This window comes from Hyaena hyaena, unplaced genomic scaffold (assembly GCF_003009895.1).
Source record: "Hyaena hyaena isolate Hyena2069 unplaced genomic scaffold, ASM300989v1 scaffold_874, whole genome shotgun sequence".
In the NCBI taxonomy this organism is placed as follows: Eukaryota; Metazoa; Chordata; class Mammalia; order Carnivora; family Hyaenidae; genus Hyaena; species Hyaena hyaena.
Window position 1 is genome coordinate 1,164 of NW_024081504.1, and position 144,179 is coordinate 145,342.

At 42.0% G+C, this 144,179-nt stretch overlaps 3 protein-coding genes across 3 annotated transcripts; all 3 read right to left on the reverse strand.

Annotated features, from left to right (window-relative positions):
- Positions 1-2,298: 2,298 nt before the first annotated feature.
- WDR35 (WD repeat domain 35) lies at positions 2,299-40,739 on the reverse strand. The gene is made up of 17 exons (XM_039220198.1): positions 40,702-40,739; positions 39,921-40,038; positions 38,352-38,423; positions 37,241-37,333; positions 35,608-35,736; positions 32,769-32,902; positions 31,490-31,655; positions 31,167-31,312; positions 27,135-27,260; positions 24,883-25,068; positions 20,180-20,212; positions 19,758-19,818; positions 12,801-12,945; positions 9,391-9,460; positions 8,088-8,141; positions 3,348-3,457; positions 2,299-2,617 (listed from the first exon to the last, which is right to left on the reverse strand). The coding sequence occupies exons 1-17, from the start codon at positions 40,723-40,725 to the stop codon at positions 2,299-2,301; spliced, it is 1,986 nt and encodes a 661-aa protein (XP_039076129.1). The 5' UTR covers positions 40,726-40,739.
- A 2,464-nt stretch (positions 40,740-43,203) lies between these two features.
- On the reverse strand, positions 43,204-64,174 carry MATN3 (matrilin 3). The gene is made up of 8 exons (XM_039220196.1): positions 63,911-64,174; positions 58,830-59,396; positions 55,619-55,744; positions 54,722-54,847; positions 52,997-53,122; positions 49,262-49,387; positions 45,671-45,781; positions 43,204-44,056 (listed from the first exon to the last, which is right to left on the reverse strand). The coding sequence occupies exons 1-8, from the start codon at positions 64,128-64,130 to the stop codon at positions 44,001-44,003; spliced, it is 1,458 nt and encodes a 485-aa protein (XP_039076127.1). The 5' UTR covers positions 64,131-64,174; the 3' UTR covers positions 43,204-44,000.
- An 11,327-nt stretch (positions 64,175-75,501) lies between these two features.
- Positions 75,502-93,363, reverse strand: LAPTM4A (lysosomal protein transmembrane 4 alpha). The gene is made up of 7 exons (XM_039220195.1): positions 93,085-93,363; positions 84,994-85,114; positions 81,060-81,136; positions 80,835-80,957; positions 77,665-77,760; positions 77,053-77,151; positions 75,502-76,125 (listed from the first exon to the last, which is right to left on the reverse strand). Exons 1-7 carry the CDS (start codon positions 93,193-93,195, stop codon positions 76,051-76,053), a joined length of 702 nt encoding a protein of 233 aa, XP_039076126.1. The 5' UTR covers positions 93,196-93,363; the 3' UTR covers positions 75,502-76,050.
- Between the last annotated feature and the right edge of the window lie 50,816 nt (positions 93,364-144,179).

Sequence of the window (144,179 nt, forward strand, 5' to 3'; positions counted from 1 at the left end):
GTACCTTTAGAAGGTCACTGGAGATGATAATGACCAAGCAGGGAAAATCAACATTAAATACTCATTTCCAACTTCTCAGAAAGTGTGCTTTATCAGTAAATTACAACTTCACATACAAATGGCACCGTTTTCCATATATGATCTGAAGAAAGTTTTACAACTTAAAGAAAGGTATGATTCTAGAATTCATAACACTCAAACAGATAAAAATGTATACAGTATTAACTGTCAAGTAATAGCTTATCTACTGAATAATAAAAGAATACTATGTCCTAAAGGGGCTCCAGTAAACTCTGTTTTGAAGAATATGTCCTTACATGAGCAGTCAATGAGCAGCCAAAGGAATGAACAGCAGTAACTAACCAGTAACTAACCAAGCAGGGACCACAGCCAGCCAGTGTCTTCATGAATGAACAAAACAGCACAGCATGATTTATAAAGAAATCCAGTCAGTGGTGAGTTTGAAAGAAATTCATCTAGCTCTAAATCCAATAGAAATTGAACTACTTGCCAAGTCTAAAAATGAACTCCAAAAAAGGAGGGGAGGGCTATTCTGTTAAAACTACTCAAGAAGCACTTTGCACCAGGCCGAGACTTCCCTGGGTGCTAGACTGAGCGTGTGTGCTACATACACATTACAGGCAGCCAGGAACAATACTCGCCCAGGCACAGAATTTCTCACTTAGTACATGCAGGGCCACAGATGGAAAAAGGACCCTAACATTCAAAAAGTATTCTCCCACCCTCAAGGTTAGCCTGTGGTTACCTGTCACATTTTTACACTTATTCTGTGGTAAGTGTCAAATTTCCCTTGGAGCCTGGAAAGAATCCCCTGCTTACAGGTTAAATGCAGCAGCACTGAATGCCTTTCCTTTAAACCACACTCAGCAACTAAAAATTACAAAGATCTTTAAGATTCCTAACAAAGCCTTTGAAAGCAATTTATAAAAAGTCATTTCCCAGCCCAAAGATCCTGAGTAGAGCTAAAATGGGGAAATGTGAAAATAATTTAAGATATTAAAGGGACAAATAGTTTACCACTAAATAATCGCTCTAGAAGCTCTTGGGCAGCTCAGGGGCCAAGCATACAATTTCTTTCCAAAAAGGAAGCTGTAAACCCATACATCACAATTAATGATATTTATCAACTTATTTATTATTGTTTACATTTGTTGGGTACAACAACCAAACAGAAAATTCCCAATTGAAAACCATTAATGATTCAAAAATTGTATAAAAATTTATCTCAATGATGCTTTTATTAGGCTACCACTCAAATTACTTTGAATTTCCTAAACACAAATGCTAACAGTTGATCAAGAGCAGACTGACAGGCAAGTTCCAAACTTAAAAAATAGCTGATGTAGGGCACCCCAGTGGCTCAGTCAGTTGAGTGTCCGACTGTTTTTTTTTTAATGTTTTATTTATTTCTGGGAGGGGGAGGGGAAGAGAGAGAGAGAGAGACAGCGTGAGCAGGGGAGGGTCAGAGAGAGGGGGAGATATAGAATCCAAAGCAGGCTCCAGGCTCTGAGCTGTCAGCACGGAGCCCGATGCAGGGCTTGAACCCACAAACAGTGAGATCATGACCTGAGCTGAAGTCGGACTCTCAACTGACTGAGGCCCCCAGGCGCCCCAAGTGTTTGACTCCTGACTTCAGCTCAGGTCATGATCTCACAGTCTGTGAGTTCAAGCCCTACATGAGGCTCTGTGCTGACAGTGTGGAGTCTGCTTGGGATTCTCTCTCTGCCCCTCCCCTGGTCTCCACCCCACCTCAAAATAAATAAACTTTAAAAAAACAATTAGCTGATGTGAGCCACAAGTAGAAAATCAAAATATAACTTAAAAATTAGTGAGCAAGGGGCTTCCTGATGCTCCAGGCAGGGTAGATCAATCAGTCTACACTTGCAATTTATAAAATTATCAGATTGAGAAAGACCATGATTAGTGGCTGATGGAGTTCATGTGAACATACATAAGGGAAGCACAGAGTAAGGTGGACAGGGAGGCAGAAGAGAATAAAAGCACAAGGCAGTTTCAAAACCACACTTTTTTTTGGCTAGGTTGTTTTAAGCAATTTTGGTAAATATTACTACTTATTTTCTTTCTTTCTTAACTTTGACAAGGAAAAAATAAAGACTATGTATTAGAGACCACGGTTCCAGCTTTTAAAAAGAACAGGTAAATGCTTAGGAAGTGCCTTTCAGAGACAGCAGACTATTTAAGGGATGAGTATTATTCCCACTTAAGACCAAATATTTTACAATTCCACAGAGATGTTTCTATTTATTTTTAGAAATTTCAGCAGCCAACACCAAAAAATTTCTTAAGGAAACAAAAGGGAAAGAGACAGGTTTTGATATGTGGCTCATTATTTACGTACTGCTGATGCCCATTTCTTGTGTTTACCTCAGGATCCAAGTTTCTGAAAACATACATTCTTGTCTTCTCCATCATCGCAAACAAATCTGGATTATCTTTGGCCCACTTCATATCCCAGACATCTTTCCGCTCCAATTTTAACAACTCGCCAATGACCTGCTGTCCTGTGCTGTCTGTTACCCGAGCGTCCAAGTCAAAGACAGTTAGAATTCCTGAGATATCTATGATAGCAAGACGACTACAAATAATGAAATTGGAGAAGGGAAACAAAATGGTAAAATGACGATCAGCAATCATGCATATAATTACCTATTACCCTTCTTCCGCAAAATCAGTTCATCTGAATCTGGGAAGAAGGCAGAAATAGCTTTAAGGGGTATCTGGGTGGCTCAGTCGGTTAAGCATCTGACTTCAGCTCAAGTCATGATATCACAGTTCATGACTTCAAGCCCCACATCAGGCTCTGAGCTGTCAGCACAGAGCCTGGAGTTTGCTTCAGTCTGTGTCTTCCTCTCTCTCTGCCCCTCCCCCGCACATGTTCTATCTGTCTCTTTCTCTCTCTCAAAAATAAGTAAACACTAAAAAAATTTTAATGAAAAAAAGAAAAAAGAAATGACTTTAAAGAAATAACTGATTTTAAACAAATTTTATAAATTTGATAGAAGACATGAACTACTCCCCATTTTGCTTCCTTGTGAGGACAAGTATCCCAAGGAATAAAGCAACAGGCAAGCAAACAATTTAAAATACTACATCTGAATTCCTATATTTTGCCCAATTAGAGAAAAAATTCTAAATACAGTATAATAAATACACATTAAAATATAAATATAGTACAGTAAAACCACACGGAACTATAAGACAAATTTAAAACAAAGACACATCTTTGTATTTATTACATAAACCCAAGAATCCCATTTGACAACTTCTAAACTCAGCATCTACATGAGGAGAATTTTCAGACTTACCTGGAGTTACAATTCAGAGATAACTGGTAGGCTCGACAATTAAGGGAATATTTTTGAATCAAACCAACATTAGGAAGACTGTATCTCTGAATGGTGCCAGACTCACGGCCCTATGGAAATTACTTTTGATTAATAAAGCATATTTGCATAGTAACATTAAATTACAAGTACAGGTCTCTCTCTATGTTCATACATTTGTTTCGAAACCAAAGTGACGGTGTCATAACTAATTCCCAATTCTGATACTAAATCATATTACTGAGTACATATTTATCTCCCAATTTAATTATAACCCTTTAAAAGTGGTTGAAGGTGATCTAATTTTTTTCATGTAGCATTCATGAAAGAAATCAGAAACTTAGATATTCAATAAAACATAACTCCTTATGTCACAAGGAAGAAATAATGAGGGTGATTTACAGTTGTAGTCTAGGTTTATATTTAAGGTACATTAAAAACTAAAATATAGGGGGGCGCCTGGGTGGCTTAGTCGGTTAAGCGTCCGGCTTTCGCTTGGGTCATGATCTCGTGGTTCGTGGGTTCGAGCCCCGCGTCGGGCTCTGTGCTGACTGCCGGCTCAGAGCCTGGAGCCTGTTTCAGTCTGTGACTCCCTCTCTCTCTGACCCTCCCCTGCTCACTATCTCTCTCTCTCTCTCTCTCTCTCCTAGAAATAAATAAAACATTAAAAATTTAAAAAAAAAAAAAAAAAAAAAAAACTAAAATATAGGTTTATTGAATTAAATTTCATACATAGGAAAAATCAATATAAGATCACCATATGAAACAGTGGTTACTGAAAGTCTATGTTTTTATCCCATAGCCAACCATCTGATACTAGTTAGTGGCAAAGGGAGATGATCAGAGGCACTGATACAATGAGTATTAGTTTAAATGTGTTAGAATGGCTATAATTAACTTGGGAAAAAACAAATGTTGGTGAGGATGGGGAGAAAGGGGAACCCTTTTGCACTGCTGGAGGGAGTGTAAACTGGTGCAGCCACTCTGGAAAACAGTATGGAGGCTCCTCAAAATTTTTTTTAAAAAATTAAAAATAGAGCTACCCTACAACCCAGCAATTATACTACTAGGTATTTATCCAAAGGATACAAAAAGGCTGATTCATCCAGATGACCAACCAACACATGAAAAAATGCTCAACATCACTCATCATCAGGGAAATACAAATCAAAACCACAATGACATACCACCTCACACCTGTCAGAATGGCTAACATTGGCAACTCGGGCAACAACAAGATGTTGGCGAGGATGCAGAGAAAGAGGAACCCTTTTGCACTGTTGGTGGGAGTGCAAACGGTGCAGCCACTCTGGAAAACAGTATAGAGGTTCCTCAAAAAATTAAAACTAGAACTACCCTATGACCTAGCAATTGCACAACTAGGTATTTATCCAAAGGATTCAGGTGTGCTGTTTCAAAGGGGCACATGCACCCCAATATTTATAGCAGCACTATCGACAATAGCCAAAGTATGGAAAGTGCCCAAATGTCCATCGATAGATGAATGGATAAAGAAGGTGTGGTATACACACACACACACACACACACACACACACACACACACACACACAGTGGAGTATTACTCAGCAATCAAAAAGAATGAAATCTTGCCATTTGCAACTATGTGGATGGAACTAGAGAGAACTAAGCAAAATTAGTCAGAGAAAGACAAATACATGACTTCACTCATATGAGGACTTTAATACACAAAACAGATGCACATAAGGGAAGGGAAGCAAAAATAATATAAGAGCGGGGAGGAGGACAAAACATAAGAGATTCTTAAATATAGAGAACAAACAGAGGACTGCCGGAGGGGTTGTGAAAGGGGGGTTGGGAAAATGGGAGAGGGGCATTAAGAAATCTACTGAAATCATTGTTGCACTATATGCTAACTAACTTGGATGTAAATTTTAAGAATAAACAATAAAATAAAATATTAATAAAATTTTTAAAAGGCTGATTTGAAGGGGCACATGCACCTCAATGTTTACAGCAGTGCTATCAACAATAGCCAATTACGGAAAGAGCCCAAATGTCCATCGACTGATGAATGGATAAAGAAGATGTGGTGTAAGACTGACACCTCCCACGGCCTGCCAGGTGAGGTAGGTCAATAAACTGTTCTGTGAATAGTGGGGAACAAAAAGATGTGGTGTGTGTGTGTGTGTGTGTATACACACACACACACACACGAATATTAGCAATTACAAAAAGTAAAATATTGTCATTTTCAACAATGTGGATATAACTAGAATGTATAATGCTAAGTAAAATAAGTCAGTGAGAGAAAGGTACTGTATGATTTCGTTCATATGTGGAATTCAAGAAACACAACAGATACACACAGGAGAAGGGAAGAAAAAATAAGATAAAAACAGAGTGGGAGGCAAACCATAAGAGACTCTTAAATACAGAGAACAAACAGATGATGGAGGGAGGTGGGTGGGGGGTAGGCTAGATGGGTGATGGTCATTAAAGAGGGCACTTTTGAGGATGAGCACTGGGTATTATATGTAAGTGATGAAGCACTGGGTTCTTCTCTTGAAACCACTATTACAATTAGGTTAGCTGACTTGGATTTAAATAATATTTAAAAAAATTTTTTAACATTTATTTATTTTTGAGAGAGGGAGAGAGACAGAGTGTGAGTGGGGGAGGGGCAGAGAGAGAGGGAGACAGAATCTGAATAAGGTTCCAGGCTGAGCTATCAGCACAGAGCCTGGCTCAAACCCACAAACTGTGAGATCATGACCTAAGCCGAAGTCAGATGCTCAACCAGCTGAGCCACCCAGATGCCTCTAAATAAAACAAAAATTTTTAAAGAATATAAATGAGGCTAGGCAACAGCTTGGAACTGACACGCCAAAAGTATAATCCTTAAAAGGGAAAACTGATATACTGGCATTCATCAAAATCAAAATTTTTTCTCTGTGAATAACCTTGTTAGAAGAAAAAGTCAAAGTACAAATTGGAAGAATATTTGCAAACCATGTGTCTAACAAAGTGGGCATCTCTCTAGAATATGTAAGGAAGTCTCAAGACATAAAATATTGCATTAAAAGCTGATTAGAGATTCCAAAAAATATGTGTTTAAAGATAAAACAGAATAGAAGCTTCAATGTAACTGCTCAAGCCTTAACACTGACAGATCAATAGACGGTATAACAGACAGGAGAGAACTGTGGTGTCTAAGCCCTTCTGCTCCTCTGGTCATGGCAATGGGACAATGTGGAAGGCTCCGCTCAGGGCATCTTTCTGTCCTCCGATTTTTAATCAGAGCAGTACCGCTTCTGCAGCGTGATTCTCAAGAAGGGCCTATCAGAAAGGGACGGAGGGGGAGGGGAAGCATATTTTTTAATGTATAAAAGGAAGGTATGGGTTCCATCTTTCTTTCCTACCCCAGTATGGTAAATCTTCGATATTTGCCATATTTACCATATTGGGGTAGGAAAAAAAGATTTTGTTTTTGAAAAAGGGGGTCCTGTGGCTTTAAAGGTTTGAAAAAGTAATCATTCTAAAACCTTCTACATTTCAACAGTGAAATTTTAAATGCAGAAGATATTTTCTCCATTAAAATTTCTGGCTGGTATGAAAACTATCCAAGTGTGTTTGTTATAGATAGACTCCATCATTTGGGAATTACATCAATTTTTGTGATTGATATGAGTTGCATGTTATTTTATTTATTTTTGCAAATGTCAGAGGCACCACTAGCACAACCAAAACACCCTGCCATTGAGCCATGAATCTAGAAAGAAAACGAGGCCCTATAAGACAAGCTGCCTTCAAAGTACCCCAAATTCATCTGCTGAGGAAAAATATATAATACATTCTTAAGATTTTTGTCCCCCATAAAATTATCTAATGGCTAACGAACATAACTAGAACTGTAAATACACACTATTAAGGCTCTGTTTACACAATTAAAATTTAATCACTCCACCAGCATTACTATATTAAAGTAAACATTTAGTTCTAAAATTAGTATTTTCAAATGCCAGAGCTCAAGAAAAGCTACCATAACATTCATTTCATTTCATTTGAAAAATTCAGCAAAAGTTTGCCCTAGACTTTTTTATTTTACTGGTTAGCAAACACACCACCTCTTCATTTTAAGTCATATGTAAGTAGCTGAGCCAAAGCACTTTCTCCAACACCAAATAGCGGGCCACGTACAGAAGGAAGCTTTCTAAGACCTACTACCACCATCCAATCCACTCGACACTCGCCAATCCTTGTGTGGCTCATGCAAGTCTGTGTCACACTCTCCCCAGCTGGCCATTATTCTACTGCTTTTATTAATAGCTATTTTTGGGGGGCACCTGAGTGGCTCAGTCGGTTGAGCAACCAATTTCGGCTCAGGTCATGATCTCATGGTTCATGGGTTCGAGCCCCGCACTGGGCTCTGTGCTGACAGCTAGCTCAGAGCCTAGAGACTGTTTCAGATTCTGTGTCTCCCTCTCTCTCTGACCCTCCCCTGCTCACGCTGTCCATCTCTCTCTCAGAAATAAATAAAACATTAAAAAATATATATTAATAGCTATTTTTGCAAATAATTAACAATTTGTGAGGCAATCTTTAAAACTTTCATATTTATTATGTTGGGCTTAGAAAACTATGTACCCACAAGATGATATTCAAATCCAAAACATATTACTTTACTCAATTTTTATAATTTAAACAATTATTATTCATAAAATCAGTTTTTTAAGAACTTACCACGATCAGTGTCTTATCAGATGCAGTTATGGCACAAATCGGATCCCGGGTGCCCTAAAATAAACCAATTGTTATTCTTTAACAAATACTTATTGAATGACTAATCTGGTATAAGGTAGTATGCATTTCACTAAGAAGAATACTTCAATATATTTATTAACTTAAACATTCACTTACTGAGCATCTACTATGCGCAAGATGCTGAACTAAGCACTGAAGACACTCAAAGTCTTTCCTCTCAGGGATTACTCAAAAGCCTACTGGGAAGACAGCAAGCTGAATACCTAATTACAGAATAGTAAGATAAAAGCAGCGATGTGTTCAGGAGCTAGGACAGCAACAGAGGAAGGACATCTCACTTACACAGAAGTACACAGGGAGACAGAAACCTGAGTTTAGTCATAAAAGACGAACAGATGACAGAAGGACCAGCCTGTGCCAGCAAAGTAACAAGCTGGACGGATCTCAAGAGCTGATGCTTAGTGAGGAAAAGCCAATCTTAAAGGTTACATACCACATGATTCCATTCATTTAAAGAATTCTCAGAGTGACAAAACCAGAAATGGAAACTGATGAATGGTTGCCAGTGGGCAGGGATGGGGTGGAGAACAAGTGTGAAAACAAAGAAATAGCACGAGGCAATTCTTTCAGGACAGTAAGATTACATAAAACCATGCGCACACATGGACATGTATAAACTAGTGAAAACTGACTAAGGAATCAGGTGGGGGTCCAGTTAACAGTGTCATTATCAATGTCAATTTCCTGTTTTTTATATTATATTACAGTTATAGAAGATGTCACCATTAGGAAGCAGGGTAAAAATGTTCTATGCGTTATCTGTGCAACTCTAGTGAGCCTGTAATTACTTCAAAAATGTTTTTAGGGGCCCCAGGTGGCTCTAGTAGGTTGTGTGTCTGACTCTTGATTTCAGCTCAGGTCATGATTTCATGGTTATGGGACTGAGCCCAGAATCATGGACTGGAACTCCACACTCAGCGTGGAGCTTGCTTAAGATTCTCTGTCTCTCTCTCTCTCTCTGCCCCTCTCCCCTTCTCATGCTCTCTCTCTCTAAAATAAAATTTAAAAAAAGAATAAGAAAAAACAAAACCAAAAATGTTTTTAAAAATCAAAAGAAGGAAAAAACACACCTAGGAAAAGGTTTTCAGAATAGAAATTTTTAAAGAATTACTAGAATATGATGCTATTCACTAAAAACAAATTCTTTTGCAGATCTCAAAGTAAAATTACAGTACTTCCAAATCTACAGATACTAATATTTGCTGGCAATAAGTTCACCTACTTGAATGGCTTTACTATAATCAAGCACCCCATCCACTGATCCGGAAGGAGTATCATCAACATGATAAATTCTGGAAAAAAAGGTCAAAATTGCAAAGATAGTGTAAGTACAGGTTATACCATTTCATAATCTCTAGAATAATTAAAGGATTGAATGCCACCAATGAATATTGTTATGTAACATTAATGTCTTGATTATTTTAAAGAATTCTTGACACAACTCAATCCTGTAAAGGTAGGTGTTTCCTAATTATGCAAGTGGTATGTTCCTGAAAGCTACGTGAAAAATATATTTGAACATTGAATCATATATTTCCAATGAATTTCATTAAGACCCATCAGCTATTTTACCTTATTCTCCAAATGAACATCAGGAATACCTTATGATACACTAAGTAAGTTTTTCTGTGTTTCTCCATAATTTCCTTTCTAACACATTTCTAATGTGTTCAATAAAGGTAAAGCCTAGGGGCACCTGGGTGGTTCAGTTGGTTAAGGGTCTGACTTTGCCTCAGGTCATGATCTCAAATTCTGTGGGTTCAAGGCCCGCATCAGGCTCTCAGCTGTTTGCACAGAGCCTGCAGCCTGCTTTGGATTCTGTCTCCCTCTCTGTCCCTCCCCTGCTTGTGCTCTGTCTCTGTTTCTCAAAAATAAATAAATGTTAAAAAAATTTTAGGGTTGCCTGGGTGGCTCAGTCAGTTGAGTGTCCAACTTCGGCTCAGGTCATGATCTCACACTCATGGGTTCAAGCCTCCGTCGGGCTCTGTGCTGACAGCTCAGAGCCCGGAGCCCACATTGGATTCTAGGTCTCCCTCTCTCTTTGCCCCTCCCCTGCTTGTGCTTTCTCTCTCTTTCCATCTCTCAAAAAATAAAATGAGACATTAAAAAAAATTAATTATAAAGATTTTTAAATAAATAAAAGTGAAGCCTAAATGTATTTGGGAAGGTCTAATTAATGAGATTTTTGTTCTGAACTAAAAGAATCATTCGTTTGTTCCCAGTGTTATGATGATGACTTTTGGACTTTGCCCATCTCTCTGGTAGTTTCATTATACTATTCACACCTTAGTATTCCCACTAGTTTACTTGTCCCTCCCACTAGTTGGTGAGTTTCCTAGGAGCAAAGACTGTATCCCTAGTGCCTAGCACAGTGCCATATACTGTCATGTACTCTATGTCTGCTGGAAAAATATTAAAATGAGTGGAGATGAATAGGGCAGATACATCATAGAGTAGCTATGAGCCCCTGGGCAAGTCACTTAACTTCTCTGATCCTCAACTTCTCCATGTGGAAATAAGGGCAACCTTTTGCAGGGGTTTTTTAAGAGGCATAAATAAAATGATGTTTGTAAAACACATTTGCACAGAGCCTGATCATCAGGAAATCATAAATGTAATATAATCCTAAGAAAATCAAGCCATTTTCTATCTTGAAGATATTATGAGATTTTATCGCTGTTAAATTGAAATCATAATTGTACTTTGATCAATAAGGAGATTAAATGTTGAATTTAATAGAAATGTACTAAACACAGAAAGAAAATGTATTTAAAAAAGAAATAATTAAATTTAGAGGTGTTATGTTTCTGTATTTTACTACATTTCTATTAAGTATATCCATCTACTATTCTACCGAGTTATCACAAAATAAAAGTCAACAGTTAGAATGGGAGGGCTCTCAAGAGATCACACGGCCCCCTTCCCTTTCTTAAAACAAGTAGGGGACCACAAGAAAAGCCAATCTGAGTGAAGTGCTTCAGAGCCACATCAACCTGGCTTTATGTCCCATCTCTACTTACCAGCTAGTGACCTTTGGCAAATAACTTAAGCTCTTGTGTCTTAGTTGCTTCTCTGTGAAACAGGATTAATAAGAGTACCGACTAGGCTTACTGGGATATCTGGCAGATAAGAAGTATTCAATGTTGGCTGTTATCACTATCACCAAAGATATTTTACAGATGAGGAAAGCGAGGTCCAGAGAGAACCTGCCCAGTCATATCCCACATAGAAATATAAGGAAATGCTGCCGTCTTAAAGCCAGAGTATCTTTAGCTGGCTCCCAGAAGACACTCACTCTATGGAGAGGCCAGACTTTTCTGTCCCAGCTTTGTCTAGTATCTACTTTGTCCTTGCAGATGACAGTTCTCTTGCTTATTACTGTTACCACTGCCACATGCTGTCCTGAAAAGGCCAAAGACTCTTCCTATTTAGACTTTCATAACCACTGAGAAGATACAGTATTTTTCAATTGGCTTTTTTGTTTGTTTTGCTTCCCTATGAATTCATATATCCAAACTATTTTTACTGGGGACATATCTCCTGTCTTATTACATGAGGGAGTCTTAAAGGGAAGGGAAGATTGCATTAGGTTCACAAGCATGTGTGAGGGCAGATGATCTGAAAAAGCAATCCAGGGTTTCTGACATGCCCCCCACTGCCCACTCCCAACAGAGGCCCATGCCCTGATTAAAAATCATTAGGTTAAATAAAACATTCAACAAAATGCTTTATTTAAAGGCTTAGGGTGGGGCGCCTGGGTAGCTCAGTCAGTTAAGCCTCTGACTTCATCTCAGGTCATGATCTCATGAGTCATGGGTTCGAGGCTCGCATGGGGCTATGTGCTGACAGTGTGGAGCCTGCTTGGGATTCTCTCTTTCTCCCTCTCTGCCCCTCCCTTGCTCACACACTCTCTCTCAAAATAAATAAACTTTAAAATACATACATACAGGCAGGCAGGCAGGCTTAGGGTAATAACAAATGGGCAAAATACAGAATATCAGCAACAGAGATGATATAACTTACAAAACACAGTAAATACATCTACACCTTGAAACTTACTACAGGAAATCCCCCATCCTGGTCCTAACTTCTCTATCTAGCAGAGCCTTCTCTATCACTTAACCTGACTCCCTGGTATCCAGGGCAAGAGAAAGAAGCCCAAGTGACCAGTTCACCCTACTCCAGTTCACCCTACCTGAAGACCTCCTCCATATCTGTGTCTAAGAACCTGCCTATCCTATGGTGACTGATACTGGGATCACCCCCACTCTCCTGGAAAGACCTGTACCACTAACCTATAAGAATAAGGCTCTGGTCAGACATTCAACTGAATAATCATATTTCAAGTACAGTATAAAAACCCTAATATGGTGAGAGCAGGTGAGAGAGAATAGCTATTTCCTTATAAAAACACAGACTTCCAGACTTTATCTCTAAGGGCTTTCTTTTATTACACCACACTTCTTCTTATTTATTTTGATAAATTTGAAAGATTTTGAAATTAATGGGAAAATATTATTTCTAGTAATCAAAACAATTTATAGTTCTCCTGCATGACAATTTAGAATTAACTATGTCTGATTTAAATGCGATATGGTTGAGCTACTAAAAACCATGCATCAAAAGATATACCTTTCTCTCCCTTCTTTCCGAGACCGTGTGATCTGATTAATTTCCAATGCTGTGAGCTTCTTTGCCACGCGATATTGCCAGGTATAAAATGCTTCTTTTGAAGCTGCTATCACATGAGTTTTGGTCATTGCAACAAATAATGGTACTATTTAAAAGAGCATTAAAACAATTAGGTTACAGTTACACAGAATCACAGAATGTTTCTGCTGCAAAGGAATTCAGTGACCACTGTATTCAACCCCTCATTTCAGACAATATACCCCACATGCAGTCTCTAAAATCAAAAAAATAATCAAAAACTTGTAGGACTATACAAAAATATTAACATCAAAATGGATCAAAGACCTAAAATGTAAGAGCCAGAATTACTGTAGAAATCTTAGGGGGGGAAAATCAGGAATAAATTTTTATGACCTTGGATTAGGCAAGAGTTTCTTAGATATGACACCAAAAGCCCAAGCAACAAAAGAAAAAGTGGATAAACTGGACTTCATCAAAATTTAAAACATTTGTGCCTTAAAGGACACCATCAAAAAAGTGAAGAGACAACCCACAGAATGGAACAAAATGTCAGTAAGTCATATATGTGATAAGGAATTATTTCTAGAATATGTAAAGATCTCTTACAACTCAATAATAAAAGGACAAATAGCCCAATTAAAAGATGGTCAAAGAATCTGAATGGACATTTTTCCAATGAAGATATACAAATAGCCACTAAGCAAAGGAAAAAGATGTTCGATATCATTAGCCATCAAGCAAATGCAAATCAAAACCACAATGAGATACCACTCCACACCCACTCTAATGGCTAGAATCAAAAGGTCAGCCAATAATGAGTATTGCCAAGGATGTAGAGAAACGTAAGGGAAATAGTGGTGCACCCACTTTGAAAAATAGCTTGGCAGTTTCTCCATTTGTTAAATATAGAGTTATCACAGGCCCCACCAACCCCACTCTTAGGTATATACCCAAGAGAAATGAAAACAAACTTCCACATCGAAACTCATATACAAATGTTCAGAACAGCATTGTTCATAATAGCCAAAAAGTAGAAATAGCTCAAATGTCCATTAACTGATAAATAGATCAATCAAATCCCAATATACCTCCTCCCATCCCCACTACTATTACTGCTTTGTTCGGGCCTTTATCCTTCCCTCTGATCTCACATTTTATAATTCCTCATTAAGTTAGAAAAGAAAATTCTTGATGGCTAACAGACACATGAAAAGATGCTCCACATCACTTATCATCAGGGAAATACAAATCAAATCCACAATGAGATAGCACCTCACACCTGTCAGAATGGCTAATATCAACAACTCAGGAAACAACAGATGTACTGCTGGCGGGAATGCAAACTGGCACAACCACCCTGGAAAACAGTATGCAGGCTCCTCAAAAAATTAAAAATAGAATTACACTACTAGGTATTTATCCAAAGGGTACAAAAGGACTGATTTGAGGGGCACATGTACCCCAATGTTTATAGCAGCACTATCAACAACAGGCATATATATATATATAAATGGAAGACTACCTAGCAATCAAAAAGAATGAAATCCTGCCATTTGCAACAACATGGGTGGAACTAGAATGTATTCTGCTAGATGAAATAAGTTAGTCAGAAAAAGACAAATATCCTATGATTTCATTCATATGTAGAATTTGAGAAGCAAAACAGATGAACATAGAGGAAGGGAAGGAAAAATAAGATAAAAACAGAGAGGGAGGCAAACCATAAAAGATTGTTAAGTACAGAGAACTGAAGGTTGCTGGAGGGGTGTTGGGTAAGGCAGATGGGCTAAGTAGGTGATGGGCATTAAGGAGGGCACTTGTTGGGATGAGCACTGAGTGTTACATGTAAGTGATGAATCATTGAGTTCTACTGAAACCAATACTACTCTGTCTGTTAACCAACTTGAATTTAAATAAATAAATTTAATTAAAAAAAGAACTATTAGAGATTTTTTAAAAAAGAAAATCATGAGGAAGAGAAGATAGATTTAGAGTACTGTACTGCAAAATCTGCGTATAAGCAGACCCACACAGTCCAAATCTGTGTTGTTCAAGAGTTAGCTGTATCATTAAAATTAATTTTTACCTGCTTAAAAAAAAAGAAAATTCTCCAAACCTCCTTCCCAATTTAGGAATATATTCTCCTAACCATATTCTCTTTTTCATCTGTTCCTTTTCTTAGAGAACATTTAATTAAGCTCCTACCCTTTGTAGGAGCTGTGTACCCTTTGATGACACAGTCTTATAAAATATATCTCAAAGATTAAAAAGAGGAAGAAGTAATATAACTTGTCCAAGGTCACAAAACACAAACTAAACACCATGAAACTAAGCAAACACATTCACACAAAATATGTGAAAACAAAACAAAAATCCATCATAAAAGATCATTTTAGTACCTATTTTCTAAATTCATGAATAATTAGACTAGCACAAAACTTATGCTTTATTAAACATTAAGCTAAGTAATCATTCATATGGACAGAATAAAGAAATGGTGTAAATAGCAGCTACTATTTATGGGGTTCTTGCCATGGTCCAAGTAGACATTTAAGTCAGCAAGAGACTGAGAAAATGAACAAAGAATCCGAAACCAGACTAATGGTAAATGTTAATTGAGTAGATTACCAACTTTGGGATTCAAATTCAAGAATTTTTATATACTAAGTAATTCAGTACAGTTGAATCATGCTAAAAATTTTTTTTAATTACAATTGTCAAGATTTTTCTATTCAAAACATGTACTATTATTGAACTCTAGAGGGAGCCAGAAGCCTTTCCTATAGGGAACAAGTGGTCTAAAGGCAGTCCCGGAGAAGCAGCAAAGCCCTGGGGAGTGCTGAGTGGGATGAATGAACATGCCAGGCCCAGGCTCTGCTCAGCTTCCTCTGACCCCATCCTCACTAAATCATAAGCCATTTTCTAAACATTTAGTACATTCTACCAAAGATACTCTAATGCTGATGACCATAATGCCTTTAGTGGGATTTGAAATAAGTTCCCAATTTTAAACTATTTTCTAATATGGGATGCTTGCATGGCTCAGTCGGTTTAGTGTCCGACCTTGGCTCAGGTCATGATCTCATGGTTCCGTGAGTTCAAGCCTAGCATCGGGCTCTCCGCTGTCAGCACGGAGCCTGCTTCGAAGCCTGTGTCTCCCTTTCTCTCTGCCCCTCTCTCTCAATCTCTCTCTCTCTCAAAAATAAATAAACATTATAAAAATAAATGACTTTCTAATAAAATACAGTTTTTCCTAAGCATTCCTTTAACCAACGTTTACATACCACTATAAATTATACTCATGTTACTTTCTGATAATATCCTAAATAATCACAATATCTTATCATCAGCCTAGTTAAATTAAAATGTTTTGTAGTTCATGGAAAGAGTCAGACTTTTGGATTCAAACTACAGGTACCTGCTTAACTCTGTGGCCTCAGGTAAATCACTTATTATCTCTGAACCTCAGTTTACTTACTGCAATCGAAAATGATAATATCTTATACAGCTGCTTTAAAGATAAAAAGAGATAATAAAATAAAGCATGGTACAGTCTCCAGAATAGAATAAATGCTTAATAATCATTTCAAAGCCAATATTTATTAACTTGAATATATATATGCATATATATGTACACACACACATACATACATACCAGGAACATGTACTATAAATATATTAATTATAAATATTTGGTTCTATACAAATGTAATTATTTTAATATATAGTGAACATATTACATAGTATAAATTCTCACTCACTCACAACTACTCTATGAGGGAAGCATTAGTATCCCCACTGAACAAAGAAACGGAAAGAGGGAAGGGTTAAATAACTGGTTGGAGTGCAGGGCTAGAAAGCGGGGGTGGGGGAGACACAAGCCCCGTCCATGCAGCCCCAGAGTCTGCCCTCCTGACCACTGCGGCATATTGCTTCTAATTCAGGGTTAATAATAGTATCACATGTGGTTACTATTATTGTTTTTACCTTTATTGCCGATATAGGTTTTTATAATAAAATCACATACAAACCCATCCGTCAATACAAAAAAACAAATACAAATATATCTAAAACATACATTCTTTTGATCTGTGTGGGAGTAAATTCAGCAAATTCATAATGGTAGATAATCTTATCCACAAAAATTATGCTAGATCTTCATTAAAAGATACATCCCATCCAGGTGGATTAGTTCTCAGGTTCCTAGAACTAAGCCTCCAGGAATAAGTTAATCCAAATTTTAACAGATAGAACATTTTAGAAAAAGAACACAACCAGGATAAAAGCATTCCATGTTCCTCTCAATTACTCATTACTTGGTAAGAAAAATTTCAAACATCTAGAATGATTATCAGAAACAAGAATTTTTAAGGAAATAATCATGCTTCCATTAACTGAACTTTGTAACATTAATAGGGAGAAGTCACTAACTAAGCAAGGATGTAAAATACCTTAAAACAACCTAGGAATTCACATATAAGTAAACCCTGCTTGTACTATTTTAGTGCTGAGGTCTGAAATAAATGTCTTCATCTGTAATGCTCCCCTACTTTCCTACTTATTAATTTCTCAATCTCTTAAAAAGATCTGGTAAACTGAAATTGCACTGACATGTTTTCATCAAATTGTCTTTCTCTAGAATCTACGCACAACTCTATGCATGTGGTAGAGACCATCATTAGAAAGCCACCTACCTGGTCCCACCAACATGGCTAAAGTCCAGGCACCTGGTACTTTCCAGGCACTTTCCATGCCTTCAATCCTCTGCAAATGCTGCTTTCTCTCCTTAAAATGTCAAAATTCAGCTCAAATGAAACCATCTCTCAGTAGGAAAGATATCCCTGATGTCCTTACTCACTAATATCCATTTATCCAACACCTTGCACAATACCAACCTAGCACATAGCTGGGGAACAGTAAGCCAGTGTTCAATGGATTAATCATATTTCATTATTTGTTTAGATATCCTACAGGAAGTTTCATAGTCAATTTCTTACAACTCTACAGATATCCAGTACAGTACCAGAAACTCACTGAACTTTTGTTAAATAAATGACTTATCATTTTCTATTTTCATGATAGAAATAAGTATTTTCCATACACTCAATAAGCATTTGTATGGGGCAGGCACTGAGTTAGATAGGGATACAGAAATTAATAAGCCGTAGATCTCTAAGAAGTTCAAAATCTTGTGGGGAAGGTAAATGAGAAAATCAATAATTATAGCACAGAGTAAAACGCAGCACTCTGACTAGAAGTACACCAAAGGAATTTAAGAGCTCAAAGGAAGAGCACCGAAAAAGGGCACATAACTCCTCCATGCAGAGTACAAGAGCCCCCAAACTAAACTTGTACAATGATGCATAAAGTTCTTCTAAAAAGTTTCTACAGAGATTGTCAGGAGGAAGAGTAGGTAGCAACACAAAAATTACACTTTCCAGAACAACATCAGTTCCATACTTATTTCGTTTTACCCTCCAGTCCTCACAAAAATCTGGCATACAAACTTAAAAAAGGAATTTTACAGGATATGTATGAAACAAAAATGTTGAGTCCTTGGCTGGGTTTACTGCAGACCAATGAAAGAACTGTTTGTTAAAATTTCAGCCAGCGAGACTGCAAAGAAAAAAGTTTCAAGACTCAAAAATACAAATAATCATGCCCTCAAGTATTTGCCATTTTATGAAGGTGAAGGATTTACATCTGGCTTTATGAGAAAAAAAGACTACTTATGATTAAAATTACTTTGAGGCTAACCCTACCATTATAATTCTATGTTAAAACTTCTAATATCAAAAGAAAAAGCATATAAAGACTGACATAATTCATCCCTTAAAGACTATTATGTTTCCAATAGAAGATATTCCTGTGATAAGATTTTGTAATAATTTTAAGCTAAGCCTTTTAACAAAAAACACTAATATATATATAACAAATATAAACATACCTATATAACAATGAACATAAGATATGGAGTTGAAAAGTGTCAATATATAAAACTGAGTTACCAAAACTCTAAACAGACAGCATAAAATCACAGCCAGTAAGTATTTCTCACATTTGCCTTTATCACCCAAAGAGTTTAGCAAAATATATTTAGAAGGCAAACACTAACATTTGACTAAGGTTAAATATGAAATCTGAAAAAAAAAAATGACTAGCTCTCAGATTCAGAAAATAATTCAATGAGTTTTCAGTTTTTGAAGTCTAATAATTTTTCTAATACCATATCCAATAAACTACCAAACTTAAAACACATTACTTTTGGAAGTTACAGTGAAAGGGCAGTAAAATATTTGGTAATGATTTTTAACAAAAACACAGTAAGCTGAGCAATTTTTTAGTGGTTACTTTCATAGCTGTTGGATAGAGGGAATGGTAAACCTAAAGTAACAAATGTCTTCTGAAAACAAAAAAAAGTCAGGAACTTTTGAAAGTTGTCTCTATTAATAGACTGATTTCATTAGAAAAATCTGGAAAGGGCAAATGTACTTTTACAAGCAGCTAAAGTGTTTTTATGGAAGAGAGGTATTTACAAGCAGCTTATTAATAATAAAAGTGGTTTAACAGCAAAATTCTTTCTATAATCCTGTTTATTACATGCTAATCATTACATTGCATACCAATTCCTACACAATTATATTTCCCATTGAAAGCAAATGATGGCAGTATAGCAGTCATGAGGTTACTGTGGCATTTAGAGTAAACTTATCATTTACTGTATTAAACAGGATACTTCTATGGTGAAGTGGGGCATTATTGATACTTTGACCATGATAATAGGCATAAACTGGTACTGGACTTGGCAAACCAGGAAGAATAGCCATTCTTGTTTTAGAGAACACTATTTTAGTTAATAATGACATAGTTAGGCTTTAACTTAGTTTTACAAATAAAACTTGATGAAAGAGGGAATAGACATTAACATTTCCTTACCAATATCAATATATTTGGGATCCAGAGGTGTGCCAATAGAATTACAAAGAACTAGTACAAACTGTGAACAAATAAAACAAAGAGTATCAGAACACCTGCTTCTGTACAATAAAAGAAATAATGCTTAACATATCATGTTTATTTCTGTAAAATATCACAACTGTGAAATAACTGATAAAACTGTAGAGTACAAAGAATAGCAGACAAATATAATCTATAGCATTGAACATAAAGATATATGAAATAAAATTAAACCAAGGCTGATTTCTCAATTTAATGTAACTGTCATTTTTAAGAATCCACCTAAGAAACACAAGTACACTGCTACATTTCATTATTTATACTTCTAGAATTCCTGATCAGCTCTAACCTCAAAATTTATTTTTATCCTACAATCAGCTATATAAGAACTAATTTGTTACCGTTGCACCAAATGTTTCCATCTCGTTCTCCTCCTTTGAAGCAATATAAAAATGACATGTACACAATTAATTATCAATAATTAATATTCAGTAAAATAAGCATAATGCAAACTTTATACCATATTATTCTAAAGTGATAATTTCATTTTTCTACAGTCACTTTTTCCATCTCTTGTCCTAAGAATGCTATTTTACTTAGATATTCTCCCGATTGGAATAACAATTTCAAATAAACCAATTCTCTATGTACTATTTACATACAGACTTTCTTTTTTCAGCTTCCCAAGAAAAATTTCTTTAATTGCATGAATGTAAACTAAATGAACCCTTGTGCACTGTTGGTGGGAATGCACTCTGATGCTGCCGCTGTGAAAAACAGTATGGAGATTTCTCAAAAAGTTAAAAATAGAACCACACTATGATCCAGGAATCACATTCCTGGATAGTCACCCAAAAAATACAAAAATACTAATTCAAAGGGATACATGCACTCTTATGTGTACTGCAGCATTATTTACAATAGCCAAACTATGGAAGCAGCCCAAGTATCCATCAACTTATACACACACACACACACACACACACACACACACACAGGAATATTATTCAGCAATTAAAAAATTACATCTTGCCATTTGCAACAACATGGATGGAGCTAGAGAGTATAATGCTAAGCAAAATAAGTCAGACAAAGACAAATACCAAGATTTCACTCCTATGTGGAACTTAAGAAACAAAATAAATGAGCAAAGTAAAAAAAAAAAAAAGGCCAGAGAGAGAGATAAAAACCAAGAAACAGACTCTTAACTATAGGGAACAATCTGATGGTTACCAGAGGGAAAAGGGATGGGGATGGGGGAAACAGGTGACCGGAATTAAAGAGTACATATCACAATGAGCACTGAGTAATGTATAGAAGTGTTGAATCACTATACTGTACACCTGAAACTATCATAACACTGTATGTTAATAATACTGGAATTTATATAAAAATTTAATGTAAAAACATTTTTAATTTTTTAGAAAAGAAACTAAATGACAAAAATTATACTAAAATATACTTTTCCACTACTTAAAATAAGCTGATTTACTGCCACAAAATACCACAAATAACTTGTATTTGTTAATCCACATATCATCTACATGCTCACAGCTTAAAGAATGGGAGAGTTCCTACGATTTCTTACTGAAAACAGAAGTCCTCCCCTAACTTCCCATTTTCTCTCTCTGGAATAATGACTTTCAGTTCCTTTAACTCATCTTTTTGATATTACCTCCACAAACCTAAGTAACACGTTGATAATGCTATTTCTTGTTTTGTTCTATTTTGATCTGGAGCAGTATCTGACTTCCCACTATCATAGACAGGGGTGAAGCTCTCTTTCAGTCCCCTTCCAGCCTCCCATCACACAGGGGCACACTTCCACCCTCCAGCTTTCCACTTACAATTTTGTTAGCTCGGAATTTTAGGCATTAATATGGTTATCATACTTTAAAGGTTTTTTAATTAAAACACCCATTTAATTACAAAATTAATTTAAGAAGCATCATTTTGATTATGTAAATGCTATTCACAGCTGAGCTGTATGTCATGATATATTCTCAAGTGCATTTTGCTTTCCCTGTAGTTGATAATTGTCTTTCTTTTTTCTCTTTGCTTGGTTTCTCTATATTCATTACTAACTTAGGTCCCCAATTACATCCCAGTTAGTACATCTCCTCTCAAGGGTTCAACCACATTAAACGTTCTATTAATTTCATCTTGAGTTTCCTATGGACCCCTGTGACCCACTGTCATCTGCTGACGCCCTAGGCAGGCCACACACTGTCACCTGGCACCACTCTGCACCACTGCTGTCAGGCTACGCAGTGTCTTCCTCTTGGTCTGCTCCTCATTTTGGTAGGCTATATCCTGGAGTAAGAACTAAGATAAGAAAGCTTGGGAGGTAAGTTTTTGGTGACCTTGTACATCTAAAATTGTCTTTGTCCTGCCTTCATTTTGTCCTTTTTTCCACACAACAGAGAAAGCTTTCTTCATCCGCACTGGTCCAGAGAAAGGCAGGTATGCTGTTTAGTGTGCTGTTGCCTCGGTCTTCTGCCGGTTCTCTCTCCATCCATTTCCACCCATCCTGCTTCTTTTTCTCCTCAGCTGCTTTCCTCCTTTCCTCTCTGCCCAAGGTTTCAGGTACCTCCAGCGCTTGGCTCTGTAGGCCACGCGGCGCAGGAGGGCTGAGGAGCGGAGAGACCTGCACCAGCAGCACCATCTTGCCCGGAACCTTCACGTCGGAAGCACTGAGCAATGGGTCTCCTACCTGCATTTTAATTAGCAGTCTGCTTCAGATACAGAATTCAACACGGGAAATCACTTTCCCTCAAAATTTTGAAAGCAATTCTCCAAAGTATTGCTGTTGATAAGTTGGATGCCGTCATGATGCCTGACCGAATGACCTCTTTCTGAAAGCTTTATAGGATCTTCTTTTCATCCTGTGTTCTGAAATTTCACATGATGTGCCTTGATTTGGAAATATTTTTATTCACCGAGTTAGGCGCTTTCAATCTAGAGCCTGAAGGGAAATGTTCTTGAATATTTTCTTCAGGATTACTCTCCTCCTCCTTGTGCCTATTCACTGAACTTCCAGGGCTGGGCCTCTGATTTTCTTATCTGTTCATTCCTGTTTTCCATTTCCTTGTCTTTTTGCTTCACTTTATAAGAGTTTTCCTTCATTTTATCTTCTAACTCTTCTGCCAAATTTTTCATTGCTATTATCGGATTTCCAAAAACTTTTTCTATAGAATCCCTCCCTTGTTTTATGGATGTAGTATCTCTTCACATTTGAAATGATTCTTCTGAATTGTTCTTCTCCCTGCCTAGTCTCTGCTTCCTCCTAGTTCTTTTCTTCTTGTGTTTATGTGTGTGTGTGTGTGTTAAATGAGATGCTTTCCTCAAATGTCTGACAATCCTTGTCTATCTGCTTCTATTTCAGAGTATGACACTGGAAAGCTGCTTGTCATCTATTGGTTTATGGGTGAGGCTCATGACTCTGGTTTCAGAGTAAGGTGACAAGGCAGGGATATCCAGGTGGCTCAGTCGGTTGAGCATCCAACTTCAGCTCAGGTCATGATCTCACAGTATGTGAGTTCGACCCCTGTGTCGAGCTCTGTGCTGGGAGCCTGGAGCCTGCTTCAGATTCTACGTCTCCTTCTCTCTCTGCCCCTCCCCTACTTGTGCTCTGTCTCTCAAAACTAAATGTAAAAAAAAAAAAAAATTACAGGTCTTTTCTCTTGAACTGCTCAGATTCTCCAGACAAGACCCTTTATATGCCTTTTTAATTTTCTCCTTCCTGGATAATCTCTGGTACTTCTAAATTGTTTTTCCATTTGTTTCTTTCTCCTAGCAGGTACCATTAAGTCTTGTATCTCTTCAGGATTCAGGGATGAAAACTGGTTACTTCTTTGCTTTCTCCATTGATGATTTAGGATTCAGCTTTCTTAGGTCTGCTAAGGACTAATCCACCTACTCTTTAACCTCCAAAACTACGTTACCATTTCCTCTCCCTTTCTGGTCCCTATGGGCTTAGGACTTTCTGAAAAATATCTTTACTGTTATTTTAATAAATTTCAAGAGAGAATAGAGCCAAATGTGGCTGTTTAAATGGCCACCTTAAACCAAAAACTTTATGCTTTTTAATGGGATAAAATAATTTATAACACAGCAAAACATAATGATAATCCTTTTTTGAAAAAGGTATATGCTTCTGCAAATATTTAAATTGTTTTATACTTTTTAAAAGGCATTATTCATATTATTTATTTTACACTATGAAACATTGATTTTTAAAGCAATGTAACTCCAAATGAAAGTATACTTCTCGGGGCACCCAGGTGGCTCAGTCAGTTAAGTGTCCAACTTGGCTCAAGTCATGATCTCACGGTCTGTGGGTTCGAGCCTCACGTCGGGCTCTGTGCTGACAGCTCAGAGCCTGAAGCCTGCTTTGGATTCTGTGTCTCCCTCTCTCTCTCTGGCCCTCCCCCACTCGCTCTCTGTCTCTGTCTCTGAAAATAAAAAACTAAAGACATAAAAATTTTTAAAGTATACTTCTCGGGGCGCCTGGGTGGCTTAGTCGGTTAAGCGTCCGACTTTCGCTTAGGTCATGATCTCGCGGTTCGTGGGTTCGAGCCCCGCGTCAAGCTCTGTGCTGACTGCCAGCTCAGAGCCTGGAGCCTGTTTCAGAGTCTGTATCTCCCTCTCTCTCTGACCCTCCCCTGATCACGCTGTCTCTCTCTCTCTCTCCTAGAAATAAATAAAAATATTTAAAAAAAATTTAAAGTATACTTCTCAATGTCAAAACTACCCAAAATGTTATAACGATCATAGTTACATGATTTCTTGAGCATTTATATTAGACACCTGGATATTCATTTTTCCTCATGGAATTTTAACTTGGAAAAAGACTGTAGTATTTTAAATATATTTCAGAGACAAAAAGCTTCCATACCAAACTGGTCAATATGAAATGCTAATGCATTAGCTGACTGGGGGAAAAAAATAGAGTCAAAATGGAGTCACATAATTCTCCAAAACAGAGGTCTAGACAGACATGGTCAATATACCCAATACTTTGTTGTACCTGCCAGTACAAAGGCTATGCCTGAGAAAGAAGAGGTTAACCCATCTTAGCTTTAACATATGAAGAAACACCTACCTGAGGATGATTTTCATCAGCTTTGGTAGCCAAAATGCAGAAATCTCCACAGGTAGTAATAGAAATGAGACTCTTTACGTATTTAACATATTTCTCATTGTTTTTCGTATCCCAAAAGATAACACAATACTCTGGACGATCAGGTCTGGTATAAGCATACACTACAGTATTGGAGCAATAACCCCACTAGGAAGAAAGGAAGAAGCAAAGAGCCGGGACAGGAGGGAAGAAGGCAGGGAGAGAGAGAAAGAGGAAAAGAACATTTAACACTGGAACAAAACATCTTATTAGATACTGCAGATCTGTGGTTTTTTGGTGCTGAGAAAATACGTTCTTTAGGAATAGAAGACAGAAAGACTGAACATTCAGCTTAATACCTTTTCTCACTAAACTAATAAATCTAAGAGAAACAGTTATCAAGCAAAGGATATGCTGCAAAAATAAGTTTAGTTTAACTTTCCTCATTTCCATTTGTAAGAGTTAGGCTTCAGAGGTGAAAATCTCAGAGTTTTCAGTGGTCAGTAACAGCCACAGAGGGACAACAGAAGTGATCCCTGTCAAAGGCTTAACTTCTGGGCCCCCAGCCAAAATTCAGAAACAGATGCTCTGCCCTTTTTCCCCATCTACATTTTCTACATTTGTTTTTACCAGAGTAACATGTGCACATAGTTTAGAGTCAGAGAATTCTACATAGCTTATTTAAAACAAAAATAAAATGCAGACCCCACAGACTAATTTCCTCCCAGGGGAAGCTATTTGTAACTCTGAGCTTTGACTCTTTTGTTATTGACCTCCATATCACATATGTATTAATTATGGCTTATGGAACTTCTTTCTCTTGGGCTAACTCTCCCAATATATTCATAATGTAATTCTTAATAAATCAATATTCAGAGTTGCTATTACGACTATATTTACTATTCAAAATTAAGGCATGTTTACTTTTTATATGATAGGTTTAAAAATAAGCTTTTTACTTTAAAATAATTTTAGATTTGCACAAAAGCCACAAGGATAATACAGAATTCCCTATACTCCTCTCCATTTCCCGCTGCTGTGAGTACCTTACATTGCTGCCTGTGGTACGTTCATCACAACTAAGAAACCAGCACTGATCCAGTACTATTAACTAAATTCCACACCTTATTTAGCTTTCATTAGTTTTTCTCCAATGTTCTTTTTCTACCTCAGAATCCTACTTGGGATACATTATGTTTAGTCATCATGTCTCCTTAGGCTCCCCTGGTCTGAGATGATTTCTCAGTCTTTCCTCGTTTTTAATGACCTAGACTTTTTGAGGAGTACTAGTCAGGTATTTTGCAGAATGGCTTTCAATTTGGGTTTGTTTTTCTCCTCCTTTTGTGTTTGAGCACTTCCTTACTTTCTGCCCCTATCAGAGGCTCTGGGTCATCTTGCATTGTTCCTACCCTAGTCCTCCAAACAGCTCTCAAGGCGCTCTGCCTTCTAAAAAATAAAGTAAGTTTTTCATAACAAATAGTCTTAGTATTCTGCAGATCAATCAATCTCATACTTCCACATTTGTTTTGGGTCAAACGTTAAATTTAAGATAAAATACTGATTAGTATTATGCTGCTTACTCTCATTTTCCCCTTCCATCCATCCTCTGCCCTTCTTTACCCTACTCTATGCCCTGGAAACTAACTTCTGTGAACTCCATCACGTGGGCTACCTTGCCTTCTGGTTTCTAGTTAAGGTCTGGCCAATAGAAGGCACCAGCAGGTGGAGAGATGGCTGAAGCATTCCCTCCTCGAAGCCGTCTCTGTCCAGCCATTCGGCAGAAGCTGCTCCTGCAGGACAGCCTCTCTTGTGTAGGCACAGCCCCGGTGGGCTCCAGAAACAATAATACTTCCTTCTCTTGGCCACCATTGCTAATACCTGCATGCTTGCCCTGCCATCTCTCACTGAACCTTTTAACCTTGCCCACACCTCTGTAATAAACCCTTCATCAATCTCTCTTCAATTATTCTTCTGAGTGTGCCATCTGTTTCCTGCTGAGACCTTGACCATTGGGAGTATTTTATTCATTATATATAGTATTCTAGAAAAGCTTTCTGGTTCTAAAGTCTTCACACTAAAAACACCTCCTTTCATCTGGTTTCTAAAATAAAGTGGCTGTGAATATAGGCAAGAAACATATATTATACTTCGAGCTTTAATAAATCTATTTAGTAAAAACAGCTTTTTATTTATTTTATTTATTTATTTATTTTATAACTACTCACAACACTCACCTTATAATCAGGTCGAATGTTTGCAAAATATATAAAAGAATCAACAGCTAGTGCAATTTTCAGTCCTCCTCCTTCCCAAGATAGTGCAGACATCTGCTTTCCAGGAACTTTCAAAGTACCCAAATGCTGAAAAAATAAGTAAAGTTAACCTAAAGTATCACAATTAAATAAAATATAAATTACCACCAGTCACTTCATAGAGATTAAAAGTGGAATAAAAATTATTTTGTGAAAGGTTACTACCCATTTCAAAATCATTTTCCTTGATTTTTTTATAATGGAAAACATATATTCGATAGGAGAAATTCATGAACAGTAGCCAAAGAATTCAGTATCAAATTTCATCAAATCTAAGATTTGAAATCCAGAGATTTAAATATGCATCTTTACTTTTATGTACAACTCAGGAAAGAAAAAGATACATTGCTAATTAAAATAGGAACTCTGACTGTCAGATACATCCCAATTTTGGAGTTGTAAAAAAACCCTGAGCTTCCTGAGGGCACCTGGCTGGCTCAGTCAGTGAAGCATGCGGCTCTTGATCTCAGGGTTGTGCTTCGAGCCCCACATTGGGTGTAGAGATACTTAAAAATATTTTTTAAAAAACTGTGCTGCTTGGAATGAATGAATTATTGTGGTAGTAAATGCATCCTTAAGGCTGGTCTCTCTTCCACCCCCACAGCAGATCGGTCAGCAGTCCTACGCTTTCACTCCCATCCACCCTCCCCTGCCATGGGCTCTCTTCCTGAGTGAATGACAGCAATGGTCTAACTCTGATTTTTTCTTCTCGTCTCTTTCCCATTCCCAGCCTCCACTTCCCCCCAAATTCAATCTTCATTCTACTGTCAAAATTACCTTTCTGGGACACAAATCCAATCATGTCCCACCCTGCTTTAAAAAAAAATGTTTAATAATTTTTAAAAAATCAATAGCTTCCCACCATCACATTCTTTAGCAGGGTATACAATGCCTCTTCCCATCTGGCCCAAAACTGCTCTCTTGGGCTCAGTACCCCACTATTTAGACATAATTCTTGTGTTCTCACTCATGAGAGGACTACTATGCCTCCAGACTTTTGGCCCAGATAAGATCTCTTCTGCCTTAAATCTTCCTTTCCTCTCCCTGCACCTCCCCGTCCTTACTCTCCCCTGCCCTACTGGAGCATTGCTCTCCATCCTCCCAGACACAACCTTAATGTTGCTTCCTGCCTTCTCCCTCCTTCTATGGGTCCAGAGAATTCAGAGAGTGAGCAACCTGAGAGCCCTGACTTCATCATATTCACATCTATGTTCACATCTATGTCCCTATCCTTTAGTGGACAGCTTGGTGAACAGGTACTCAATAAATATATATTAAGTAAATAAATGTCTTATGCATTTAAATTAAGGTCTTCAAATATGACAACATGCTAGGTACTTTTAATTACAACCATACCAAACCACCTTACAGTTTTCAATTTAACACAGCACATTTTATGGCTAAATTAACAAGCGAATAAATACAAAGATATTTTCATGCGGCAATAAAAAGAAAATATTTGAAATCTATGGTTTTTTGACAGACCCAAGAAATTTAATAAATTGCACTGGTATCCATTGTTCTTCAGCAGATATGTTCGAAAGCCAAACTTAACGTATTAAACTCCATTTTGCCAGGAAAACTGATAGGGTTAAAATGTTTTAATCTAGAAAGGTCCACTCTATCTGTCCTGCTGCCTGTAGGAAACCAAGGGAGCAAGCAGACTCTTCCGGTAGAACTCTCTGTACCGCCAGGCCGCACTGGAAGCATAAGGCCATCTCCCGACTACAAACCACCCAAGCGATGGCAGCAGCAAGGAGAGAAAACCCACCTGTAGTAAGCGTTCACTAAGCACTATGCTGGGCATTTTCTCATTGTTACCTCCTTTAATTTTTTTAAAAATTTTTAATGTTTTTATTTATTTTTGAGAGAAAGAGAGAGAGAAAGACAGCACAAGCAGAGAAGGGGCAGAGAGAGAGGGAGACACAAAATCCAAAGCAGGCTCGAGGCTCTGAGCTATCAGCACAGAACATGACGTGGGGCTAGAACCCATGAATCGTGAGATCATGACCTGAGCCGAAGTAAGACCCGACTGAGCCTCTCATTGTTACCTCCTTTAAGTTTTTGCAACACTGCCATGACATATTACCTTTATTTCAGAACATAAGTAAATTGAGTCTCAGAGGTTAAATAAGTTCTCTAGGTGAAACTACACTGTGGAAATGGAATTCAAAGCCAAAGCCAGGTCAACCTGACTATAAATCACATGCTCTATTAGCTCCTTCCATGGCTGAGACCACAGTATAAAGACCACAAGACTGGCCTTCAGAATCAAAAAAAATTCTTCCTTGAGGTTTCCTTAAGTTTAAATCTTTAGATAACCTCCTTCCAAGTGATCTTAATAACATAGATCCAAAATAAGTCCTCCCTAGATTCACTCATTCAAAAAAATACTAAGTGACTAAAATACCCTGAGGAACCATGCTAGATACTTTTAATTACAACCATACCAAACCAACTTAACTTTTCAATTTAACACATAGCACACTGTTTTTGCAAGATAAAACAAACAGGTCTTACGATCCATGTTTTTCTACTTAAAGGCTGAACTAACAAAAATACACAGATAAAACAATATAACAATAAGCCAATGTGACAAAAATAAGCAATAAAGAACATGAATTAAGAAAGAGGCTACAACCATTGAAAGAACTGGAATTCAGATTTTTAATAGTTAGGAACCTTGAGAACTATACTTCCTGTTTGCCTTAGCTTTTTTTCTTTTTTTTTTTTAATGTTTTATTTATTTCTGAAAGAGAGAGAGAGACAGCATGAGCAGGGGAGGGTTAGAGAAATGCAGAATCTGAAACTGGCCCCAGGTTCTGAGCTAGCTGTCAGCACAGAGCCCGACGCGGGGCTCAAACCCACTAACCATGAGATCATGACCTGAGCCGAAGTCGGATGCTCAACTGACTGAGCCACCCAGGCGCCCCTGCCTTAGCTTTCAACATTTACCAGAAATATTATCAGCTAGCAATGTACAGAGTACCTAACCTCTGTATCACACTCTACTGGGTATTTTGACATATTGATACAAAAGCATGAGCTGACATCATTTCTTACTCTGACAGAAATTATTAAATAATTATTAAAATATATTTAAAATATTAAATAAACTGGGGAAAATAAATAAATAAAATATTAAAACAACAGGGGAACGCTTTTGTAAAACAAAAACACTTATCACTGAAGTCTATGATGAATTTATAAAATCCAAAAGAGACTAAATGGAGTCCAGAGTTTAAAAATAAAACAGGTAAAAAGTTATTAAGCTTAGTTACTATTAAGTTTTCATTTCCTAAATTCTTTAAAATTCACAATATATTAATTCTCCTATTTGATATTTCTCACTACGACTTCAACAAAATTCTCCTTAAAAATTAAATTAATTAATAATACTACTGAGAAGGATAACACATACATTTATGAAAACAATGCTTGTATTTTAATGTAGCATCACCTAAGATTAGTTATTATGATAGATTTTCTTAAAATAGTTGATTATTGTACAACAAGTTAAAACTGTTAGAAGTTCAAGGTAAGGAGAAATGATATGGTTGTTTGATATCTATGTATGTTTAATACAACACATTAAAAATCCAAAATATTAATCTGAAACAACTAAATTACATTAAAAACTCAAGTAACAGCTGGGAAAAGATATACGCATTCAGATCACAGAAAAATACTCTAAATAGGTACTGCATAGTGATTTCTTATGTGAAACAGCTGGTTTTCTAAATGTACAGAGTATAAACTAAATTCCATGATAAAATACAACTATGAAGACTTATAAGTGAGAATATTATTTAAAGACAAGATGCCTGACAGTTCATCATTTTTACTCAAAATGTCTCTTTTCAAAAATGTGACAAGTTTATACCTCTTCCCCCATTCTTTTTTCCCCTATCTCACTCACTACACATTTAAATGGAAAGAAAAAAAGACATTTACCTCACCAAATGGAGTGTAAAACTGCACAGTGTTTACATCTTTGTCCTGAGTGACGACCTTCTGGGAGCCTGCAACAGCTAACACGCTGCCAGTGTGGTTCCACTGGATACTTACGACAAACATGCCAGTATCAATTAAAACGGGATCTACTCAAACAGAAAAAAATGAAGTCACTGTGGTGAAATACTTAGCCTTAAGAACTATATAAAGAACAATTTTAAATTACTTTTTAAATTCTCCACATGAAAGGCAGGAAGGCAGGAAGGCAAGAAAGAAGGGAAGGAAGGAAGGAAGGAAGGAAGGAAGATTGATTGATTACATACTCTGGTCATTCTCATGTCTCATGATTTGGCACCTCCCATTGTCAAAACAAATAGCAAGGCAGGGGCAGTCTGGCTCCACATAGCCTTCCGCGCCATGGTACCAATGAATGCCAGCAATACTGATTGCTCCAGTGACATTCACCAAACAATTCAGTTTCATTTTCATCTAAACAAAACCAGTTAAATTAATATTTCATATAGTAAAACAGATCCACATAGACTATTACAGAAAAAACACTGAAAATGAGATTTAAAAATCTGGTTTCAGATGCAAGCTCCATCACTTATGGGTTTACCAGCCCTATGGACAAACCATCTCAAGCAGAGTTTCAGTTTTCTCTATTTACAAAATAAGGATTAAAAAAACAACAACAGCAACTCACAGATAATTTATGAGACTCAAATGACAGGAAGTATACAAAAGAATGTCAAAAACAGTAGTGTCATGGAAAACTCGGCTATTATCACTTAACACTGGTAAGTGCATTTGTATAATGTCCTCAGCCTCACTACAAACAAAACTGCCAGATAAGTAACATCAGAGATCTAACATAGCTCAAGCTCACAAAGCCAGAGTTTTCCTTGAGATCATGCTTATCTGAGCCCATTCTATTTTGCCTTCTTTCCAGAACCTAATTTTTGTGTCTTACTGTTTAAGTCTTCCATTCTTTTTACAAACAACCTTGAGTAGCTTGCTACAAAAATATCATTGGAAAAAATATATTGTTGGTATCTCATGTAAACTTTGGCTCTGCTATTAAGACACACAGATTTGAGGTGCCTATCTGGTGCTCCGTTAGTTAAGCATCGGACTGTAGATTTTGGCTCAGGTCGTGATCTCACAGTTCATGGGATGGAGCCCTGCGTTGGGCTCCACACTGACAACGCAGAGCCTGCTTGGGATTCCCTCTCTCCCTCTCTCTCTGTCCCTCCCCTGCTTGTGTTCTCTTTCAAGATAAATAAATAAACTTAAAAAAAAAAAACACACAAAGATTAAATTTTATATTATCTGACTCATTATCCTTCAGCTTCAATACACTGAACTCTGTCCTTCCCAGTTACCAGGAATTCAGAACTAAAAGCATTAATTTACCTTGAAGTGACCCAGTTTTTTTTAACTAAAAAAAATCTAAACAATCGGGAAAAAAACATGAATGGAAAACTTTCTTGATTACACAAACCATCATAATAAATAAATGCAAATATACATACATGAATAATATATGAAATAACCATATAAAACTGCGTAACTAAAAGTAACAAATATATATATACTTACTATAAAATTCCCTTGATTATCATAAATGTGTATTTCTCCATTTGCCATTCCAAAAAGTAGGATTTTACTATCTGCAGACCATGCTACATGGCATAACTGTATACCCTTCAAGTCTTTTCCCCAAATGCGATTCCCTAAAATAAAACATAAAACATAATTATTTTATTAAAAGTTCAAGGACATGATTCTCCAACAATTGCTCTAAAACTCTGTGTTTCCCTAGAGCTCTCACATTCTTCACAAAACCATGTGTTTGTTCGATTTATTCAGTCAATAAATATTTGCTGAGCACCTACTATGTACCAAACACCCTACTAAGTATTTGAAATAGCAGCTGTTTCCAGCTTTCTCTCTTCTCTTGAAAACTCTGACCCAAAACCTCACTTCCAATTAGCAGATAAATTCATCTTCAACTTTGTTTAAAAAAAAAAGAAGAAGAAAATCAAAGCTTTCAAAAAAGAAATGCCTCATTCCCACTTTCAAACATTCAGAACATTAAGTAAATTTACACCGACTCTTTCTGCTGAGCCCCGCAGTACAAAGAAAGACTTTTGTCCCCAACCAAACACCCATCCGGGGCTAATCAATCCCTCCACCTATTTTCTGGTCTAAGTCCTTCCTAGCTTTGTAAAGATTATTATCTACTGATATATTATATATGGATTATAATCTACTGATTATTCACATTTTCTCTTCCTCTTTAAACTCTTCTCTCCAGGCCCTTTCTTAAAAGTATTTAAACATACTCAGATCTATTCTTCTTCAAAACAACCACCTCAAATAAAAACAAAACAAAGAACACCTCCCTCGACCCCAAGTTCCCCTCTAGCCACCACCCTATTTCCACCATTCCTCTACCAGCCATGCTTCTTAAAAGACTTTATGCCCACAGTTACCACTTCCTTCCCTCCCATTCAACCCTCAGCCCAGCCTGATCTGACTTCTGCCCCACACCTGCATTGAAATGGCCTTCATGAGGTCACTAATAACCCGTTGCTTTTCTTTGTCTTTTGGGGGTTTTTTAGCCACCCCTTCCTTCCTTCTTGGTTCCTGTGAATCTGTTTACTCTTTTATCTCCAATGCTTGTACTTCAGTATCCTTGACAAAATTCTCTTCTGCCAACCCATTAAATGTTGCAGGTTCTTATTCCACAGATGGCCCAGTCTTTCATCTATTCCAATGGTTTAAATTACCATCTACATGCTGCTGATTACCAAAATTTTGACTCCAGCCCAGATGTTTCTGAGCCACAAATGTATATATCTAACGATGGCCTAACAGATTTACTTGGCTGTCCCACTGCATGACAAAACCAACATGTGCAAAACTGAAATCTTCCCTCAAAACCAGTCTTTCTCACACATTCCTCATTTCAATGGCATCACCATCCACCCAGCTGTCAAAGTTAAAAACCTGGCTATTCCTCTAGACACTCCTATCCCCTCATCCCCAAACTGATCAATAATGAGGCCCTATCTCTTCTGCCTCCAAAGTATCTCCAGCATATATCCACTTACTTCCATCCTCTTTGTCATCACCCTGGTTCAGATATCGTCCACCATCACCTCTCACCTGAATTACCATAACAATTTCCTCATTGGTACACCTGCCCCTATCCTTCTTTCCTTTACCTGCAGTCACAGAGATGCTTCCAAAGAACAAATCTGATCACCTTGCTCCCATTCTTAAAATCTTTCATTGGCTTCCCAATGCCATTGGGAAACTTCTTATATAACTTATATAACTTACAATCTGCATTATCTGTCTTTGCTAATGTCTCTAATTTCATCACATACAACTCCTCTCCTTTTAGTATTATACTATACTGACTCTCAATTTTTTTTTTTCAAAATTTACCCTGTGGACCTCCTCAAGTGCTATTTCTTAGGCACAGGACATTCTACAAACCCACCTTCCTGGTGATTAATGCCTCAGAGACATCACTTCCCCAGGATGCCTTCCCTGATCCCTCCAAGTCTGGCTTAGATACTTCTGCTACATGTTGCTGTATTTCCCTGTCTCAGCACTTATCACATGACACTGTAACTGCTTGGTTATTAATCCACCTCTCCTGCTCTAGATCTGAAATACTTATCATACCTAGTACCTAGAACTTATAGCTGTGACTTAATGAGCTCTCAGAAACATCTGTGGAATAAATGAAGTTACAACAGGAAAAAAATGGAAAAATGAAAATCATTTTGAAAGAAATTATTTCTCTACAGAGAAAATTTCACATTAAAACAAAGGTACAGGCTCTCAGAAGCCCCAGTGTTATCTATGAATTAAAATTTGAGAGAGAGAGACATAGTTTTAAAGCTACGAAACACATGTAACAATAACAGACTCAGCTCTATTAAAAAATGACCAGATGATCATTTTGCAACATATAAAAATATCAGATGATTATGGTGTATACCTAAAACTAATGTTTTATGTCATTCATAGTCAATAGTTCAATTTTTAAAAAAATAACCATAGATTGTTATATCTCTATATAGTTGAAAGTAAATCTATGTATTTATAATACAATCTAATACATACAAAATAAGTTACATAACTAGGCAGACATTTTTAAAATAATCATGAAAAATTAATTTACTTTTTTTTCAGTGTCACTGTAGGAAATTTTTTAAAAATAGAATTTTTACTTGGGATACCTGGGTGGCTCAGTCAGCTAAGTATCTTGTTTCTTGAATGCAATCAAATTGTATATCATCTGTTTTCTCTTTTTGTGTTTTTTTGTCAAAAGACTAACATATGATAATTAATTAAACCTCTAAAGATAAAAATGCCAGCCAAAATCTTGATCTGAGTTCTGTGTGCAACAAAGCATTACCATCCACGGAACCAACTATCACAGCCCCGTCTTCATACACAATGCAGATCTTCTGTCCGTCAGCATTCCAGCTCATACTTCGAACCACTGATTTATTTCTATTGTTGATCATCTCCTCATACCAAGAGCCTATTTGCACATACACACACACACAAAAATGACAAGTCAAAACTTTCACATTAAAGTTGAAAACATCCCACAAAATACACTGTGGGATAAATGAGTGCAAAATTTTCTACAACACGAGGCGTTAAATAATAAAACCTTCAAATTCAACATAAAATAAAAAATTAGCTGAGACCTTGACCAACAATTGTTTCAAAGATTATCACAGAAAACACAATAAATGCCCATCTTTTCTCTCCTTCCTTCTTTCTGTCCATTAAAAAATAAAACTTTATTTGCTTTTGAAGGGCCAAAACAACTGACTTTTCTCAAAGCCTAACTTTTCCCACTTTAAAAACTTCAGATAATAACCAAAGAAAAAACAAAATAACCACAATAATTTTATATGTACGCATAAACTCTCCAGTGATTAATTACAAGTACATTATATATCAGCACATTAGGTAAAAACTCTAAGCCTGCTTGAGAAAAATTTTCAACAGTTCAAATCACTGTGGTGATTTCACATCACTAATGCTGAAAGACAAAACATTCTTGTATACAGGACTGGGGTGACAGGTCTCAAATGCGAGGCAGAACAGAAGGCTATTTTGTTTTGTTTTTGTGTTTTACCACCTTTTGGTATCAGGAACTCTGGCCTGCAGCCAAGCAAAAAACCACGTCATTTGGATGAACTAGTCGAGCAGGGCATTATCAGAGCCTGGACTGAGGACCTGAGAAGACCCAGCGTGGAAAAAGACAGCTTACCCTAAGCTCCTATACTCTCACCTTCCACTCCCTACACGCACATATACACATATAAACTTTGAGAAACAGAAACAAACTCAGGTACCACAGCATATTTTTTAATTAAGAATTTTTAAATGGTACACCCTGAATGTTTTCAAAACACCACACATGAACTAAGGTACCCTCTCATTTAAAGATGAGACCCCAAGAGATCATATATTGTGAGTTATTTTTCTGATAGTAGCGATGTGCCTAAATTAATCCTTCTCTCGCTCTGTCTTGTAGGCAAAATGCACAAATCATGAGCCAGTAGAACAGAGATAAAATCTGTATCCCTGAAAGAAAAGGATGCTAATGACTTAATAAGGGGAATGAATTATTTATTGTCTCTGACTTCTTAATGTTCTTATGTACTGGACCAACTCTAGCCACTGATCACACAGAAAATAACTCTTATTGGAAACCTGGAGAAAAAAAGAGCTATCTCAAGTACAAACTATCCAGCTAGGACCTAAATTCATTTTGGAGATAACCAACAGTCACCTAATTCACTTTCTTCATGCAAGGTCACAGTTCAAAAAAAAAAAAAAAAACAACCAAAAACATGTTAAAAGAAAAAGGAGGCAGCAATAAATCCAGAATTATTACCCCTGTGAGGTCAGGGTGAATTCCTGTTGCTGGTTAAAAGGAGTCTATTTCAAATATACTGTTTCCTCCATTCAAATACTGTAATCCAGTCTCCAATCTGTGAAAGGTTACATAAACTCTCCTAGCGTACCTTTATATAACATCCAAACAATGATAAGCCCATTTTGATCACTGGTAGTCAACTTCTGATATTGTTCATTCCATGTTACAACTTGAACCGAACCTAAAAACAATTTAGAGGCTTAAAAAAGGCTATAATTAATTTCAAATTTGTATTCTTATAATAAACACCAACAGCATGTTAAAATCAATATGGGCTCCTGTGCAACTAACCAGGATTTAATATCATTCCAAAATATTCACAGGATGTGGTCACTATCATCACTCATTTTCTACAACAATGAGTGATACTAGTTTTTATGTTTGTTCCTACTTCAGGCCAGCAAAGGCACCTATAATGGTCAAATACAAAAGCTGCCGTATATCTGATGAAAGAACAAATGTAAGTTAATATTTACCCAACTGGACTGATTCCCAAGGATTATAATGCCCAAAGGACAACATACTAAGTACTTAGGGTTTTTTTCAGGGGTGTAGGGGGTTGTCTGTGGTTGATATATGCCCTAACTTCTCTTTTTCCCTCCTCTTGTTTTCCATTCTACTAGTAACACACTCTTGAGCGTATCTTAAGCCTCTGAGCTATATGAATAACTGATTATTTTAGTTTTTTTAATCTCTAAATACTTTGGTGTATATTTCCTAAGAAGACATTCTCTTTCATAACCATATTACAAATTAGGAAATTTAACACTGATATAATATTATCCAATCCCAGTCCACATTCAAATTTTATCAATTGTCCAAATATTGTCCTTTATAGATACTTGTTTTTCTCATTCCAAGATCTAGGATTATAGAGTGTATTCAGTTGTCATGTCTTTTTAGTCTACTTTAATCTGGAAACATGAGACAGATTCTAAAAAAGGATTATATCCTGTCCATAGACAGAGAGCAGCATTTTTAGCATACAAAAGAATAACTACTTTGTTTTAAATTTACTGAAGATGTTGTTTAATCATGTAAAAGTTGTTGAAGGACTCTAGACTCAACTAATTAACAGAAATGATTACTCTAAATATTATCATTGTTAAAAACGATATCATTTCTGCAATAAGTAGATGGTTTCCAAATGTCTAAAGATAAGACTATTCAAATAGGATTTTAAAAGTTACATGACTCACCACTATGACCTTCAAGGTTCTGATTCATAGAAAGGTTACTAGGGGCTGCAAGACCTCTCAGTTTTGCATCATCTAGAAAAAAAATCATGGCAAATGCATTAAGGTAACAAATTATATGACTTTAACATTTCTTGCTTATTTTGAAAGGGGTTACTATTCCTGGATGATCTTAGAAAAAAAATTTTTTTAGGTATGCCTATTCTGATCTATTTTTCTCATGATGGAAACATGGACAGTAATATGTACTCCCTTGTGGAGATATTATTCTGACAAAATGTATTTTAAAAACATTGTTTACCCAGTAAATGAAATATACGAGCAATTATTATTACTACTTATTCCTTCCCAGAAGATCAAAAACAGAAATATTTATGACATATAGAATAAGACCTCTAAAACATAAGAGGGCTCAGAAAGCAAAGACTTTGGAAACTGGTTTTTACTACATTTTGCAGAATCTTATATTCATTCATTCATTCAATGAATGTCTACATTGTGCTATGCACTGAGGAAGCTTCTGAATATAAAATGATAAAATAGTTAAGGCCTCTCCCCTAAGAGAGCTTGTAGTCTACTGAAGGGACAGATATTAAACACACCCTCACCCATATATATATATATGCATATATGTAAATATATATGCATATATGTAAAGGCATAAGTTGAGAAAGTAAGGGCATAAGAAGAGGTAGTAACAGAGGGAGACTGATTTAGATTGGAGGAAGAGAGAGCCAAGAAAGGCTTTCTGGAGAAACGAGGAGGGGGAGTCCAGGCTCAGAAATAGCAACTGCAGAGACCCCAGGGGTCAAGTGTAGAGCCTCTGAATCCAAAATGTAATTTAGTTCAGCCCTTTATCTTACAGAAGAGTGAACTAAAGCCCAAGACGTGCACCAACTTGCTGAAAAGTCATTCAGTATGGCAGAGCTGAGGTTTCAATTCCAATCTCCCTATCTCCATCTCCAATTTAGACTGGGGACTGGCTAGGTCTCCATTCTACAGCACTAGGCATGCTAAGGAAAGGTGAAACTGTTTGCTAGGATTCCAGAGGACTAATAAAAGAGAAATCAAGCTGTAAACACAAGAAACTTATAAACACAAATGTTTTCAAAAATCTCATTTTCTATCCTCGGGAACCAGATGAATAATTATTAACATATCTGATAAGCAGAAAGGATGAGACCAGCCTGCAAATGTGACAAAATGTGAGATTCTGTGACCTTCCTAAAATGCAAATTGTCATCATTTTTATTAGACTCTAAATAATAGAGCAAAATAAACAGACCTAGCACAAGGCAATATAGTGACTTAGTTTTCATTCTTCATTCTTTCTCATTTTCCATCAATAACTCAGGTAAAAGTCATTTGATATTTACATTCGTTATTGTCTGAACTTTACTGCAAATAAAATACTCTATAAAAACAGCACTAAATGTTTGGAGTTTTGCTTGTTTTTCATTTTAAAAGAATGACAATTGCATAGTGACAAATGCCAAGAGCAAATCTCGCTAAACAAATGATAACTACGCAATTTTCCATCCAGCTCAAACATTTGGGCTTGCATTCATTTACCTGTCTGTGTCTCTAATTTCAAAACTTTCAGTAATCCATCTTCACCGCCACATGCTATGAATCCTTGGTCTTTGTTCCAAGATACACATTTCAGCTTGACATTATTGGGAATGGCGACCTGAAAATCAACCGCAAGCATTCTCACAGCTTTTCATGAAGGAGTTGGAAGGTGGGTTACAGATGAAGGTTAAAGAAAATCCCCTCAGAAAGAAAAAAACGGTCAGCCTTCCAGAGAACGTACTGTTAGGAAAATGGTCCCGTACCATTTTCGAAAGGGAGGGGGGAGTGCACACGAGAGAAGAGCACTGACTGCAGAGGAACCCAATGGGAGAGTCACCTGATGAAATTTTAAAGGAAGGAAGGAAGCCGGGAAGACAGGTATAAATCCATACCATCGATCCATATTCCCTTTCCACACATAACACTTAGGATACCCTTTGGTTATTACTTTTGTCTCGCCCGCCAGCCCATGACAATCCAATGAATCTAGGTCACCTGGATCAACAGGTGGAGAAGGAACGAGACGGGGGCACGCAGTGATCTGTCCTGCTGGGGTCCCCAAAAAAACTCAGCAGGGGCAGGAATGGGAGAGAGTCGTGCGAGAGGGCTGTTGGCTCCGCCGAGAATCATCCGGGATTCGGGACCCCGCAGGAGGGGGTACGATGCTGGACGAGGCAGGGCGGTGGGAGGCGGGAAGGCGAAGGATGCGGGACAGGATGCGGGATTCGCCTACAGGACGCGAGAACGGAGGAGGGGCTAGGACGCCAGCGGGAAAACTCACTTTCTTGCTCAGGTAAAAGAACATCCTGGGAACCCCGAGAGGACGAACGCAGCCGTCCAGGCCCGCCAAAGGAAACCTTTTTCTAAGTCTCCAGTCGCGAGGATCAGCAGCTCTTGGTGGCGCCTGTCGCCCTGGCAACCGCCGCCGCCCAGGCGCATCCGGGGCGCTGAGGGACACTTCCGGCGGCGGCGGCGCACCGCCGGGCCTCTTGCGCCTGCGCGGACGTCGGGGTTTTGGAGGAGCTGCGGTCGCGGGACGGAGCTTGTGGTTGGGGCCGGTTGCTTTGTTTCTGGGTCATTTTGCTGTACGCCTGGGGGCCAGGTCGGTGACCCTCAGCGCCCTGCCACCACCTCAGCTGTCTTTTTTACGACCGGCTCGGAAGACAGGCCAAACCTCAGAAGGTCGCAGTGGAACTTGCCTGGGGTGTTAAAATCAGCTCAGAACTAAGGGCTCCTGAGGTCACAGTGATTGGGTACTTTGTAAGCCCCAAAGTCCCAGCATTGTGGAAAGTCACTTACTGTGTTTGGTGGGCTGGCGCCGTCAGCCCAAAGAAAGCGCCAACGTGCGTTTTTGGTGTCTGTAACCCTTCCCTTAGGCCTTTGGGGATTGGAGAACCCTCTGGCGCAATTTCGGGGTAGGAGATTGTGTTTATTCTGTTTTAGAACTTTTTAACAGTTTATTTAAACTGTTACTGCAACCCAATGGTACATGTAAGGGAATATGTATGAGCTTTGGGCCACTGCGGCCTATAATTGCCATTCGAGCATAGCCTTGTGTTTTTGAATAATTAAGGTTGGTGTTTGATCTCTGGCCTGAGATCGACTGTACTGTATTCTCTTCTTTTTCTACCTTAATTCTTTCTTCAATTCTCCCGTGTCCTTTTTGAATGCTTGGGAGGGTTACAAAGCACAGCAATTTGGGCACAGGCTAGAAACTCCCATGAAATTACTTAGTCTAACCCATTTTTAAAATTTATTTCCGATTTTCCCTTTTACCATATTCTGCGGCCACTGCTGTTGAGTTATATAATCTAGAATGTACCTTATGCAGCAGCTAATTTCCCCAACTACTCTTGCCCAATTTCAGGCAAATAATGTTCAGATCCTTTGAAGGGAGTCTGTTGCCTCACCCAGCACATTCAAGAATTGACAGTGGTGCTAGTGTCTTGCCTATCCAATCTAAATCCCAGCTAAAATTAGATTTTCCTTGGATACTGAAATGACTACTACAGTGCCCCCATTCTAAGCAAGTCCATATGCATTCTGTCTCCAAGGCTTTTTTATACATCCCCTGATCTTCCTATCCTCTCGGCCAATTGTGCCTAGCCAAATGTACTAATCAGGTCTCCCTGAGAAGTTCTTTCCAAACTTAGTCCCCATCCCATTCAGATAGTATATTTGCTTTCAAATGTGTGTATCTGTTTTTTCAGCGACAAGCTAAATTCTGAAGATACGTTGGCATCTGTGCGCAAGCTCCCTATACTGGCCTCATGAAACAAATCAGAACCTTCTAAACCAGGGGAGTCCAGTCAACTGGTCAAGTTTAAGAGATGATTAGTTGAAAGTAGTTGTTGATGGTCACACTCTTGAAAAATCATCTCTCGGGACGCCTGGGTGGCTCAGTCGGTTAAGTGTCCGACTTCGGCTCAGATCATGATCTCATGGTTCGTGGGTTTGAGCCCTGCGTCTGGCTCTGTGCTGACAGCTCAGAGCCTGGAGCCTGCTTCAGATTCTATATCTCCCTCTGTCTCTCACCCTCTCCTGTTCATGCTGTCTCTCTCTCTCAGAAATAAATAAAAACATTTAAAATTTTTTTAAAAAAAGAAAAATCATCTCTTTAAATACTTTCCCTAGTGTTTGCACATGACTTCTCATTTATTCCTTATATAGCACCATTTCTCTATGATATATTAATAGATATTATGGATTCTGTGTTGAAATAAGTTTGGAAAATAATACTGCTCTAAGTCATCTCCTTTCAAAAATGTTGAGAAATAACTATGTTTCATATAATATATACTGCCTTGATGTATTTATCTTTCATTTCTACCTTTTAAGTTTCTGTTTTAGATTTTTGACTGATTTTGGGCTTACATCTGTAGGTTATACTTAATTCTCAGGTGTTCATGTTAATGTACCTTCATTATTTTATTCAAATTTCAATAATTTTGTTTTATTCCCTCTCCCATAACTTTCTCAGTTAAAGCCTATTTAACCTAAACTTAGATTTTTAACCTTAAAAGTTATGAGATTAAATTATAGGAAGAGTTACAACATTGTGTCCTTTGATAAGAAATGGTTGTATATTCAAAATAATTGTTAATTCAGTTTAAGGAAATATGTTAATAGACAAAATTGATACGGGTCACCAGAAAAAGTCATGACAATAATATATAAAGATAGTAACTTTTTATTATACTAAAGACAATACAAACAAAAAAAAAGTTGAGTAGTACACAATTTAAAGGACAATTTTCTCTAAAAACTATAAGCTTTCAAGCTGAAAAAAATACATATATCAGATATGTAAGTAAAGTTAGGCTTATCACTAATATTTAAAAAAGCAACATTAGTTATGTTACTTGTTAGAGTGATATTTATAAGTACATAGTTTTATTGATTGGATCCTAAAGTAAAACGGTAAAGATAATGTAGGATTGTTTTGTCCTTGGTGGAAAGTTATAACACTTTTAATTCAAAACTAAAATCTTTAGTTACATGTTTCTTATAATGTTTCATGTAATGTCCACTTGATCTATTTTTAGATATGTGTATTACAATGCCCTGATCACAGCTTCAATAATACTCTTGTGAAAAAAGATCAGAAAACAGAGTGTTAAACAGTGCTAAATTATATTCACCTCAGTTTAATTATGTGAACTTTTTTATGTGTAAATACTCCATACAGTTTACACTCTGCGTAATAAGTCTGGTTTATACTATAAATATTATCAAGGGAAAATAGGTCAAAAGTTCCCATTGTAAGTATGGTTATCTTACTAATATAAACATTTAAAAATTAAATGGCTCAATTGGTAAATAAAGAAATATTAAACTTTTCATTCTATTTCCTACCAATCATTTCACAGTCATAGCTTAGAGACACTAAATTTTGCTCTAAAAGATGTGAACGTTTATCTCCTTTAAAAAATGATACTGATTCTCTAGAAGATCCTCATGCTATTTATCCAGTAACATTCAAGCACTTGCAATGGCAAATTACTAGCAGGAACACTGAAGTATGCAAAAGTATTAAACACACCAAGCTGTCCCTATTTCCAGGTGAAAAATTTGAGGAATTTAACGATGTATTTGTCCAGATTCATTTGCTTGCAGCTTCTCTAAAATGTCATCAAGTGCCTAGTTGTTAAGGCCAATGCCTTATATTTTTAAACATCAGAAAACATAAACACACTTTTGAACACTTCAATACAGGATAAACGAGAATAACTACATTCTACTGTAAATAAGAAAAAGTGAAATTATTTTCTCAGCAAAATCTAATTTAACCTAAAACTCAGAAGTTGTGTTCTTTAGAGGCATGTTAGAAAGCATTGGTCTTAAGAGATGATACAGAGCAGTTTTCTTCAAACATTTTTGCTCCCGTCCCCAAAAATAATTTTGACAAATAAATGGTGCCTTATGCATATTTAAATTAGATGAAAATTTTCATCATAAATTTTAGTTACAAAATATGTGCAATTTCTGCCATATTTAATACTGATTTTTTAAATAAATTCTAAATTAGTCTTCCAAATCTCCTACATAATATTAATACCATACTGGATACCTACTATCATTTCTTCTAAAATAAAATATTTAAAATACAGGAATTTGTATTTCCTTGACTTTGTATTTACTTTCTACTTTCTCCACAGAACCTTATTCTACTTTGAACCTTGGAAATCTTTTCTTGATCACTATTAACACTTCTTTGAAGTAACTTAAACAACAAGCACATACTCATTGATATTGAAATTACCTTTAAATTAATTTTCTTTGCCCATAAGGCCCCCAGTATTTTTAATCCTCTGGAGTAATCATTACAACTTATATGAGCACATAATTAATCAAACAACAAATAAATTAGAAAAATTGACATAAAATTACGAAAAATGAAAAATGAAAGGCAAACTTTGATTGGAAAAGTATCTCGGAATAAATTAGGGGAGTGGTGTTTATGAGCCTTGATTTAAAAACCTTTGGCTCTCTGGAGATTTTACTTTTCCAGGAAATTCACCTTAGAAGAGTGAGCCTGGGTAAGAGATATGCCTTCCTTATAAAGTTAGGAGAACAGCAATGTGAAGTGAGAAATGGGAACAGAGAATGCCAACTGACCCCCTGTAGCATTTTCGGCAGGTCAACTTAAGTATTTGCGAATGGATTTTTGTAAAACTTTCTGTGCACCCCTCTCCCTCATGTCCTTATCACAATACCATTCTTCTAACATCCCTAGGGACATTGTTGTTAACTTGAGCTGTCTAAGAAAAAGTAGTTTTCCTGAGTTACTCCTTTGGATAAAGAACTAATTTTCAGTTTCTTAGATGGTACCATGTTACCTTTTGAAATCTGCTTTTGACCACTTGACTAGCCAATGTGCTATCTGAGCTATCACCTCACTAGTCAGCTAACTCATTCCACACATGCACAGATTCTGAACTAAAAAAGCCATATTAAGGAATCCTAGCATAATAGCTCCATCTGTTAATAAGAACTCAATTAGCATATACTACTGGAAAAGCACTAGAGAAACAAATAGTCAGCTTTTAACATGTAAATACTAACTGGGCAAAACAGTCTATTAAAATATTTTAAAAGAACTCTAAAAAAATAAACACTGTATTACTATTGCTCATCTTAAAATGTAATGAATAGGGCTCTTATCCTGTGGAATGTCCTAAAATGTTTGGCTCAGTTGTACTACCTAGGTTGGCTTAAAGCAGAAGCAGAAAACCTTCCAGAAAGGATATGTTTGGCGTTCAGTCTCTGCAGATATGAGTTGACCTTATCCTGGAATGCCAGAGTGGCTTCACATCCACAGACATCTTCTGTGGAGATGAGTCTCCGTGCTTCTTGAATGGCTATTGATGACAGTTACAAAATATTACAGCTAATTAGAAATCATAGCAAGTCAGGAAATCTATAATTCAATACTTCCATTTTTAAGACTTACCAAAATGCGTTTTCCAGGAGGTAAAAGAGTGTAAGCACACAGAAAGAGAAAATACTTTGGAAAGCTAATGTCACAGAAGATATTAGATTTTGGGAAGTGCTTACAGTTGCCAAAGCTGGGTGTTCGTTACATGAGAGTTCGTTATATTCTCTATACTTTTGTGATTGTTAGAAACTTTCTCTGATAGGAAGTAAAATTTTAAAAAGTTGATGTAGGCAGAAGCCAAAAATACAGAGCTAAGATAATCTTATTATGATACTGTGTCCTTATTAAGAAATGAAAATGAGGAAAACCGTTTTTTCTTTGTGTGGCCAAAATATTCAAGGATTAAAACTAGGTAATTCCTGATTTCCTATACAGACTATTATTCTATTGAATGGTCTGAATTGAGAGTTCTAGTTCTTACCCATAAATACTTTGGAACTAAAAAATTCAGGTTTGTATCAACATTTAAGCAAAGAACCTGGGAGAACAATAATGCTAACTCCTAGTTCCTTCTGAAATACAGTGACACAGCTATTCCTAGTCACTATCATAGCCCTTAAAGTTGCCTAATAGAAGTAAGAATAACTTCCCAGGTCTAAAGACTGATATACAGTCTTCCGTTTGAGTAGTATCATGGCCTGAGGACAGAGAGTGGTCCTTTGCTCCCACATTTTCTCCCACATTCTACAAAGAGAGGATATTGAAGGGTAAGAGGGCCATAAATTCACTTGATGAAATATAATCTACCTACCTGTCCAAATCCTGCTGACTTTTAGGGATAGCCAGCCCAAATCAGTCAGTCAGCCAGAAAGTATCTACTGAAATTAAGTGTATGCCCATCATCCCTGTACAAAGCATATAGTTGGCACTTAGAATACTTTTCTTATCTTGCCTGATAGACTATAAGCTCTATGAGGGCAGGGGCTCAGTGGGGTATTCTAACTAAAACACTCCACAGAAAATTTAAAACTGGGATGTAGCACAGTTGAAAGTTGAGAGATGGATCCATTCACAATGGCATCAAAAAGAATAAAATCTTTAGGAAAAAATTTAACAAAAGAAGTACAAGACTTATATACTGCAAACTACAAAGCATTGATTTGTCTCGTGTTCCTTCCTCAGGACCTGATAGCGTACTAGATACATGAGTAGCTCCACAAATACTTGCTGAGAAAATAAGTGAATTGCTTAACAAATGAGATCAGGACCTAACCCATCATAAACTATACAGGAATCCCCATCTTCCAGGAGAAGAAAAAAAATGCCCAAGACTGATTTTTCTGAGGACTAAACACCTGGATAGGGTGACAGCATCATGACATATTCGATTCTAGAAGTAAGCTGCTCCCTACTATCCTCACCCTCCCCAAGAAGCTGATCCATCCATACTTCAAATGAAGAAGTAATTACCAAGTAACCATCAGAGGCTGTGGAAGATGCTAGGCATACAGACATCTACTACCCTCGGGGGTTGGACTTCACAGTCTGCAAGAGCATTAACATACAAGTCCCAGACTCTGGCTTTTCTTCCCAAATCTGCTTCACCCTCACCCTCCGTCTTCCTCCTCCCAGCTGCTCAAGGCTGATAGGAAAATCATCCTGTTCCTCGCCTGCCCTGTTTCCCAGCTCCTCTTTATATTCTGCCTCCGAAAAGTATCCGGAATCAGCTTGCTTCTGTCACCACTGTCACCCCCCTCACCCAAGCTGGGACCACTGCAACAGCCTCCGACTGGTCGCGCCATCTGCTCTTCGTCCCCTCCAATCCGCACAGCAGCTAGGGTGACTTGTGAAAATATAAACAGAATCATGCCTCTCTGCTGCTTAAAAGTCTCCAGTGACTTCCCAATTCCCACAGAATAAAATATAAACTCCTTTCCCTCACCCCACTAGATCAGCGTGACTGGGCCCCTGCCTCCCTCTCCCAGCTGACTGGCTGCTCATGCTTCCCTCACGCTGGCTCCTCTCCCACCAAAGCCACCACCACACAGACCTGGGTGGCATTGCTCTCCCTCCATCCGCCAGCAACTCAATCCCAACCTAACTATTGCCGATGCTCGGGTCTCAGATGTCACTTCCTCATCCAGGGGTTCCCCCAACCCACACTGTCTCAGGACCCTGTTCTTTACCCATGGCTCTGATTTCACTTATAAACTGTTACTTCCTCGTCTTTTCCCCTTTACTGTTATCGAAGACCATATGTATTTTGTTCACAACTATATACCTAGCGCCGAGAACATAGTAGGTGTTCTATTTACCGAATGGACGAAGGAAGACACAAGTAACCACAGCACAAGGCATCCTGTACTGAAAGAAGACAGAGCTCAATGGGAGGAGCCGGGAACTCTGGTCGAGGGGGTAAAATTAAACAAGGCCTGGAAATTAAAGAAGCAAACACTCTTTTGCAAAATGAGATTCACACAAAGTAGAGAATTCTTATGCAAGTAATGAAGCATATTGAAAATAAACCCTAATAAAGCTACTGCACACATTAAAATATTATGAATAGGGTTGCAGAGACCTCCTTCAGTAAAAACATAAACACAGTCTAGAAGATATTTCCAACACATAAAACAACATTTATATCCAGAGACGTGAAGAGTTCCTTTGAGTCAGTAAGAAAAATACAAATAACCAGATAGAAAACTAAGGGCATAAATAACATCTCCCAGGAAAAAACTGAAATGACCAATAAACACAGGAAGAGGTTCTTAACCTCTCTAGTAACCAGGAAATGAAAAAAATAAAGACCGCAGGGAGATACTTTTTTGCATCAACTAGACTGGCAAAAATTTAATGCAACAAAACCAAATGTTGGCCAGGATGTGGTTGTTGGATTTTGACAAGCAAAAGCAGCGAGGGAAGGGGATCCCAGCAAAGGGTGGACATGGGGGGCAGAGCACGTTTCCAGAATATCCACGTGGTGGAGCACAGGACGTGGAAAGGAGTGAATCTGGGGATGAAGGGAGTGACCGTGAAGAAGAGAGGTCGCCAGGGGCAGGGAGAGAGGGGAATGGCACAGAGCTTCACTCTGGGATGATAAAGCACTACCGATGGAGTGGGAGACGGTGCACAACAGGAATGCACTTAGCACCACTTAACTATACTTTTAAAACATCTTAAAAATGTTTAAAATGTGAAATTGTGTGTTATGTGTCTTACCACCACCACAACAGAAACCCCAACTCAGGAAGTGACTTTGATTAGAACGAAAAGCAGAGAGAGGAAGGACCCAGGAGGGAAGAAGGGCGGTGGGGAGAATGGTTTCCTTCTGAAGGCAGCTGGGGGACACTGGAGGATTGGGACCGGGAGGGACACTCAGCACTGTGCTTCAGACTTGGAGAGGAAGGCTTCCTCCCAGGAGATTCTCTTCCAAACAACAAAGGCTCCAAGGGGCAGTCTTTACCTGAGCACGTCTTCCTGTCTTCATTCAAGGTGTAGCCAGCATAACACTCGCAGTGATAGGCCACCGCCCCGTCATCCACACAGATGTGCTGGCAGCCGTGAGAGCCCAGAGCACACTTGCTGAGAACTGCCCACGAGTGCGGCAGGAAAGAAAATATTCCCGAGTTACAGTAGGAAACCAAAGGCAGATTCCTGGGCGAGAAAAGCTTCGGTCTGGTGGCAACAGACGCAGAGGATGAACCCTTCAGTCGTCAGCAAAGCATCTCCCACTTTTCAGGAGAAAGCCCGTTTTCCTTTTCTACATCTCACATCCCTCCAGCCTCGCCTTTTCCTGGCTCCCCACTTTGGCTTTACATGTCTTGCAGATATCTGGGGGGTGCCTTCTCGTTCTTTCCTGCCTATAGTACTGGGACTGCACTGACTTTGATTATAGCCCAGACCTTACCTTCGGCTTTTTCTCATGACCACAGATGCCTCCAACATCTCAAGCCACACGTGGATCATCTTCATCATCACCAAAAATAATGTATTAGCAACCCACTCGTGCATGGAGCTAAATTAGATGCTGTGTTGACCAAGGGCCTGCCCTTAACAGTGTACAAAGTGGGAAAGGGACACCTGGGTGGCTCAGTCAGTTGAGTGTCTGGCTCTTAGTTTCAGCTCAGGTCATGATCTCACAGCTTGTAATTTTAACCCCCACGTCAGGCTCAGCACAGACAGTGTGGAGTCTGCTTGGGATATCTCTCTCCCTCTCTCTCTGCCCCTCCCTGGCTTTCTCTCTCTCCCTCTCTCTCTCTCTCCCTCTCTCTACAAAAATACATAAACATTAAAAAAAAAAAAAAAGAGCATACAAAGTGGGAGAGAAAACCCCAGCCTGCACACATATGTACATGTCCACAAAGAGATAATGGTAAGGAGATGTGTATGTTTGGATAGTGAAGCATTTATTATCTGTCACGTAAATATATTACAAGGAGGTAGACGGTTTGCCCAGATTTGAGTGGAGAGCAGACAAAAATGCTATGCTTGTCTGGTCCCATGTCCAGACTGCCCTGGGGACAAATAAAAACAGCAGGTTTCCCTTAATAAACCCAGAAAATCTTCCATGGAAACACAGGTGTTTCGTCCACCACCACAGGGGACCAAACTAATTGGTTTGTACCCCTCTAACTCTTAAGTATCCCTCCACACTCAGGAAACTTCCATGGCTCACTGTTGCCTATAAAAGAGCTTTGGGGCGTCTGGGTGGTTTACTCGGTTAAGCGTCCAACTTTGGCTCAGGTCATGATCTCTCTGTTCATCAGTTCGAGCCCCAGATCAGGCTCTGTGTTGACAGCTCAGAGTCTGGAGCCTGCTTCAGATTCTGTGTCTCCCTCCCTTTCTCTCTGCTCCTCCCCTACCCCTCAAAAATAAATAAACATTTTTAAAAATCTTATATAAAAGAGGTTTGAGTGAAATGCAAATCTCTACATAATTTATTCATAGAGCATCTTTCCAACTTTGATATTCCCCTTCATTACTTCAGATTTGTCTAGCAAAATGCCAAATAACAGAATGTTTCATTTTCCCCCTTATCCCACACCACCAGCTGCTCTACTGACAATGGGCCATGCTTCCACCCCCAGCCCCTGAACTGGCCTCCACATTTAATCTACAAGCCTTGCTACCGCCCAGCAGGGGAAAGCAGGCCATTAGAGGGGATGTGACCCATGTTATGCACCCCAGCTTTAGAACAGCATCCATCATTACTTTAAAATATATAAATGCTAACTTTCCACGATCTGACCTTGCTATTCTACCTGCCTTTGCTACCCTGTGCTACCTGTGCAACCATGAAACAGTTTGGCCTGGTGTTTGAGAGCATGTGTAACCACCAGAGCAAGTGCCTGGGTTCAACTCCTCACTCTGCTGCCCACCAGCTGAGTGACCATGACCAAGTTATTCAACCTGTCTGTGCCTCGGTTTCCTCATAAAGTTGCTCACAGCAAATGCCTAGAACCATGTACAGCATATAGTAGGCACTGAAGAATGATGGAGATTGTGATGGAGTATTGCCTGGAGTAGTCTGTCTTAACTGAACATTCTCTTTGATTTTTTTTTTAAATAAAATGTTCCACTTTATTCCATAATATCTGTTAGTTTAAATATACATTTGTTTTAGTTTCCTTTTTCAAGGTCTTCAGTGTTCCTCTTGGCTTAAAGTATCAAGTGGGATATTTGTAACCAGTTTGAGAGTACAGCCCTGGGGCCTCTCCACCCTACCCAGCAAGCCAACAGAAGCCACTCCCCTTGGCCATCTGGCTCTCCAGTCCTCTGTCTAAACCTTCACCATCCTCAAGGCTCACCTCCTGCCCTACCCACTCCATGCCCTTCTCCAGGCAGCCTGCCTCCCCAGTATCCACAGCCCTCGGTTACTGTGTGTCCCTCTCCCTGGCTAGTCTCCACTTTCTCAAAGTATTGGTTCTCTTTGCACCCAGCCTATAAATTGCTCAGAGAAAGAAAGTATGCTTCTTTACATCCTCACAGCACTTTGCACGGTCCTGGAAAAATAGGTGCTCGGTACTCTTTATTTCTGTTTTTTTGTTTTTTTGTTTTTTTTTGTTTTTTTTTTTTAAGTAGGCTGGATGCCCAATGTAGAGCCCAACATGGGGCTTGAACTCATGACCCTGAGATCAAGACCTGAGCTGAGATCAAGAATCAGACACTTAACTGGCTGAGCCACCAAGGCATCCCTCTTTTTTAAATTATTTTTAAGTTTATTTATTTATTTTGAGAGAGAGAGGAAGAGGACCAGAAGGAGAGTGGCAGAGAGAAGGGGACAGAAGATCTGAAGCAGGCTCCGTGCTGACAGCAGACAGCCTGACACGGACCTCAAACTCACGAGCAATGAAATTATGACCTGAGCTGAAGTTGAATGCTTAACCAGCTCAGCCACCCAGGCACCCCTCTTTTTTTTTTTTTAAAGGAATTGATGATTTGCCATTTCCCTTATTCTCTCTTAAAAAGGTCACATAATATCTCTCCTCAAGGGACAGGAACATATACATAATAATCTTTTTAAAAAGTTTGAATATGCCGAAATTAAACACCACCTTGAGAGGCATGAATTTCTCTTAGAAAGTGTTTTTACATTATAAATGCCAACCTGTTCTGCCAGTGAGTTTAAATCAAATTAATGAGGACTGGCCAAGTCATAAGGCTCAGATTCACTGAAGACTGATCATCTAGAAACTGTCAGGGAACAACTTACCTCAAACTTACTGGAAGATCTGTGTGGGTCTAATTTAGTCATTGACAAAGTCTCCTTTACTAAAATAATCCAGCTTTAAGATTAACGCTACAGAAAAGTTCCTGGCCAAGTTTTAATTGGAAAAAGATCAGTTCAGCCTATCACACCAAATAGTTACTGTCCAACTGACTTCCTCTAAAGTTACCATTTGCTTTACAAGTCCCCGGTGTACAGAGCTATAAAATTTTCCTGGATAAGGACCCTACATTCAATTAGCTTTTCTCATCTCCCCCACTCCCTACCCATTTCTGAAGTGAGCTATATTTGCAAAATCAAGTGAGCTCACTGCTGTCTGAGCAATGTGTGCCTCAGTCTGTAAGTACAGTAGAAGGTCTAAAGTCCGATTCTTTAAACGGTCTTTGAGAATCTCTCACTCTGTGAATTGCAAGTTGGTTTCACTATCATATAAAGAGACAATGATGGAAGAATTTGTTCACTGGATCTTACCGGAACACGTTTTATTATCTGCATTCAGAGTGTAGCCTTCGTAGCATTCACAGTGATAGGACCCATCTCTGTCATTCACACAAACGTGCTGACAGCCATGTGTACCAAAAGCACATTGATCTTGAGCTGCCAAACAAAAGTCCAGGAGAAGAGAAATGAAAAGTAGAAAAGGCTTCTATTATCCACACATAGGAATCCTCTCACTTGCAGCTAGAAATATATAAGGCAAACCATTTAGAAAGCTTCCACAGCCATCTGTACTATTGGCTTATGGAAGTAAGATGAGTTTAACAAAATCCTACACACACAGTGCTTATTCTTCATCTTTCCCCAACTACTTTTCAAAATCATCAAGACTGAGTTTTTATAATCTAAGTATCTCATAAATACTTTCTAAAGCGTTCCTTTGGGGCTTATTGTATTTACGTTGAATCAGAGGGGTACCAGCAATTATGCGGCTAATTACACTAGTTCACAAAAACATCAAATTTGAGTCTAAAGAAACTGTAATTCAGCCCTCTCCTGTTATAAGTGAGGAAGCTGAGGGGCACCTGGATGGCCCAGTCAGTTAAGCATCCAACTTCAGCTCGGGTCATGATCTCACAGTTCATGGGTTCAAGCCCCACATCAGGCTCTGTGCTGAGAGCTCAGAGCCCGGAGCCTGCTTCAGATTCTGTGTCTCCCTCTCTCTCCTGCTCACACTCTGTCTCTCTCTCAAAAATAAATAAACATTAAAAAAAGTAATAAGTGAGGAAGCTGAATCCAAAAGAAATCAACTGACTCAGGACAGCATCAGAACTCAAGATCCAAACTGTCACTCAGTGCACTTTTCTCTACACAGACAAGATACTTTTCAACTGCTTTTTATCTTTAAACTTTTCACTTTGAAATTATTGCAAGGCATATGAAAAAGTTCCAAAAATAGTACAAAAATTCCTGTACTTCGCCCATCTCCCCAAATGTTAGCATCCCACAAAACCATAGTACAATCATCTAAACGGGGAAATTAATGCTGACCCAATACTATTAACTAATCTGCAGGCCTCATTCAAATTTTACCATTTGTTCCACCACTAATGTCCTTTTTCTGGTCCAGGATCCAATTGAGGACCCATATTGCATTTCATTGTCACATGTTCTTAGTCCCTTCCTATCTGGGGCATTTCCTCAGTCTTTGTCTTTCATGACCTTGACACCTCTGAGAAGCCGTGGAAAATTACTTCGTAAAATGTCTCCAAATTTAGGTTTGTTTGAAATTTCCTCATGATTCTGGATGTTTAGCAAGAATACAACAGGAGTACTATGATGCCCTCAGGACATCATGTCGGGAGATGCATGATGTCACCGCGGGTTATTACTGGAGGTGTTCACTCTGACCACCGGTTCAAGTGGTGCCTGCCAGGTTTCTCCACTATGAAGTAACTGTTTACCCCATGGTAGGTAATAATAGTGTTCTTTGATTTTAACCTACTAAACTGTCTTTAGTTTAGTAGGAAAGCACTGATAGGGCTGGGTACAGAGATGGAAATGAACAACACACTCACGCATGTGGGCCATGATACGTACATGCTGTCATTCTGACTTATCTAATAAGACTCAGAAAAGGGAAAAGCCCAAGAGAGAAAAATCTGCCAACTGCCTTGTCAGCATGACCTACCCATCCAACACCAGCTGAGAAGGCATATAGATAGGGAGGTAGCAAAGTAAACCCTCCTCCCCACTTACCTGAACATGTCTTCTTGTCTTCATTCAAGGTATAACCTTCATAGCACTCACAGTGATAAGAGCCAGTTCTGTCATTCACACAGATGTGTTCACATCCATGAGTGTTAAGAGCACACTTATCAATAGCTATCAAAAGATGATCGGGACAAATGTAAACACACAGAAAACATGGTAAATTAATTATGAGCCACCACACACACACACACACACACACACACACACACACACACACACACATGCTGCCACTGAAACGAGGCAGCTTAGCACAACAGGAAGACTACCGGACAGAAGGCTGGGAACTGATGTCCTGTGTTAGCTCTTCACTAACAGACCCTACGACATGGGTAAGTCTTCTTCCTCTGTTGTGTCTCAATTTCATCAGCAATAAAATTAGTATGTTGAATTAAATAATCTCTAAGTTTCCTTCCTCTCAAAACATTTTTTCTAGGATTTAAAAAAAAATAGACCTAATTCTCATCTTTATTGACTATATTTGAGTATTCAGACACCAAATGAGTGAGAACCTCTCCAAACTTTCTTCTATGTCTAAATTCAATGAGCAGCTTTGGTCGCAGGGGTGAAGGGGCAGCTTGTATTTAATTAAGTAAAATCCAGGAAAAGTTCCAAATCCTCAAAAGTACCAAAAGTGTTGGCCCCCTTCCTTCCTAACCCATTTCTCTACTAACCCTTTTCTCTAAAACTAATAATAAGTATTACAAATAAGCCGATTTATGTATTACCTAACTTTACTCCAACAATTTTGGAGGAAAAACACAGATAAGCAACAGTAAGCCAACCAAAAGTCAGTCAAGAGAAAAGCAGAAGGCCAGTCCAAACACTAGACAGTAGGTCCCCAGGTAGGTCACAGTTAGACACCATCCCCTGAGCAAGCCTCACCTGAACATGTCTTCATATCGGCGTTCAGGGAATATCCTTGGCTACACTCACAGTGGTGTCTGCCTTCCCCATCACTGATACACACGTGCTGGCACTGGTGTGTGCCAAGCGCACACGGGTCCAGAGCTGTGCACAGGAAGTTTACAATAGTCAGTATTAACATGTAAGAAACATTCCAAATAACTCTCTTCCATGTCAGAGAGACATCACTCTCTGGGTTCCTTTTCAATTATAGCTCACTATAAAAACTGGCTATTTGTTTTTAGCCTCTGGCTCATTGGAAATGCCGCTTTTCAACTAATAATGTTATGAATTTAAAATCATAGATTTTGTTGTCAACTTTCTCAAAGAGAAAGGAAATTTTGAATTGGGAGCTGAAGCCAAGCACTTACATGGGTCAAGTCTTCGATTTATCCACCTGTTGAGGAAAAAGACTTTTACTTCCCAATTGCAAGACATGGGGAGAAATGCAGTATACTTCTTGAAGGTCTGTGAGCTAGCTGGCCTGTTACAGCCTCTGGTTTCCAAGGGATCTATCATCTGTGTCAAAACAGAAGCCATAGGCAGGCATCCCTCCGGCCCCGGAACTCACTCTCTTGGGCGTCAAGACACATTTGAACACGCAAACGGTGGAAGGTAATGCCTGTAACTGCCTTCTGAATGTGCAGCATGGCACTTGAGCCCAGATGCTTACGTATGAAATTTCAGACCCTCTAATATCTGCAAGGAGAATAAACTCACACGCTCGATGCAAGCAGGTGAAAAGAAAAGGAAGACCAGAATAAATCAGATTACGTTAGCTAAACTGCATACCCATCTTTTCGCTCCTGGAGTTGTTTATATATTACTGGATTTATTTTCCCTAGTGACATGCTTTGAAGAAGAATCTATGGATTTAGTCATTTCTGAGAAACCAAGGAGGACTGTTGGAGGAGGCTGGCATCCCTGGGCAGGTAACCCAGCCTCGACTGCTTTGGCAACAGGTCAAGGCTAACATTTGCCCAAGAAGGGCCCTTTCATGGAATGATCTTTCCAACCCGTTGACTACAACAAGCTGCCCCTCAGTCTTTTTTCCATAGAGAGGAGATTTTTTCCCCCAGAACAAGCAGGCCTTTTGTACCAGAAGGAAAAGATTGCCACTCACCACTTGCTACTTTATGGCCTTCAAACCCAACCCCAGGTGCTAGCTGTGAGACCCAACTCTGCAACAGACTAGCGTCTTTATGGAAAAGCTCTCACCCACAAACACAGGGGGTTTTCCTGGGAGAAAGAAAGCCATGTTCTTTTGAGAAACCAATGAATGTGAAGTGGATGCCACCAAAGCCAAGGACAGCTTGTAGAGGCCCAGTGTCTTGGGACAGGAAAGACAAGGGGCCACTGGCCAGGTCTGGTTGAGATGAGGCCAAACTTTGCTCCAGACCAAGACTTCATCTCCTGTTTGCTGACAAACTGGTGATTGCTGAGCTCCACATTAATTTCAATGTAAAGACTTCTTGAAATTTGCAATTGTAATTATTGATTCATTTGTTTGTCTCATCACCACCCCTAAACTACTGCTTAATAGTAGGGAAGGAATATTTTTATCTTCATATCATCAGTGATTAATTAATGCACATCGAATAAAGAGATGGGGAATAGATTACATAGCAAAAGGTAACTACATCTTAAAATTCACCTGAACTAGGGACACCATAGCAAAAGGTTAACTACGTTTTAAATGCACCTAGTTGGTTAAACATCCAACTCTTGATTTTGGCTCAGGTCATGATCTCATGGTTTTTGAGACTGAGCCCCATGTGGGGCTCTGCCCTGACAGCACAGAGTCTACTTGAGATTCTCTCTCTCCCTCTCTCTCTCTCCCCCTCCCTTGTTCATGCGCAGGCGCGCGCGTGCACACACACACACACACATGTGCACTCGCTCTCTCTCTCAAAATAAATTATAAAACTAAAACTAAAAAAATAAAAATAATAAAATTCACTTAAACTAAAACTTTGCCCATACCTGTTTGGATAACTGCACGGAGGGCTTTGAAAGAATAATATATCTAAATGATTTACCAAAATTAAGCATGAATATAGATAGAAAGATGATTGATTGATTGATAGATAGATAGACAGACATATAGTTAGAAAGAAACCTAAAAAGTATGAGTCTCACACATTCATAACTCTGATCAGTGACTAAAAATAAAGCCTAGCCTTAAATAGATTCATATTCATGGATTTGACTGATTCATGCTAAAAATTCCAACTAAATTAGCACGCCCAGGGGCACCTGGGTAGCTCAGTCGGTTGAGCATCCAACTTCAGCTCAGGTCAGGATCTCGTATTTCGTGAGTTTGAGCCCCAGGTCAGGCTCTGTGCTGAGAGCTTGGAGCCTGGAGTCTGCTTTGGATTCTGTGTCTCCATTTCTCTCTGCCCCTCCCCTGCTCACACTGTCTCTGTCTCCATCTCTGTCTCCTTCTCAAAAAAATTTTAATTAACATACTCATATTCAAACTCCATCCTAAAGGGAAAAAGACAGAAGGACAATAACAATGATTTTTTTTAAATCTGCTTCTTGCTACCTCACAAGTGAGCTGAAATCCCAACCTCCTTCGTTCCTAATCCCTTCCCTCCACGAAGAACCATCAGAGGAAGAGCAGAATCTGAGAACTAGTGCATCTAGGGAATAAGCAGAACACTGACTGCCAGCTACACTGGAAAGCAGGCCCGCTGATCCTTCCATGGGCAGACAGACAGATGCTGCTCCCTGTCTTCTGCAGGAAAACAGGCAGAGTTCTGTGACATCCAGCGATGGTAAAGCTAAAGAAAATGCCTAGGGAAAATGGAGTTGTGGGCAGAGGGGAGAAAAGAGGCATCTTGAGTTTTTTCTTTTTCTTTTTCTCTGACCCCATCAGGGAACAGCAGGATCATTTATCCTGGATATTTCCAGACCTTCACATTTCTAATGCAAACATGAAGATTTTATGAGCAAACCAAGTTATATATAAAGCAACTCTATATTCCTAAACCAACAAAGTGTATTTACGTTGGTTTAAAACACACACACACACACACACACACACACACACAAGAAAAGCACTGCTTATATTTCAGTTTTCCATAAAGTTTCCACCCCCCCAAAAAAAAAAAAAGAATAAATCTTTTCTTTCTTTGGATACACAATGTCTGAATATAACATCCTTTCTCATTGGAAGCAGACTTACCGCAAAAGGTCTCCTGGAATCTAGAGGAAAGTTTCTCGATAACCCCGTAGGTCTCCACGTAGAAAACGTGCTCATCTAGGGGCTCACTGGCCATCATCTTGAGGGACTCCATGTCTGCCCGGTCCACGCCCACGGCATAGAGCTCAATACCAGACGCCCGGGCTCGGGCGGCCACCTCATTCACCTGGTCCTGAGGCCTCCCATCTGTCACAATGATGGCCACCTTAGGGATGTTGGACGTGGGCCCTCGAGCTCCGGCCTCCACCGTGAAGGCCTCATCCATCGCTGTCTGGATAGCCAGGCCTGACATGGTGCCTGTAGACAAGGGTGTGATCCGGGCCACGGCCCGCTTCAGCGACTGCTTATCTGAGTGGGTCTGGAGATGGAACTCAATCTTCACGGTGCTAGCATAGTTCACCACCGCCACCCGTGTGTCCTCTGCCCCAATGTCCAGAGTGTCAATTATCTGGGAGACAAAGGTTTTCACCTTGGTGAACTCCAGGGGCCGCACACTGCGAGAACTATCGATGATAAATACCAAGTCCAAGGGCTTGCTCTTGCAAACACCTGCAAAGAAGAGTGTGGGAAAACAGGCATGGTGAAATAATGATCTGATCCCAATCAGCAATGGGGTCATCTGCACACCCAGAGAGCCCTGGGGTTAAAGACCCCACTGTCTGCTGTCTTCCCCCAAGACCATCCCCGCTTTAGATGTGAAAAACTCCAAGGCCTTCCAAATTCCCTACTGAGAATTCACATTGAGGGATGAAGCTTCTCCAAATATCTCCCCTACAGGCTGGCTGAACCCCAAAATTTCACTGAGAACCTCATCCCTCTGCATCAAGTTTTGCTCCCAAGATTCCTCTTGACTCCCCGGAATGAATGGATTCCAGATCTTTCTTGGGCATCTTGGCCGTGAGCCAATGGGACAGTGTCCCTGAATGGTGTGAAAGGTGAACTCAGGACAGCCTACCTGCACGTTGCCTTGCCCAGGCTTCGCAGACAACTCAGGGAATGGTGCAGTTCGAGGCAAGCACACTGCTGCTTTTCTGGAGGTTTCCTTCTCCTACTCCACTGCCAAGGAAAAACTGCCCCAGGGTAGCCCTAAATGCCCCCTTCTTCTCATCATTCATCAGGTTTAGTGAACTCTGGGGCCTCACAAGCCTGAGATCCTCAAAAGTGGGAAGAAGAATGACAACTCAACCTGACCCATATCTGCTGTGCTTCCATCTCTGTGCGTGTATTTGGTTTTTCAGAAGCAGAGGCGGCCACTGGTGTGTACCCTCTGCCCCCACCAACCTCTCATGGCCACCCCCTTTCACTTTTTTCACCCACCAGCTGCTTTCTTGAGGGCCTCCCATGTATTAAGCTACAGAAGCAAAGAAGCTTGAATCTTTCCTACTCAAAAGTTCCAAGCAAGTTGCAGTAACACCGCAAATCTTTGTTTCCATCTGCTGTCTTCTCCTTCTCCCCCAATATCGTTCTACACTCCTCCCTCTCCCAGCCATCAAAATGAAGTCATAAAGTCAGGACTGGCTGAGAGAAAAGCCAGGTATTAAACATCTTTTTCAAATCATCCCTCCTTCTTCACACACACACACACACACACCACTCATCATACACGTCAAGTCCTAAATGGAAATGCAACTGATGCTTGAGCATAAAGCACCAACCAGGGTTCTCTCCCTTCTGAACAGGGGGCTGGAAGGCAATGCTACTGTAAGAAGGCAATTTACAGTGACCAAGGGGAAAAAGATGGATTCAAAACAAACTCCTAGGCAAGACAGTTTGTGACAGAAAAAGCCTGATCTGCATCAGGAATGACGCCTCTATATAGTTTTCTTCTAAAAACTTAAAATGAGCCTCTTGGTTTTATCCAGCTTCCTGGAGGTATTCAATTAAGAAAATAAACCATACCTTACTTTCAATAACATTTTAGAGATCACAGGGTACCAACACAATAACCCTATAAACAACCTTCAGAGGTGCAAATCTTGTTTTTATACCCATTTTACAGGTGAGAAACCTGAAGTTCAGAGAGGTGGAGGAGCCAGAAAACACCAGATCATGGACTGGAGTCCAAGTTCCCTGATTCCCAGCCTAAAGGGGCTTTTCACTGTATGGCTTCCTTGCTCTGAGGCAATATTTTCCACCACAAAAAAATCCACATTATCTCATGTACCTAGTAAACATCCTGCTTGTTGTCTTTGAATCACCATCCTGAAATATGCTGTATGTCATGTATTTAGTTAAGTCAAAAGGAATTAGGTCTTTAAAAAAAAAAAATAGCCTCCAGAATTTCATTTCATCCCTTGATTACCATGCATCAGGAGCAAGGAAGATGAATCATATTGAAAATCCTTCCTGGACATAGATATAGGTATTTTTGCATAACTGGAGTAAAAGGATAAATACAAGGTGAGCCCATATTTGAGGATGATTTCACACACATCCAAATAGTGTCCTTACTAATGTCAAGGTTGTATTCTTACAGTAAATATGCATGATTCCTTCCTTCTCACATGTAATCCTGTATCAGAGGGGTGTGGTGGACAAAATCATGTTCTCTCCCCCAAAAGATGTCCATGCCCCAATCCCTGGAACGTGTAAATATGTTACTTTATCTGGGAAAAAAAACTTTGCTGATGTGATTAAGTTAATGACCTTGAGAAGGGGAGTTCATCCTGGATTATTGGGGTGGATCTGATGTAATTACAGAGATCCCTAAAAGTGGAAGAAAGGCAGGAGAGGACATAGTAATGAGATATGAGAAGGACTCAACCTGCCTTTGGTGGCTTTGAAAATAGGGAAAAGGCCATGAGTCAAGGAGCGAAGACAGCCTCTACATGCTGAACCAGGCAAGGAAACAGTCTCCCCTAGATCTTCCCCAAAGGGAAACAACCCTGCTGACACAATTTTAGCCCTTTGAGACTAATGTTAGACTTCTGATCTACAGAACTCTTACTTAATACATGGGTGCTGTTTTTAAGTCACTAAGTTTGTGCTAATTTGTTACAGTAGCAATAGAAAACGAATATGGGGGCTCAACTTCCATGGCAAGAAATTCTGTGAACATCTGGTTACTTCCTGATTGAACGCCCTCTGCAATATCACTGTTTTTGAATCTCACTTCCCTTTATTAGACAGATAGCAGCACTTTGATTCTCAGAAACCAAGAAAGTGAGAATCTGAATTTCTTAAAAGATTTCCATACTTCCAATTTTGCTGACTTCGGACAGCCCTGCTAGAAATAAAAGTCTATAGCAAAGCATAGCAATTTCTAGTCAAAAAGAAGGGAATTTGGAAAAGGGTGAAATGTGATGTTTATTAAAGGTTTAGCAGGGCACCTGGGTGGCTCAGTCTGTTAAGCATCCGACTTTGGTTCAGGTCATGATCTCACGGTTCAAGGGTTCAAGCTCCGGTTCAAGGGTTCAAGCTCCATGTAGGACTCTGTGCTGACAGCTAGCTCAGAGCCTGGAGCCTGTCTTCGGATTCTGTAACTCCCTCTCTCTCTGACCCTCCCCTGCTCACGCTGTCTCTATCTCTCTCTCAAAAATAAATAAAACATTTAAAATTTAAAAAATAAATAAATAAAGGTTTAGCATTCAAGATCAGTTTGGATTCCAAGTAATGCAGGACCACTGCTGCTTTGGGGGAGCGTGAACACCCCATGGGGAATCCCTCGGCACCCAGTCCCATCCCCAAGGGAGGTGGGTCGGGACCAAGAGGCAAGGTTACCTTTTAGAAGAAAGGCTTCCCTGCCCTCCTCCCATCCAGGAGTAACCAGCAGGCTACCCGCTGAGCTGAAGTTAACCCTGTAAACCCTGGTACTCTCTGGCTGTAATGCTGTCACCATTTCAAATCCAGCCCATTGGGGCTGATGCAGGAATGAATCCTTTTTGTTCTTTCTCAGCATTATCCAAAAAGGTGCAGAAGGGGAGAGACAAAACAAATCAACCTAAGGCATGAAGCGTCACTGGATGAATGAGACTGGAGCCCCAGAAAATGGTTTGGTGCACCCTCTCTTCAGCAAGACTGAAACTGGACATTTTGTTGATGAAGATAAAGTAGTATGTGAACCATTTTTAAGAGGTTGGTAGACTGTAGCAGTGGAAAGACCCTTGTGTAGGATTCTGGAGCCCAGAGGAGTTTTATTCTGGGCTCTGACACTGATTTGTTCTGCCGCTTGATAAACCGCAGTTTAAGCTTTTAGGGGTTGTGTTAGATGATCTTCCAGCTCTGCTCTTCTCAGAACCTCTGCCAGAGGAACCAGCTACTGACCAAATAGGGAAATGGGATTGTTCACCAAAGACCCAGTGTCCTGTGTTTGAGGATCTAAGTAAGTAAATGTTGGGATTGGGACCCAGTCAGTTCAAGCAGAACACCTGGTCATGGGCAGAAGAGTGGAGACCAGGATGGTTACAAGGCAGGTCTGGGGCCATCCAGGGGGCCCTTCAGGTTTCCTTCTGGGACTCACACCCCCGCCCCACCTCAGGCCCCACCTCCACCCCCTGGGAATTCCAGTTTGAATTCTGGTCCAGATGCTAGACTGAACCGTGACAGCCTGAAGGCTGTGGCCAGGGGAGGAAGGGTCACACACACTGATGCGGGGCTACCGATGAAGTGATTTCCAGAGAACTAAAGGCAGAATCTCAGGGTTTGTTCTGAGAGGGAGGGGTTGGCACCAGGAAGCTGAGAGGCGGCTGGCGTTCCCGCGCTGCTCCATCCTCCAGGCCCAAATTTCAGAGGGAAGTGGCTGGACTTTGAGCTTCAGGTGACCCAAATTCTAGTCCCCACTATGAGTGACTTTGGGCATCTCCCTTCCCCTCTCTGGACCTGTTTCGCCCACAGGATTCATCAGGGAACGGGACTGTTTGCCCCGCGTCTCAGTCTGGCCCAGGCTCGGATGGACGCAACACTCGGCGGCTGCACGGGGCTCCTCCAGGTGGATGCTCCGCTTCCCTTACCGCTCATCCTTCCCGCCTGTACCTCCTCCTTCCCTCCCTCTCTTCCGCCGGCTGTCCCTCCCTCGTGCCCGCTCGCGTCTCTCCCGAGCCGGGGTCCCACTGCCGCCCCCGTACCTGCGCCGCGGGCCCCGCCGGGCTGGCCGGCCCCGGAATAGGGCGCGCCGGTGCGGGCAGCGGGAGCAGGGCGGCGCCCGGGGCTGCCCGCTGGGCCGCGCAGCCCCAGCCTCCGCGAACCGGGGCGGGCCAGGGGGCCGGGGGCGGCGGGGGTCGGCGGCGGCAGCAGCAGCAGCAGCGGCCAGAGCAGCAGGAGCAGTCCCGGGAGGTGGCGCGGCATGGCGGGCTTCGCACTCCTGCAGGTGCCTGACGTCGAGAGCTCGCTCGCTTCTGCAGCCGCCGGCCTGAGCCCAGCGCCGAGGCGGCCAATTTAAAGGTCCCGCCGCCCCGCGCCCCGCCCACCGCACGGCCCCGCCCACCCCGCCACCCCCGCGGCCCCGCCCACCGCGCCTGCCCGGCCGCGGGAGCACTGGCGGAGCGGACGGGCGCGGCGCCCGGGGCCCGCGGGAGCCGGTGCGCGCATTCCGGCGGCAGAAACGGAATGTCTGGGGCGAGCCGGCGGCGGCGCGGTGCCCGGAGCCCGGCTCACGGAGGGCCCCGCCGGGCCTCGTCTGGGTGGGCTCGGCTGGGCGCCTCCTGGCCTCGCCCTGTCTCTCCCGAAACTTGGGTCCTGGCCTGCGAACCCCCGGCCGCAGCCCCGCCGCCCTGCGCTCTCCTCCTGGCGCTACAGGCCTGACCCCCGACCCCAGCCCAGGAGGCCCAGGGCTCTGCTCTCCCGCTCCGGCCAGGGGTGCCTGCGGCCAGGTTTCATCTCGCTCCTCAGACTGCATTCCTTTCCCCAGCCAAGTAACCAAGTTTTTGCTGTGGGCTCTCGGTTTAAAAAAAAAAAAAAGCCTCAGGTTCTAGCAGCATGAATAGAAATGCTTTCATCCCAGCAGCAAACGTCCATAAACATTTGAACTTATATTACCAGGAATAGAAAGTCAAACATACATTCCCCAGGGAGCCCCCTAACAGCTTGGAAGGACGGCCTGTGCTGACAGACGCTTCAAAGACGCTTCTATATCCCACTTCCTCCCCGGAAGAGAGATGGTGGCAGCGCAGGGCTGGAAGCCACCCAGGGGACCCTCCAGAAACTCAGTCTACTGGAAGAAAAGAGGCATAAATGGTCTACCTGTCTAAGGGAACATGGTGAATTTAGGAAAAAGAGACTGAGTATCCCTGAGGAAATCAGGCAGGCTTCTAAAAACAGGTGAGGTTTGAGCTGGATCCTAAAACCAGGCAATGAACATGAGTTCCAACAGATCTGGTCTTCCTGCTTCCAGACTAAGCCCTTTAAAGTCCACACTCTGCGCAGTAACCTTAAAATCACTTCTTTTCTTAAACCTTGCAACTTGGCTTCCAGAAAAATCCAAATTGGGGGTGGGGTGGGGTCGAAGTGTGGCGGGCGTCTGGGTGGCTCAGTCCGTTAAACGCTGGACTCTTGGTTTTGGCTCAGGTCATGGTCTCACGGTTTGGAGCGCTCGCGGGCGCGCGCGCGCGCGCGCGCACACACACACACACACACACACAGTAGGGCTCTGCGCTGACAGCACTTGGATTCTCTCTGCCCCTCCCCCACCCCTCAAAATAAATAATTGAACTTAAAAAAATAAAAATCCCAATTTCTTTTCAAGGCTCATTGGGATTCAGTCCCACCTCCTCTGCAGAGCTGACCACATTCAGGACTGCATTCCTGCTTTCCATGCTTCAACCAAGCCAGCCTTCCCCCTGTCCTGGAGGAAGCCCAAGCTTGTTTCCACCTTGGTTATCAGCACAATGTCTTCCTCACAGCAGCCTTCCCTGACACCATATCTTGGTTTTTCAAATTTATTTTTACCACCATCCATTGTAACAACTACATTTCATATTATGAACCAGGAACTACATGAATAGATAACATACACACAAAAAATGACAGTTGCATGAAACAGTATTTACACTTACCACATGTGATGCTATTTTATTCACCTCCATTCAGTTCTATCTCATTTTTTAAAAAAGATGTGATCATGAACATCTAAATAGAGTTTGTGGTTCACTAATGTTCCCCAGTTAGCAGTTTAAAAATTCTGTTTTAAATAGATTATTGCCTCCTGTCTCTGCTTTTCCGATCCATTACAGCATCCTGTGTGTTTCATTTGGGGCACTTACTCAATTTGTAATTATTCGATACATATTAAATTTATATATTTCTAGGGTGCCTTGGTGGCTCACCCGGTTAAGCATCCAACTCTTGGTTTCAGCTCAGGTCATGATCTCACAGTTTTGTGAGTTCAAGCCCCTTGTCAGGCTCTGTGCTGGCAGTGCAGAGCCTGCTTGGGATTCTCTGTCTCCCTCCCTCTTCCTCCATCTCCCCTCATGCTGTCTCTATCTCTCTGAATCGCTTCTTGTCCTTTAGGCTAAGATCAAGTGTAGTATCTGTCTCTCTGAAAATAAATAAATAAATAAACTTAAAAAAAAAAAAAGTCTACTCTACCAAACTGTAGACCCCAGGAGAGCAGAGCTGATGCCTGCATTGTTCGGTGCTGAATTCCAGTAAACTCCTCCTAATGGTGTGCAGGTTCCCAGTCTGTGGTGGGACTGAGGCTTTAGGAAGTGGAAGATCAGAAAACAGGGCTGAAATTCAACCCTGTTTTGGCAGGACAGTAAACAGGCACAACAGGGTATAAGGAAAGAACCTGGCATTACTTTCTCCAAGGGTCTAATGATGCCAAGGAAATAGTTTTGCTCAGTTTCACTTCCCTGCCTGACAACAGATGGCTCTGTGCTGGGCACTCGTTCCATGGACAGTCCTTTCCTCTGGCCTCCTCTAGTGGGGAGTCAATCCTCCTCCACCACCAGGCTCCTTCTCTGAAGAAATCCAAGTGTACCAGCAACATAAAGTGCAATCGCCCGTTTCAGCACATTTCCATGTAGGCATATGTAAACATTAAAACTGTTTGGTTAGGCTAAGGAATAAATTATGGGTAATTTTCCTTAAAAATTCATTGGAATATTACTGTTTTGTTTTCACAATCCTACAAAAACGATTTCTTTACTGGTCAGTTCTGGCTAGGTTGGGCTATGGTAATAATGATCCCAAAAATCTCAGGGGCTCATTTCTTGCTCTGTTATGTGTTCTTCAGAGGTTACTGCAATTCTTCTCCACCTCTCTTCTTTGTTTCTTCCTCTCTTTCTTTCTTTCTTTCTTTCTTTCTTTCTTTCTTTCTTTCTTTCTTTCTTTCTTTCTTTCTTTCTTCCTTTCTTTCAAGAGATCACATGCAGGTAGGGGAGAGGGGCAGAGTGGGGGTGAGAGAGAGAGATAGTGAGAGGGAGAGAATCTTAAGCAGGCTCCACACTCAGTACAGAGCCCTACCTGGGGCAAGATCTCACCACCCTGGGATCATGACCTGAGCCAAAATCAAGAGTTGGCTGGTTCAACCAACTGAGCCACCCAGGCGCCCCCTCCACTTCTTCTTCATTCTGACACCCAGACAAGAGGCAGACCCAATCTGAAACATGCTGGTCTTGTGGCAAAGGAAGGAAATGAGAGATGGCAGAACCAGGTGACAGATCTTAACGTTTCTGCAAGTAAGTGACTTACATCAATCCCACTCATGTGTGCTTGGCCAAAGCAAGTCATGTGGGCAAGCCGGTGTCAGTGGATGGGGAATAGGATTTTACATCAAATCCTTGGAAACCATAATAAAATCTAGCATTTACCTTTTATGTACCTTTTATAATGGGATGGGTGGATGCCCCATGAGGTCTCCTCTCTAGATTCGGTAAGAATCTTTGTCCTCTGAATCCTGATCCGCCTCTTTTCAGAGACCCCTCCCTTTGGCCCATCCAACCCTGATCTTTGTATTTATTTATTTTAAAGGTTTAGTTTTAAGTAATCTCTACACTCAACTCCTAGATCAAGAGGCACATGCTCCACCGACTGGGACAGTCAAGCACCCCTACTCCTGACCACTATCTAACAGCTTTCCAGCTTCAGTGGATTGATTTCTGTGTTCCACCTGCGTGGACCTTTGAGTGCGGGAGGTGCACTAGCTCTCAGCTCCTATTGGGGAAAGTCTCTGAGGGCCTCTTCTGACGAGTTGTCACCAGGGAGAGCCACTCCCCTTCTTCCCTTCCGGTTGTGAGCCATGCCCCTTCTTCCCTTCCCATTGTGTACTGAGGCCCAACTCCAAAAGACTCCCAGGACATACGCAAAGCCAAGGTGTCAGTTCAATTCCAAGAGATATTTTCTCATATCCTGGAATTACTGATGCGTGTCCCAAACACTTAGTTGTGTTAATTTACAGAAACTTCCAGATTTAGTTCTCTCTAACTCTGTGTGCCAGAAACCTAAGGAAAAGAGGTTTAATGCACAGGCCTGAATGCAGAGGTTCTGCCACTTGACTGAGCCTAAGAATCCCTCAGGAGGCTTATTAAAAGGCGGATTCCTAACGCTCAGGATTTATAAGGCAGATAGCCAGATACTCTTATTCAGATGGCTTGGGACTGGCCTAGGATGTGCATTTAACAATCTCCATAGGCAACTGCCACCTGAGGGGGGTTTGTAACATCCTTGTTCTAATGGTCTCGACAACAGGCCTGGACAGGGATCCGATGCAAGTGCAAGTGCAAGTGCGAGGAAGTGGCCACCGGGCACAGAAGGTGCGTGCTGAGGCCGGTGCCTGTGCGTGACAGGCCTCTGAGGGACTGACTTTATGGTCATGAGACATCTGGGGCCAGGGAGTGACTACTCTCTCCTTCATCACACTTCTCAAGAGCAGCCACTAAAACTCAGATCACCAAATCCAAAGCTTCTTCTAGGAGTTCAGACAGCTCCACTTGGGCAAGTGCCCGAGTTTCAGCCCCTCTGGAAGAGCTGGTGTATAACACTGATTCTCCACAAATTGTCCGTTTCCTTTTCCACTCCCTTTCCTGCTTCCCATACTCCACACAGTCTAGAAGTCCACAGGATTTCTTCTACGTCAGCTTTTAAAAAATTGTAACAGATTTTTCCCTAACTGTAGAAGCAATGCCACTTACTGTGGAGAGTTTAACAAATGTAGATAAGTGAAAGGAAAATAAAGCCCATAGGTAACACTACTGTCCGAAGATAAGCTATGTGGTATTATCTCTTTTTCTCTGCTTATATATGCATATATTTTTATTAAAAATAACATCACACTGTATATTGTGATCTTATTGCTTTTTGTATGTAAAGTGAACTTTTTTTTTGTTATATTCTTCTAATACATCATTTTTAATGGATGTATTGTATCCTATCATATATTCCACATATTTAAGCAATTCTCCATTGTGGGACGTGCAGTTTCTAGTTGTTTTCAATTATAAACAGTGCTTCATTGAATCTCCTTTTATGAATTGCTGTGAACTATTATAATAAATTGCTGGAAGCAGAATGTCTCAACGACCAGGCTTTCTTTGGCCTCTTCTTTGGCCATAATGTTAGGAATTCCATCCATTGTTGAATGGGTTCCAGCTGCCACCTCTCTGCTGATAATTCCCAAATCTGTGTCTCTTGTCCCAATCCTGTTCCTGAGCAATAGACTTACATTAATAACTTTGACTGCTGTACTCTCTATTCACAGGTCACAAAACCACCTCAGGCTCAACCATAGAATGAACTCAACATCTTCCTCTTTAAAAAATATATATATATTTTAAAGTAAACTCTATGCCCCACATGGGGGTCGAACTCACAACCCTGAGATCAAGAGTCATATGCTCTACTGACCGAGCCAGCCAGGTGCCCTTCAACATCTTCCTCTTTAATAAACTTCCTGTTATTCCTCATCTCTGCCCCTGTGGAATCAGTATTCTCCCAGCCACACAGGAATCAGGTCGGTGTCCTCTCTCCTCTCTTGATCCCCTTGTATTAAATAAGTTATCAAGGGGGGCCTAGGTGGCTCAGTCTGTTAAGCATCTGACTCTTGACTTTGGCCCAGGTCATGGTCTCATGGTTTATAGGTTCAAGTTCCACATGGGGCAGTGCAGAGCCTGCTTGGGAGTCTCTCTCTTCCTCTCCCCCATTTGTGCTTGCTCTGCTCTCTCTAAAAATAGTAAGTTATCAAGTCCTCTACCCTCATCTCCACCAGTTCAAATCCTGTCCAATTCTCAAAGCCTATGTCAAGTCACTTCACTATAGGAAGCTTTCTTTATCTTTCCAGCTGTACATAATCCCCGGAGGAGAGGGAGAAGATGACAGAAGAAATATGTGAAGAAATAATGGCTGAAAAAAAAATTGAAACTTGATTAAATCTATAAGCCCAATGAACCTGAAGCACAAGAAACATGCACACACAAAACCTTACATTTTTAAATGCACATTATACCTTAAAAAAAAAATCAAGAAACATTATTTAAAAATTCCTTAAAACCAGTGACAGAGCAAAACTTTTAATCACCGAAAGTTAAAAAAAAAAATGAACAAGGGGCACTTGGGTGGCTCAGTCAGTTAAGCATCCAACTCTTGATTTTGGCTCGGATCATGATCTCACGGTTTGTGAGTTTAAGCCCCGTGTTGGTGTTGGGCTCCATGCTGGGTGTGGAGCCTGCTTAAGATTTGTTCTCTCCCAGGGCACCTGGGTGGCTCAGCCAGTTAGGAGTTTGATGTCAGCATTAAAATTTTTTTTAAAGTTTAAGATTTGCTCTCTCCCTCTAACCCCTCCCCACCCCTCAAAAAAAATTAAAAGAACAAATTCAGGATCACAGAAAATTTCTCAGCATAGACAATGTGTACAGAAGGCAGTAGAGCAACATCTTCAAAGTACTGAATGAAAAAAAATACCTGACAACCTAGAATTCTATATCGAGGGCAAAATCAGCCTCTATGAGAAAATAATTGAGAAGTAAGATGAATGCACAAACATGGGATTCAGGCACATGAGAGGCAATCTGAGGCTGGTGGAATGAGCACACACTCTAGAGTCAGAAGATTGAAATTTCAGCCCTAACTTCACCAAGTTATGAATCTCTCATCCTGGGGAATTTAACTCCAGCCTGAGATTCAGTTTCTGCATCTGTAAAATCAAGAAGATGTAAACCCCTGACCTACACACTTCTTGGAGTTGCTCTTAGGATCAAGTGAGGTAACACATGGAAGAGTTGGCACGTATAAAACGCTGTGTAAATATCATCATGTAAATATTATCATGAGGGGGTGTGTGAGCAAGGAATGGAGAGAGGAAGAACTGAAAGGGGAGAAGAGTTTTTGACTTGGAAACCAGGGAAAGGGAACTGTTTCTGGCCTGTCAGAAAGGAGTTTTGTATCTGTTGTCAGTTAGCACAAAACCTGGACAAGGCAGCAGGAAACCTGATTTATATTCCCTGGCCTTCCCACCAGCTGAATGACAGTAACTCATGAGTGCTGACTAGGTTCTTTGTGTTGACTTTCTGTGACATTTATTTTTGGTTACACAGTTAATTATCTTTTAAAGAAAATAATTTAAAAAAAATTATCTTAGAGCGAGAGAATCTCAAGAAGGCTCTGCACAGAGTGTGGAGCAGAAGGAGAGAGAGAACCTTTATTATATATATAATTTATTGTCAAGTTGGTTAACAGAGTGTATACAGTGTGCTCTTGGTTTTGGGGGTAGATTCCCACTATTCATCACTTACATACAACACCCAGTGCTCATCCCAACAAGTGCCCTCCTCAATGCTCATCACCCATTTTCCCCAGAGAGAGAGAATCTTAAGCAGGCTCCACACTCAGTGTGAAAACATGATACCAGATATCTGGAAATGTAGATCTACAAAAGGAATGAAAAGCACCAGAAATGGTAACTGAATGGGTACTCATGTAATTTTAAAAATTATCTTCTTCTTTATGGGGCCCCAGGGTGGCTCAGTTGGTTGAGAGTCTGACTCCCGATTTCAGCTCAGGTTATGATCTCAGGGTGGTGGGATCGAGTCCCCTGTGGGGCTCTGCAACAAATCATTCTTCAAAGCTAATTCATTGGTAGCCCATTTGCCAAACGATCAAGAGAGAGCGGCCAATTTACAGAATTTACCTAATTTACTAAAACCATCTAAGTAATATTTGAAAAATTTTCAACCTATATGAATGTATTCTTTGAGGACTTGCTGTAAGGCCTGCTGTTGTGCTAAGCACTATATACACTGCCTTCTCTTATGAAGTTATATGGTGCCACGAAAGCTCACAGAGGTTAAGTGACTTGGCTAGACTCACACGGTAAATCAGTGGCAGAACTGAAGTTGAAAACCAAGCCTGTCTGAATCTAGTATCTGATTTCTCAACAACTTCTCTAACACAACCTGTTTTATAAGAACTGATTTGTGTACTAGCCACTCTAGATCCTGCATATGAATTGTAACACTTATTATTTATAAATCTGAGTCATCAGAGTCTTTTCCTAGAGAAGAAAAGATCCAGAGAAGTTATACCACAAGTCATTTTAGGACTCTCCTCTGCTTGGAACCCTCCAGTAAGCTCCCCTCCTACTAAAAGTCATCATGATGAGCTACATACAGTGGCCATACCTCCCTGAGCTCACCGCCCACCACTCTCCATTCCCTTTCTGCTCTCTTCACTGAAGCAGGCTATTCCCTGAGCATTCCAAGGGTGCTCCTGCAGCTCCCTCTAAGATATTCTTCCCCCTTCAGGTTTCACCCACATGATCACCTTATTCTAAGCGTGGACTTCCTGACATCCTTAAAAGTTGTACCCACCCCATCCCTCGTTTCTTTCTTTCCATAGCTCCAGCACTTACTATATAGTTTTAAAATGTCTGTCTCTCTCCACTAAAAGGAGACCAGGAAATTTTTACTACTGTGCCCATCTCTACATCTCTTGTACCTGAAACAAAATATACACTGAAAGTGTATCGGTTCAATTACACATTTGCTCAAGGCTACAGAGTGTGAAGCCGGTACTGAACTCAGCAGATAATCCATCCCTAAGACCGTGCTCTTCCCATTGCATCAAATGTGCTAATGATGCCAGGGAAAACGCACGTTCCAGTGAGCTCAGTCCTCACAGGACCCAAGTTTTGTTTGATAGGCCTCAGAATCACTCGGAACTTTATGGAGCTTCCACAGCCACATTCATAGAAATAAATGTTGAGAATGTGTAGCCGAAGGCCTAAACCAGAGCAGAGTGGACAAAAGTAGCTGAGCATGGAAAAGCTATAGAAGCAAATTGCAGAAGTCGAAGACAGGCAAACCCTTGTGAAGAGATGCAAAAGCCAAGAGGTTGGGTAGTCAACAATGTTGGATGATAAAGACCAAAACTAACGTTAGAAAGCGTAACAGGACTTGGGAGACTTGGGACTGTCAGGATCTCATCATACTTTTTTGTGGGAATTTCAGAGTGAGTGCCTAACTTAGAAGTCAGAACGCTGACATTTATGAGCCACTTAAGCCAGAGTTGCTTCCTACTTAAAACAACAAAAACCAAGGCCTTATGTTTAAACGTTTATCTTCAATGTTATCTCTACCTGAATTTTAGAATCAAATATAGTAAACTACTAGTGTTTTTCTCCAGAACTAAAGGATGGAAAAAAGTTACCTTTTTAAGGCAAACAATTTCAGCATGTTCGCTAGGATATCTAACTGTTCTGTGACAACAGATTTCCCTTTACTGGAAACGTGACCCCTTAACAATCTTAAGTTTCTTCCCCTTCCTTAGGGGAAATGATTGGGATTAACACATTGTTACTGTTCTCTATAAACTCCAATGCCAGTGTCCTTTTCCAGAAGATAAAGCTGCGTCAAATGAAGTCATGACTAAAGGTGATGGCCCACTTCCACTCCAGGAGAAAGAACAATGCCCAGCTGTACTCCCTAAGCTTGGCTGTGGATTGCAGGCAAGCACCACCCCCACCCCTAAAAGGGGCCCCACCAAGTCAGAGTCCTGAGGTGTTCACATTTTGATGTAATCCCACTATGAAAATATAGCTATTAAGTTTGGTTAATATCTAAATAGCCCTTAGCATGACCTTCCAACAGAGAACAGAATTAAACCAACAAGTAGGAAACAATGGCTCTCTTGCAAGAGTTCTTTTTTTTCCCTAAAGTTTGAGAGAGCGAGCAAGCAAGCAAGTGCACACGCAAGTTAGGGGAAGGACAAAAAAGGAGAAAATTCTAGGCAGGCTCCATGCTTTCACTGCAAAGCCCCACGCAAAGCTTGATCCAAGGAATCATGGGATCATGACCTGAGCCAAAATCAAGAGTCAGATGCTTAACCAAATGAACCACCCAGGCGCCCCTCCATTTCAGTTTTTATATAGAAACAAAGTGAGACTGGGAGGGCTGGGTGGCTCAGTCGGTTAAGCATCCGACTTCGGCTCAGGTCACGATCTCACGGTTCATGGGTTCGAGCCCCACGTCGGGCTCTGTGCTGACAGCTAGCTCAGAGCCTGGAGCCTTTTTCAGACACTGTGTCTCCCTCTCTCTGACCCTACCCTGCTCACACTCTCAAAAATAAAAAAAACATTAAAAAAAAAAAAAAAAAAAGAGACCCAGCTCAGAGAAGTTATCCTGGACTTGGAAATTTTCTAAAAACAGTATCAGTAAAATATCCTTCTCTACCCCAAACTGGGTATACCCCTAATACAACTGTACTTTTCTAAAGTTTATGCTTTATTTTGGTAGTGGTTGTTTTGTGAGATTGCAGCCAATTCTTTCTCCCTTTAAAAACTGTATAAAGTATATTCATGTGTGCCAACTACTGCTACAGAAGCAAGATGCGGAGTACTTTTAAGAGAAAATTTTTAGTCGTTTATCTGCAAGCTGCTGGTTTGCTTGCTTTCTCTTTGGTTCCCCTCTGAAGGTCAACAGACGCATCTAACCGTCAATTATTCTTTTTCTCCCCCTCCTCTATCTTGAATTACTTAAAAAAATTTTTTTTATTTATTTCTGAGAGAGGGAGAGAGAGACACCATGAACAGGGGAGGGTCAGAGAGAAAGGGAGACACAGAATCCGAAACAGGCTCCAGGCTCTGAGCTGTCAGCACAGAGCCCGACATGGGGCTCGAACCCACAAACCGTGAGATCATGACCTGAGCCAAAGTCGGACGCTTAACCGACTGAGCCACCCAGGCGCCCCTCTATCTTGAATTACTCTTGGTGAACTCATTACCAAACTACTAAATGATCTCTATATAAAAACACAGCACGCAGGGCTCCTGGGTGGCTCAGTCAGTTAAGTGTCTGACTTCGGCTCAGGGCATGATCTCGAGTTCATGGGTTCAAGCCCTGTGTGTCCAGCTCTGTGCTGACAGCTCAAAGCCTGGACCCTGCTTCGGTTTCTGTCTCCCTCTCTGCCCCTCCCCGACTCGTGGTGTCTCAAAACTAAACATTAAAAAAATTTTTTTTTAATATTAAAGAAAACCCACAGCTTGCTACCCTCATCATATAATTTTTCTAACAAATCATCAGTATTAAGTTATGGCCAGTGATTCAAGTAATACCTTCACCATAACTTTAAATAATATTTGTGTTATTGAACTAAAGAATTGCTTTCAAATGAAATCTAGCATTGTATTCTCAAAGTACCAAAAGATCCTAAGTCTTGAGTTTATTGTAATGGAAAATGTTAGGTTTTAGCTAACAAAGGGTAACAAATCTGTTTTAAAAAATGACAACAATAAGTATTTGAGAGATTTATTAAAGCATCTTATCACAAAGATGGAAACATACAAATTAGAAACGTGCAACCGTCATCTTCCACAGTCAAGTTAAAATGGTATAGATTTTTCCTGTTTTCATAGCTGAAAACTTCAGATCTTATACCCAACTCACTCACCCTGAATATTTAAGTCATTCTTCCTGAAAAGTATCCAGGGAGGCAAATAACCAAAATGCAAACTATTATATAAAGAAAGTGCAAAGTTAAAAAAAGAGAATGTGTAGAGAACACCCCCATCCCTCCCCCCATTCAAGGCAAACAATGGCACTTTGCTCTTGCTTAACCTAGATTGTCTTCAAAAACTATTAAAATGTAATAGACATAACGATTAAAAAACAAAACTTTGAATAGATGTCCAAAAGGCTTGTTAGTGTTTGAAAATAAATGCTTAAACAAAGGAAACTACATTTTATATCAAACAAGTTTGAAGAGCACTGTATTGCAGCATTCTGTAAAATAAACAAGACAAAAAGCTGGTATAGGGTTTATTGACAAAGGCAGAATTTCTTCAGGCAGGTATGTAAGGAGGCGGTGGCTCTTTCTCAGGCATCTTCACTGCCATCTCATAGGTTGGCAAAACATACTGGAGAGAGAAAAAGTTGTATCAGACTTAAATCCCCCTTAAAAAATTCCTATCTGGAATAATTCTAATGCTGTCAGGGTTTAGTTGAAGAAACTATTAGCTAAAAGGTTCCTGAGCGTAACTGGAGGTGAGGGGTCTGATCCAAGACTGCTACGGGGGGAGGGAGGGGGGAGGGAAGGCAGATTCTGCTTCTGAACTAACCCCGAGGCCGCCAGGACGCCCCTGCAGTGTGTCGGCCCGAACCAGAGCCCAGGGGCCGCAGAGCCACTTCATGGCCCCGCTGCACCACGCTAAAGGAAGCCTCCATGAAGATGCTGGGCCCTGAATTTCATCAGAATCTGTAATTAAAGGGCCAGGTACTTTTATATCATTTCTTCTAGGGTAAGAGTGGCATTCCAACCTAACTGACTCCAAGAGTGACAGGCTAGCCCTACATGGGCCACATACATTCTCCATGTTGAGAACCTGGAAAGACAACACAGCAGCAACCAAAGGGTCCCAGGAAGTAGGCCTCCCCACAGACTCATAGAACCCATTGCATTCATCTCCCCATAGAAAAATCAGCCCCCCCTTTTGATTGGATGATTTTTGAAAGCAACACAAGCTATAAATGACAGCACCCCATCCTTAGAAGTTCCAGAAGCCACAAGCCTGGCATGGTTCACATGGCTGTTTCCTATCTGATCTCCTCTGCAAAATGCAGCCCTCTTTGAGACTACCTATGAGTCCAACATAATAGTCAAACTAAATGAGCAGAGCAGTGCAGGGGTCTCTCACCCACGTAGCCAGGGTTCCAACTGGGAAATGCCGAATCTTGTGGATTTAAGCTATTCGGGCCCTAAGCCCCATACATGGCACTGAAGAGGCAGTCATTAAGAATAATCAATAATGACTACTGAAGATGTAATACAGTAAAAGGTCATTCACCTGTGGAGGTGCTTCAAAGGCAGGGTACACAGCAATCTCTGGCATGTTTCTGTTGTTGATGTATTTATAGCAGTTCCAAACACAGTTGATTAGATAAGCCTAAAAGAACGCAAACAAAATTTATTTATGCTAGAAACTCAACAGGCTACCTGCTCTAAAACTAAGGTGACTTCTAATGCCTTCCCCCTTATGTTCTCTGGAGAAGGGAACAAGCAGACATCTGGACCTAGCACAGGCAAGGCCCTCTCCCTACCTGCCCCCACTTGAATATCACAAGTTTTATTAATATCATTTTACAGAGGCACCAGAACTAGGGTTTCAATTCAGGTCTGATAACCATTGTGCTGCCACAGAAATTCTGTCTCTGAACCTCTGGAATTTTAACAGATTTTCAGTCAAATCATGAACTACTTCCAAAAACATAATGATCAGAAAGGGTCCTGGCATTTCCAACCGCTCTCTGGAAACAAGGAGGAGGACATCCCCTAGCTGCTACCTTTACGATGTCAGAATAAACACTGTCACTTAACTGTGAACTCTGAGGAGAACTCTGAGGCAACAAAGGGTTTAGATGGACAGTGTCACAGCCCAAATATTTAGTCAGTAACTCACCTTAAAAACAATGAATAAGGCAAAGAACACAAGAACAATGAAGAGGAGGCAGCTGGAGTCCAATGCCAAGAGGTCATCTTTGTAGGGAAAATCAGGCTATAAAAAAAAGGGGGTGGAGAGGTGAACAGGCAGAGCAGAGAAGATATTCAGGTCAGGGAAACTACGCTCCAGGGTAGCACAAAATCCACATGCTTACACACCTGTCCAAATCTACAGAATGTACAGAAGTGAACCCCAGTGTAAACTAGAACTCTGGGTGATAATGATGTGTCAATGTAGGTCCATCAATTGAAACAAATGCACCACTACGGTTTGGGATGTGGACAGTGGGGGAGGTAAACGGGGGGCACGTTCTATTCGATTTTGCTGTTAACCTAAAACTGCTCTAAACCATAAAGTTTATTAAACACACACACGTACACTCATAATTCAGCCATGTTCTGACAGTCTAGAGAGCATCCCTTAAAAATACAAACAGAGGGGCACCTGGGTGGCTTAGTCGGTTAAGCGTCCGACTTTCGCTTGGGTAATGATCTCACGGTTCGTGGGTTCGAGCCCCGCGTCGGGCTCTGTGCTGACTGCCAGCTCAGAGCCTGGAGCCTGTTTCAGTCTGTGACTCCCTCTCTCTCTCTGACCCTCCCCTGCTCACGCTGTCTCTCTCTCTCTCTCTCTCCTAAAAATAAATAAAACATTAAAAAAAACAAAACAAACAGAAAGGCACCAAATATCAGTCAGAACTGATATTCTAATAAAAACTTGTAAACAGAATTGAACTCACCATACCTCCAAGCCTCATCAACCTGAAGGCATGCTACCAAACACCTAAAATACATCTGAACACTGCTGTATGAACTGAGCTCATCTTCTCTTTCCAAAAATTTCCCTATTTTACATTTTTCTGGCCTTTGGAAAAGGATGATCTTGTCCTTGAGTCACTAGGTTAGGAAGTGTTAAGACTTATCTAAGTTCCATGGGTCATTTAGTCCTACATGGAGAAATTAATTTTTCTAAAAGCCAAATGTCAGTCTCAATGCTCATCAAAAAGGGGCAAAAAGAAGGCATGCCCCTGGTTATAAGGAAGGTAAGATTCTGTGGTTTACTGCGGACTTACTATGTTCCATTGTGAAGGGTTCAACTTTATTAACCCAAACAGTTATTTAGCATTTACCATGTACACAAGGCATTGAGCTCCATTCCAGGAGAAGGACATTACAAAAGAATAAGTTAGGATTCATAAGCTGGCCAACAGAGTAAGTACTTGCCAGTCTGAGAGACCAAGTGACTCCAACAGAGTGGAAAAACCACTGGGGGCTGTAAAAGGAATAGTAATTAGAATTCATTCTGAAGAAAAAAGTATCCACACACCAACTCCAAAACCAGCTAAGTGTCTACTTAGGACAAAACTGTTTTTTAAGCCTTTGTTATAAATAAAAGGACAAAAACTGAATGGGACCAGCTCATGGGGAATGCTATATATTTTATTCAGAAAGCTTGCAGTCTTTCAGCCAGCAGGACATGAGAAGAGATCTAGAATAAGGACACTTCTGACCATGGCCAACCAGGATACCAGGTCCTGCCCCTAGCCACTTCTCTCCAGCTCATCACATGCCGCTTCCCTCCCTTTTTCTCTGTGGCAGCCACCATGGTCCCCTTTTATCCTCTGACTATACCATGTTCCTTCCTGCCTCAAAGATCTCTCTCTGAGCTGGGTCATTTTCTCCTAGATTTTCCTTAATTCCTACTCGACTCTTGAGTGCAATTTAAGTCTTAATTCCCAGCCCAGGTCTGACACCAGACTGATATCCACTCACAGAGCCAATACTTTTCCTTCACAGATTTATTGCAGTAATTACCACTTAATTTTCCAATTCCTTTACTAGCAAATAAGTTCTAATGATGTATCCTAAGAACCTAGCAAAGTGCCTTGCAGAGAAGCAGCAACTAACAAATCTTTCTGAATGAATGACAGATTTGGTGGTACACATGATACAACAGACAGGAAATTTGCCAAATGGAGAGAAAATTCTTAATGACAGTATTTTTGAAAGGAACTTTCATTTACCTGGACTGCACCCCTCCTTCCAGACCTTACTCCAACCCAGAGGGTTCCCTACCCTTCATCATATGGCACTTATCTAAGCTCCTCCCTTAATGCTGTTGTGTAGAGTTACAGTTCATTAACAGAGATAACATCTTCATGTCTCAACTCCAATTCATGTCTACTAGAGAGAGAGGAAATTATGTTTATGCTTGTTATCCACACCATTCACCAACAATTTGCTTCCAATAGAGCCAAGAATACAGTAAACATTCAAATATTTGCTATGGATGTTCGCAAAGAAAAAAAGTGCAAAAGCAAAAACAGCACCCAGCATTTGCTTTTGTAGCAAGGTGTTGTAGAGGCAGCGCATCTCCCAAACAGAGAGGGGCCCCGCCAAGCTCTTCCCCTGGGAATTACACTCAGCAGCTCAGCATCCAGCCTCCACAGCTCTGAACTGGGTGTGTAAGCCCTTGAGGTTTACCTCAATTTATTTTGTGCATCCGTTAGCAAGGTGTGTCCTTGGGTATCAGAAAAGCCTAAGATTATTTTTGGGGTCTGGGAACAAACATTTACAACATTTCGGCTTACAGAAGATTTTAAAGGAATGCACTTTTAGGCAGAAAGGGAAGCCTATATAGCCAAATGATTATAGTACTTGTATACTCAAAACAAAAGATGAGCTACCCCTTAAGTTCTATGATATCCACCTTTAAAGACTTTTTAAAAAAATATTTATTGGGGGGGGAGGGGCAGAGAGAGAATCCCAATCAGGCCCCACTATCAGTGCAGAACCCAATGTGAGGCTTAATCTCACGAACCATGAGATCACAACCTGAGCTGAAAGACTCAGAAGCTCAACCGAATGAGCCACCCACGTGCTCCATCTTTAGAGACTTTTAATACTAGAATATCCAAATAGTATGGTAAGAAAATTTCCTATTTATATTACTGGTAGTTAATTATTTATATTAACAAGGTAGTTAAGGGTAACAATAATTATTTTGAAACCCTTTAAAACATAAACAGGATAGATTAAAATAAAAATAGCACCTAAAGCTGACTCAAAAGTTTGATTTAAATATTTTACTTAAAATGAAGAACAAAATGTTTAACCAGCATGCACACTTACTAACTGATCCAGATACTCTTTGATTCTTGGCAAGTAAGTGAGAGAACTGATAGCAACCAGGCAACTGAGAACGAAGTCAAACAGCCGGTAGCAGAAGAATGGAATCAGCCAACCCACTTGATACTAAAGAAAAAAAATAACCACAACATTACAACACGAATATAAAATATTAAGTATCATTCAGTAAAGGTCAAACTCTAAAAGTCAAGAATATAGGATACTTACAGAAATTGCTCCATATACCAGCATTGAACTGATGATAAACATAAGAACAGAGACAGCAAAAAGAACACAGGCATTATCTAAGAAAACAAAAACAAAAATCTAATTAAGCTACTTACGTAACCCAAAAAAAACCTCTTCATGACAAAATGTTTTGTTTTTTTTTAAGTTTACTTTTATTTATTTTGAGAGAGAGAGAGAGAGAGAGAGAGAGAGAGAGAGAGCGTGTGCATGTGTGCAAGGGGGAAAGGGGGCAGATACAGAGGGAGACAGACTCCCAATCTGCACTGTCAGCAGAGTCTGATGTGGGGCTGGAACTCATGAAACTATGAGATCATGACCTGAGCTGAAGACAAGAGTCAGAGGCTCAACCCACTGAACCATCCAGGCGCCCTGACAAAATAACGTTTTAAAACTAGCTTAAAAATATTTTCCAGAATGGCTTTGAAAAAAACCTAAGGCCAAGAAAGTTAAAAAAAAAAAAAAAAAAAAAAAATCCATCTCAGCATGAAGTAAGTTTTGAGGCATTCACGCCATTGTTTTTCTTGTTTATTAAATTGCTACAACTCATTAACTCTTATCATCAACTAGTCAACTCTGCTAAGGAGACAGGTCTCTGCCCAGAGTCTGAGTCTGAAGGTGTGCAAACAGATAATGATAATACAATGTGGCAAGTGCTGCTTTGGATTAGCTTTCCCTGGGGAATCAGGGAAAACACACAGAAGAAATGACACAAGTTGGGTCTTGTGAGATGAGCAGGGTTCAACAGGAGGGAAAGGCTGGTATTTGCTTAAAAGGCACAGACATATTAGACAGAGTGCCACAGCTGTCCCCTCTGGTCTCTGAGACAATACAGAGATTCAAGGATCTCCATTAACCTCCTCCTCTCTCTCATCCAACATGTGAACTCCCTGCTCCCCACTCCTCCCCCCTTGATTTCTCCACAACTTTACAAGCCCATTTTCTTCTTTGTTCTTCACCTCTTTGTCAGGTTGTCTTCTTCCTCTACGTTATCCAAGTTCATTAACTGTCTCACAAAACACCCGAGTAATCTCAACAATACTAAGCCACACTTGACCAGTTTCTTAGCACAGATATATAGCTAATTCTTTGACTCTGGATAGATATTAAGAACCAGAAGGGCACTAATAATGATGGACGATTAGAATAACTACTGAATATCCACACTACTGGATAAATGTCATGTATCACCTTGTCACTTGTAAGTATAAACATCATCAATACTTGGCACTAAGAAAAACCCTCTTTAGATTTTTCTAGAGGATATAGCTTTCCCTCTAGATACCCTGTAGCAAAAAAGGGGAGAAATAGAATAATGGGTGAAAATACATATATAATACCTAGAACGAGACACTCCAATATTTATGACTCATAAAGGAAACAATATGAGGGCTAAATGCCCAGATATGAACCTCAGGTTTCCACCCACCTCCATAATCAAGGACCTCCTCCAGGGGGCCCCAAGTGTTCACCCAATATCAAGATGAATAGAAATAAGATTAAATTCATATCTGAAAAACAGCTTGTATATGTTGTGGACAAATTTCATATATACTGAGAGTCATATCTTGTTTAGCTGATTAACCACAAACCTCATTATTTACAATCAGCCAGCAGGCCAACAATCAGAAATTAACTTGCCATCTCGTCTGCAAGAGTCAACTTTCCACTTCCAAGGAGACACAGACTACATATGACCAAGAATTACACATTTTTACGTTCGCTCAAGAATAAGGGCTTTGGCAGAACTATAATTAACACAAGTATGCTAATGCATAGATCTGACTTCCTCTACAGCGGCTGTGGCACTCACGCAGCACACAGCACGCAGCATGCAGCAAAACCTGGGGCTTCCTCCCTGCAGCTCCAGCCTCCAAGACCTACAGACCTACAAGAATGTCAATAGCCATAAATGTCTTTCTACACCTTGATTTTAAGAGAAACATAAGCTGACAGTGCACTGCTGACATTAGCAGATTTTTTATTCGTCACTGTATTTTGGTTTTTAAGTAGAAAGAGAAATAGACTACTTAAGGAAAAACAAATGCCAGAAAGGAGGTTTCTAATATGCTCTTGGTATTTCTTTTACCACATTTGACAACGTAATTAAAGGATTAAAAAGATCTGGGGCGCCTGGGTGGCTCAGTTGGTTAAGCATCCGACTTCGGCTCAGGTCATGATCTCACGGTTCGTGGGTTCGAGCCCCAGGTCAGGCTCTGTGCTGACAGCTCAGAGCCCGGAGCCTGCTTCAGATTCTGTATCTCCCTCTCTCTCTGACCGTCCCCTGCTCACGCTGTCTCTCTCTCTCTCTCTCTCAGAAATAAATAAAACATTAAAAAAAATTAAAAAAAAAAAAAAGGATTATAAAGATCTGAATGGACAATCAGCAGACACATTTTTAAAAAGCACTTAAAGGGGCACCTGGGTAGCTGGGTTGGTTAAGCATCCAACTCTTTGTTTCGGCTCAGGTCATGATCTTGCAGTTTCATGAGTTCGAGTCCTGCATCAGGCTCTGCCCTGGCAGTGTGGAGCCTGCTTAGGATTCTCCCCCCTACCTTCTCTCTGCACCCCCTCATCCTCACACGATTTCTGTCTCTCAAAATAGATAAACTTAAAAAAAAAAATTTGTTTTTAAAAAGCACTTAAAAAGTACTGTGTAAACAATGTTAGTTTTCTCATACTGAACTCTACTTGAACCCTAGAAACAGCAGCTGGCCCTGTGGACAGTGAATTATTTGAATTAACAATTTTTATTTTAATTATTTGTTAGTAGGCTCCATACCCACATGGCGCTTGAACGCACAACCCTGAGATCAAGAGTCACCTGCTCTAACAGCTGAGCCAGCCAGGTGCCCCCACAACCAAATTTGTTAAAAACAACCTCACAAGTTTATGAGAAGATCATAAATTTAATGAAGCTCAAGAATTTATAATAAAAGCTAATAAAACTAAAAACATGGTAACTTCTATAATATTATAAACACAGCTTATACATGAGAACTCAGGACATTTTTCTGAAGTGAAATTTTTAAAAAATCAACATGCAAAAGCTGTTTGCACTGCAAAGTTTGAGGCATAATTTTCTGTTCAAATATTAAGTTTCTAAGTATTTATAATAGAAAACTTTAGCCAGAATATGTTTAAACCTATATTTTAAATTTTGTTTACTAATTAAAAAAATTTTTTTTTCAAAGTTTATTCAGTTTTGAGAGACAGAGCATGAGAGGGGCAGAGAGAAAGGGAGACACAGTATCTGACGCAGGCTCCAGGCTGTGAGCTGTCAGTACAGAGCCCTACTCAGAGCTCGAACCCACAAACTGTCGAGATCATGACCTGACCCAAAGTCTGACACTTAACTGACTGAGCCACCAATGTACCCCTGCACCTGTATTTTAGAGAAAGATAGATAATGAAAATGCTATCAGGGAATAAACAGGTTTAAAAAGGTAATTTACATGAACGTCTTCTATTTTTAACTCCAACCATGTCTTTCTTCATCTAAATGATAGAAATACATTTGTAATTGTGACCCTGAGCAAAGATATCACCAAATATTCCAGTAACTCATATTTCATATTTTCCCGTATGCGTATTTGCTCCCATCCTCTACACTTGCCAGCTGACCTTCAAAGGTTCACAAATCTTTTTGTAATTTCTTCCTTCCTTCTTATCTCTACAGCACCAGACAGGAATCAAAGGTATGCAATGTGTATTTCTCAAAAATCTAGCAGTCTGTAACATTTTCTGGGCAGAAGTGCTCAATTATAATTCTAAGTATCTTTGAAAAACCCACAAAAAACACTTTTATGCCTCAGCAACAGAATAACTTCTATATAATTGAATAGATCGTCTAAATAGTGTGTTTGTGTGCACGTACACATAATTAACAGGAGGTGTATTTTCAACTAACACATACCAGCCATTCTCTCAGATGAATAGTAATTGCCAATGACTTCATACTGAATGTTGACAGCTGGCATTGAGTTTGGATGAGTTACTTCCACAGTCAGCAAAATTGCCATCAATAGGTTTACCACCTGTGAATGATAAAATGTTATCAGTTATATTATTAATCAGGAAATAGTCTTCAGCAACAATCTTTAGATGTCTTCCATATTTAAACTGTTTTACCTGCTGTAACAAAGATAGAAAATAATAGATTAACCTGTAGATAAAATAGTATTCAATACCATAAAGGAATAGTTGAAAAGTAAAGTATAAACTTAATCATTTCAGAGAAAAGATGTGTTGCCTGAACTTGCATTAATATCAACAAAATGGCAAAACAATTAAAAGGAATCATTACAAATTGTTCATGGTCAGAGTCACAAGTTTATTCACACACCAATCTCAGAATGTGAGTTTGAAGAAGCTACAGTTCATCCAATATTACTTATGTAAGCCATCAGTTAAGAATATAGTGATCTGTGAGGCTTATGACCTCACTACCTCCTCTCTGCTCTCCTCTGTACACATGCTCCAGGATGTTGGACATACCATTAAAATGAGGTTAAGATCAGCTTGATCAGAGCACACCAGGATCTCAGCTGCTAGAGCCTAAGCTAACAAATTTCAATTGATGCAGCCCAACTCGCACTGGCTTCATAAATTTTTTTAATGTTACAGGAGAGCAACTCCCTAAAACCCTTCATTCTTTTTCACACTTGATCCTAAGCTACCACCTGAACCTGTACAGTTAGTTGGATTCAGAGGCCCAAGCACAGCCCTTACACATTTGGAATGGAATTCCATCTTATTATCTTCTTGCTTGTCAAGATTTTCTGGCAGACACCCTACAGATTTACTATCTTGTTTTTTAGTTTCCAGCATTTAAAAATATGATCAGCATGTAATCAGTATCTCCATCTCAATCACTAGAAAAGAAAACCGGGCCAAGCACAGGAGGCGTCCAGTGGCTGTCCTCTTCCCATTAATCAGCAATCTCTGAACCAAATTCTTTATCATTTTCAGAGAAACATCTGGAGACTTTGTCAAATTTCCTGCTGAAATTCCATCATAGTATCTGGTGAGTTTTCCTAGTTTACCAGAGTTGTAACTCTAGTTACAGAGGTAATTATTTATGCCTTTAGTGGTTAAAGAATCCCTGCAGTATCCCAGGAGGCACCTCTTCCTGGAAGTGCTCAAAAACGGTCCTGTTAATGATTCAATAGAGAAAACCACCTAAGATTGGAGTTAGGGTTCCCTATCTAAAGTTTGCAGAAACATTATCCTCCTCCCTTTGTAAAAATCTGAACATTTGATACTTTTAAAATGTATTAAAGCAACAGTACTTTAAACAAACTCTATTACATAGCTCTCTCCTATCCACTTTGAATGATAAATGAGTTTATTGGTTGAAGACATTTCATATTCTCTATGACAGGCAACCCAAGTTTTATCATTCAGTAAGGTTAGGAGATCCAAACAGTATCAAATTCACAATCAACTGACATTTACTGAGGGTATACTATAGACCAGGCATGTTCAGATACAGATTATTTCACTTATTCCTCTGAACCATCTGAAGTAAATATTACTACAGTCCATTTGCTAATGAGGAAACTAAGTTTCAGCATGTGAAATAACTTGTGTTATAGAGGACAGAGGTTAGAGCTAGGACACAAACCTGGTTCTAAGACAACCTGCTTCTTAGCACCACATGATTACTTATACCAATTCCTATTCTAAGGTCTTTCCAGAAGAAGCTATTATCTAAGGCTATAAAATGTTTATACTTTACTGTCCAAATAAGTATGTTCAGTAAACATACCTTTTCCCTTGCATTGCTCAATAGCAAGATACTTTATCCTTCAACTCTTGGAAGGTCTTACAAAGGACAATCATATTTGCAAGCCGGCTCCCCAGTTGAAGGCTGATTTTTTTTTTTCCTGTCCATTTTTACCACAATGGGTTTTGGCTAGTGTGTGGTGTAAGAGTAGGAGCTAATAAAACTAGGGGAATTAATTATTAAACAATCAGATTTATCTACTGAAACCTTACAGATTCTGTGTATGGAAATCAGTTTGAAATCAATTCAGCAAATTATTCTTTGCTAAACACAATACAGTCAAGAGTTAAATTTAAATAGCTCTGCGCAGAGATGTCTGGGTGGCTCAGTCAGTTAAACCTCTGACTCTTGGTTTTGGCTCAGGTCATGATCTCACAGTTCATGAGCTTGAGTCCCATGTCCGGCTCCATGCTGACAGCAAGGAGCCTGCTTGGGATTCTCTTTCTGTCTCTGTCCCTCCCTTGTGCTCTTTCTTTCAAAATAAACTTAAAAAAGGAATAGCTCTAGCTCTGCATAGTACAGAAAAACACTCTCATGTCAAGAAAACCATGCAAACTCAATTACTAAATGAAGGAAATGACACAACCAAAATATTTAGTTTAATTTTCCCTTCTTAAATACCTTTATTGCAGGTAGAACTTGCCTGGGTGGCTCTGTCAGTTGAGCCATCCGACTCTCAGTTTCAGGTCATGATATCCCGGTCGGGATGGAGTACTACACTGGGCTCTTGTGCTGGCAGCTGTGGAGCCTGCTTGGGATTCCCCACCCCCACCCCCCCGGCTCCATGTCCCTCCCTCTCTCAGGCCTTCTCTCTCTCAAAACAAACTTACCAAAAAAGTTTTTTTACATTTCTTTTTCTTCTCTTCCATAGATAAGGTACAGACTTATAGTAGTATTAGTCACACTTCAAATGTCATTTCAGTCACAGCCTCAAGTATTAAAAAATCATAGATCTAATCAAAAGGACCAAAAAATGATAAATAAATTAAACTGCAGTGCTACTTCTTTAAAAGTTCAAACAGTCCTTCAAATTTTCACTGAGTTAATTATATACCATTAGGTCAGTAGATTTCATTAAAACCTCAACTTACATTTAAAGTATTAACCTGGAAAATCCATCCTTGTGATCTTAAAAGACTTACTACTGAGGACCCATGCTGTGCTCATATTTAGGCCCTGTGCTATTTACTTTTGATTACAGTCAATACTTCTACTAAGTTCCATGCAGCATTTTTCAAAAAATACATAAAATCAACTTTACAGTCTTGCAATAGAAAACTTCTCCAAAAAATTCAAGTATGTACAATTTCAGAATATTTATTCCCAATTTTTTCCTTTTACTGCATTCAGGAAAAATAAAAATGTAATTTAAATAATGATTAATTTCTAAGCCTCTTAATATGGAGGTACAGAATACAGCAAACATGTTAACAGCACCAGCTACAAACATCCCATTCAATGTGAAAGCGGTCCTGTACATTTATTGGGTCGAATTATGTGGCTTACATGGTTTTTGCAACCCTATTGTACACCTTGGATAAGTAAACAAACAAAAACAAATGCCAGATGCGTTAGATTTTACTCGTTACAAAGAAACAGTTAATAGACACAAGGAAGCACTAGGCCTCAGAAGAGGAATTCCTCTTTGCTTTCTCATCTCACTGCCCCATACCCTTCCCTGAAGATTCTTTGGGGGCTGGTTTTTGTCTTAAATCATTATTCTTTAGGTTCCCACAGCACATCCTGCCACAACCCAGTATCTGCTGAGACTATAAAACAAAGTGTGTGCTTCAGGGCATCCTGATAAGGGTCTCCCAGGCAGAGGGAGTCTCCACCGGGGCAGCCAGTCGGCAAAGCACTGCCAGCAGATACAGATCAAAATGGCCAACCTCCAACGATATCGTTAAATGTTTCACATACATGGAAGCCTCCTGTTGTTTACTGGTAGTTACAAACATGCCGTTACAAATGAGGTATTCCTATTGCTTTTAGGAGGAGACAATTAACAAATGTCTAATGAATACTTCAAATGTTCTAATTAACAAGCTAGCTACTGTACACATTTTATAGAGAAAGGCATATCTATCATCTTTCTCCCTCAAGAACATCTTGTGGGAGAGAAAAATAAAAAGATGATCATTAGTAATCATGTAATCAGTACTATTTAATAAGTACATACAAGTGGCATATAGAAACTTTTCCAAGTACGCAATGAGGAAACCAGATCCCTCTGGCTAGAAAACAAGAAAAGCTTCACCAAGAAAACATCTGGGCTAACCATTAAAAAATTAAATGAAACTGGCAAATGCTGTTAACAGTTGAAGCTGGGTGATGAGTAAATGAGAGATGTTAATGCTATCACATTATTCTTTGGATTTGAAATTTTCCTTAATATAATACTTTTAAAATGTGACTTGGGAGGGGAAGAAATAGCACATATGAAAGTACTGAGACATAAAAAAGCGTGTTTGGGGAAAGATATTAACTTCAAAATATAAACAGGCTATACTCTTATTTAAAGGAGTCAGGGGTGAGGGTTGGAAAAGAACACAGTTTGAGGAAATCTGTCTTCACCTCTCTCCCAGTCACCTAACTTTAGATTATTTATGGCTGAGACATTCATGAAACATTAGCAATCTATTAAATCTTTCCAAAACATAATATCACAAATGCTCAAAATGTATTCTTGTAACACACCATCAACCATGAAGGAGGACACCTCCTCAGCCCACTTTTAAGACTATTTTCAATTATTCAATGAACATTTGAACTTCTATGTAACAAACTTGTTTGGAATCATCTGGCTTCAGACTCTTTAATAAATAATAGAGAAAACAATTTTAGGAATGCTAGAATTTAAAGTAGAGCTCATTCTGAAATTTTTTATTACTTGATCAGAGATTAAGCCACCCATGCTTCTTTCAAATCTAAAATGCAAAGGCTAGGGGCGCCTGGGTGGCTTAGTCGGTTAAGCGTCCGACTTTCGCTTAGGTCATGATCTCGTGGTTCGTGGGTTCGAGCCCCACATCGGGCTCTGTGCTGACTGCCAGCTCAGAGCCTGGAGCCTATTTCAGAGTCTGTCTCTCCCTCTCTCTCTGACCCTCCCCTGCTCACGCTGTCTCTCTCTCTCTCCTAGAAATAAATAAAAATATTTTTTAAAAAGTAAATAAATAAATAAAATGCAAAGGCTAACACTCCAGGGCTGGTACCTCTGGTGCTTATAACTGGCTCTGGCTTCTCTATGTTCTATTTGATACCATAGAATTAATACTTTAGTACACGGTGTTGGAAAGGCCTTAACACCAGACTAGCTGCCAGAGAAAGCAAGGACGCACTGCCACAGAGTCTAGGCCCAGTAGCACCACCACCCCACCCCCAAACAGCACAGAGGCAATCATCATAAGATATTCTCCCACCTGAAATTGAGGAAGGGCGTATCCTTACTAAGTACTGGAGGAGGGAAGTGACGTTCTACCTCACTCAATCCCATATTACTTCTGTCTTAGTAAAGAAGCTTCTAGCAACAAAATGCACTGTTTGGACAAGACCTCTTTGTTTAGAGGCATTACACTACACTTTTGTCTGGGTGGTCTTGTTTTCTAAAAGGTTACACACCTTTCAAACTAGACAGAAACTGTGGGGTTTTTTTATATTGCTATGGTGCCAAAGCTACACTTTTGAAAGTCACCAACAAAACCAACGTCCTTTGTCCAGTCCTTCATCTAATTAGAATCTGATGTTACTGATCACCTTCCCCTCCCCTTTGTCACTGTGCTGTTAAGTTCCACTTTCGTATATGTGCTCCAAAAATCTGTGATACCATAAAATATCTTAAGTGCAGATACATTCTTCAAGACAGAAACATCTGAGTGCGTCTGTGTGGCAGCTAATAGAAATAGAACAAATAATGACTTATGGTCCCTGTGATTTATTCTTTTTCTAGATCTACCAAAGCCTTTTACATTGCAGATGACCAGTAAGTCCCTTATTTTAAGACAAGATTAATTGATTTCAGCAGCTTATAATGTTCTATTAACCTAAAAACTCACACAATTAAAAACAGCTACGGGATCCTTCTAAAATTGTGAAAACTAAAGTATGGAAAAAGGGAGAGATGTAAAATGTTTTCACCATCAAGTGCCTCCAGTGGGGAATAAAGTTAAACTCCTCACTCCCTATTTTGGGACAGTAAATGCCCTTACTAAAGTTCTGCTCCCTGCATTTCAGGTTTTGCAGTTTGTAACTCGTATTTTCCCCTACAATTCCTTTCACTTTTATGAGCTGATCCCATAGCATCAAAAAAAAAAAAAAAAAAATCTGCCTAGAAAAGACTGGAAATACTGCCAATTACATTCAGATGGTTGAAATTGGGATGGTGGTTATTTCCTTCTTGAGGAGTTAGAAATCCTTTGTTCTGTGAATGGAGGGAAGGATCTGAGAAGAAACAGGATGATTAGGTTTACAGGCATGAGTCCCAGTTGATGGACACAGCTTCCAGGTTCAGTAGTGGGGGGGGGGGGGGGGGGGGGGGGGGGGGGGGGGGAGTTATCTTCTAGGGACAAGGGAGAGAAGGTAGAGTAAGAGGTTTGAGGACCCTTATATGATTCATTTAGGGGAATGGAAGGAAGGCAGAGCTAAGGACAAACAAAAGAAATGGAAGACCCAAACCCTTGGCAGACTGGAGAATAAATTAAAGGAAGTGAGAAATACAATGCTATTACCATTCATTAACAGATTAAAGTCCAATATTACAAATCAGCTGAAATATAAAACAGAGTTTTTGAGGGGAAATTTGATATAATTATGCCAGTTAAGAGTTTTGAATAAGAAAGTTCAGGAAGCATTAAAATAAACCTAGAAACAAAGGCCTAGGTATTGAAGTTTTGTTTTGCTTTTTACTGTACATCAATAAAACAAAACTGTATAAAAACAAACATAAAACAGGGCAATCAGAAATAATGTGAGGGTCAGGGAGTCCCCTGGGCGTGGGCCATGAAACAGTATCTACCTAAGATTATTCTCACCTGGTGTGGGTCCAAATACTAATGATTTCAAGGCACTGGGTAGGAAGTAATGATAACAGAGAAAGGCAAAGAAGAATGTGTGAATAGCTTTTTTTTTTTTTTTTTTTTTTTTGCAGTTCACAGAAGTTAACAGAAACAATACAGTATCACTAATGCCACAACCCTCCATACCGACCCAAAAACCCAAAACAACAAATCACAAAGTCATTAGTGAAAACTTGCAAATCAATTCAACAATATGAGAAGTCTGTCAAAGCTTCAGCGAAGTCATTATAGCCCAAAGCTATCCCAACAGAGTCATAATTACCTTCAAAGTGTAGGAATACTGCAGATGGTGATAAGAAATCAGGGAAGTATTACTGGTGAACCACCAATCAATTAACCCTGTCAACTTGGTTATGATACAGATTTACACAGATCTTGGAATCCAGGAAATGCTAGTGTATGTGGCCAGAATAAAGAAGGCTCTCAAAAAAGATGTCAAAAAACGGAATGGGTCTGAAATAATATTGTCTAATGGGCAAGGGAGTAGTTGCACCAGGAAAAAGCAGATCAAGTGTAAATCCTGGCAAAAGGTACCGACTGTTGCGAATCTGGAGGTTCTCTTAGGCCTTTCTGCCGACATCACACACACACATTATTATAACAAAATAAGGTCCAAGAACCACAGGCAACTGCGTTATAACTGGATCTTTCGCTTTCCTTTCCGGAAGACGATGTCGAAACTGTGCTGAATTTCTCAAGATCCACTCTTGTAGGGAACAAAATTCCAGGGAGCATACGTGGAAGAAGGTTCTCTCTAATCATGGAAGTACACAAAGGACCAAAACCAGTTTCCAGAACTCCCCACCAAATCCTAATACCATCATCCCTCCCACCACCCCTACTCTCCATCCCCCTCCCCCAACCCACAACGCCTCCGCTTCTCCCCACCCCCTTTCTCCAACAATTCGTCCCAAGAAACAATCCCCCCCTTCCTACACACCCCACTCCGATTCAAGGCCACAGCCTCCTCTCCCAAAGTTACTACACCCTAAAAAGAGGCTCCCCTACGCCTTCTCGCCCCACCCAACACCCCCTTTGCAGTCCCACCCCCTCCCAGTGAACACTCCCCACATTTCAGACCGGGCTCCCCCACTTCCCGCTCATGCGCATTCTGCCGGGGCCCCCATCCTCCCGCTCCGCCCGCCCTTACCATATACCAGGTCCCCAGGATGATCGTCCCGGTGCGGACATGGCAACAGCCGCAGCACCGGGTGCTGTAGAACCGGTCGCTGCGGCTCCGCTTGAAAGTCATGGACACCATCGGGAATCTCACAGGCTCCGTTCTAGGCTGGGCCCCTGACAAACGCTCTCCGCCCGGAGGTCGAACCCAAAAAGCTCTGCCACAGTCTCCAAAACCAAACGACGCGTCTTCAAGCCCGCCCCCGGCCCGGGCCCCAGCCAGCTCCTTCGCGCCTGCGCACTGAGTGCCCAGAGCCGCTCTCGCGCGACCTCGGTTTACCCCTCTTTCTCCACCTACCCCGCACACAGGCCAATGGAAGAGCGGAAAGCTGGGCGGGCTCGGCCCCTGACTGGAAAACCTTGGGGAGTGACAAGACGTCACGCCCAATCAGAAGTGCGACTCGCCTTAGCGCTAGTGGGTCCCCGCCTCTTACGCGAGGTCTCGGGCTGACTCGCAGGCCTAGAATAGCTCGGGAGAAGTTGGTGGTTTACCATCCCCGAGACGAGAGGGACAAGAAAGGAAACATTTAATGGGAAGAGGCAGGGACAAGATGGGTTGGTGGCAGAAAGCGGGCACGAGGGACTTTTGCGTGTCTCCACCACGAATTGCTTCGGAGTCGTCACGGGACCGCGGCTGCTCACTCGACCTTTACGCGCGGCTCGATTGTTTGGCTGGCCGGGGGCGGCGCCAGTGGGAGAGGGGTGGGGCTAATCCGCGTTCTGGAGCCTTCCTCGCTGCAGGGGTGGGAATTGGTGACTTCTTAGAAGATGACGGGTTTAGGTTTACACCCTCACTCCCTTTGAAGGCTTCCTGTTGGGAGCAAAGAAATACCACCTGTTAGGCCACCAAGAAGCCAGAGGATTGAGGAAAATAAACATAAAGCAGAAGAACTGCTTAGTTGCTGGGTGTTTACAGATAAGAGATTTTTATTGGGAAAAACTGTGAAACGTGTTGAAATGGACCGAGATTACTGGGCTCGTAAAGTGAAAAACCGGCCACAGTCTGACACACCTTTCTGGGTATCCTGATTCTGTGTGGGTTCTCTGCCTTTCTTTGAGGAACTCCTTAAAACTATTGTAGGTAACTAATAACAAGAGGAAATACTCCTGTCCTTTGAACTTGACAATGAATCTTAGCGCTCCTCAGAAGAGGAAAGCCATTTTGCATCTATTTGTGAATTCATCTCCCATTCACAATTCAACAATATAACTGAGTACTTTAAATTCGTCTTTAAACTGGTTCTAACAGGTTACTGGTTTCCTCGGTGAATAAATAAAATCATTGTGACTTGTTTATTTTGTATTTGTGTGAGACAAGGCTTTTACCTTTAAAAAAAAATACATGGTTCAACTGTTTGGAAAGTACACTTAACTTTTAGTGAAGAAAAAGGCCTCCGCTCCCCCCTCCCCCCCCCGCCCTGGAGTATACTCTTAGCTGGAGACCAAAGTGAATTCAGAGTAAAGGTTATTGCGTTGATGTGGCTTCAGTGAACAGTGCTTGAAGTTATATATTGATTTGTTGATTATGTCGCCACTAAAATGTAAATTCTAGAAGAGCAGAGACTTTGTTTACTTCTGCAACATTGAAGAAATTGTCCGCTGACAATTATGCTAGTTTGGATAATACTTCCAAACTCTCTGGGAGGCCATAGTTAGGTCAGGCTACACTGAAGGATGGAGTGGAGTGGAAGCAATTTGACTCATAATGAATGATGACATTTCTCCACTTAAGGATATAATAACACTCCTCTCCCCCCTCAAAATTACATAGCCCTTTCTGTGTTTTGTGCATGTATCACTTTATTTTGAATCATTTCGTTCTTTCAACAATAACTATCAGGCAGGTACTTTTATATTATTTAACTCCACAGAAAAGCCAAATTTCATATCCAAGGTTACAAGGCTAGAATGTGGAGAAAATGGAACTCTCATATGTTGCTGGTGAGAATGTAAAATGGTGCATCTGTTGTTGTAAGTTTGACAGTTTCTCAGGAAGTTAAACATAGAATTGCTTTAAGATCCAGCAATTCCACTCCTCCGTGTATATAGAGAATCAAGTTCACACAAAACCTAGTCACAGATGTTCATAGTGGCATTACTTAAATAGAAAAAAAAAAATGAAAACAATCCAAATGTCCATTAACCAATGAATGGAAAAATAAAATGTAATGTAACCATACTAATGGGATATAACTCAGCAATGAAAAGGAATGATACATAATCCACCCTAAAAAACACTATGCTGAGTCAAAGAAGGCATTCACAGACCACAGTGCTTTGTTATATAGACCATTTTTTATGAAATGCCCAGAGTAGTCAAATCTATGGACATGGAATGTACATTCATGGTTGCCAGTGGCTGGAGTTGGTGGGGGACAGGGATGATTGCTAAAGGAGATGGAGTTTCTTTTTTCTTTTTTTTAATGTAGTTTCTTTTTTCTCTTTTCTTTTTTTTTTTAGTGATGGAAATGTTCTGGGGTGCCTGGGTGGCTCAGTCGGTTAAGTGTCTGACTTCAGCTCAGGTCATGATCTTGCAGTTAGTGGGTTCCAGCCCTGTGTCAGGCTCTGTGCTGACAGCCTGCTCGGAGCCTGGAGCCCGTTTTAGATTCTGGGTCTCCCTCTCTCTCAGACCCTCCCCTGCTCATGCTGTCTCTTGGTCTCTCTCAGAAATAAATAAAACATTAAAAAAAAATTTTTTTTTAAAGAAAATGTTCTACAATTAGGTTGTGATGGTGGCACAATATGAATACACTAAAACCCATTAAACTGTACACTTTAGGTAAATGTGTGCAAATGTGAATTATATCTCAATAAACTACTAAAGGAGGGATATGGGAGAGGGGGCTGGTTACTGGGCCCAAGTGGAAGGGTCAGCCTTAACAGGAAGAGGAACCCATTGAAATGGAAACGTATGAAACAGAAAACGAAAATCTCAATAGATTGGATAAACTCTTGATTGAATCATCTTAAGAAAATCTTAGTGCATTAGAAGATTGCACTGATGAACTGACCCAGAACTTGGCACAGAGACAAAGAGGTAAAATATGAGCGGTGATGACACGGAAGATAGATAAAAGTTTACGAGTAGATTCCAATTCCTCAGCTGTGAAATTCCAATTGCAACTGATAATATGTCATTACATGTTATTTTAATTTGACCTTTCATGCCATAATTTACACTTGAAAAGTGCTCTTCTGTATTATGCTTCCCTATCAACTTTCGTCATAGCACTCTTGGAGAAGACAATTTTTAAAGACTTCTACCAAGGAAAAGCCAATAAAAGCATTTATAGCAGATGAATGGATCTATAAAAAAAAATCTATTCCTTACTTCCAAGAAATGAGAGGATTAGTTAAAAATAAATTTAAAGCCCCATTACTCCTCATTAGATTGTTTCATCAGCTGTGAGGCACCTGGAAAATATGGATGGAATATTCAAGTTAGTCTTTCCCCCATACCTCTTCATGAAGCAAAGATTGTTTTGACTGAAAAATGCTCCTTAATAAAATAGAACCAAGTTGCTTTCCTTTAATGTCCTATTGAAATATTTCAAAAAGAACTTCATTTCACTTGTTCAAAAGACACCCTTAACCATCTTCTCAAGTAGTTCTTGCCTTTGAATTCTTGACGTTCTGTCAATTTCTTTAAAGTCTGCCTTGGCACATTTCATGGTTGTATCGAAATGTTTGCCTTATAATCACACAGGATGGTAACTCCAAAACAACACAACTACCTTTATAGAAACAATTTAGCAGCCTTCCCATGTGGTTTCATAGAGTTGTTATTTTCCTGTAAGTTAATATGGTGCTCAATGACTTTTTTAAGATTTTATTTTTGAGTAATCTCTCCACCCAATGTGGGGCTCAAACTTACGACCCTAAAATCAAGAGTTGCATGCTCTACTGACTGAGCCAGCCAGGCATGCCTCAATGAATTTCTTATATTCCTCAAAAAAGCTTAACAGAAAAGAAATCTGGAATTTTGTATCCTGCTTCATAGAGTACTAGTGTATTAGTAGAAGTCAATAGGCTATTTAAGCTGTTTTATAAATCAACTGATTTCTTTCCTACACCAAAATTGAGCTTCAGAATAAAGAACAGTACCAAAGCAAATGAATGTACAAAGGGCAACAGTGAAAAGTAATCTATAGCAAATTGAATATCTTTGCATCTAAACATATCATAGAAATTCATCACAGCAGAAAGAGATAAATGGACAAAGAATATGAATGAACAATTACAAAGTGACAAAGTTTTCTAAGGAATAAGAAACACGTGAACATGATAAATCAAAGAATTGAAATTAGATCTGTATGAAAGATTATTCCACTCCCTTTATTAAACGAATGTAACTTGAGAAGGATATCCTGAAGTTAATACTTTTGTATATAACTGATGGGATTGTAAATTGGCACCACCATTTTGAACAGCTCTTTGATAGCATGTATTAAAGCCACAGTAAATTCACATTCTCTAACCTTGTAGTGCCATTTCTAAAAATCTTAAAGTCTAAAAACTGAGAAAATGATCTGCACAAAGGTATCCTCTATCTCTGCATTATTTATAATAGAAAAAAATTAGAAACAACCTAAATGACCAGTGATAGTTTAGTAAATTATGGTATACCTTCCAATGAGATACTAACGTTATTAAAATTGTAAAACAAGATAAAATATTTATGGCATAATGTTAAATGAAAAAGAGAATACAAAATTCCTTATACTATGTTGACAGCAATACTAAACATAAGCCAGAAGTAAATATATCAAAGTGAAAATCAGTGGTTGTTAAGCTGGTAGAAATTATGGGTTTATGAGACTCCTTTTCTCTATATCCAGTGAATGAGTATGTGTATGTGTGTGTAGTTGTTGAAAAAGTTCATTTCATTATTATTTTTAAAATATTTTAAAAGTTTATTTATTTTGAGACAGAGAGGGAGAGAACATGTGCGAGGTAGAGGCAGAGAGAGGGAGAGAGAATTCCAAGCAGGTTCCGTGCTGTCAGCGCAGAGCCCAATGCAGGATTCAAACTCAAACCATGAGATCATGACCTGAGCCAAGATCAAGAGTCAGATGCTTAACTGACTGAGCCACCCACGTGCCCCAAAAAGTTCATTTTATAATAAGATATCAGGCAGTCTTAAAACCCTAAATTATTAGCGGGGGTCTAAATTAGTGAAAAGAACAAGTTCTAGAATATTTTAAAAGAAATCTAACTTTATTCCTTTCTAATATGTAATTGATAAATAAGTAAGCTTGATTGTGATCAGCATGTTAGTAGCCTATGATCATTTTTACAATGGGAGTCACGTTTTCCTTGTCCAGACTCTGAACTTGATAAGTAGGGAACTCTGGTCCTGGCTCAGCCCCTATCTGAGTATTCTGAGGAACTCTTTCAATTGCTTAAATTTCCATATTATTACTTTTGAGGGTTTTACATTTTGCCACTTTCCTGGGCAAAGCCTCAGTAGTTCATTCGGCTTTATTTTCTTCATGTGCAAAACTAGCGCTTAAACTAATTGATGTCTAATTCCAGATCTATAATCTGATTCTAAGTTAAGACTCTCAAACTACTTTAAGGCTTCTACTTCTCAAATTCTTTAGGATTTCGATCTAACAAGCTTCAGCTCAGGACCCTTCTCTTGTTTGTGTCTGGAAAAGCCTCTTTCTGTGTGTTAAAAAATGATCATATGTTTTTATTTAATTTGGAAAAAAGAGGTTTTGACCCCCACTGGTTAAGGCAATTGTCTGTTCCATCACCCCTTTTCCTTTACAACATTTCTTCTTGTATCAGGTGTTCTAGTGGCTGTAGGATATAGGGCATTCAAGTAAGGAGAAGTTGAATTGAGGGTTCATTATTTGGGGTGTAGTGGAAATTCATGTGCCTTAGTTGCATTTCCCTGTCATGGGAATGTCTTCCAGGATTTCTTTCATTCCCACTGTGCTGACTGACTTGATGATGTGCCATGAAAGGCAAAGCCAGGATCTCACTACATGTGAGCACGTGGTTTAACAACCGGCTCTGGAACTACCTGGGTCATGGAAGAGAAACAAGGGCTAAAATACTCAGAGCCAGAAACTAGTCTGTGCAGAATACTTCCACGTCTTCCAGCTTTGATAGAAACTGTATGGACAGAGTTTTTTAATCGAGTTTAACTGAGATACAATCACATGCCAAACAATTCATTTATTTAAAGTATACAATTCAGTGGTTTCTTAGTATATGCATAGAGTTGTACAACCATCACCAAATCTGTTTTAGAACATTTATCTCCCCCCCCACCCCAAACCCTTCCCTTTATCCATCATTCTCTAATCCCCATCCCCCCATCCCTAGGCAGCCGCTAATATACTCTCTTGACAGTTTTCCCAAATTTGACAACAGTCCTACAAACTTACATGACAGTTACCAATAGAGTTATGAAGTTGTTTTAAAAAAACCTGTTCTTAAACCATTAATAAAAAACAATTTTGATCAACTATGCTATAAGAAAGACCAAATTCTTTCTCCTTTATATTTGGATATTACAAAATCATTGTCAAATGAAGTGGCAATAGAAGAGTTTAGGGAAAAAAAAAAGTATATAGCTGTTTGTCAAGTAATTCATCTAAAAATTATGGGTTTTTAAATTTTTTGCAATGTAGTTATCTGCCTTTAAACATTTGTACATCACTGTGATTTTATCTAATTCTAAGTAAGTATTAACTTTCATACTTAATTTTGATGTTGTGATTTTGAATTGTTTCGCTTAAAAAGTTCTCCCAATTGCATCAGTTTATAACCCCACAAAACCCAAATCCACCCTGTGACAGGCCCAAGAAGAAAGGCATAAGAATAGTAGCATTGGTAGGTCCCCAGTAAATGGCCCACCCAAATCAACAAATAGTGAAACTCAAAGCTAACAAATCCCACCAATATGTTCAGATCTTATAATCAATCTCTTAATTTCCCACTCTTTATGCAGAACATAGAACAGAAGGATACCAGGCTCTAAGAAAATCCCCTAGCATGCAAGATGGAGGTCAAACCATCAGAAATAGGGAGGAGGAGAAAACGGTCACCATGACAGGAGAGAAAATGTCCGTAGAACCTGAGAGAAAAAAAAGAGAAGCTACAGCATCCATACAACAAGAGTAAGATGCTATAACATGAACATTCACAGCACAAAAAAGTTCTTTTTTTTTAGAAATTAAAAACATGAGAACAGAAACTAAAAACTCAATAGGTAGGAAAAGAAGGTTGAGAAAATAAAAAAGCAGAGCAAATGACAACAATATAAACAAAATAAGGAAAAAAATGAGAGGATTAGTCAAAGATAACCAAATGGAAATCACAGAAATTCCTGAAAGAAAGAGGAAATAGAAGTGAGGAAATCATTACTATAGTAACATTTCTCAAAACTATAGGAATGGGTTTCCAAGACTGAAAGGGCTTACTGAATGACCATCCTTTTAGAGTAAAATGGATCCACATAAAGGCACAGCAGAGTGAAATGTTAAGACACTGGAAACAAAGAGAAGTTTCTACAAGCTTCCAGAGAGAGGAAAGAAAAGCAAGCCATATGGAAAGAATCAGAATCAAATAGCATTGAAATTCTCAACAACAATGCTAGAAACCAGAACAAAATATTGGTTTTCCTTCAAAACTCTGAGCAATAAATGATTTCCAATTTATGTACACACAGCCAAACTACCAGTCAAGTATGAGGATAGAATAACTGCATTTTTAGACAAGTCTCAAAAATTTTACTTTCCACTTCAGAAAGCCACCAGAGGATGTGGTACATCAAAATGAAATGAAGCCATGAAAGAGGAAGGTGTGAGATACAGAAAACAAAAGATCTGACACAGGTGAGATGTTGATGAAGACTCCCAAAGGTATAGAGAGCTCAAAGTGAAAACTGTGTTAGGTGCTCCATCCCGACCAGACCACTGCAAGTCAAGAGAATACATGGAGGGCTATCCATCATGCCTTCCTTCTGCAGTTCTGATGGGTTTTCATCCCGAGGAAGCTACCTGAAGATGTTCTCCACCAAAACAGAGGAGAAAATCAAGAAAGAGGAAGACATGAGAACCAGGAAATAGGGAATCAAATCTAGGAGAAAAGCGAAAGGAATTTCAAAGGCTGAGAGCACAGAGAAGTGTCAGGATGACAGCTGGTCAGGAGGCCTGGGAAACAGCCACTGCAGATAGGAGGGAAAGAAGGTCTGTCTCCAGAAGGTAAGAAAAGAGTCAGAACTGACGCACCGCCTAAGTTGTTATGAAAGGCCCTGGGAAAGTGTGGTAAGACTTAGAAGACAATAAGCACAAAGAAAACCAAGCATATGAATAAACAAGGCAATTACTGTAAGGCAAAGAAAAACAAAGTTGGAAAAGAAATTTAACCAGAGTATACCACAATGTTTAGATGTGGATAAGGATTACATGGCATAATCAAGTAAACACTGACTATTGATTTCACAAAGCATTGAAATATGTGTATTTGGGAGAAGGGTAGATGACAGGGCAAGAGTAATAAATCATTATCATAATAGAAGCCAATAGATAGGATCAAAAGTTGATTTGAGAAAAAATAGCATATCTACCTATTATTTAAAAATACGGAAGTGGGTGTGTGCCAGGAAAAAAGAAAAACCGAAAGCATGTGCATGTAAATTTTTGCTATGTAAAAAACCACCACCAAACTTAGTGGCTTCAAACAAACTTTTTTTGTGTGTGTCATAACTCTATAGATAAGCTGGGCATTACTTCTGGTTTGGGCCAGCTCAGCTGAAGCCTGTGGTCAGCTGGTGAGCTTAGCCGAGACTAGATGGTCCAGAATGTTCTCATTCATCTGATGGTTGGTTCCGGGTCAGCTAGGGTGATGGTGATGATTTAGCCATCTGCGTCTCATCATCCAGGCAGCTGGCCCAGGCTCTTTCATATAGTCCTTACAGGGTTTGTAAGAGCACCATGAAAGGGCAAACCCAATGCATATTCAGTTTTTCATGGCTTCTTTTACATGTGCTAAAGTTCCATTGGCCCAAACAAATCACATAGCTAAGCCCAGATTCAAATGGAAAACTAGACTCTGTCATGATCGTTAAGAGCTGCAAGGTCTCATTGCAGAAGGATGTAAATACAAGGAGGGAAAGCATATGTAGTATAGGCATCAAAAGTAGTTGTCTCTGCATAATGGACCTGAGGAAGTGAGGAAGGGACAGGAGATGTGGGTAAGGGGATTGAGGAGAGCTGGGATGTCTAGGTACTTTATAATAAATGCTTTAGTACTATTTTATTGTACTGTTTTGCAGAGTCAATTTTAGTTTTGTACGTATTTTTTTGCACTTACCTCTAAAGACCTTTTAAGTAACATTTGTAACAGCATATATACAAGTTTATATCTAGTTTTTAACTTTTCTTTCAAAAACACTAATTCAAAAAGTTATATGTACCCCTATGTTTACTTCAGTATTATTTATAATAGGCAAGATATGGAAACAACCCAAGTATCCATCGATAAATGAATGGCTAAGGAAGATATGATACACAGACCCCCCCACACACTGGAATATTATGCAGCCACACAAAAGGATGAGATTGTGCCATTTGTGGCAACATACATGGACCTGAAGGGTATTATGCTAAGTGAAATAAGTCAAACTGAGAGAGACAAATACCATAGGATTTCACTCATGTGGAATCTAAAAAAATAAATGAATAAGTAAACAAACTAAAAGCAGAATCAGACCTATAAATACAGAGAACAAGTTGATTGCCAGAAGGAGGGGATGTGCAAAATGAGTGAAGGAGAATGAGAGATACAGGCTTCCAGTTACAGAATGAGTGAGTCACAGGAATAAGAGGCACAGCACAAGGAAGATAGTCAGTGATATTGTTAATAGGGTTGGATGGCGACAGAGGGGGTGAATATAGCAGAATGTATAAACTATGTGTACACCTGAAAACTACAATAACATTGTGTATTAACTGTACTAAAACCAAAAATGGTTTTCTTTTTGTTTACATAGGCTTTATGGGAATCTATTTTGATGGCTGTATAATATTTTATCAGCTAGGTAAACCATAATTTATTAACCATTCTAGTCTTTACTACTATAAATAGTGTCGTAACAAGCACCTTTTTTGCATTAAAACCATTTACAAAAGTATTATATTCTTAGTATAGAGTCTTAGGAATAGGTTTTTATTTTTAATTTTTAATGTTGATTTATTTTTGAGAGGGGAGCAGAGAGAGAGGGAGACACAGAATCCGAAGCAGGCTCCAGGTTCTTGAGCTGTCAGCACAGAGCCTGATGCAAAGCTCAAACTCACAAACCGCGAGATCCTGACCTGAACTATAAAGTCCAGCGCAATGGACTGAGCCACCCAGGCGCTCCAGGAATGGGTTTCTTAGATAAGAAAGTATTTTAATGCTTTTTAAAAAATATCTGTTTACATATATGTACATATGTTATCTTCCAGAAAATTTGTCTCACTTTCCCATTAGAAATATATTCTAATAACCAGTCATACCACATCCTTGCCAGCATTACATTTGTGTATGTGGATGTAACAAGTCTATTATTTCATTTTTTATAACTATATGTATCATTAATTTGATAAAGATACAATTAATTTAAATAAAAGGGAGGGAGTAATCAATAGTGTCAGATCCCTTGGAGTACCAAGTAAGAAAAAGGTTAGATGTAGAAACTCCCGACCTTGGGGGAATTTAGTGAGGTCTGTGAGAGTAGGTTCAATGCAGCAAAGGCGATGGCACATAGATGGAAGTGAAAAATGAGAAGGAGAAGCACTAAAGACAAAATAGAACTTACAAGAAGCAAGATCATAAAGTGAGGGAGAAAGATAGGGTACTGAGCATGGGGAAGTGCTGGTTTTATACACAACATGTCAAACCACCAAAGCCAGAATGAAATCTGTCCAACCATCCACCTGTCCATCTGTCATCTGCCTTTGCCTCTGTCTCTCTCGTTCTGTTTTCCTAATGATCCTGTCAGGAATCATTTCAAAATGTCAATTTCTTAAATACCCACTGGGCTCAGTGTTCACTCAGGGCTATTATCTCAGCCAGTGGTTCTCAAAGTGTGGTTCGCTGACCCCTAGGGACCCGCAAGACCCTTTCAGAGGACCCCCGTTCAAAATTAATTTCATAATAATATATCATTTGCCTTTTTCACTGTGCCGACATCTGTCCTGATGGTGCACGGACAATGGTAGGGAGCCCACTGGAGCTTTAGCATCAATCAGGACAGTAGCACCAGCACTGACCTGAGCCGAGTCCTCACGGTTCCCCTCACTCCAGCACAGCAGCGGTTTAAAAATGCTGGTTTGGGTTCAGAACGTTCACGATGAACAAGAAGTTACTGATTGGGTGGTGTTGACCCTCGAGACCACCTTTTTAAAACTAATCTGTGGAACAAAATGAGAAGTACACATAAACTTTGTACAGCTGTTGGACTTGAGAACAGAACTCCCTTTTCCACCGGGCACCAGCTTCACCTGAAAGCATAACTGACAGGCAGATATTAAGATTCAGATATGGGTGGGGCGCCTGGGTGGCTCAGTCGGTTAAGCGTCCGGCTTTGGCTCAGGTCATGATCTCACGGTTCGTGGGTTCGAGCCCCGCGTCAGGCTCTGTGCTGACAGGTAGCTCAGAGCCTGGAGTCTGTTTCACATTCTGTGTCTCCCTCTCTCTCTGACCCCCCCCCACCCCCACTCATGCTGTCTCTCTCTCTCTCTCTCAGAAATAAAAATTAAAAAAAAAAAACATTTTAAAAAAAGATTCAGATATAGGTATTTTGGAGCCATTTTCCTGAAATGAACAAAATGAGCCTATCCTAACTAGAGTATTTGTGGCCAAGGATAAAATTACAAGTTTCAGGTTTAAGATTAGAATTTTGGAAGACTAGTATCCACCACCATGAGCCTAACAGTAATAAAGGGTTTTCTGATGAGATTTGAGGTGAAATAGACAAATGTGATTTTTTATGCTGCTTAATGTTAATATTTGAATATCTCCATAACTCAATGACCCAACATTTCCCAGGTAACCAACGCGTGATATTACAAAGTCATGCCCAGTAAAAGAACCAATCAAAATACAAGGAAGAATAATAATTTTTAGCGTAGCAGTTTGAAAAGTTTACTGATACCCTACACTGCAACTGACCTTTAAGGAATTAACCACTTTCTAATTTGGGGGGTAGAATAAAAGAAGCATAGTCATAATTATTTAAAAGCTATCAAAATACCACCCTTTTTCCAACTATGTATCTGTGTGCAGCTAGATTTTCTTCATATATTTCAACCAAAAGAACTATTGCAACAGATTGAATCAGAAACAGATGTGAGATTCCAACCAAATATTAAAGAGACTTTCACAATATAAAACAATGCCACTCTTCTCATGACTTCTTTTAAATTTTGGAAAATATACTTTTCATAAAATTATGTTGTCTGTGTTAACATATTAATAGACTTATTATTTTAAAATAAATTTGTAAATATTTTAACATCTCAACATTAATTTCTAATATTAGTAGCTATCAATAGCTATAATCCGTATAAACAAAAGCTCTTCATGTCCTCAATAATTTTTCAGAATAGAAAGGGTTTTGGAGCACCTAGGTGGCTCAGTCGGTTGAGCAATTCAACTCTTGGTTTTGGCTAAGATCGTGATCTTACAGTTTGTGAGTTTGAGCCCCTCATCAGGCTCTGTACTGACAGTGCAGAGCCTGCTTGGGATTCTTTCTCTCCCTTTCTCTCTGCCCCTCCTGCACTTGCACTGTCTCTATCTCTCAAAATATACGGATAAACTTTAAAGAATACAAAGTATTTTGAGACCAAAAAGTTTGAGAACTGCTAACCTAAGCCTTCTGATCACCACAGTGGACAATGGTTACTGACATTCAGAATGGAGACTTTGGGATACTAAGGACTGCCATCAGCAATTTTTTTTTTTTAAACAGAGGAGAAAATGGATTCAGAATTCATATTCTGACTGTGGACTTATACAGTTCTCACATTAACATCAGTTTAGATTATTGGCTAATTGGTGTCTGCCTGGACAAGAAGTTTCTTGTCTGAATATGTTTCTTCATTTATAAAATGGAAATAAGAGTTGCTTCCCAAGGAAGCCATAATTTCTTTACTCTGATGAAAGCAGAAGGCAGTCATTCCTTGAAACCTTTCTACCATAATTTAATTATTCATCTTCAGGCCCTCAAGGTCTTTCTTGTCTGCTAATATTGGTAATTATCTCTGTTAGCCAAATTCAATATGTGGTTTCTACTTTTAATTGCTCCGGAGTATAGGAAGGAGTAATTGGTAAGTGTTGCCCATGTACCCTGAAGATGAAAAGCACTATGTAATTATCACCATGGGAAAATTACTTTCCATGTACTTGGCTAAAATAACTACTTGGGCTTGTGGAATTAAATTTTAACCTTAAGGACTTCTGGTACGAACATGCTAATATAGGTTTAGCATTTTTCTGTTTCTTCTCTTTTAAAACACAGAAAAATATCAAGAAAGATGACCAAATCAGTGAACTCAGTGTTCAGCAAAATTGAAAGCCAATACCCATAGCTTTGAAATATGAATCAGAGCTGCTCTGACTGCTGAGACTAGACAGAAGCCACAGAGGTGGAAATGAGATGTGAGGCCCAGAAGCAACAGGGTCCAGAAAGCAGGAGGGAACAGACCTTCCTACGGGGAGGGACTCCCCTGGGAGGGGAGGTGCGCGTCTCCTCTTATTGGTGGAGTTTGGGGGTCAGGGCTGCTGCCAGCCGTCCTCCTGGAACCTGATTTATTTTAAAGTAGCCGAGCAAGTGGTCAACACAAACAAACAGGAGCTGCAGGCTTCACTTTGCTAGGGCTGCTGTAACAAAGCACACAGACGGGGCAGCTTAACCAGAGTTTACTGTCACCGTTCTGGAAGCTGGAAGTTCGAGATCAAGATGTCAGGGGGCTGTGAAGAAGAGAATCTGCTCCATCCTCTCCCCCAGCTTCTGGTGATTTGCGGGCAGTCTTTGGCGTTTCTTGGCCTGTAGAAGCATCACTCTGATCTCTGCCTTCACCTTCAAAGGGTGTTCTCACTGCACACATGTCTCTGTGTCCAAACTTCCTTTTGTCAGGACACTGGGTCCTTCGGATTAGGACCCATCCTAACGAGCTGATCTTAGCTAGGTACATCGTAGTGACTCTATTTTCAAATGAGTAACCATTCTAAGATAGTGGGGGTTGTACTTCAACAAGTGAGCTTGTGGGGTGCACATTTCACCCCACAACACTGTACATCCAACAAGCACTCTGTTTCTACCACCCTGGAAGAGAGAGACTTCAAGTAGTAAAACCTGAAGGGTGTTAGCCTTTCTCCACAAGTCAAATGGCTGTGCTTTTTAGTATGAAGTGGGGCACCTGGGTGGCTCAGTCAGTTAAGCCTCTGACTCTTGATCTCAGCTCAGGTCATGATCTCACAGTTTGTGAGTTTGAGCCCTGCATCAGCCTCTGCTCTGACAGCATGGAGCCTGTTTGGAATTCTCTCTCTCTCTCTCTCTCTCTCTCTCTCTCTCTCTCTCTCTCTCAAAATAAATAAACTTAAAAAAAAAAAAGTAACTTGAAGTAATTCCTCTCCGTGTGGTTATCTCATCAATGGATGCACAGTTACATTTGATTGACTTTTTTTTCCAACTTTTAAGGACTGTGTTTTCATTTTGATTTACTTTTTCTTGGTTAAGTAAAACCGACCTGTTTCCAAGGTTAAATTTACAAAACAAAATATTCATATTCATAGGTATCCAGTTTGCATCCCTGCCCCCGTCTACTGTCCCCCCTCTGCCATAGATATTTTAATTAAAAAAGAATTTAATCTGAGCACACACGTGTACTTAGGTTCCCATCACCCCCATTCATTCAATAAATAGTGGCATACTCAACTCTTCTCCAGCTTGCTTTTTCAGTTGATCATGTATTCCGGACACCACAGCCTGGTAATAAACACATGTTGTTCATTCGTTTCATAACTGCCCAGCAAGCCATTGTGTGGATGCACCATGGTGAATTCTCTTATCAATGGATTTTGGGATTGAGTTCCAGTTTTTTGTTGTTGCAAATAGTGCTACAGTAAATATTGTTGCATACTCCTTTTTGTACTTTGCCAGCGTCTTGGGGCTTGCTTTTATCACAAGTGTTGAAAAATACGGCCTCGTACTTTCCTGCTGGCTCTGTCTCCCTCTCCACAGACCTCCTGCTTCCTCTGTCCTGTTATCCCCATTCTGTTCAAGTTGTAGAGTAGCGCAGCAGTTCTCTTTTAAAATTTTTAAAAAATATTTATTTAGTTTTGAGAGAGAGAGAGAGAGTGAAGGAGGGACAGAGTGAGAAGGAGACACAGAATCTGAAGCAGGCTCCAGGCTCTAAGCTGTCAGCACAGAGTCCCATGCAGGGCTTGAACCCACAAACCGTGAGATCATGACCTGAGCTGAAGGTAGAGCTTAACCAACTAAGCCACCCAGGGAGGCCCCCCAGCAGTTCTCTTTAACATGCAGCTTTGTCTTGGGAGAGATCTTGGGTTGGTTAATTTTGAGGGTTGATAGGGCCACACCATCCAGCCCTAACGGCCACATGTAGCTGGCCTTCCGCACAAACTGGACCGACAGACACCCTCCCAGTGTGGGCACCGCCCTTCGAGGGGCCTGCTGAGCTTCTGTTAGCGTCTACTGGTGAGTGAGGTCCTCCAGCTTGCAGACGCCCCAGCGGAATCTCATCTTCACCCTGCTCCCCCCACTCCTGCATGGAAACCGGTACCACCAATCTTGCAGCTCTCAGAGATTTGTTCCACCTGCTGGTATTTCGACATCCATAGAAACACCTTGCACCTAGTTTTGTCGGTGATGCTATTGGTCAGTTCTTTGGCTTTACTCACAACTTCATTCTTAATTAGAAGAAACGCAAATTGGGGCATCGGGGGGGCTCAGTCGGTTAAGAGTCCGACTCTCGTTTTTGGCTCAGGTCGTGACCTCACAGTTCCTGAGATTGATACCCATGCAGTCTGCTTGGGATTCTCTCTCTCCCTCTCTCTCTGCCCCTCCCCCCCCTCAGGGAAATGCAAATTAAAGCCAAAAAGCCAAACCAAGAATATATAGGAAGTCTTTGTATATTCTTACAATTTTTTTCCTTTTTTTTTGAAAAGTTTATTTATTTGGAGGGAGAGAGCAAGAGTGGAGGGAGGGGGCAGAGAGATAGAAGAGAGAGAATCGCAAGCTGGCTCCACGCTGTCAGCGCAGAGCCCGACTCAGTGTCCATCCCTTAGGTCATGACCTAAGCCGAGATCAAGGGCTGGACACTTAACCAACTGAGCTACTGACTGGCTCAGTCAGTAGAGCACACGACTCTTGATCTCAGGGTTGTGTGTTTGAACCCCACATTGGGTACAGAGATGTCTTAAAAATAAAATAAAATATTTTTTTAAATTACCAAAAAAATTGAACTAAAATCCTTTTTCAACTTAATAGTTTGACAAAAATCTGAAAGTTTGGTAATACACACTTTTCTGGGGGGTTTGTTTAGTGAGGGAGGGGCAGAGAGAGAGACAGAGAATCCCATGCAGACTCTGTGCTGTCAGCACAGAGCCCAATATGGGATTTGAACCCACGAACCGTGAGATCATGACCTGAGCCAAAGTTGGACACTTATGTGACTGAGCCAGCCAGGCGACCCTGGTAATACACACTTCTGACAAGGTTGTGGGAAGCCAGTCCCTCTCATATGTTGCTAGTAGGAATATAAACCAGTACAACCCCTGTGGAAGACAATTTGACAAAATACATCAAATTTCAAATGTCTTCACACCTTTTGGCCCAGCAACCCAACTTCCAGGAATTTATATACAAATGCATGTGCACATGTGTGAAGTGATGTATGAACAATATTATTCAACGTAGTGGTGCTCCTGATAGTGAAAGTTTAGAGGCCATCCAAACTAGTTTAGATTGTCAGCAATAGAAACTGGTTTAAGAAACAATCTGTGCCCATTTAATGAAGAGGATGAAGAAGCTCTCTGTATAAACAGAAACAGTAAGATCTCTAAGATATTAGAAAAGATACAGAACAATGTATACATATACCATTTTTGTAAACAAAAAACTAACGGGGGATGGGATGCCTGGGTGGCTCATTCTGTTAAGTGTTCGACTTCAGCTCCGGTCATGATCTTACTTTCCGTGGATTTGAACCCAGCATCAGGCTTTATGCTGACATCTCAGAGCCTGGAGTCTGCTTCCGATTCTGTGTCTCCCTCTCTCTCTGCCCCTCCCTCATTCACACTCCATCTCTCTCAAAAAATAAACAAACATTAAAAATTAAGGGGGGATAAAACATATATTCATGTTTACATATATCTGCATAAGTATATTCTGGAAAAAACATACAAAACTAGTAAATAGGAACTTGGGAGAGTGAAGCATAGGGTCAAGGGTGCGAGGAAGACTTTTCACTGAGCACTGAGTATTGTTTGGATTCTTGAATCATGTGAATGTATTACCTAATCAGAAATGTGAAAACACAGGGGCGCCTGGGTGGCTCAGTCAGTTAAGTGTCTGACTTCGGCTCAGGTCTTGATCTCATGGTTCATGAGTTCGAGCCCCGCATTGGGTTCTGTGCTGGCACCTCAGAGCCTGGAGCCTGTTTCAGATTCTATGTGTCCCTCTGTCTCTGCCCCTCCCCCACTCATGCTCTGTCTCTGTCTCAAAAATAAATAAAAACTATTAAAAAAAAAATCTTTAACAAAAAATAAAAAGACATGTGAAAACATAAAAAGTCCGGAAGCTTATTTCATCAATATATGTGTTAGCATCTGACCTTAGACTTTGTGTAGAATAAGAGCAAACAACTGGGTGTGATCTCGCTGCTTCTAAGTTCATCCAAGAAGCGGACATAATGTCATTAAAATTCAGTGTTGGCCAAGCTTGCATCGTGGAAGTGGAATCAGATTCCTCTGGGCTGTGATAGTGCCATCGTATGAGGTCAGAGGTGACCTCGGGGAGACCAATCAGCTAGACAAGTGGAGTTAAGCCTCCCACACGCACATCATCGGCCGCCATGAGGAAGGTGTGGAGTCCCCGGGGGCAGAATGGACTGGGATGCACAGAACACTGAGGCAACCAGAGTGCACAAACCCAAGCATGTCTCTGGAGGGCCAGAAAAGGGGAAACGCATTTTCAGAGCAGCTTTCTGATAGAGTGGTGCCTTTGCCTTCATCGTCCTTACTTCCCCATGTAAATGTCACTGTGAGCCTGATGACGGGATGTGGTCATGTGCCAGTCCTGCTGGGCAGCTCCCCCGCCCTGGGTCCGCCCGCCCTGTGAAGTGCCTGATTCGGTCTTGCAGTTCTGGTCATTACAACATCATCGTGATGATGCCACCACCCTTTTTCTCAGAACAATTTCAAATGTAATTATTTTATCAGGAAATATATTTACATGGCTTGAAAATAAAACATGTTTCCTTTAGCCTGTCCTCAGAGGATGAGATTTCAAGCCACTGCCCTGCTTTCTTCTCTGTTTTGGAGGCGGTGGGTCATCGTTTCTCAGAAGAGGCCCTTCCCGGTGGGATCCAGAGCAGACAGACCCACGGGGTGACTGCCTGCCTTTCCTGGAGATCCTATTCCTATTGATACAATGAATCTGAATAAACAGTCCACACCAAGGTAATAGCAACTTAACCCTCTCCCCTTCCCTGTCCTGTTTCAAAGAAGGAGGAGGAGGGAGGTGGGGAGGGGGAGGGTGCCACTTAACTCCATCAGAATCAAGCTGTAATAGTAAAACTGCAGTAAAATTTTTAGGTGAAACTTCCCGTCTGGAAAGGCAATACGGGAGGTGAGTGGAAACACTCACGCCTAACTTTTGCCCCTTATATCACATGCCTGATTAGAGGAGGGAAATAGCGAGTGGCCTCCATAAGCATGTTGACAGCTGGCTCTGGTTAACCTGCAGGTGGACATTGCCAAGGGGCACGAAGGAGAAGACTGAAAGCTGGCCGGCCACGATGGGGTGATGCTGCGGAAGATCCCAGGGCAATCTACATGAGTGTAGAACACGGCTTGCCCGGACGCCTCTGTCTACCATGCTGGTGCCCTCATTTATCCATTGCTTCGCCCGGCTGTCACCAGGCTCCCGTCCTCATTGGCAAAAGCCTCAGCCAGAGACTGCCAGCAGAAGAAAGGAAGAGGAGGGATAATGTCATTGAACAGCCATCTTCCCTGACCAGCCCAGCCCACTGGGACGTGCCCCTCCTTTGAGCTCTCCAGCCTGGACCACAGTGGCCAGGGCTGCCACAATGCACAATTCCAGAAGGCAGCATTCATGTGGCATTCCTGTGCATACCCAGGCTGGCTTTGTTCAGTATCTGTATATGATTTGTCTTCCTACCTCGGCTAGACTACTCCAAGTGGGCCAGGACATGTTTCTAAATCTTTTTATATACCAAACCACCTAGCATTAAACCCAGCTTGGTAAATATTTGCTGATGGGTGGACAATCCAGAAATGGGGTCATCAACCCTGAATCACAGATAAAAGGACTATTTAATCTGGCAAGAGCCTTTATTTTAGAACTCCGCAAACCTGATTCTGCCCAGCTTTGACATCTGGTGCTAATGTTAGTCATTTAGAAATGTGACCTGTTGTGATACAGGGCGTCTCCGAGCAGCAGTGTGACATGACCCACGGTGGCTTTCTGCCCCTGCAACTGTCAGTTTCCTCCTTTCTAAAAGGGTTCCATTTTGAGCAGGAACTTCACGAGCCACAGGGGGAACTGACGTGCTCTGCAGATCCCAGAGTGGGGTTTGGATTAGTCATGGGCATAACCACTGTTTGTGCAGTCACAACGCAGCCAAGGCTCACATTTCTCCCAGAGTCCCACAGTGTTTCTCTGAGTGACTTTCTTGAAGCATGAGGCCTCAAAACCATACTTGAATACCTCTCCTCTAATGTAAGAGTTTGAGAAACTAAATTATACCTTATTGAGCCCTTTCAAGCCTGCGTGCTTTCATCTGCCCACTAGCACCCGGTGAGAACCCTTCCAGACACTTCTGCGGCGTTGTCTATGTGCCGGGCTGCCTGCCGGAAATGAATGAGAAGCAGTGGGAGAAACCCACGAGCAAGATGCCGAATGGAGAACGGGAGGCCTGGAGATTTCAGTCAGTAGTTTGTTGGATGGCTTTGAGCCGGTTATCCCTCTGTGCTCCAAGATGCAGGACAGAAACAAGAAGAAGATGGTGGCCCACACTGCCATCCAGGGGACACTTGCCCTGAGCCACATGTCCCTTTGAGGGGTGAGAACTAGAGACCCAGGATGGGGGAGGCCTGCACGGAGCTACCGGCCTTTCCCTGATGCCCTCGGCCTGGGTGGTTGAGGCTGGGAGTCACCTGTGACATAGAACAGAGGTGGTCATGTTTTTCCAGGGTGGAGGCTGAGTCTGGGGTTGTTCCCACGACACAGTCCCCTAAGCCCTCTGGTTCTGAAACTAATTGTCCGGATTGATGAATTGATTCTTCTTTCCCTAGACTGCCAAACTCCACATGCCTAAGGTGAGAAGGACCGCTGTTAGCAGGGCGCTAACAGCTTCCTGGGAGGGCAGTGGTGGTGATGGGGGGTGGGGGGGGGGGAGCTAGCACTGGCCCGGGAGGCCTGGCTTCAGTCAGTTCCACCCTCAGCTCACAGAGTGACCTTAGGCCTTCTGCTGGGCCTCAGTTTCTCCACAGGTGCAATGAGGGAACCCCAGGGTCCCTCTCAGCTCCGAGCTGTGAGGACTTGTTTGCCTTTCCTTGTCTGTCAGGCCACCTTCCTTCCTGCCTCTTCTCTGTTTTCTCATTCTTTCCCTGTCCTTGCACATGGGAGACCACCAGTCTTCTTCTAGCTGGTTTGGGCTATTTTGCTGACGTGAGTCATGGTTTTCTCAGTGGACAAAGGGAGTGTGTTGGAATGAGTGTGTTTAAGAGCTCGCTCAGCCCTGAGGCTCTGGCCTTCCTGGGATCCCATGGTATAAAGTCCCATGCAGGCTGGGGCACCTCCGTTCGCCCACCACACGGGGACCGTCCCTCAGATGCTCCAGCCGCCACTGACCTACTCCTCCAAATTTCTCAGGAGGATTCCATGGACATGGCTTAGCCTGAGGCCAACAGGCAGAAGCTGTGGTAGCTTTTTTCTGTGTCCACTTGATTAACAGTTTCTGCATATTCAAACACCACTCTAGGTATTGCAGTGAAAGAATTTAATAGCTATGATTAAAGTCCATAATCAGTTGCCTTGACATAAAATAGATTATCCTAGATAATCTGGGTGGGCTTGATTCAATCACTTGAAGAGCCTTAAGAGCCAAGCCACAGCTTCCCTGAGGAAGAAATTCTACCCGCGGATAGCATCTCCACTTCATGCCTGGAGTTCTAGTCTTCCTGGTGGCCTTTCCTACAGATTTGCCCAGCCAGCCCTACAATCACATAAGCCAATTCCTTACCATAAATCACTTAATATATACTTCCTACTTACTCTGTTTTTCTGGTTGGGCCCTGACTTAATATACTGTCCTCTGCCACCTCTGGTCTGATCTGTAGTCTTCAGATTATTTCTGGAAAATATGAATCAGGTCCCCCTGTTTCTCTAGCACAGGCCCTCATAATTTTGACAATGCATATCAAACAGCTCCTACCTCTGCAGAATAAGTTTGTCCCTACTCACAGGTACATTCTGGCCAAGATAAAGTGATGCCTTTAAAGCCTCATAAGTACTTGATCTTGGAATTCTTTTACACGTTGTTTACCTATTGTTGTTATTAATGGCAGAAGCTTCTTTTTTTCTTTTTTACTTTATTTCTAGGAGAGAGAGAGACAGCGTGAGCAGGGGAGGGTCAGAGAGAGAGGGAGACACAGACTCCGAAATAGGCTCCAGGCTCTGAGCTGGCAGTCAGCACAGAGCCCAACGCGGGGCTCGAACCCACGAACCGCGAGATCATGACCTAAGCGAAAGTCGGACGTTTAACCGACTAAGTCACCCAGGTGCCCCTGATGGCAGAAGCTTCTAAAACATCTTCCTGAGAATGGACTACTCCACCACCTTCACCATTCAATTTTACAGCTATTCTGAAACATCCAAAATGAAGACAAATAACCAAGCATAACCAAGCATGCAAATCTCCAGGGAGTACAAGGATCCCGTGCCTGTGAGCTACAGCAATCCTGCAAATTAGGAAAGTCTACAGAATTGTGGATCTCAGGCGAGTGAAAGCAAAGAACCCAGAGTCCTCTGCCTTTTTGTTTTCAATATCTGAGCTTTTAAGCATCTCTCTCTTCATCTTGTGAATATGAACTTGCCAAACACCTGGACTATAATTTTTTAAAGTAATAAATAATGCAGATTTTGTTAACATTGTCCCTGGGTGAGCAGGGGATGGGCAGGATGTGTTTATCTTTTTCATACAGTTCATAAAATTGAGAATATTGCCCGCTGAAGTCCAAGAGAAACATAATGAGGTCAGCAGCTCCTTCTATTGGGTTGGGAAAACAAGACCGGGCCGGGCTGGGGAATGGCGGGGTGGGAGGTGAGGGCGTCCCTTGCAGCAATGATGGACACCAGTGAAAATTACATAGAAGACCAGCAAAGTTTGCTGGAGCCTTCCTTCTACTTCAGACCATCCCAGGCCTTGGGTGTTCAGGGCTTGCTGAAGCACGGTGATTATGAGACTTTGAAAAGGCTCCTGGCCCTCCGGTGTGCAGCCTCGAAGGGAAGCCAGGCCAGCTAGTGCTGAACCCGTCAAATCTAATCTTCAGCAGGCAGCTGTATCCTTCTTGCTTCGGCCTGTGCTGACACATAAGAGGGACTGGCTGCTTCCTATAAGGAACTTCTGATCACTCAGCCAGTGTGCAGACTATATTGGGGCAGCTGCTGAGGGCTTTTCTGGGCCTGGCAGAAGGGCATCTACACAGGCTGCCAAGCATGAGGTGTACTCTGGTCTCTTGCAGGCTGTGCTGTGGCGCAGACTCATCCTTCTACCCGCACAGCGTGGAAGCGGGCAAAGGGAGCTCAGCTCAGAGCGAGGAAGGGCACCCTTGGCCATCCTCAGGCTCTGCCCTTAAAGCTGGCGGTGAGTTTCTGCTCCAGAGACCCAGGGGCCACAGCTGGTGTAGCAGTTCCATGGGATGCGGCTTCCCTGGCTTTTGGGAGATGGGAGATGAACCTGGAGAGTTGTGTGGCGGCTACATGTTATATTTCACAACATGAATTGGGGGTGATGGTTTAGAAAAATATTAATGTGCTTTTCCCTATTGCTTTTCTGAATATGGAACGTGCTCTAATCACCCTGAAGCATTCATTTACATGAAGAAGATTAAGATTTTTCTAAAAAACTATGAGAAAGAAGAAGGCATCAACATATCTTTTGATATCCAAAATAAGATTTTATAGCTTTATATTGAAACACTAGAGAGAAAGAGATAGAGAAATACAGTAACTGTACATACTCAAAGTGTACTATTTGATGAGTGTTGACATACGTATGTATACCTCTGTGAAGCAGTCATCACAATCAAGACAGTGAACATATTCATCACCCCCAAATGTTTCCTCGCTCCCCCAACTCAGTTCCCAGGCAACCACCAATTTGCTTTCCATCACTATAGATTAATTTGTATTTTCTAGAATTTTATATACATGGAATCAGACAATATTTACACATGCTTTGTTTGCATAATTATTTTGAGACTCACCCTTGTAGCTGCATGAATCAGTGGGTCATTCCTTTTTGCTGCGGAGTAAGATTCCATCGAATAGTTGTCCCACAATCTGCTTATTGGTATATATCCTAAAGGACATGCAAAACATTCGCATTGGGAAGGACGGAGTTGCCTCTAAAGAAGGGTGCTATGTCGTCAGGGAATAGGGAAGAAAGGAGACTTATTTTTCATCACTCTAAGGCCTTTTGTATTTTTTGAAATTGTGCAGCATTTGCGGAAGCAGCCTTGACTTCAGACCCCAGCTGCATGGATTAGAAATGTGTCCCAGTCTTTCCCCTTGAGGGTCTTAGATGCAGGGGCAGCCACTTTAGGGCGAAAATGATAACAAGGGGAAGAGGCAGGGATGGAGGTCAGAGTGTGCTCCAGAGTGGCAGAGTGCTGGGTGGATGGAGCAGGGCAGGGGCTGGGAAGTCATGGCAGAAGTTTGGAAAGGCTTGTGGGAGCCGGGATGAGGCTGAGCCGGACAAGGAGCATCGGGCAGTGCTTTTTGCTTTGCAGTGAAGTCTGACCTGCTCACTTCTTGGTCTGAGGATGGGAAAGATGACATAGGTCCCAGGGGCCTTTAAATCTCTTTCTGCCTAGACTCTGCCCTACTGTTTTAGGCTTATAAATGGATGTAAAGAGACCCCTCCCCCCTCCTCACAAGGGGCCTGCGGGGGGAAATCCCTGCACGGGCTAAACCGCTAAACCCTCTGCTTTTCCAGCTCTTAAAGATTTGGACTCCATAATAACAGGGCTTTGCTACAAAGAACAAAAAAGCCAGCATGTGTTGCAAATTCATGATCAACATATGGTAGTAGTTAATAGCACGCTGTTGTTTGCTGTGTGATTCCAAATTCCTCCAGCCTCCTGAATCTTCTCGATGCTTCTACCTCCCTAGTCCCCCTCTCCAGGCCCTCTCATTTCCACCCGAAACTCTAGGATGACTCGATTCCCTACTTCTCCACCTCGCCCTGGCCACCCCACCCACTCCTAGTAGAAGATTTTCTAAGCAGTGAACAGGGTCTCAGCCCCAAATGCCACTCACTTTGTCAACCCATGGGCACATTTTCAGACAGATCTTTGGGATTTTTTACTTGCTTTGTTGGGGTTTCTTTTTGGGGAGTGAGGAGAAGGAACTCTTTAATAATTTTTTTCCTTCTTTTTGTTTCTCTTCTTTCCCGAAAACCAGCATTTCCTGGCTCAGTCCCTGGTGAAGAATCAACTGTTAAGTCCCGATAAAATCAAAAGGAAAGAAGTTAAAAAAGGAGTTTGTCCCACGACTGTAGCTATTTTTTAAAAAATGTAAGGGTATTTTTTAAATATAAATTATAACCAAAATCTTGCCTACTTCTTGAACTCTTTCAAGAGGTTTAAGCACATTTTTGTGATTTTTTGAGACAAGCACGGCTTGTATCTTCACTGTTGCATTATATGTGTCTGGTGCCTCATTCCAAAAGACAAATATAACCAGGGCCTCTTAGAGTTTCCAAGATATGAAACTGCCAGTGGCGGCTCATGTGACAGAACTGTCCCTCAGATGGTCAGCCCACTATACCTCCTGCCAGAGCTTCCCCGCTGGAGACAGAAATACAGTGGCTGCCAGACATTCTTGTCTGGTATGTGGGCACATGCCCCTCGCCTCTCCAAATTGAACAGAAGTCATTTACACCAAATGCTCAAGCCAAAGTGACTACTCAGTGCGTGGTCCTGCACCCCTGCGTCTGCTCCTCTCCCACCTCTGTTATCACGTGCTCAGGATCCCATCTCCAAAATGGGTTTTCCAAGTGTCCAAACTTTCTCTCCGCCTCCACTGCCATCATGCCAGCCAAGCTGCTATCTTCTGTCAGCGGGAGTATGCAATAGCTTCCTCACTGGCCTCTCTGCTTTCCCCTGTGGCAGAAAAATGGATTGAAAAGTTCTCTCCATAAATCTCTTTCCTTTGCTTCACTCTCTTGCCCCCACCCACCCCCATTTCATTTTTCAAGTAGGCAGACTTTATAATTCCATGATCCTGGAAGTACAGAAAGGCTGTAAAGCAGCCTGTGTCTGTATTTGTAGGAGACTGGATCAGATGGCTTTTTGCTAGATGCCCTGGAGAATATGGGGAGAGAGAGTGTGTCTGTATCCAGCAGCAGAGCCACACACCTGAGACTTTTCCAGAGCGGGAAGGGAGAGACTTGTATGGTTCCTGAGAGCAGTGAGGAGCCCGGCCAAGGTTCTAGGGAAGGAAGGAACTAGATCCGACAGCTTAGCAGCCTGGAGTGCCAACAAAGGGGATCTTTACTCATGGCTGGGGCACAAAATCATTGAGCGGACCATCCTTGTCTTGAACAGTTAGGGTACTTGCTGTAACCAAGTCAACCAGATGTCCTTGGCCAGCTTTCTGAGAGCCCATGGATTTCCTTGTGGTCCTGAAAGGGGAAGAGGTCTCAGTAATGACCTGTCAGGAAGGAAGGGGCTTACAGCAGAGTTAGGCTGAGTTATTAGAAATACAGTAATGTTTCCCGAAGACCTGAATGTGGATCAAGATTCATACCTATGATACACTTAGGGCCGTCCCAGTTTGCTCAGGCCAGAAAGGTCTCCCAGGATGTGAGACTTTTGGTACAGAAAGGCAATCTGGAATGAGTTGTTCTCCCTATCCAAAATTGCTTCTACAAATGGTAAATTAAAACAAAAAATTCAGAAGCTCCTGAGTGGCTCCGTTAGTTAAGCGTCTGACTTGATTTGGGCTCAGGTCATGATCTCACAGTTTATGAGATTGAGCCCCTCATCAGGTTCTGTGCTGACAGCATGGAGTCTGGTTGGGATTCCCTCTCTCCTTCTCTCTGCCCCTCCCCTGCCCTTCTCTCTAAAAATAAATAAAATAAACATCAAAAAAATATCAGATCATGTTACATCCCTTATTTTAAATCCAGATTCCTTACCAAAGCCTCCAAACCCCTCATAACCTGGATCTCACCTCCCTCCCTCTTCATCCCTTTCTGCCTTGGGATCATGTTGGGCCTCATCCCTCCCATCAGCCACCCTGTCACCATTGTGCCATCAACAAGCCAGTTTTATTCCTCTCTCTCAATCTGTGGCCTCTTATTCCTTCTGCCTGGACTTTATTATTGTCTCCTGAGCCTTCCCAAGGCCACCTCCTCCCCTCCCCCAGATCCCAGCTCAGAAAATCCTTCTCATGCCATCCCCTTTAAGTAGTTTCCTCTACCTTGACCTCGGTCCCTCTCTCTAATATCATTCTCTTTAATTTGCCGCTGTATTTATCACATGCAGGAATTAGCGTGTCGGTGTACTAGTCTACCTCCCGTCTCCCACTTCGCATAGAAGTTCCCAGATTCTGGGAAGTTCTCAGAGCTTTGCAGAAAGCTCAATAAAGAGCTGTTGCCTGACTGTAGGTTTTTGTAATTTTAATTTTCCTTTTTCTTTTTCTTATTTTACCAAAGAAAAACGGTGAATACACAGATTACATTTTTGAGACCAACACTTATTTTGATAGATCATATGAAAACCAGTCATTTGGGCTGCTTAGTGCTGGGGTTTATTAAAATAAGTATTGTTTTCTTCTTCTTGACAAACATTCTAACCTAGTTCCCTCTACTGTGATTCTTCTTTGGCATTTTCTCTCTTTCTTTCTCTCTCTTTCTTTCTTTCTTTTCTTTCTTTTTTCTTTCTTTCTTTCTTTCTCTCTCTCTCTCTTCCTTCCTTCCTTCTTCCTTCTTTCCTTCTTTCTTCCTTCCTTCCTTCCTTCCTTCCTTCCTTCCTTCCTTCCTTCCTTTTCTTTCTTTCTTTCCTATTTATTTATAGTTGAGAGAAAGAGAGAGAGAGAGAGAGTGTGTGTGTATGTGTGTGTGTGTGTGAGAGAGAGAGAGAGAGAAAGAGAGCATGAGAGAGGCAGAGTGAGAGAGACGGAGACAGAATTGGAAGCAGGCTCCAGGCTCTAAGCTGTCAGCACAGAGCCCGATGCAGGGCTCGAACCCAAGAGCGGTGAGATCATGACCTGAGCTAAAGTCAGACATATAACCGACTGAACCACCCAGGAGCCCTGGGATTTTCTTTCTAATCTCTGTACGCATGTGTAAAAATCCAGAGAGGTAAGACAGGAGGCAGGAAGAAAAACAGATGCATATAGCACAAAATAAGAGCGTTAAACACAAATCCAAATGTATCAAATGTGCAATAAATTTAATTGTTCCTGATTTTTCATTTAAAAGATCATGATTATCAATGTGGATAAAAAAATTCAGCTATGTGCTTTTTCCATGGGCTACACCTAGCGATAAGGGAATGAGAACATTGAAAATTAGAGAATGGGAAACAGATATATCAGGGGAATAGTAACCAAAAGAAAGCTGATGCCAGACAAGCTAGATTTTTAAGACATAAAACATTACTAGGGGGAAGGAAGATCACAAAATAAAGGCAAAAGGTTCAATTCACCCGGGAAATTATAACAGTTCTAAACCTGTAGAGCACTTATTTAAATAGCCCCAAAATATATAATATATAAAGCAAAAGTGAAAGACTCACAGGGAGAAATCAAATTTGACGTATCTCCATCAAGTACCATTGATATGTCACACACACACACACACACACACACACACACACACACACATACACACACACTAGTTAACCTGTGCAATTTACTATACATAGTATTGGGAGACAATTCTCCATTTGTCTCTGTCTTGCTACTGCAGATCTTGTGAATGCAGCTTTTGCTCTGGATATCTGTTCAAAGATGCTTGCAGAGTGAACAGCCTTGGAATATCCAGACGGTGTGTCCCTCTAGAACAGAAGAAAAATTTGTTCATTGGCTCGTATCGTATAGGTACCTTTTCCCTTCAGAGCTCGTATAGTATAGGTACCTTTTCCCTTCAGAGAAAAATTTGAGCAGGTTTGCAGCCCATTGTAAAACACTGGGGCTTCCTAGGCCTGGGGATCCTCAGCTGTGAGAGAAACCCACTGCATGTCCAGCGTCCACACAGACCCCTCCAAATCACCCTTGTGGGGAATGAGGGGCAAGGAGCTAGGGAGCTCATACTACCTGCTGCGTGGTAATAAAATCCATTGCTTCTGATCCCAAAGGCTCATGTCTTCTGTCAGCATCCCTGAAGCTGTACCAGGCTAAGTCACTATGCTGCAAGTAGGATAAAACATCAGTCCCTTTATAGTTCCTGATATGTAGAATCTTGCACTCAACAGTAGACATGACACCATCTTCTCAAGCAATAAATGGAGCATGTGCAAATTATCTGGCAAGGTTCCCGCCACATGGAAGACATTTGATAAATGCCAGTTCTCACATTTCATTGGCACATTGACTCCTCTTAATTCCTTGAGCAGTCAGCACTCACAGGGAAGGAATAATCCAGATGAACAGAGATCACAAAGGTGCGTTAAACAGTCTGAGAGGTGGTTCTGTCCATCCCTAGCATAAAATGGGAGCACCAAGAGTTATGGTTATATAGAATAACCCTTTCTGTGCTAGCCCCACACTGTGTGACTTCATTGTTTGATTTGAGGCAAGGCCATTCTCAAGAGAGCAAATAGTGTGTGTGTGTGTGTGTGTGTGTGTGTGTGTGTGTGAAGAGTCCTTCCTAAGGTCCTATGGAAATTAAGCCTATACTATTAACCAATTTCTCACAGCTCAGATCAGCAATAGTCTGGCTTGCTAAACCATTATGAGCCCACTTCTTCATCCTCCCTTCTCCTAGACCTACAAAACATAATCTTGGATTACCTTTATTTTTTTCTGAAACTGGCTTCTGTTTCTATAGTAACTTCTACCACCTATACACACCCAGGGAGGAACACCATGTGTTAGGTCTCAGTCCTGTACCTCATTCCTGTGCCTGGAGCAGGATCTCAAGGCCAAGTGTCTACAAGGAAGCTCAATATCCGATCCCCTACCCTGTAGCCATGTTCCAGAGAGGAGGAGGCGAGTGGGCCAAGCTTTGATTGTGTGGAGGGAGGGCTGAACCTTCCCTCCTTGCTATACTCCTTGCCAAATCAGCCCAGCCCTATGCAGTCCAAAGTGACCAGGCCTTTGGGGACAGCCGTGTTCTTCATCACATTTGCCCAGTGGCCAGTCTCCGCTTATCCCCAGGGCTCCTTGAGTCACATATCCGGTTTCAAGGCACTGGTGTGCAGGGTAGATGTGCTGAGGGTCTCCTGGGGAGGAAGAGATGATATTCTGGGCTCTCTCAGGAGAACCTCCTATAAATCTGTTCCTGCCCTGAGTTCCTGTGCCTAGAACAGCTCCTCCTTCCTTCTCCCACTCTGCCTCCAGAGCTTCCTCTTTTTGCTTTGCAAACCAGACAGCTCCAGCGCCACCTCCCCTCCCCACCTAAATCCTCCCTCTCCAAATTTGGGCTGCTCATGACTCCACTGAGCAAGTCCAAACAGTCCATCTGCTGTTTTGTCAAAGGCATTCCTAGGGGACCGCCCCCACTCTTTTCCAGCCATCCAGCCCCTGCAGAGCTTGCGACACTAGAGTTCTCAGAGCTCGACTCCTGTCCTTGCCAAGGTTCCCAGGGGGGGCATGTGCTCCAACCTCACAGGTTCTGTACATCATTATTGCACTCATTCCCTGCAGATGAGGAGAGCCAAGTGCTGAAGCCGTGAAGCCTGACTCACAGCCAGGGCTTCCTGACTTGAGGCTAAGGGCTTCCTCCGCCTATTTAATTAGACTCAGCAAAGGAGATATCTGTGAAGTGAGCACATTTCCCAATCACTGAAAATCCTAGGATGTTTCTGGTTCCCTCCCCACAGGCAGATTAAATTTGAAACATGTTTGGATTTTTTTAAAGTTTGTTTATTTTGTGAGAGAGAGAGAGCAGGGGAGGGGCAGAGAGAGAAGGAGAGAGAGAGGGAATCCCAAGCAGGCTCCATGCTGACAGCATGGGGCTCTATCCCACAGACAGTGAGATCATGACCTGAGCCCAAACCAAGAGTCAGTCACTTAACCAACTGAGCCACCGAGACATGTTTTATAATCCATACTTGGTGACTATCTACAAAATGTTAACTTGCCTGATCCGACCTATTCATGGTTTAGTTATTGTTTTTTTTCCAAATGAAGTATAGTTGGCACACAATGTTACATTAGTTTCAGGGGTACAGCATAGTGATTCAACAGATGTATGTGTTGTGCTGTGCTCACCACTAGTGTGACTACCATCTGTCACCTCACAATGCTAGTACAATACATGGCTTAGCTTCTAGTCTAGTAGGAGGAAACCACTCATTCCCTCAGTCTTTCACTTGACTGGCATGGAGCAGTGAATGAGACCAGGTCTGTCTCTTATTCTTGTTGGGGATGGCAGTGGGTGGGAGGACAAGGTTCAGCATGTAAACCAGACAATGTGATGTCCCCAAAGCCCGAGAGAGTGTGATCCATAATTCATTCTGCCAAGGGAATAAGACCTCACAGACATCTGAGAACTGAGCTGGGTCTAGAATAATTTTGTCAGGTGGAAAGTGAGCAAACTCTCAGCTTCCAGTTTGCAGGCACCCAAGGTATAGGGTTCCCTTGGTTGTTCTGGGGCCCGGTTCACCCCAGCCTCTGCAACGTGTGACCCAGAGTTGACCCCGGTGCTGTCCTAGTCATGCACCTGAAGTAGCGGTGGTGATGTTGCTGGTCAGATGGTGCCGTCTCTTTCCCGGGTCCTAGGATAGGTCCAGTGGGTGTCTGTCTCCTAGAAAGGTTGTCATGGTATTGTTGAGGCATCCAGTAACTAACAGAGTCTTGTTCCAGAGTAAAAGGTGACCACTATACCTAGACAGGCCCAGGCAGCAGCTCCCAGATCTTCTCGGATCATCAAACTACTACAAACCGCCCGAAGTGAGGGGCTGGGGGGAGGAGTGGAATCTGGGAAACGCAACGGAAAGCATCATCATTGCCCAACAGCCGAGACCCAGTCTTTGGCCTGGGACTTTCCCAGAACCACCAGAGGCCCAGGGGAATCCAGTGCGCTGGCTGAGTGGTGAGGAACTCTCTGGGGCTGTCTTCCCGACAGGAGCTTACAAGGTTTCACTGAAAAGATTAAAGGGCTGGACTGTGGTCAGAGATGTGAGCAGAGTTAAGTGGGCCAGAGGGATGTCCCAGCACCCTGGAAATTGCACCAGAGGAGGTGGGAGGTGCCAGGTTGAAGGGACCAAGGGGAGGGAACTGTGTTACCAGGGGAGGGTGTGTGTGGGTGGCAGTGAGGGTTTGTGTAGAGATAGGGATGAATACCGAGCCCTCTCTCTCCTGCCCTCCCATCTTCTCTGGGGCCATTGGCCAAACCCAAATGGAAGCCAGAAAGCATCACATGAGTGATGTAGTCCATATCTGCCAGCCCTTCAGGGGTTCCCTTCCCAAAGAAGGGAAGGCAAATGGAATAGAACCAGCACCTCAAGTGCAAGAGAATGGGGGGGGGGTGGAGGAGAAGCCACTGCTAAGTGGGGGAGCTCACAAGCTGGTGGGAGGAGAGATACACCATATGATCTCTGAGGTCATCCCTAAAACAAGCCCAGGTGGCTGTGTGAGGGCCCGGCCATCCTTGAAAAAGAGATGAAACCATCTCTCAAAGATTCTGCCCGACACCTAAATGGATCCAGGATGGTGCACTCAGGGAGAAGTCTGGGAGTGGGAGGGTTTTGGCGTGGTCAGTGGGGACCCCTCCAGCTATCCAGCAGCTCTGTAGTGACACACAACTGCCTTGTCCCCAGAGCTATTGCCACTTGAAAGCATGTCCTGAGCCCAGGTCTTCAGCCCCTGACACGTGGCCATTGAGAGACAGCTTATCACAAAACAATGGAACAAGGAAACTCAGGTGCCCACGTCACAATTCATGTCCACTTCATGACAGATGGGGAAGTAGGCAGTGCTAGACATCAGCCTCGAGAGTGTCCTCGAAGCACTGTTGGCTCCTTCAACAGGCTCTTTGACACTCTAAGTCTTCACTGTAGTACAGTACTTTCTCCATTTGGCCCAGGGTTTTCCGAGTTGTCCACCACAACTCAGCCTTGCAGAGAAAACAGCTTTTTAAATTTTGCAAAGGGTAGATCCAATCTTTACTATTCACTGAGCAGAAATAGAAGCAAAATGCCTTTTATTCCATTCCAGAGACTTCTTCTGGTACAGTAGCTTCGATTATTCCTCCAGATGATGTTCCCCAGGCTTCACCTCCTCTCCCCCTGCCTCTCTGCAGAATGGCATCTGGGATGTGGGTGGGGTGGGTCTGTGGCTTGTGTCCCCATGGCAGAGCAACGGGGCTCTCAGATCTGTGCGGTGGCTCTGATCCTCCCTAGTCTGGTTTACCTCTGGGCTGGCCTGGCCTGGCTCCAAGCACTGGATTTCAGTCATGGGACCCCTTGAGGTCTGAGTCCGGGAGAGGGTCCGGCCTCTGTGTGGCCAGGTGTTGCAAACTGTGTTTATTTTGCAAAGCCCAGATGAGGCCTGCGCTGGGTGGTCTGTGACAGAGCCCACACCCAGCCTGATGTCAAAACAGAAGTCAGCTGACCCCAGCGGCAGACCCAGGGTCCTCAGAAGCCCCACTCCCACCTAGGCCTGAGCCGCCCTTCTGAGCTTCCTAAAAGGGCTCCTTCACCCCCGCCCCTTCTACAATCCACCTCAAAACCCCAGAGCTGGGGAGTGGGTTGTGGCCCAGGAGAAACCAGCCAAGATCAGACTGGTTTGCCAGATTGTGGCCCCGGATGACAAATTCTAGCCCTCCCGAGTAGAGTAGAAGGTGCCCCAGGGCTGTGGGTGGGCCTGTCTGCTTTGTGGTGGGAAGCCCTTGCCTGGGCCCACCTCCCAGTGCTGGTCCATAAGGAACAGACAAAGCTTGTGCTGAGTCATAAGCAAAGCTGGATCTCCCAGCTCGCACAAGAGGGTGGGAGAGGTATGAATAAGCTGAGAAATACCATCCGATGATCCTGTTAACTCTTTAACTCTGCTGTATTTTACACTCAGCCTCTGGAGCCATCAGAGGCCCAAATCTGGCCCCTCCCCTCGAGCTTTCCCTTCTGAGAAGCTCAGTGCACAGAAGAAGCCCTCCCTTTGCCAGGTCTGTGAACTTTGTCACAGGTTTGTGCAGCTTAACTCACACTCTGGACATTTATGACCCCTGCCCTGTGCTGGGCGGAGACAGAGGTTGAAGAGATGGAAGAAGGCTAACATGGTTTTTGGCCTCATTGCCTCACAAGGGAGACAGGCTTCCAATCCACAACAATGACAATGGTTACTATTTGGGGGATACCTTTTATGTGCCTTGGTCTTTATATACATCCTATCCATTCCTCCTGATGGCACTGGGGAGTGAGTACATCTCCAAGTTATCAATGGGGAAACCGAAGCTCAGAGTGGTCAGGGCACTTAACCATGAAGTGGCGGAGATGGGATTCCAGCGCCGAGCTGCCCAGCCGCTCCGCTGCCCTGAGCCTCCTGTGGTCATGGTGCTACCGCTGCTACCAGGTGTCAGGAAGGAAGCCTATTGGGTCTGCTCGACTGTCATTCTCAGGCACAGGTCAACATGGGCCCTACCCTGGCCTCTTGATTCACACCAGGGGCTCCCTCGGGGCCTCCGTGCACCATGCATGGAGGGAGCCAGCAGCCAGAGAAGGGGATGCACCCTGGCAGACCTGGGCATTGGGCTCATTGAGGGGCATGCTGGCTGCTGCTGTCACCACTGTAACAGCGAGAACCCCAGTGGGTGGTAGAAGATTTGGGGGGTAGGCAGAAAGGGCAGGAAATGGAAGACTCTGGAAAGGTTTAGTAGAGGGACTATTAGAGTATGGACACAATTAGGGGTATTAAAATGGGGTTACCTGATTTAGCAAATAAAAAAGCAGGATGCCAAGTTAAATTTAAATTTCATGTTAACAATGAATCATGTTTTTAGAATAAATATTCAGAGCTGTAATATTTGGGACATACTTATACTAAAGAAGTATTCTTTCTTTACTAGAAATGTAAATCTAACTGAGCACCCTGTATTCCTTTTCTGGCAACACTGAGTAAGGACTCAACAACAGCAGACAAGTAGGCGGGGGGTGGGGGGGCTGCAGGGGTGTGGGGGATGCAGGGACTGGAGCTTCTGGAAGAAAATAGGGGCAGTCAGCCCAGAACTCAGCAAGACAGGGAGGAAATGGGCAGAGAGGGCGGTGAGGGAAGAAATAAATACCCCCATCTCATTCTCTCCCTATCCCTGGTCTCTCCTTTTAGCAAAGGGGTCCCCGGATGCCATGTTCTGGGGGTCCTTGGCCCTGAGCAGGGCAGAGAACAGATCTGGACAGAGAGGAAGAAAATATCTAACAGAGCTCACATACAGACTTCTCCCCTCTCCTCACTGAGACTTCAATAGTTTGGATTAAATGTATTACCACCTGCTCTGTACTGGACCTACAATGACTCCGATTGTCTGCAGGGCTAAGTGCAAGCTCTTTAGCATCCAAGGAGGCATTGTCATCTGATCCTCTGAGCAGGCAGGGCTCCTGGGTGAACAAGGTATTCGCTGTAGCTCCATCCGCTACAGTGGAAGAGCCTCAGGGCTCTTCCTTATGCTATTCCCTTGGGCACTCATGCAATTTATAGGATAGGGAAAGATAGGCAGAGAGGACACACCAGTCAGAGTGGCTAAAATGAGCAAATCAGAGAACTCTAGATGCTGGCGAGGATGTGGAGAAACGGGCGCCCTCCTACACTGTTGGTGGGAATGCAAACTGGTGCAGCCCCTCTGGAAAACAGTGTGGAGGTTCCTCAGGAAACTAACAATAGAACTCCCCTATGACCCAGCAATAGCACTGCTAGGAATTTACCCAAGGGATACAGAAATGCTGAGGCATAGGGGCACATGGACCCCAATGTTCATAGCAGCACTCTCCACAATAGCTAAAACATGGAAAGAGCCTAAGTGTCCATCAACGGACGAATGGATCAAGAAGATGTGGTTTATCTATACCATGGAATACTCCATGGCAATGAGAAACAATGACATCTGGCCATGTGTAGCAACATGGATGGACCTTGAGGGTGTTATGCTGAGCGAAATAAGTCAGGCAGAGAAGGACAAATATCATATGTTTGCACGTATAGGAGGATTAGGAAGAACTTGACGGAGGAACAAGGGGGAGAAGAAGGGGGGAAATGGTGGGGGAAAGGGTGAGAGGCAAACCATGAGAGACTCTTGAATGCTGACAAAAACTGAGGACTGATGGATTTGGGGGGGGAGGGGCATAGAGGAGGGCCCTTGTGGGGATGAGCACTGGGTGTTATGTGGAAACCAATTTGACAATAAACTATTTGTAAAAAAAAAAAAAAAAAAAAGATAGGCAGAGAGGGAAATATTAGGACCTGAGGTCCCTGGGTGGGGGAAAAAACATATTTTGGAACAATGCTGTGAGGTTTTAACTACAGCAAACCTCCTCGGGTGGAAGGTCCCTCTTAAGAATGTAACAGACACCACCTACTCCCCCTCAGGTATCCCTCAGGAATTTGACGAAAGACCTGTCTTAAAAAAAAGTAGTAGACCATAAAATCCATAATCCACAAGGAATGATATGGCCATAAACCACCCCTATACAATGAAAATCGGCCAATCAGGAGTGGACAAGGCAGCACCTAGAGTTATCCAGCCAATGAGGGTAGGAGCCGTGAAGGAAAGGTGGGGAAGGTAGGGAGATTGACCAGAACCTTATAATACAAGGACCCTTGCCTATAGTCCCCGGTATTCACCTTCGAATGTCCCCTCTCTGTTAAGAGAGCTTTCCTACTATTCTTCCTGTCTTATACTCTGATAAACTTTGCCTGCTGCTCATTTTGTGTCCATCTCTTCATTCTTCCAGCAGTGAGACAACAAATCCTGGATGTTGACGTAAAACATCCTGTGATATTTAGCTCTGGAAAGTGCCCTTGGGGGATCTGTTCTCCCCGCCCATCGCCCCCCACCCCCCCACCATGGGGGCACAACAAGAAACCTCAGGCCTGATAAGGGCTTGATGCCACTTGATGCTACTTCGTCCTGCTGGCCCACCCACAGCCTGCGCCAGGAAGCCATCAAGGGCTCCTGGCCAGGACTCCGACGCGTGGAGAAGGTTCTCTCCTCTCATGCCTTATTCCCACTTGCTGTCTTGCCTCTGTCTCTCTTTTTCCTGAGCAGAGTACATGGCTCTTTTCCTAAGCTCTCCCTCCAGCACAGTGCTGGGAATGCAAACACCATGGTTTTCTTTTAAAATTACATCCTTTTATTATAACTCAACAATTTAATTATAGTTATTAAATCTGTCTAATTTGGTACTTGTGGTATAATGAAAAAAAAAAACACCCAACAATAACAACCCAAAACACAGGCTTTGGAATCAGATGATCTGGGTCTGTTTACATTTTTTCTTCGGGAAATTTTTGCCCCATTGACTCTGGTGACAGAAATTCTTATTGCAGATGGAAGTGTCACCCAGGGTCAGGGATCCCAGTCCGATTCTGGTAGAACCAGGACTTTTCTGTTCAAACCCCTGCTTTCTGTATCACTTCCCCTAGGACACACACAATAGCATTCAAATAAGATTGCTTTTTCTTCTTTCTTTTTAAAAATTTTTTTACATTTATTTATTATTAAGAGACAGAGAGAGACAGAGCACAAATGGGGGAGGGGCAGAGAGAGAAGGAGACACAGAATCCGAGGCAGGCTCCAGGTTCTGAGCTGTCAGCACAGAGCCCGATGCGGGGCCCGAACCCGTGAACCGCAAGATCATGACCTGAGCCGAAGTCGGTCGCTCAACCGATTGAGCCACCCAGGTGCCCCAAGATTGCCTTTTCAATAAAGTTTAATTTTTAAATTAAAATCGAGATCACCAAACATCTTTTTCATGTTTTTCTTGTAAGGACTTGATTCAAACGATTTGTGGTGTTTCTTCCATGGGAGAGAGTTTCCTCTAGTTTTTGCTGTTCTGAACTTGGCGTCCCTGGATGAGTTTTAAGGAGTCCGTGAAGTCTTTTACACAGCATAAGGGATGTTGTGTTTCAGTGTTCACTCAACCCCCTCTGCTTATGATGCACCCCCCAAGAGCCCATCTCCATGTGGGGCTACCTGATGTGACCACACACATATATGCCAGAGGACCAGCCTGGGGAAGCACTAAATGTATATCATTTACTGACAATATCTAAACACATCAACTATTAATTTATGCTTACTGCTGAGACAGCTTTTATAATATTCTTATTTTTGAGAAACAGTCTTTTTGCTTCACAACAGAACTACATAGGGGCACCTGGGTGGCTCAGTCACTTAAGTGACTCTTGATTTCAGCCTAGGTCATGATCTCACAGTTCATGAGTTTGAGCTCTGCATCAGGCTGTGTGCTGATGGCATGGAGCCAGCTTGAGATTCTCTCTCACCTTCTCTCTGCTCCTCCCCCGCTTGTGCTCACTCTCTCTTAAAGTAAATAAATAAACTTAAAGTAAATAAATAAACTTTGCTTTAAAAAAATTTTTTAAAGCAAAAAGCCACAATGTTATGTAACGCTCTGTTAACATGTATGCAATGTTAATGTATTCAGAATTTTCATATTCCTGGGGTGCCTGAGGGGCTCAGTTGGTTAAGCATCTAATTCTTGATTTTGGCTCAGGTCATGATCTCAGGGTCCATGGGATCGAGTCCTGCATCGGGCTCTATGCTGACAGTGCAGATCCTGCTTGGGATTCTCTCTCTCTCTCTCTCTCTCTCTCTCTCTGCCCCTCCCCTGCTCATACACTCTCTCTCAAAATAAACATTTTTTAAAATTTCATATTCCTGAAGAAAAATCTTTTTTGAAAACTCACAGAACATCTGGTGCAATGTCCCCCTATTCCCTGTTTCGGCAATCACATACCTCCTCAGAAACGAATACCGTGGAGGTATAGTGCTGTCGTGCATCCGATGCACTTCCAGCAGGTTGTCCCTTCCCTTCCTTCTGTGCTCCCCACCCTACCTGCACACACTGCCAGCAGCTTTGGTGACAAAGTGCAGACACATCCACTCACAATCCTTTATGAGTTAATAACTTTATGGTTTTCCCCAGGAATAATGGTCATATTATATTCGTGGGACTCGAGGGTCCTATTTGATGGAGAAGGGAAAAGTGGGGGGGGGTGGAGAAAAGAAGGAAGGAAGGAAAGGAGGAAGGAAGGAGAGAAGAAAGAGTCTGCCCTGAAGGCTAATTGAAGCTCTCACCTCTGGTGTCAGAAGCCACTTGCAACCCCTTCCGCCATGTTAAAGCTCTTGGGGCTAAGCCTCAGGTAGAACCCTTCTACACAGACCTGAGCATGCAGGTATATGACATTAGCATGCATGTGAGGTTTACATGACTAGAAACACAGTGACAGGCTACCCTGACATGTCGCAAGGGTCCATCTGCTCTGCTCATGCTGCCTTATGTACCTAAAATACCCTCCTGCCATGTCTACCTTTTGAGAACCTCAGTCCTTCAAATCCACCTCCTCCTTGGAATTTTGTCTGACACTTCCCTTCTTTCTATTGCAATCACTTTCTGTCATCAGCTGGGACCTTTTTAAAAAATGTTTATTTCTTTATTTTGAGAGAGAGAGAGACAGAGGGAGAATGAGTGGGGGAGGGTCAGAGAGAGAATCCAAAGTAGGCACCACACTGTCAGCATGAAGCCTAACTTGGGGCTCGATCCCACAACTGTGAGATCATGACCTGAGCAGAAATCAAGAGTCAGAAGCTCAACCGACTGAGCCACCCAGGTGCCCCTCTGCTGGGACCTTTCAGACAATGGCAGGGCCTGGTCCTGAGACAGTATAAAAGATGTTGCCAAAGGTAGACCCAGGTGAAGGAATGTTAGGGGCCCTGTACTGAGTATGGCTGCTGGAGGGACTCAACAGAAGGCAGACCTCTGGCATGCAGCTGGGATGAGAGGCCAAAGGGAGGCAAGGCTCTGAGCACAGGGACAGCTGATGGCTGCTAAGAGTCAGAGAAGCTGGCCCATGCGGGCAGAGGGGGAGGGACTCAGCTGTGGCTTTTTTTTCGCCTTCAGGGTAAGGATGGGGCAGAGAAGATGCTCCAGAAATATCCTCAAATGAGAATGAGCCAATGAATGGTTCTCCAGAGGCTGTGAGCCCCAGGAGTGCAACACCTGGAGTCCTATGAAGAGAAACGGAATTCCCGGGTCAAGGCTGTGGAGGAAACAAGAGTATTGTTCAGCACAGCCCGTGTGTCACACGGCCAGGGCCCCAGGCTGGCGAGGGAGCAGCGGGGCCTGGCGTCCAGCACAGGTCCTGGTTTGGCCAGCAAGACTCAACGTCATCGTCCAAAGGAGGGGCCTTAAAGGACCCTCTGGATCAGATTTCTCTCCACACTAAATTTTCTGAGGCTTGAACTTCAAATATTGAGATTATGAGTGATTTCTATTTTCTTCTTTATACTTTTCTGGATTTTAAAAATGATTTTGATCTAATCAGAGTGTTTCACCAGCCCACCCCTCCCCACTTTTCAGGACACCCCTCGTTCTCTTCTCTGCACGTCTGGCTCTCCTATAGTGTTTCAGTGATGTCCAGGGTCACTGTCCAGAAATGTCTGGCTTTGGGGTGCCTGGGTGGCTTAGTCGGTTAAGCGTCCGACTTTCGCTTAGGTCATGATCTCGCGGTTCGTGGGTTTGAGCCCCGTGTCAGGCTCTGTGCTGACTGCCAGCTCAGAGCCTGGAGCCTATTTCAGAGAGTCTGTATCTCCCTCCCTCTCTGACCCTCCCCTGCTCACGCTCTCTCTCTCTCTCTCCCTCCTAGAAATAAATAAAAATATTAAAAAAAAAAAAAAAAGAAAGAAAGAAATGTCTGGCTGGCTTTGGAGAAAGGCTGAAATGCAGCCTGAGACCCATTTGTCAAGCCTTGTTGCACATCAGGAAAGAGCTGTCTTTTCATAATTCTTCTATCCAGACAGGGCTCCTATTTCCAATTCTCACAAAGGTGCTGTATGTGCAAACCAAGGACAGGCTAAAATTACTTGGGGAGCCAGTCTAGACAAAAGTACTTGGCGTTACCACCATCACCCACTCAGGGTGTGCCGTCAGACCCCAGTAGGCTCAGCTGCAGTTGCCAGAGCCCCTGATGTTGCTGGATGCATGGCCATCACGGCAGGATGCCACCATGATGGTAAGCAGGGCTCTCCATGAGCCACAGTGTGCTGTATTCTCTGGGATCCTCAAAGGCACAAGATTCCAAGACGAGTGCTTCATTTTGTCCCATGGTTTCCCAGCCTGAGCCTCAGTCATTCAGAGCTAAGGCAAAGCTGTATTTTATAAGCTTACTCTGTTTTAACTTAACTGTGGGATTAATTTAGCCATTGAGGACATGAGGGTGCTGGTAAGGTGATAAAACTGAGTGACGACACTCTGCTGACCTTCTGTGGTTGCTCATCTTTGAGGGCTGAGGCATTCTAATTGATTCAAACTTGTGTCTGTGACCTCTTCTCAAAGACATACTTCAGCTTAAGTTTGAATGCTTTCCCAGACAGCTCCTCTGTCCCCCAGACAGAAAGATTTCTGGGCCCTTCCCACCAGTGAGGCAGACAGGCCACACATCAGCCCCTGGCTTAGGGATAGCCATACGCTCCCCCCTCCTGATGTCACTTTGATACTCAGAAAGATCAGATGGGTCTTCTTTGCTTTCTCTCTTCCTTTCAGATTAAATGGCAACATACAACAGGCTTCAGACATTCTCAAGGTAAAGCACACGGAAACAGGTATGAGCAGACACTGGCAGCTTCCTACCCAACAGCCTTCTCAGTCCACCTTTCTTGATCAGATATCAAGCAGCCATGAACTCAAGGACCCCTTCCCACCCTCAAGAGATGAATCTCATTAGTTTAAACCATTCATGGTGATTTCTTTCCCTTTTCATCTCTGCGCACCCAGCATCTGGTCTGGCCTGGCCATCCTCTTGGGCATGGTCACCCCAGGAGCAAAGGTCATCTTCACCCAGAGCCCAACACATGTACGCTCAACTCCAGGTAAGCCCTGAGACGTATGTTAGTTTGAATGGCTCTACTGACTCATAGACATTTAATTCTTCCAAATCAACTTTAATCTACCCCAAGTGCTCTCATACCCCTACTAGAACTGTGTGGAAACTTCTGGAGCTTCCTTCTGACATCAGTCACTGGGCCCTCCTCTTTACCACTTGGACACCTCCTGACTTAGGCAGACTGGCGTGGATCCTTCAGGTCAGGTGGCTCTGTGCTTTCTGTGCAACATTCTCAGTGCAGGAATATCTGGCATGGCGGGAAGCCCCAGAGTGTAGAGTTCAGAAGGTCCAGGTGCGTCACGGTGCCGGTCCTTTGTTCACATGGTCTCCCTCAGCCATGGCGGGGGGAATCTCTCTTCAGTGTTACTCTCAAAGGCGCCCCCTGCAGGACATGAGCAAAGCTCTTTTGTCAGCTTGGGCTTTTATTAAAGGGGCACATCAGGGCTACTTTGCAAAGTTCCCTCAAGCAAGACTTGACCAAGGGCCTGGCTGCCCTCAAGGGGGAGAAGAAAACACTGGGAGAATGTGTAGTAAGTATCCCTCCATCCTCACCAGGACTCCATGGGAGGCTGGAGTTTCAGCGGCCACTTCAGGAGGCTCACTGGTCATATGCATGACATCACGCCTTCCTGAGGCCCTCATGAGGGGCCAGAGCACCCTTTGCCAGTGCAGAGCTGATAAACGAGAAGGCTGTGCAAACTGATTGGAGCACACGCTGAGCAAGGGAAACACAAGAGAGGTAAACATTACATCATCACTGACTAAATTTTTTTAATTTGCTGAGTAAAACTCCTGTTGGTAATCCTGGCATCCTGCTTTACAAATCTGCTGATTGGTAGGGGCGCCCCCCTGTGTTCCTACAGCGTAATGTCAACTTGGTCTTGGAGGCAGCACCAGCACCCTCCCCGCAATGGTCTCCTGCCTGGGTTTTCTCCTTGTTTCTGGCCAGTAGGCCCACTTTCTGTGCCCTGAGGAGAAACGCCAGGCTATGGCCGGCCCCTGCGGGTTGAAGCAGCAGCTGCCAGGCTTGTGGGAGAGGCTCTCCAGTCAGACTGAACATTTTGTCTTTTTATACTCTGTACACCTTTACACTCTTAGAAATGATTGAGGATCCCAGGGTGTTGGCATGGTTGTATCTCTTGATCTATATACTCTATTAGAAAGTAAAGCTGAGAATGTTTAAAGTATGCATTACTTCATTTAAAATAGAGACCATAGGGGCGCCTGGGTGGCTCATTTGGTTGAGTGCCCGATTTCAGCTCAGGTCATGATCTCACAGTTTGTGAGTTTGAGCCTCGTGATGGGCTCTGTGCTGATAGCTAAGAGCCTGGAGCCTGCTTTGGATTCTGTCTCCCTCTCTCTCTGCCCCTCCCCTGCTCATGCTCTCTTTCTCAAAAAAAAAATAAACATTTAAAAAAATGTTTAAAAAGCAACAACAAACCCGTATTAACACATTTTAATGAAAACTAGATTTTTTTAAAACAAAAAAGTTCATAGAAAGGGTGTTTTACACTCTTGCAAACATGTTTAATGTCTGGCTCAGCAGAAGAGAGCTAGGTTCTTATATTGGCTTCTGTGTTCAGTTTCTTAAATTCCCCTGCACACTCATGCAAGGATGAGAGTGAAAAGGGCAAATAACATCTTAGTGTTTTTGTGAAAATATGTTTGACCACAGGTCCTCCTGAAAGAGTCTTAGGGACAACCAGTGGGCCCCAGAGAGCTATGAGAACTGCTGAATTAAGAATATGGACACACGAGGGGAGCCTGGGTGGCTCAGTCGGTTAAGCATCAGATTCTTGATTTCAGCTCAGGTCATGATCTCATGGTTCGTGGGATCCAGTCCCATGTCAGGCTCTGTCCTGGCGGCGGGGAGCCTGCTTGGGATTCTCTCTTTCCCTCTCCTTCTGCCTCTCTCTCTCTCTCTCTCTCTCTCTTCCTCTCTTTCTCTCTCAAAATAAATAAATAAACATTCAAAAAAAAACATAAAAAAAAAGAATATAGACACATGAGCCATGGGCCTTGGTACAGGTCTACAACATAACATTTTTGTTAATGGCCAACTTTGATGTTGGGGCTCCCCTTTCTTTGCCAGCCAAAGAACACATAGCTCCCAGATGAGCGGGGTGCGTGCTCTCATGACGTTCTGTATGCAGGAGACAGGAGGAAATGTCCCCACGTGGTCACTGTGTCTGGAGAGATCCTGACCCACAGGTCCCACCCAGGCAGACAAGCAAGCCTCCAGGGCATCACCAGTGGTTGGTTGAGCACTTTTCACAGTGCTTCTCACCCATCCTCTTAGAGCCTGGCCACTTCTTAGAGCCTGCTCTGGTGGCTAAGATTGTCAGAGGGCCCTACCTTCTGTTCGGGATACTTCTGGATCCCTGGGCAAAAGCAGAGGACACTCTTTCCCTTAAAACAAGGAAGTTGAGAAGGATTCCTTGCTTGTTCCTAGGAACAGAACTGTCCCTGAGCCACCCCTTGCCCGGAAGCACTGCTCAGAGGGCTTGGCCACAGGCACGGAGGTTCCCGGTTAACTCCTCAAACCCTGAGCTTCACCAGATTTAATAGTCACTCTTTCCTCATAGTAGACGGTGGCCTGCGATGCCTTACTCCTCAGAGAAATCTCTAGTGATGGGGACCTCAGACAAGTGGAAGAGCCAGCGAAGGGGACATGTTAGGTTTTGGGGTGTGTTCACAGTATTCCTCACCTCTGAGGCTGACCCCATGACAGTGCTGATTGAGATTTCCAGGGAGGAGGTGGTCAGTAGTGATACCTTGGGCCTGAGCAACGGAATTTCTGGACAGCCACTTACTTTGCTGCATGACCTTGGGAAGGTCTCTTTGTCCTTCTCAACTTCAGTTTCTTCATCCGTAAAACTGTAAAACTAATAGAATCCCCCTTTCCAGTTGTGGTAGGATTTAGAGATAATTTTTTGCAAAGCAGTGAGATGCCCACCAGGAAATCAGTAGACCTGAGGACTCCTCTTCCCTGGCGGGGACAGCAGCCCCCTATCTCCATTCCGTGGAAAGGAAGCCGGATTCCCTGCAGCCGGTGCTATTCCGTGAAGGTCAGGCCTGTGCTGGGGGGGGCGAGGGGGGAGTTAGAGGCCCAGCAGGACCGGGTGGGGGGCGCCGCAGTTCCCGCTCCCGCCGCGCGGTGGGGTCCCCGGCCGGCTGCGCGCCCGCGCCCGCGGAGTTCTCAGCGCTTCCGCCGCGGGGGCGCCTCCCTCTGGGAAGGGGCCGGCTTGGCCCGCAGGGTACCTGAAACAGGCGGAGACCCTGGGGAGGGGGCCTTCCCTGGGTGGCGCCCAGCTGGGGACGCGTGGGATGACCAGGGGCCTTTATATCTTGTCGCCTCGTGGAACAGAGGAGTTTCCGTGTGTGTTTCCAAACTATTGCGATTCGCGCCCCCCCCCCCACACCCTCCCTCCATGCCACCCCGGTCGCCTCTCCGTGTCATGCGGGACCTGCAAGCAGCAATGAGCCGGTGCTTTGCCACTTCGTAGCCGTGTGACCCTGGAGGAAGGACTGCACCATTCGGGGCCTGGGTGGCCTCATCTGAACAAAGTAGGGGTGCAGCTGTCTACCCAGGGGATTTAGTAGAGGTGACGGGTGTGAGGGGCGCGATGCCAGCACAGTCGCCCCGGCTTCCACTCCTAAGGGCTCTGGAGCAAAGGGCGAATCCCTGCTGGGACCACGCCCAGCAAGTGCGGTGTGTTGTCTAGGCCCTCAGGGCACTGGGGGGCTGGGAGCCAGGCATGTCAGGGCGAGGCTGGGCCTCAGGATGGGCCTAGATCATGCACTGATTATCTGACTGCCAACAAAGTCAGGGGACCCACAGGCACCTCTGAAACCCTTCCAGGGCGGTTCTTTGGACCTTTAGTACCATATTTCCTGGGACATCTCTGCCCTCAATCCAACCTGCTGTGCGGTGTAGGGGGTGGGGAACAATGGCCTCCGAGCCCTTCCTGCGTGTGTGCAAGGGAGCCCCAGGCCTGAAGTAAATCTGAAAACTTTTGTTCTGTGTGTGCATGGGGTGTGTGTGAGAGAGATTTTATGCGTTCTCAGTTAATATTGCCTGAAACCAACTTCAAGGTGGTCAGATGTGAGGCTCTCTGTCTCCGATTCACTTTGATAATCGCCTATTACAACAGGCTGGAGAGACGGTGCACCGGAGCCAGAACCCTGGAGACCCAGCCTGCAGGCTCCCTTGGGCTTTGAACTAGCTCTGTCTGAGGTCAGCCTGGCCAGCCTCCCAGGGATGCTGGAGAGCTCAACCTCCCTCCCCAGTGGGCGGATGCCACCTGCCCCCCTCCCAGCCCCCATGCCTCCTTCACACTGGGGCTCTCCTAGCCTGGGCTCTGACCTCCCGTCTGCACCCTCCCTTCTTGCTCTTTGTTTCCTGGTGTTCTCCCCGCCCCAGCTCCAACCCCAACCCCAAATCTTTTGGAGGAAGGCCCACAGTTTCTCCATTGGCCAGTAATCCTGAGGGACTTCAACCACACTCCTCAAACTAGCCGTGCCTCATTTCTCTCCGGGGATCCTGGGAGGCCCACACCTCCTGCCTGCCAGCATTCTGTGGAACCTGAGAACTAACATTAGCTGCCCAGTATGTGTCACCGCTGGTCTCCCTGTAGCCTTTCCTCAGACCCCTGGCAGCCTTCCTGACTACCTACTGCATACTGGCCACATGGGGCCACATCCAGCCAGCCTCAACTCTACTCTACTCTGACCTTCCCGTGTATTCTCCAACGGCCCCCGTGTGTTGACCTAGCCTCCTGAGTCAGACCCAGAGCTCCCGGAAGGCAGGGCCACGGCTTGGCCTGCCCCAGCAGTGCCCCCATGGAGTGCCTACCCAGGCACTGGCCGTACAGGGGCACTTAGAAAATGCTCGTCAGGAGGCTAGGTCAAGGTTGTACGGGGCATGGTATCATAGAAGCAGTAGTGGCCCTGAAGTTACTGTGACAATAAACACCCTTTGCTGGAATGAAGAGGAACAGTTCTATGGAAAAAATGAGGATTTAAATAACTAAATAAAAGAGGGTCAGTGACAGGTCACCAGCGACCGTAACACCTCCCCCACCTGGAGCCATTGAAACCCATGATTCATACTCAGGAATCCTGCTTTTATGAACATTTCTAACAAACGCAGGCATCTGGTTAGTAAATGCACAACAGATTAGGAGGAACAAATCAAAGTATCGTTAAACTGCTCTGGGCTGACATTCTGACGGCACTGAGAAGTGACAGCTGGCAGGCTTAGTGACGGATGAGACTGATTATCTACACTCAAGCCCAGCAGCCTGGGGCCATCCGGCTCAGGGCACGGAGCCACACCTAGGCAAAGCAGTGCCCTCTGACCCACTGTCAAGTTGCATTTCAATATAGAAATGATGTTCATAATGATTAACCTTGAATCACGAAGACAAGTTAAACGGTGTTCAAATGACTGTTTAAGAGGTTAAGGAGGCACCTTATTCGTTTTCAGTTAGTTTCCCCACAAAACAGTTAAATTTTTTGTAAGGAAGCTGAAAGGAATCCATCCCCTGTTCGCTCAAAAACAAAGTGGCAGCTTCCATTTCTGTGGACTGAGCACTTTGTGCACCTGTTCTCATTTAGCAAAGTGCACAACGTATCACTGCTTGAGGGATGAGGGTGGAGGGTCCCATGACCAAAGTAAAAGGGCAAGTCTCAATGTCCAGTGGTCTTGATGCTTCCACCAGCTCCACTTCGCCATGACTACCTCTCTCCCAGATGACTCAGCCCCCGAGGGCTCTAGATGGATGTGACTGTCCTGACGTTGCAAAATGTCCTCTCACCTGTTTCTTTCTGTTCTGGTTGTCACTCTCCCCCACAGCTGCTGGGGTCCCTGGACGTGACTTTCACCCTTACTGCGTCTCCCACGCTAGCACGCCTCAGGATTAGGCATTGGCATAACTTTGGTTCAAGCCCTGGGCCTCCTCAGATTGGTTTTTCAGGAAGGGGATGTGCTGGACATTCATGCCAGCAGGGCCTCTGACCCAGAGTTAACCATTTACCAAGAGACAGTATGGCACAGTGGGCGCTGAGGTCAAACTTCCTGGGTTCAAATTCCAGCTCCACTACCTACTAACTGTGTATCCTTGGGAGAGTTACTTAGTCTCTCTGTGCCTTGGTCTTCCCATCTGTAAAATGCAGATAATAGTAATACTTCACTCACTGGGTTGTTGTAACTATCAAATAAGTTGATATGGGCAAAGTGCTTAGGTGCCTGGCACTTAGCATTTGACAAATATGAGTTGTTATTGCTAATGCAAGACAGTTTACATACATCATCTCCATCGCCTGTCTCAAATCCTTTTTCAGAATAAGACTGGTTATAAAGAATTGCAAATTGTCATACCAGTCCAGCAGGGTAGGTATTAGCCTTCCCATTTTGCAGCTGAGGCTTCTGAAGCACAAAGTAAAGTGACTGACTTGAGGACAGAGTGCCAGGAGGTGGCAGAATTGGGATTTGCACCCAGGCGTTATGGTCTGAATGTTGGTGCCCCCCCCCCCCACCAAAGTGTAGGGTATTAGGAGGTGGGAACTTGGGGAAATTTTTAGGTCATGAGGGCAGAGCCCATATGATTGGGATTAGTGCCCTTATGCAAGAGCCCCCAGAAAGCCATCTGTCTCTGCTGCCACTTGAGGTTACTGGCAGAAGGCACTGGCTATGAGCCAGCAGGTGGGCTCTCATCAGATACCAAATCTACCTACGTCATGATCTGGGACTTCCAGCCTTCACAACCATGAGAAATGCATGTTTACCGGCAATAGCCACCCAGTCTCTGGCATTTTGTTTTATCATCCTGAACAGACGAAGACACTGGGTCTACCTGACATTTGAGTCATGATCTTTCCAGGACAATGTAACTGCTTCTGTTAGTCGAAATGCCCGAGAGAATAACTTCCTTGGGAAAGTGAGTAAGAGAGTAGTCTTCCTGCTTCTGAAAACTGGAATTCCTGCTCTCAAATCCAGCTTTGAGAGTTTGAATCACCCAGATATGACAATGTTCCAGAACCTAAGAAGGAAAGTTTGGGAGGGAGGAGTGTACTTGCGTCTTCCCATAGCAGAGAAGCCTGCGAGGCAAAGGTTGTCCATTATCATCACTCGTGAATGTTCTGGTGACCTATTGCTCTGTAACCAGTCCCCTCAAATCTTAGTGGCTTAAAACTGTTGACCTTTGAACAACATGGACTTGAACAGCACAGGTCCACTCATACACTGATTTTTCCAATAAATGTAGTATGGTACTGTACATGTACTTTCTCTTCTTTATGATTTTCTCAATAACATTTCCTTTTCTCTAGCTTCCTTTCTTGTAAGAATATAATACATACAACATACACAATATGTGTTAATCAACCATTTATGTTATTGGTAAGGCTTCCGGTCAACAGTAGGCTATTAGTAGTTAAGTTTTGGGGGAGTCAAACTTTTACATGGATTTTCAACTGCACTGAGTGTCAGTACCCCTGACTCCACCCTTGCTTGAGAGTCAACTGCAAAATCCTTTTATTATAATGTTTCCCAGTTCTGGGGGCTGGCTGGGCTCAGCCCGGTGGTTCTCACTTAGGGCCCTTCGTGAAATTGCCATCAGATGCTGGCTGGGCCAGTCATCTGGACAATCTCCTTGCTCACATGGCTGGTCTGGCTGATGCTGGCGGTCAGCTGGGACCTACTGGGAGCTGCTGGCCTGAACACCCACGTGTGGCCTCTCCAAGTGACCTGGGCTGCCTCACAGCATGACTGCTGGATTCCAAGAGCATTAGCTCCAAGACAATAGGGTGGAAGTATACGGCATTTTTCTGACCTAGCTTTGGAAGTCACATAGTGACTTCTGCAGTGACTTCTGCTCATCAAGGCAGTCATCGAATCCCATCCAAATTCAAGCAAAGGGGACATACGCCTCTACTTGCTGGGACGAGTGTCAAAAAGAGCATGTAAGATGGAATATAGCATAGGGACATCTTTTAGAAATACAATACGCTTCATGTCAGGCTTTCCTGGAAGAATTTTCCATTTGAAGGAAAAAGGTAATATGAATTATGGCTCCGACAAGGACCCCTCCCTGTAGTCACGTCTGACAGTAGCTCCTTCGGGGATCCGGCCACAAGAGACAGGGTTGGCAGCAAGATTTACTGCTCTGCCAAAGCTGCCATCGAAATAAATAGGATTAGAGCTGCAGTGACTTCATCATCCGGACTGTTCTAATAACATGTAATTTGCAGCCATGCTATGACCAGCAAAGCTGCTAGAGCATGTGAGTGGGAATGGCTGGCCACCTCTGGGGTGGCTCCATTTGCTGGAAATCTTGAAGGCCCTTGACTTTGTCCACCAGTAGGCAGCTCTTAAATCCTCCCCTTACCAGCTTTTTTTTTTTTCATACAGACAAAAACTCTATCTTCCCCAACCTCTCTCTCTGAGGTCCCAGCCCCAAGCCAGCGAGCTCTGGAAATCAAGTCAAACCAGTCGAGAGCTTTCCTGCTGGAGGCTGGCTGGGGCCTGGCTCCCAGGGGACCTATGTCCAACCAACCTCCAGGCAGGCTCGGTAACCAGCCGCAGTTCTGTCTAGCAGCCCTGTTATAGGGTGGCTCCTAAGATACAGAGCACAAGCTGTAGGACTGGGAAAAGACCTCCTACCCATGGCTCCCTGACCCCAGCTGCTTGCTTCCTTCAGGTCTCTCACCTCAGCTCCCAAGCCCTGCTGCATAAAGCACAGCCTGCTCCCAACCCTAGCATCCAAGGCCTCCTGTGCACATCCTCCCTCCCGTTTCTGGCGGTTGCTCTGCGCCCTGCCCCCTCTGGTCTGAGCAAGGAGAGGCAGGGACAGCCTTCCACAACGACTGCAGAGCAGAGACTGCCTTCATCGCATCCTCAAGGCTCATGCTCCTGAGACGGCCCTGCTCACTGGAGCCATGGGGTAAGGCTGCAAGTGAGCAGAGGGATCAAGAAGGCAGCAGGGCTCAGGCCCCTGGAGGAGATGGGCTACTGCCACTGACTGTGACTTCTCTGCCTCTTGTACCTACAGACGCTCATCTCACTGAGGGTTTTTCTGATACCACAGGGGGTTCCCCTATTTAGTGAATTGCTCTTAATCTCAGCTTCCCAGCCATAAACTCTCCACACAGAGCAGCAAAGAAATCCAGAAGTTTTTAAAGTGCTGGGTAACTGACTTCACTCAGAATATCCAGATCTAGAGGAATGTTAATAACAACTACCACAATTTATTGAGCATTTACTGTATGCCAAGCACAATACCAAATGCCATCTT

Bases quoted from the DNA above. Each gene is read 5' to 3' on its own strand.
- WDR35 (XM_039220198.1), bottom strand. From the start codon at position 40,725: ATGTTCTTTTACCTGAGCAAGAAA. The intron at 12,946-19,757 runs GTAAGGAAATGT...TCTTTTAAATAG, and splicing joins TCCCAAATATATTGATATTG to TACCATTATTTGTTGCAATG. The intron at 3,458-8,087 runs GTAAGTTCTTAA...TAATTTCCATAG, and splicing joins CTGATAAGACACTGATCGTG to GGCCGTGAGTCTGGCACCAT.
- MATN3 (XM_039220196.1), bottom strand. From the start codon at position 64,130: ATGCCGCGCCACCTCCCGGGACTGCTCCTGCTGCTCTGGCCGCTGCTG. The intron at 55,745-58,829 runs GTAAGTCTGCTT...TCCTGTGCACAG, and splicing joins ATTCCAGGAGACCTTTTGCG to CTCTGGACCCGTGTGCGCTT. The intron at 53,123-54,721 runs GTAAGTGGGGAG...TTTGTTTGGCAG, and splicing joins AGACAAGAAGACATGTTCAG to CTCAAGATCAATGTGCTTTT.
- LAPTM4A (XM_039220195.1), bottom strand. From the start codon at position 93,195: ATGGTGTCCATGACTTTCAAGCGGAGCCGCAGCGACCGGTTCTACAGC. The intron at 85,115-93,084 runs GTAAGGGCGGGC...TATCATTCACAG, and splicing joins TCCTGGGGACCTGGTATATG to GTGGTAAACCTATTGATGGC. The intron at 77,152-77,664 runs GTGAGTTACTGA...GCGTTCTTTTAG, and splicing joins CCTTATTCATTGTTTTTAAG to GCTTATCTAATCAACTGTGT.